This window comes from Scardinius erythrophthalmus (assembly GCF_964197995.2).
Source record: "Scardinius erythrophthalmus genome assembly, chromosome: 15".
Lineage (NCBI taxonomy): Eukaryota > Metazoa > Chordata > Actinopteri > Cypriniformes > Leuciscidae > Scardinius > Scardinius erythrophthalmus.
In genome coordinates this window covers 18,886,653-19,002,443 of record NC_138235.1, presented here as the reverse complement: position 1 = coordinate 19,002,443, position 115,791 = coordinate 18,886,653, and the positions used below count along the sequence as shown (strand labels likewise).

The following is a 115,791-nucleotide window of genomic DNA, read 5'->3' as shown; positions in this document are numbered from 1 at the left end:
TTTTTTTTCAAACATTACAATCGGTTGCAGCATTTTTATATATGTGATTTTATCATGTGGGCTATAGGGTATTATACATGGGGTATATTTTATCATGTAGCCTATACAAAATTTCTATAAATTATTTACATGATTAAAACTTTTTATATTGATATATATATACATACACATTACCAGATATCAACTTGCACCAAACTGCATATTTTTGTTCAATTTGGGCTGAATAAAAATTGTTTGAATGTTTTTCCCCTCCTCGAGTGTGAGCTGACATATCTGAGCCATAACAGTCTGATGTATTAAATGATACTCAAAAAACAACAAAAACATTTTGTGTAAAGGTTCAATAGGATTTTTTCCTGACCATTATGTCAGGTTTTTCCAGGTTAACAACACGATTAAAACAATTTGTCAATAAATGGATGGATTATAATGAGAAATCATTTAGATTACAGCTATTCACTTTCACACAGGCAGCAGAAATCTTGATGTTTGTCACCAAGAGACACTCTCGAGGTCTTTTCTCTGACAGACTGAAGATACTGTATGAGGATAAATATACACAGTCTCTCTGTTGCGGTCCTGCAGAGGCTGGTTTTAGAACAGACAGATGCACATTTCCTGGCTGACAGCAGCACACATAGAAAGCCCTTATAAGGTAAACCTCCTTTACTGTCTGTACTGAAGGATGTGATGTCGAAATCGGTTTTCCAGAAGTCTAAGAATTTCATTCAAGCATTACTTATTTATAATTACTGAATGGCACCATTTTTGAATCAGTTAAAAATTGTAATTCATATCCTTAAAGACATTAACAGGGTTTATAACTAGAATGACGTACAAATCTGTCTTAAAATTTAACTTTCTGAACAGTTGGTTACAGAAACAGCTGACAACTTCTGAAACATTTTATGAGTTATAGCAACATTTTATTTACAATACAAATGCACAGGTAAAAGAACATCAGATGGTAGAAAGAATTTACAGTCGCTTCAAACAGGCCAACGCATCCTGTGCAAGACTCACAAGATAATCTATAGTGTATCACAGCCACACATACGTATAAAACACCAAGCACAACAGTGAACTACAGCAAAAGTAAGACCAGTATATCTGCATGAATGCTTATGAAGAGATCTGAACAAACACAATTTTTTGACAATTGCAGTCAGATCGCTGTAGATTACGAGATATAAAAAAAAAAGTTAATTTTTAATTTGGGGGTGGATCATAATCACCAAACTTGGTCTGTACATCAATCGAAACACAAAATAAATAAATAAATACATTAAAATCAATAAGAAAGTAAAACGTGCGCGCAATGCACTGTACGACAGTTATCGCAGCAGCTGGATTTAGTTCACCTTAAAATGTGCATTCAGTGTTCGGAAAATGTAAAGTAAAAAAAAGCTAATTAATGTTAGTCATGATCTGATCGACAAAACAAATCAAGCGTTGAGAGTGAGACACCAGTTGGGAAATTAATTCGTAACAAAAGCAATAAAAATAAGCTGAAAATTATGGAAGCTCATTTTCAACAAGGTCATTGCGACTTTTTATCTCGTAATTAATTTTTTTTTTTCTCTCAGAATTGTAATATAAATTGCAATTGGAGTTATAAAGCCAGAATTGTGAGATATAAATTTGAAATTGCAAGAAAAAAAAAATCTGAATTGCAAGTTTATATCACAAATTCTAACATTATATCCGATTGCGAGTTTATATGTCTCAATTTTGACTTTTTTCTCAGAATTGCGACTATTTCACAGAACTGCGAGTTTATATCTCACAACTGCGAATCTATTTCTCAGGATTGCACCTTTATTTCTCACAATTCTGACTTTATATCTTGAAATTGTACGTTTTATCACAGTTCCGGCTTTTTTTTTTCTCAAAGTTTTAGATAAACTCCCAACTGCAAATTATAAAGTCAGAATTGTGGGATATTGAGTCGCAATTCTGAGAAATAAAGTCCCAATTAGGCCTACCTTTTTTAATTTTTAAACCATGACAGAAACAAGCTTCCATAAAATAGTTGTTCAAAAGTTTGAAAGGATGGTCATAATTGCACAAAAAAAAGCATAAATTAAATACTTCTGTAGTAACTATCTCGGCCAAGTGTGCAGGGATGTACCGCAGCGCAGATATACACATTTTGGACAGGCACGCCATTTTTTTTTTTACTGAAAGCCAACCTAAAACATCGAAAAGCACACATCAACACTGAAGAAACAAACCTTAATGACTATGAACAAATGTACAACTGAGCACTGTGAACGTTACATGAAACCTCTTTACCTAAATCAAGAGTGTTAATCGGGTTAACCTTCCATTTACACAAACGTAATCGACAATAAAATGCACACGCGACATGCATGTGCCAACCTAAAATCTCTGAATTCACGTGAGTATCCATGCATGTTAATGTATATAATACTGTAGGAAAACATCTCAAATGGCCCTGTTAGGGTGAGGTCCCTTAAACCAGTGTTTTTCATAAAAAAATAAAAATAATTCGGAACAAATAAAAGGTCTATGGGAGTAAAAAAAAAATTTATTTAGTTGTCCTTAGAAGCCATGCTTCGTTTTTTTTTTTCCTTTTGAGCTCTTATTAAGACACATTAAGCACATCACACCAAATGCACGAGTTAGCAGTTTCTCAAGAACTCGCCAAACAGTAAGTCGGTCTACGTAAGACTTCTTCTTTTTTAAATACAGGCAAGGCGGCGCTGAAAACAGTAGTTTCACAGGCACTGGAGCATGTTGGCGAGTGACGGCTGCGCGGATGAAACAAAGACTCAGACCAGTAACAGTGAACGTGTGTAACTCTCGAGGAGAGATTCACGCCTCTGAATCTGGGAATGCTGTCTTTAATCATGACGATCCATCTCAAATATCCTCTGTTCTCCTTAGTGCTCTGGAGTCTTCAGGAAGTAAGAGTTCATGCCTTTTGGCAAGGTCTCTGGTCTCTCTCTGTCATTGGCTTTGTCTCTTTTACAGTCTTTTCAAGTGTCTGTCCGAGGTTACAGGTCAAAGGTCAGTGACTTTATTCTCCACAGCTGCAGCGATCTGTTGGAGTCTGTATCCCAGCTGCATCTTTTGAGCTGTGGAGTCCTCCTCTAAAGCTGTGATGATCTGAAGAGACAAAAAGATTATTTTAGACATGAAGAGGATGGGCTATCTTTTTATTTCCTGACGTCTGAATCATTACGCTAGCTCTAAGTTGGCTGTGTAGTTTCAGACAATGTATAAAAAAAAGAGTAATATTGTTTTCCCACCAACGTCCATTTCTAATGTTAATTAAGCATAATGTTGAGATCCTTTCATAAGGATCTGCAGAGCGGTGGGTGCGACACTGATTTCAGTTTAATAATCAAACATTTTCAATCATACACAAAACTTAATGCAAAATTGTTTTTATATAAAATAAAATGTGTATATATCCAATTCTCACTATTAACTAGTGACTAATAAAGCACATATTAATGCCTTATTCTGCATGACCAAATTCTACTTCCCTTAATCCTACCCAATACCTAAACTTAACAACTACCTTACTAACTATTAATAAGCAGTAATTACGAGTTTATTAAGGGAAAAGTCATTGTTAATAGTTTGTTAGTGAGAATTGGGTCTAAAGTGCGACTATATATATATATATATATATATATATATATATATATATATATATATATATATATATATATATATATATATATAGTATGTATATGTATAGTATGTATATGTGTGTGTGTGTGTGTGTGTGTGTGTGTGTGTGTGTATATATATATATATATTTTTTTATACCATGGTCTGGGTGAATACTCGATTCTGATTGGCTGCAGGGTTGTCCATTAAAAAGTGATAGAGGACACCTAGTAAAGGAGTTCTGGTGAAACTGACTGTTTACCGTTCGAAATGAATAAATAAATGCGCTGGCTACATCAGCTGTGAGTAACCATAGCAACAGGCAGTCAAGGTATCTATACGGACTATAAATCGAGCGGACTATAAATATCTCCGGTTGCTAAATAAACCGTCAGGCGTAACCAGGGAAACCAAGTTATTGTTTGTAAAAACTTTAGATTTCGATTGTAAAACTAATTAAAATATAAACTAATGTTTTAAAAATGTGTTATTTGGCAAGTGACCATGGTATAAGCGGGTTAATGCCCTTCGAGGTGTCCATTGTCAGGTATTAATGGACTCCGCTGCGCATCGGACGGTTCACGCCTCGCCGTCGTCCATTAATACCTGACAATGGACACCTCGTCGGGCATTAACCCTTACATATATATATATATATATATATATATATATAGTAAGATAGATAGATAGAGTGTGTGAGAGAGAGAGAGAGAGAGAGAGAGAGAGAGAGAGAGAGAGAGAGAGAGAGAGAGAGAGAGAGAGAGAGAGAGAGAGAGAGAGAGAGAGAGAGAGAGAGAGAGAGAGGAATAGACAAAGTCTCACCTGATCATAGTATTTGTTGATATACTTGTACAATTCATGCAATGCCACTAGATGATTGACTTCATTAGAGTAGTTCTGCAAGGGAAGCATAGCAGATGATCATCGATTAGTCCTGTCAAGATTTTACATTTTAAATGTATTCTTTTCTATGTTTATCAAATTTCGTTTGAACGTTGCATTCAAGCAGATATCAATACACTAGTCAAAATAGTGTTTTTTTTTTTAGAATTCAAAAATGGCAGAAAATGTTTACACAGAAATAAAATCGGAGTGCCTGACTTAAGGATTCATACGTAAACTTATTTGTAGCTTTTTTACATTTTCAACATTGTTTAGTGTCCATTGTAGTCCTGAGTTTTCTTCCATGAACGTACACGTCACAGTAATCCGCATTTAAATAATTCCCACCCAAGGCATACGCAAAATAAACAGGGCGAGGCCTGGATGCCTTAAGTTAGTAGTGCGGTGAAACTCGCTGTTATGGTAAGGGGCATGACATTTTCTAAACACGCTTGAAGCGGTTAACCAATCACAACACACTGATCCAGCCGACCAATCAGAGCACATTGTGCTTTGCAACTTCATAGAGACAGGAACTAAACAGAGCGTTACTGACAGACTGGGAAGAGAGGTGCTGCAACATGTCAAATCTTTTTTGACCATTCAAGCATTAAAACCTATTCTAGTAGAGCCCAAAAACATAATAGATCCCCTTTAAAACATTCCCAGCTTTACAGAGGATCACAACACTCACAAAAGGCAAATATGGTAACCCGAGAATCACAGCGGAGGAAAAAATCCCTTAAAACTTACCCTAGAGAGTTCAGCAAGAGAAGAGTTCATCTCCTGATCACTGACAGGGATGGTCTGTCTTATATCTGAATAATATCTAATGAAACACAATCATCAAAGTAGTGTAAGTACATTTATGCAAAATAATGTCATTATACATGAATTAAGCATTAAATTGCATCAAAATCACCTCTCCACCATTTGTTTGTATCGTGGGATGTCTCGAGCGTACAGGAGCTTGTTGATTGGGGAATCCTGTATGTACAAGACATAAAACCAAACTCATTAGAAGCTGGTCTTTCTATCTGGCGTCGTCTTCCCACAATCCATCTTGTCCAGCTTCATTCACACTTACCCTGCCCAGTTTGTGATCGGCAATAGTGCAGGAGTCCATGAAGGTCTGAGCGATGACTGAAAGCACTGCGTCTACATTGTCAGAGGCCTGAACATCGAAGATGAACTGAGGGTTCTTCAGGATATTGATCCAGAATCTTAGCGGCAAGCTACAGAAAGCCAAAATACAAGATGTGACCAAATTACACATAATTCTTTGCTCATCCTAAAAAAAGATTATTTTTTTTACCAACCTGTTTGTTTTCCATATGTGGATTGTCTCTGGGTCTGTAATGTTGTGCTGTGTGGCCTGGTCATCCAAAAGATCGAAGAAATATTTCACGGCCATGGGGACCGGCCGACTGGTGCTCAGAATCACAGTGAACAGATCGTCTACGAACTTCTGCAGTGTCCCCTAAAACACACAGTAAGCAGAAGTGATGCAGTGCTCCGTCTGCCCCTATCGCCAGTGGAGTGTGACTGTGTGGCGTGTGTGTGCGGTACCTTCACAGACAGCAGGCGTGTGAGGTAGATCTCTGGGATCGCCTTGGCTCTCTCACGCTCTTTGTCTCTCAGACTGCCCCGTCTGTGCTTGGGTAGCTCCGCCTCTTCGTTCGCCTTCACCAGGTGCCACTGCTTCACTCCTCCTTCGTCTCCATCATCCAACATCGGGGTCTCTGGGAGAGGAAAGAAAGCATGTGAGAACATCTGTAATAGCGCTATGACCAAATGCTTTTCTTAGAATTACTTTGGTTTGGTTTATGTGTTACATTCAGAAAATTTAGAGTAAGATTTTTCAATGTTTTTGAAAAGTCTCTAATGCTCACCAACGCTGCATTTATTTGATCAAAAATAGAGTAGAAACTGTAATATTGTGAAATATTATTACAATTATTTTCTATTTTAATATTTTTTTAATGGAATTATTTCAGCAGCCATTACTTCAGAAATCATTATAATATGCTGATTTGCTGCTCAAGAAACATTTCTTATTATTATCAATGTTGAAAACAGTTGACCTGCTTCATATTTTTGCAGAAACCGTAATCTGCTTTTTTTCAGGATTCTTTGATGAATAGAAAGCTCGAAAGAACAGCATGTTACATTGTGAAATCATAGATGTCTTACTGTTATTTTGGTCAATTTAGCATCCTACAAACATTACTCTTCTTCTCACTGACCCCAAACTTTTTAATAATAACTTTTTCATAAACATTTTTTGTTATACTAGTTGAAAATCTCTTCACATCCTAATATCAATCAATAATTAAAATGGTTTAAATATATATATTTCTTAACATATATCTTCTGTGGAAGTCTCTGGACCAAAAACTTTTCATCCAATCATTGCATTCGGTCCGAATGTAATGATAGGATGTCCTACCTGCCCATCAACATATGTATTTGCATACCTCCGACTCAAGACTCTGTGTGCATGTTCATGTGTTTTGGAGGAGGCGTGGCTTTGGAACGTCTTATCTCATTTTCTTCTTTCAAAGCTCGCTTGTTATTTGCTACCCTTTACGAAACTTGTGGTAAATTGTGTTGTTGTTTCGGAAGTCGTGAAAAAAACTAAACTCCACGTTGTGCTGAAAAACAAGGAAACTCACTCTCCCCTGGTATGTAGTCTTGGCTGTCGTGGTGGATTTGCTTGGATTGTCGTGACACCAGTGTTACTGTGGCACCATCTGGGACCTGCAGAAAACACTTACAAATCAAGGATGGCTCAAAAAAAAAAAAAAATCAGCATGTGAGATACCACTCCACAAATTGAAGTCTTTAGATTGAGGAAGAACTTGAGAGACCTTGTAGTGCTGTAAAGTGTTGAGGCGTTTCCAGGACCCCTGAACCACTGACGTCAAGTCCTGATCTGACAGGATCAGATGACCAGCCGTTCCCGCCCTCCACTCTATAAAACACAGGATTACAGGAGTTTATTAATATTAATATTAAATACATATTCATTATTAAATAAATATTTTAATACAAATTGTTTCATTTAATTGTATTTTTGTAGTAAATTTAAGTATTTTAAGTAATAAATACAGTAATTTCTCTTACCCAGATGCACAGAGTCTGCGGAGGGTCTTTGGGTGTATGACATGCCTTTACAAGTCTGCTCCACAATCTTCTCCTTCACTTGTGTGATGGTGTCACAATCCAGCACTTTGGTGGGGACCGTCTGAGACTCACCAGCACCTCCGTTGGTCACCAGGACATTCAGAGTCTATGGAACAACATGGAAAGATGTTTTACTGCTCATGGAAAAGGATAATCTCTTTTGGGATTCTGTACATCATATGTGAATGTATACCATTGAGAAAAAACATGAATAAAAGTCTAGATAATGCATGACACTTTCATATACAGTTGATTTCTGTCTCAAACTCTGTGTAGAGAGCGTGTGTGTCTCACCAGAGTGCGGTACTCCACGTCTTCCCGCAGCAGTCGGTTGTCGTTGAGTGTGTATTTGGCTTTGCCTGAAACCGCGTCCACTGGGCCTTTATCCACCTGGTGCTTTATGGCTCTGAACAGCATGTAGAACGCCTCACCTGCTGTATCCTGCCATAGGACAAAGAAACATGGATACTTACTAAATGCATCAATACATGGATGTGAAACATGAAATATTCATTTTTAGTTATTTTATCTTGCTTAAAGATGACCTTCTGTTCAAAACTACCTAGTCTGTAACAACAGTTAAAAAAAACATACATTGTTATTCATTTTATTATTATTCAATCCAAGTTACTTTATCTATGCACTAGTTCAATTTGTTAAAGATTTATTTTTGTCATTTTTGCCTTTATTATGACAGGTACAGTAAGCAGACAGGAAGCGAAGTGGGAGACAGAGTGAACCTCGAACTCGGGTCGCCTGAAGTGCACTGTCGCTATATGTCGGCGCACTGCCCACGAGTCCATCCGCACATATTTAATTACAATCATTGGCATGTTTACCTCTATTTTATCTTCTCTCTTCCAGCTTTTTGTATTTCTTTCTTTCTCTTATGAGCCAAACCCAAAGCAAACCAAACATCACTCACCCTGAGGAAGGTGTAAAGGCAAATGGACATCCAGTTTGTCAACAGCTTCTCCACCACAGACTCAGTCCTACAACAGATGAGAGATTTCCACTGAGAATTAAAGGTGCCATAATCATCCATTTAAAAGACCTACATCCTGTTCATGTGATTTAACAAGGATTCTGTGATCACAATGTAGAGTAATAGGGACTCAATGATAATGTCCTCATCACTACTGACCTGCGCAGCATGAGTTTGGGGTTTTTAGTGGTGTACTGCTCCACCAGGTGACTAAGCAGAGTTTTTAGGATGTCTGTGAAATACTCCAGCTTGCCGTGCAGTGCCACCGTGAGGAGGGAGGCCACATACGCCCTGTCCCTCGGAGAGAAGGTTCGCTGGGCTTCCAGAGTGTGAATGAACTGTGGGGAAATGTAATGTGACGTATACGAGATGAGGACACAGCCAACCTTAATGGTCCATATAATCTAGTTGGGTTGTTTGAATAACCCTCTCTCTCACAGGTTTAAGGAAAGCCTACCTTGGTGAGGAACAGTTTGCTGTTGAGCAGGTTAGAGAGCTGAACCAGGCCCTGCTCCACCGTGGCCCGGCGACAGGCGGGTACGTCAAGATCCCGCCTCAGTGGAGAATCCCGGTGACCCGGGAAGAAAATCCTCTCTGAGTATTTACGATAATCCAGGAATGGAATCCCAGAGCCCATGAGATCACTGGACACATCCATCATCTCAGTCATCAGATCTGCACATAACACACACACACACACACACACACACACACACACACACACACACACACACACACACACACACACACACACACACACACAGAGAGGTTATGATTAAAAGGGAGTTCAAGCATGCAGGCAAAGTCTGATGTTTGTGTGGGAGCGTCTAACCTGTGAATTCCTTTTTACAGCGGTCTCGGACACTCGTCTCCAAATTCTCCAGTTGGATCTGGACTTTTTTATAGTCTCTTAGTGCTTGCTTGCTTTTCCTCCTGTTAAACACACACAGACACATATTAAGTACAAACATAAAAAAACACCATACAATAATGCTGGATAACATGATCATCAGAATTTAAACAAAGTTCATGCAGCTAGAACATAATTATATAAAATCTATAATTATATATAAAACCATTAATTCATTATATTCCAATTATATTTATTAATTATATTATATTCTTTATTGTAATGATAGAAATCTAGGTAGGTATTATATATATGTAGGTTTTCATATAATATAATATAATATAATATAATATAATATAATATAATATAATATAATATAATATAATATAATATAATATAATATAATATATTGCTAGCTTTCACTTTTTGATCTCACTGCACAGTAGAGGCCAAAATTGATGTCTTTAATGACCCTAAATAAAACCATCAAAATACGAGGAAAATATTTTATTTTAAAAATGAGGGAAGAACAAAACAATAAACTTGGTTAAGGTATTTATCTGACAAAATATTAATATTATTTTATATTATTATATTATATTATATTATATAAAAAAGGCAAACTACAGCAACAGATTTTTATTCTACTATGCAAAAAAAAAAAAAAAAACATTAATTTTTAATCGGTTCTCTGATTTTTGCATGTGTTCATAATTTATTTGTATGACAGCCAGGTCAAAAATGATGTATGCACAACTTCATTGCATTATCACAAATAAAACAATTGACTCCAAGCACAACAAAATCTTTCAGACATTTATTTACAATTTTTGAACAAAGGGTGAAGATGCCACTTTTCCTAGTCCAGGCATCACGTTTTGGTCACTACTGTATGTCTAACATTAGTAAGTGTTGCATGATACCTGTATATGAGCACGATGACCAGCACAATAAGTGCCACGATGGAAGCTCCCACCCCAACTCCCACCTGGGCCTCTAGAGGGAAGGCAGCGGGGCTCTGAGAATCATACTGCACCCGTCCCAGAGAAAAGTTCAGATTCCCCATCCTCACCTACACAAACACACACAAAAACAGATTCTCATACTGTATCACTGGGGAAAAACCACAAAACCCAAACCGGTTCAGATGTAAGCTGGCGTACGGTGAACTCTGGAAGCGTTTCGGCGGCCTCTCGTTTCTTGGACGCTGCCACCGTCGGCTGCTGTGTCGGGGGCTCACAGTACAGGTGGTTTCTGGTTAAAGTCTTCACAGCACATTCTCCATCACCAATCAGAGCGGCCACCTCCTCCTTAGACATAGCCAGGTCCAGATTATCCCCCTAGAATCCAAATTCAGACATTTGTGGCATTTGTGTGCACTCCATGGGCCATTCAAGTGTGTAAATACCAATAACATTCACACACAGATGAGAAGAGGCTGACCTCCACAGAGATGATGCTGCCGGGTTTGTGGCGGAAGGGTTTGCTGGGGTCGTGTTGATTGAGGGTGTGAAGGACCGGATTCGGCTCATAACTGAAGGGGATGCCGCTGACCGCCTCGAACTCAAAGTGGAGGTTATCCAGGAGGAAACGCACACTGACGGAAGCTTGCAGGGCCTCGGGTCCCACCTCCGGAGTGAGACACAGGATCAGAGTCGAGCTGTTCACTGTGCACCGCTCCTCCACCTGATCAGAACAGGACATGAAGAAACAAGACTGTATTTTAACAACTGACCGGTGAATGCTGGTCGGATTGGTGATAGAAGGCACAAGCGCAGACTCACTTGTGTGAACTCTACCTGTTTGACGACACAGAGGCTATCTTCAGGACAGTTCGGCTCTGGGACGATTCGACGCTCCCTTCTGAGAGGATCCGCACTCCTCCTCCTCTTCCTCTTCTTCTCCAGAGGGGTCAGGGTCACGAGGATACGTGGCTCCTGAACCACGTCCAGATGCTGGCCAGACACTCGAATGATACGGCCCCCGCTTACAAAAACACAGATGATAAATGACTTGGGTATCATGTATGCAGACTAATAATAATAATAATAATAATAATAATAATAGCAACACTTTTTTTTATTTCAAAATCACTGATGGAAAAAAATAACATTCACTTGTTAATTGGTGTGCATGTCTAAAATAACCATAATATCCACCTACAACCTTTCTGTAAATTACAATAGAGGGTTTTTAATATGAGCTTTAAAAAAAAAAAAAACTTTAATTTTGAGAACAGCCCAGTCCATCTGACATTTGACAGATAAATAAATATATGATTACATTACAGCATACATTTACATAAATGACATAAATACTTAATTATAAATAAAGTCTTAATTTCTTATTTAACTTTATAAACATAAAAAATAAAAATCTAAATAAAAAAGCACAAGTATTTTAGAGTAGTAAATATATCACTCTTTAAATGGGAAGCTTTTGAAACGTTTTTATTTAAATCAAATAAAATATGCTCCAGCTCTCATACCGTCTTAAAAATAACATTTATTCGCATTTATGATTCCATGAAGAACCTTTAACATGCATGGAAACTTTTAGTCGCACAAGCGGTTCTTCACAGTGGAAAAGGGGTTCTTTGGAATATTAATATGTCCTTCACACTAAGAAAAACATGGTTCTTTTAAGAACTGTTCACTGAAAAGTTCTTTAAGGAACTAAAAGTAGTTCTATGTCATTGTTGCGAAAACACCCTTCTGGAACCTTTATTTTTAAGAGTGTAGGACAAGCAGATTGGAAAATGGAAAACAATAAAATTGTAAATAAAATCCTTAAAACAAGATATATTTACTTTATTGAATTGTAAAAGACTTGAAAATGTTTTTCTCCATTGGCAAAATAGCATGTTATAGTAAATTTGACTACATTTTCTTTAATTCATTAATGAAAAATAGACAATATATTTTCTCAAAAACGAGTCTAAATAACTTTTGCAAATTTGATTAAAAATGAAAAAATAAATAAAAAAATAATTAAGAAAGTTGTAAAAATATCAAATTCCTTACCTGAGGAAGCTTTTGGAGGGAGCAGCATGGGTCACATTGGGGTCTGGAGTGTAATGATACATCTTTTCCTGTAGATGGCGCTGAGCTCTACCAAACCGCACTTTAACCTCACTCTCTCCGGTTCTGTTACTCCCTCCAGTCACACATTCAACATGTTCGTTGTTGTACTGCTCGGGAGAACTGTTAGGACCACAGACTGTATTAAAACTCTGATCAACCTAATGTATTGTTACCAAGTTTAAACAGGAATAAATCACTCACAAACATATATTTAGGACATAACTCATTGTTTGGGATCTACCACCAGACCACATCAAGTACCATCTTTAACAGACGGATGATTAATTATATAAGACACAATCAGCTGACATGATATCAGTTGTGATGATATCAGATAGAGTGTGTGTGTGTGTGTGTGTGTGTGTGTGTGTGTGTGGTCGAGATGATATCATAATGAGATTTACTGATGACTTCTGTTGGATTGGACTGCTGTAGAGGACGATGCTCTACACAGTCACTTACATGTGACATGGGACTCCACCAATCAGGATGCTGATCTCACTGGCACGGCCAGTCAGAAGGTTCTGTCCCGTGATAGTGAGTGATGTGCCGCCTGACATTGGGCCTTTCAGAGGATACACTCCCAATAACACAGGGTCCTTGAGTTTAGGAGAACAGAACACGCACACGCGTCAGAAAACACTGCCTTATACATGTGGTGCTGTTACAAGGATCTCATCCTATTAAAGCACCTGAATAACACATATAAGACATTTTAAGTAGAGCACAATTCTGGATAAATTGAGAATCACGATAGAGGTTCAGACAAAATGTTAATTTTGCAGCAGTTTCTTAAAAAATAGTCAGTTTTAATTAACGATTCAACAACTTCAAATGTAACTTGTTTCATTACAGGATGAATCAGTGTTTTTGAACAAATCTCTTGAATGAACTATTCAATGACAAATCAATTTTTTAACTGTCTTGTCGCCACCTACTGGTGTAATAATGTAATGATAATTTCAAAAATTGATTTTTTTTTTTAAATGTATTGCTACCATAGACAAAGTTTATATCTTAACTAAATGGCAAAATGTTTTTTTTTCCCCTTGTTTGAAGCGCAAATCTAAATATATTTCCTCCTTTAATTCACCACAGAAAAATAAAATAAGGTTTTAAGGAGGACAAGACAGAAACACAGTCTAAGAAAATCCATTTTTGCAGTGTTTAAAAACAGTCAAATACCTCCCTGCCTTTAATAAACACTGAATGAATTCCTTGCATATCATTCAGTCTTGCTAAACCACTGTTATCCCTTTAGTGGCATGATGGATTAATGGTTACCTGGTAACGGAAGCGCTGGGCAGACTGCCCGATTCCTCCGCCTTTAACCTGCACCGAGACATGCCCGCTCAGTTCCCTTGCGCTCGCTGTGGTCTCACAAACAATGCTAACAGGCACAAAAGAGACCTCCCATTAATCAGTGCAGTGGGTCAATACTCTTCATCACACTGTGGAACTCAATCGCCTGAAGCCATTAATACAATGTCATTAACGAAGGCTAGTAATATACAGCAAGCCCTCACACAAGACCAGAAACACTCAGATCCACTGCTGTTGGATTTACCTGGAGGACACCTCGTATCGGTCCGGGATGACGGTGCAGGGGACGCCTGCTACAGTCACAGACTGCTGGATGTCTTCAGCTCTCTGACCCAGATTAGAGCCAGACACCGTCAACACTGTGCCGCCCTCCACTGGACCAGAAAGAGGCTCAATCTGCCATAAAACACAAATGAGTAATCAATGTAATCAGCACCCCCCTGGTGCCCGTGAGCGGAAAATACGCACTTGCAACTTTGAGCCGGCGGGCCGCCGGCCGCCGCGTCAAGAAGTCTCGCGTGATATCAGGTCTTGCGATGTAAACAATTGCTTTACGGCCAAAAGAAATCTGCTAAAATGCTGTCATTATTGCGCTCCCTCACGCTGTCCGAACCCGAATGAAGAAGACGTTTTAAAGAATGTCCCATCTGCTTTGATGTCGTTGATCTATAGCCTCTGGTGTCTGAGAATCACCAACGAGTTTTTACAACAGTGTTGTCAAATATCTATTCCGAAGCTGTGGGGGGAGCTCTAGAGAGAAACCTGCGAGCAAAAAGCGAGAATACAGCGAAGAAATCCCGAAGCTACTGAGTGCTGCTTTAACTACCATAGTATGATAGCCTGGATGCCAGCCGAACTTAGCCCCGCCCACAAAATTTTTAGGTTGGGAAGTTCAGTCTGGACTTGATCCGTTGAGGAGCTATTATGCCCGAACAAAAATTGTTCGGACCAATCAAATTGTCAGGGCGGGCTTTATACGATGATGGACAGATGAGCAATGTAATCATCCACGTCACCAACGAGCGCTTGGGTTGAATTCGTTTACAATAGAGATGACTGCCGCTGGAGAATTGTTATTTCGCGAGTTCACACTTACAAATAAGTCAGATAGAATAAATGCATATTTGGCTTGCTGTCCGAGGAGAGGGCTCGGGCTCGGTATTCGGCCCGAACCCAAAGTACTCCCCCCCATTCCAGGCTGTGGAAGAACAAGCCGAGAGTGAGTGGAGGGATGCTGAAAACTGTCAAGGAATGTTAGGTGAGTTGACAGAGTGAATAAATATATATGCTTCCTCTCATGCTGATAGTGTAGACCGTAGACGGTAATTGTTTGATGACAAGTTGATTGGATTGATTATTTGAACGTGCTCCTCTCGAACTTTGTTTATAAAACATCATGTGTAGATTCCGCCATCGCGTCTGTTATAGAAGATATCGACAGCGCATTAATTTTAAAAGAGGAACAGAGAACCGCGATCAAGGCATTTGTCGATCGGAAACATGAATGAAAAACATACGTCACTTACTCTGTTGCTCTGATTGGTTGTAGGTCTGTCCAATTGAGTGCAGAGGCATTTTCCTTACTGGTTCGGTTGAAACACGCCCCATAATCAAAGGTCAATGGAGCAGTATCAGACTCACATTCTGACTAGAATCTGAGTATGACGACGTCAGGCTAATAGTATGATGCATCGTTGAAGAAATCAACTAGCTCGTCACGACTGTTTCCCGAAACCGTATTGTCGCAAATTTGTAATTCAACCACGTTGGTTAAGGATGTCACGCAGGTAGTGGAGTAATAATTTATTCTAATGAATCTGTATGAGATCGAATTAATGACAGATTTCTGCTATAAATTACAGGCATTCTACAGGCAAATTACATACATATCTGAGGACTAATTCTCATTTAATTTTTTCCTCTGTTATTTTGCTTTATTTCCAGATTCGTTTAGGGCTATCATAGGGTCATTCTTATGTACTAGACGTAAGAATGACCCTAACCCTACGTACTAGAGCACGTACGCACATGCACACTCTTTAAAACAGTGCTTTAAAACTCTTGAAAAACAAACAACCACAATCACGTTTTCTTCAGTAAGAAGCTTACGTCACTGCACGCAAATGTCATCTAGTTCACCATGTCAGGTGAAATATTTGCTGTGTCTCATTTCGAAGGCTGCATCCTCCTCCAGAGGTCGCATACTTCATAAAGGATGTCTTATTTCATAACAGAAACCATTATTAACTTGACCGTTATTCTTAGTGAAGCATAGCTTCTTGTAATTTCTAAATGACTTTGGAATGTAGTGGTCAATTTACTGAAATGAAGCAGCCTCAATGACGTATGCGGCCTACAAATGCAACCTCATTGTGAACTGATATGCCCTGATTTATAAATCCAGTAGACAAAACAATTATTGTACAAACAGGTCAGCACGGAAAGGCCGGCCCCTCAGGGTGAGAAACAGAACCACATCTACATTTAAAGGACAAGGGTCACTCCTTCAAGGATGATCATGTATATTTCAGATTAAAGATCTTACAATGCCGTTTAGCCTGGCAGTTTTATTTCAATTTCTTAAAGGGACAGTTCATACAAAAATGAAAGAGTTAAAAATCTTTTTTGTATGATATGGAGGGAAAAGAATACAGAATGAGTGTGAGTAAATGGTGACAGACTTTTCATTTTTGGGTGAACTATCACTTTAACTGACTAAGCACACTGTGAAGGGCTCACAGCGAAACCGTCCCTCACCGTGTGTATGTGAGGTGCAGGGCAGGTCTGCTGGACGCGGCCGGTGCAGGAGCTCTTGAAGACGCAGCTGGAGCGAGAGCCCTCGCACCACACGCACCCGTACTCGCGATCGGCCGTGTGACAGCGACTGCAGTCGGAGCGGCCCACGGAGCAGTTATACAGCCGTACTGCAAAGACAAAAACATGTGAAACAACAGCCACGTACACACACTGCAGTTAAATTGGGCTGTCAATTCACCTTTTAGTGCTTTATCCTGTTCTGTACACACACACTTCAGTAATATTACTGCATCCGATTAAGAAATATTACAAAAATGTAATCAAATTAAAAAATCGTCTTTAGTGTATTAAATAAGAACTAGATGAGTACAATTTAAAAACAAAATGTGATGTTTGCTTGACAAAGCCTTTTCTGAAAGTTTAAATAACTTAAAAGCATATTGCTAACATGAATTAGCATGTTTCTAATATGATTTAACACGTTGCTAGCATAATTAACATGTTGCTAGCATGATTTACCACACTGCTAACATGTTTCAACACACTGCTAGCATGTTTTATCATGTTATTAACATGAATTAACAGGTTTCTAGCATGATTTAACACGCTGCTAGCATGATTTTAACATTGATAACTTGAATTAGCACATTGCTAACTTGTTTTAGCATGTTGCTAGCATGATTAGCACATTGCTAGCATGAATTAACACGTTGTCTTAGGATAGTTGTCAAGCTTTGCTAGTGATAGACAGCTTAAATACTCTATACGTCTTATTTTACAAAAGTTATTCAGTCAAGAGCAAAGGTGTTTTGTCAGTCAGCACATAACTCTTTTTAAAATCAAGCACGTCCTGCACTCTATTGTTCTTTTCTCAAAAAAGTGCCAAAATATCTGCTTTATTATACATTATTTATGAACGTCAGACGCAAGTGCTTTTCTTCCGAAGGACATATGCAATTTATGAATAGGAGTACTTTATTTTATTACAATAAGTACATTAATATGTATGATATACCTATTTAATTACATTTAATAAAAATTGATTGTTTTGTTTTTATGCACTGATTTAGAATCATTCACCATCGGCATCGTTGCTGCATCATAAAAACTATTATATTCCACAGCTCTAGCGGATACCAAACACATAATATGTATGGAAGTAAAATAATCTCAAATGTTTTTGAAACAAAAAGCCTGTTGAATTGCACAACTTGAAAAATAATAGGCATTGCATTAACCATGCTTGCATTTTTATGGGCTGAAATTCAACATGGTTGAATATTTAAGCTGTGAATATTTCAATTAAAAACATTTCAAACACATTTTCATTATTAAAAATTCAATAATCCATATTCACCTTTCATATTTCACTTCCAAAATATTCAAACTGTTTAAAAATACAACCTATAATATTCAACAGGCAATTTTCGGTCCATTTTATTTCGCTTCCACAAATTCGCTTCCACAAATTCAGTGGTTCAAATTCGACAGTAAATTCAACGGAACTGCAGGAAAACCAATAGATTATCGAGCAAACTATCCATCTGCTGTTAGTCAACCTCCCCAGCAGGGGGTGCAAAAGCGCGTGTTGTTGACGAAGACCAGCAACAGTTAGAGCAAGCCATTCATTCATTAAACTCATTTAACAGCAATGTAAGTGTATTTGTGATTATTATGACGGCGGTTGTATGTTAAATTCAGTGTCTTCACGGTTACTTTCCCTGTGTAGCCTACAATCATCTTTCTCTACCGTGAACAAGATAATGTTATTCCCCGATGCGGATACGCAGATCCAATGTTACATTTTTGAGGTTGACGTATATTTCTCTTGGTTGTTTAGTTGCCTTAACTTTATATTGTGGCGATGTGCTGCATGCAAGCTATTAGGGTTTCCCTCAAAACGTCAGGATTCCCCTGCTGGACATATAAAACGCTTAACGTAGCTTAATGGACTAATTACAGTGATATAAAAGACCAAACTCGCAGGCAAGCAGATTGACTCAGAATAACGCACAAAGTTTAATGCTGAGCGTTTCCCAGTGATAGACTGGCATAAAGTTGGCTTGACGTTTGACATTCGCACATTTAGGGACCGTCTCTAAAGTGTATACGTCTTTGGTATACACGTTTCAAACTTCAATATCATTTGAATAGAACGACTTACAGTCATAAAACCAACTGTAAAGTGTTCATGTGGTGCCAGCCATAATGCGCACCCTTTGGATTTTTGATATTTATTCAAATAAATTAAAGTTTGCTATTGAAGTTAAAAACGTGTATGCCAATGTTTTATGCAACTTTTGAGACGGTCCCTAATTGTGCGAATGTCCAAATGTCAAGCCAATTTTACATTTATTAGGCTACATTTAGTCATTTATTTAGCAGACGCTTTTATCCAAAGCGATTTACAGTTAAACTAACAATAGGAGGACAACAATATGCAAGTACTATGACTCTTCACAGTTTAAGCTAATGCAACGTACTACTCTCTCTCTCTCTCTCTCTCTCTCTCTCTCTCTCTCCACACACACACACACACCCACACACACACACGTGTGTGTGTGTGTGTGTGTGTGTGTGTGGAGAGAGAGAGAGAGAGAAGAGAAAAGAAAGTGTTAATGATCAAGTGTTGATTTTATGCCAGTATATCACGAAACGCTCTGCATGAAACTTTGCGCGTTACGTTCATATTCTTAGTCCATAGTAGCCTACATCCCCATAAAGGTGCGAGTTTGGTCTTTCATATCACTGTATTAGTCCATAGCGTTTTGCCCCGACAGAAGGGGAATCCTTGAGTGTGAGGTATTGAGGGAAACTGATTATAATCCTGTTCATGTAGATAGAGAAAGCTGATAACATGTAGGCTACAAAATGTAACAATGAAGTTATTGAATGAAAGATAAACACAGCTTTTGTGTCGTTATCATCTTTTCCGCATATACTAATCATTTTCATTTTATGAATGAATGGCTTGCTCTAACAGTTGCTGGTCTTCGTCAACAACACGCGCTTTTGCACCACCTGCTGGTGAGGTTGACTAACAGCAGATGGATAGTATGCTCGATAATCTATTGTTTTTCCTGCAGTTCCGTTGAATTTACTGTCGAATTTGAACCACTGAATTTGTGGAAGCGAATTTGTGGAAGCGAAATAAAATGGACCGAAAATTGCCTGTTGAATATTATAGGTTGTATTTTTAAACAGTTTGAATATTTTGGAAGTGAAATATGAAAGGTGAATATGGATTATGGAATTTTTAATAATGAAAATGTGTTTGAAATGTTTTTAATTGAAATATTCACAGCTTAAATATTCAACCATGTTGAATTTCAGCCCATAAAAATGCAAGCCCTAAAAATACAATGCATTAAAATGCAAGCATGGTTAATGCAATGCCTATTATTTTTCAAGTAGTGCAATTCAACAGGCTTTTTGTTTCAAAAACATTTGAGATTATTTTACTTCCATAAATATGCCAGGACATAGCTATGGTTACTACTAGTTTCGGGAGATAGTCGGGTTCTATACACAGAACAATAATTTAGGGGACTCACTTCTGTATTTAAATGCAGTTGTCACTCCTAAAACGTAACATTGTGTACATGGCCAAACAGAAAACAGCACATTCAAAACAGCTAAGAGCCGGCCTACACAAACAATGGATAACGTACCATGCAGGTCCGCTGGGTAATCCATGTGGAAGGAGTCCCTCCTCCTGACTGAGATCATGCTGCTGTATTCCTCCACGACAGCAGAGTAGGAGTACTTTGAAACCAAGAAACAATCACAATCATTTGAAATACCATAACAAAGCTTTTCACAGGCATGTAACTGTTATTGCTAGCAGTTATTGCTATTGCTACTAGCATTAACACATGGCTAACCTGATCTAACATGTTAGCATGTTTTAACATTTAGCAAGCATGATTAGCATGTTGCTAGTATGTTTTAACATGTTGCTAGTGTGTTTTAACATGTTGCTAGCATGTTTTAACACACTGCTAACATGTTTTACCATGTTGCTAGCATGATTTAGCATATTGATAGCTTGAATTTGCTAGCAGTTATTGATGACCACTTTAAAGTCGCATTTAGGTTGTGCTCCCGGACCTGGTGTAGCTGGCATGTAATGAAGAACTGAGATGGCTGAGTGTCGTCCACTTCCACATAAGCGTCCACCACCACCGACCGGCCCTCAATCACCAACACACACTGGTAATCAAGATCTTTATCCTTTAAAAAACACACAGACAAAATATTTAAATTTCAAATAAATGCTGCTAAGTGAGCATAACCAGACATTATGATCATAGTCAGTCACAGTCTGGCCGTGCTAGACTATCAAGCTCCAACAAGCCTCAAGACGTTGCATCACCTGATAGAGTTGTAAGTTGCGTCCCACCAGAGTGATCTTCCTCGCAACATTGACAGGTAGAAGAGAGCTTCCCTGGATGCTCTCCACACACGGACAGGCGTGAGACCCTCTGCTCATCAGTAAACTCTCTTCATCCTGATCACACACAGATGGACAATACACTTCATTACACACACCACTGCCTTTAAAGTAGCAGACATGGAATACATATTAGCTTCTACTATATTTAGCAAAACAGACTGACAGAACAACAAAAGTGAGTGTGTTAGACACAGACTAGACACAAAACAAAATGGACAAATAAAGACAAATGGGGAACAGCCACCAGACACAAATTAAACGATTAAATAAATGTTCTGGGTTCACTCATTGTTCATTCAAATATTCATTCTTTTTTTGCCATAGGGATTTTTTTTTTTTTTGTTAAAGAATGAAAAGCCATGAACAAACTACCAGGTACAAGGTGAATCGCATTACAAAAATTGATATGACACAAAAAGGTATTGGAAAATTGGGACAAAAGGGTACAAAACAGTGTACTTAAGGTCATTAAATGGGGAAAAGAACTACAATACCATGTAGCTATCTAGCTAACTATGGTTACATTTAAAACCATTGATTTAAATATATTTATAAATAATATTCATACAAATATTTAAGTAGTTTGATAGCATAGGGAAACTTACTAGATAACATAATTTGCAGTGCTTCATGGGATTGGGCTGCCACTAAGGTGTTCTTATGACACAATTTGCTTTGCTTTTGGTTTATTTTATTTTTTTATTTTTATTTTTTACTAGAAATTCAGTCCACTGTTAATTGGATTAAAACTAAGATGAAATAATATGGGCTGATGGCTTTAACAAAAGCATATACCACTGATTAACAACCTTGCAGCTCACAGGTGATCTGTCTTCAAAGGTTTTCATGTTTTCGTTAAAAATAAATTCCCTTATGGAGAAAATTAACACGATTTTTTTACTTCTGGAACCAGACCGTTGCATTCAATAAAATTTTAAAGGATAGTTAATCCAAAAAAAAAAAAAATAATAAAAATAAAATATACACTCTGTCATCAATTACTCGTTTCATTTTCGTTCTGTGTGACTTACTTTCTTCTGTGAAACATAATAAAAAATCTTTTTGTCCATACAATGAAAGTCAATGGGGTCAAAAACAACATGTTTGGACCCCAGTGACTTTCACCGTATGGACAAAAAACACAGAGACATTTCTAAAAATATATTTTTCCATGTTCAACAGAAGAACAAAAGTCAGGTTTGGAATGACATGAGGGTGAATAAATGATCATAAAATTTTCATTTTCTGTGGTGAACTATCCATGTAAACTGTAAGATGGATGAGTCAAAATTATCATCATGAACCCAGAACATCCCTTTAATGTTGAGACATTAAATGCCTTTAATATATAATTATGGTTAAATTAGTAATAGAGCAGAACTGCTTTCATCTATTTAATTATACATCCCATCATTCACGCATATAATTTCCGCTTTAGGAACGTTCAACCTCCAGCCTCTGCAGCGCAACATGCGAGCAGAGTTCCCCCGAGGAACCACACTCACCAGGAGGAAAAGGTCATCCGAGTCTGACTGGTAGTCTGTGTCTGGAGCGAGGGGGAAATCGGATGAATCAGGCCCTGCCTCACCGTCGCCAGAGGGGGCGCTGGCTGACGACACCGGGACGCCCGTGTCTATGAGGGCATCTATATCCATCTCCGCCTGCGAGAGGGTGACCACTTCAGTGGAAGATGAGGGCAGCGCTTCACTCAACGGCCCCATTGTCACCACTTCCCCAGCTCTCAATGCGGGCAGCGTCACTTCAGCGGCCTCTTCACGCGATGAATGTCCCACAAGTTCTTCGTATGATTGCGGGGTCGGTGTCGACAGCAAACCTACCTGGATGCGCTCCTCCACCCAAGAGCCATTTTGTGAGAGGGTCGTTGCCTCTGTGAACGAATCGGTTGACTCTGTAGTGGCGCTGGATAGGCGCATGGAGGACGTTGTGACGTGGTTGGGTGTAGTGGGTGCATCGGTGAGTGGGGTTGTGGTTTCCAGAGGTGTGGTGGGGGCGGCAGTGGGCTCTGGTGTAGTGGGAGGGGTCACTGAAGGGGTGGTCGAGACAATGGCTTCATTTGTAATGGCAACCTCAGTGGTCGAGAGGGTTGTTGTCGTGGGTGTTGAGGTGGTATACGTGTATGCGTCAAAGTCTTTTATTGTTTGAGGAGCAGATGTGGGGAGCATGAACTTTAGACGAACATAGGACAACAGAGAGAATGAGGGGAAAATTAAATAAATGGCAACTGAAATAAACTCAAACAATAAACAATGAACGGAATTAAACTAAATCAAAAATCATAAAACAAACAAGCAAGTGTTACATATAGGAACCACAAAAAGGTTATTCAAAGCAAAAAGGAACTGGAAACACATACAGTGGGGTCCGAAAGTCTGAGACCATATTGAATATAGCCAATTTAAAACGTCAAGTAAATCTAGAAATACGTGTTTGTTTTAACAAAAGAAAATGAATGACAAATTGAATAAGAAATATTTTCCATTATATATATATATATATATATATATATATATATATATATATATACACACACACACACACACACACACACTACAGTTCAAGTTTGGGGACAGTAAGATTTTTTGTAAAAGAAATGGATACTTTTATTCAGCATTAATAGATGCATTAAATTGATCAAAAGTGACTGTAAAGACATTTATAATGTAAAAAAAAAAAAATCTATTTCAAATAAATGCCGTTCTTTTAATCTTTATATTCACCAACTGTTTTCAACCTTGATAATTTTGAATCAAATCATCATATTAGAATGAGTTCTGAAGGTAATGATGCTGGTTAATTTAAACGGTTAATTCAAATAGTCATATTTCACAAGATTACGGTTTTCACTGTATTTGTGATCAAATAAATGCAGCCTTGGTGAGCATAAGAGACTTCTTTAAAAAAATATTGTACCAAACCCAAACCTTTGAATGGTAGTGTAGATATAAATACTTACACATTTGCTAAGAAATTATTTTCAATTAGACCTATGCAAAATATGTACTGTTGGTCTTAGACTTTTGGACTGTACCACAATTGCACACAGCATATCAAACTCACTGATATGACTTCACATACTACCAAAAACTTACATTCTGGTTGTAGATGATCGCACCGCGGTCACACGTGGACCGGTGAGTGCACACATGCTGGTGGATGCACCAGTTACATTTCCAACGGCTGTTCACACAACCACTACACCTAAAAACACAACAAGACAGAAAAGAATGGGCCGAAAGTTAGGAGTGACTGCATTAATTAAACCCATCTACACCCCTCAGAGCATTAAGATGAAGACAGTAAAGCTGCCCTGCATCCAAAATAGCTGAGCTCTAGAATTACACATGACTCCCCTAAACTCATCAAACAACATAGAGCCGAGTTCACAGCGTTCCCACATCGCAAATCAAAACAGCATCAGGGAGAGCCGTCCCATCAGCGGCTGTCTGCAGGGGTGTATGGGTAAGGGAGGATGGTCAGGGCAGAGGATATGGCAGGGCTGTGGAATGGTGGAATGTGGGAAACAGCTGTTAAATCATCAGGGACGTGTTACTGAGGTCCTGAGAGAGAGAGACAGCTGCCCTGCCCCTCTCACGCCTCTGGGACATTCTTCAACACATGACAGTCGCTTACCAATGGATGTTTTAATATTGCTCTGGGCTGATGATGATGATGATGATGATGATGATGGCATGACACTAAATGGTTAAAAACATTCTTACATGTATTTATGCTATGGTACAATTTTGCCCACTAAAGTATAGTAAAAAATATATTTTGTTTTTTTTGTCCCCAATGTTTTTACATACAATTAAAGCCAATGGAATCCAAAAAAACAGTGGACCCCACTATGGCAGTTTGTTTCCACCATGGAATAAAAAAAATTAAAAAGGTAATTGTGACTTTTCATCTCACAATTCTGACTTTATTTCTCAGAATTGAGAGCTATAAAGTCCAAATTGTGAGATATGAAGTCGCAATTATGATTTTTTTTCTCACTATTGCGAGTGTTCATCTTACAATTGAGTGTAACAGTCGGGTTCCGGAAGTAAAAACTCAATTTTCTCCATAGGGATTTTTAACGATAGCTTATAAACCTTTAAAAACAGACCTACTGTGAGCTACAAGGTTGTTAATGGCCGATATTTGCTTCTGTTGAGGCCGTCAGCCCACATTATTTCAACTTATTTTTAAAATAATTGTTGAACAGCGGAATTCGTGATGAAAAACTACATTAGTTATGATGCTGAACAGAAGATTCCACCAATCAGAGAGTCGAAAAAAAGCGAAACAGGCCTACACAGCTCTTTAGCTCTGCCCACTCACATGAAGCACCGCAAATTACATATTCAAGTTGATCTCTCCAAGTTCTCAAAATACTTCAATATTTGTGTGTATATATAGAGCAGTTTCTCAATCATTTTTAATTCCATTATGCTGTTTGCAATGCTTCATGGGATTGTAGTTCTTTCCCTCGCTAAAGACGTTAAGTACACAGTCTTGTACCTTTTTATTTGTGTCAGATTTTCAGATTTCAGAGTTTGTAATGATTCACCTCATAGCTGGTTGTTTTGGTTCATGGCTTATAACGCTTTATCAAAGACTTTTTTTAAATCCCTATGGGAAAAAATATAATGGATTTTTCCACAATTCTGACTTTATAACTTACATTCACAATTATGTTTTTTTATTTATTTTTATTTGGTGCTGGAAACAAGCTTCCATACCCCACTGACTTTCACTGGACAAAAAGTTTGGAATGACATGAGGGTAAGTAAATAATGACAGAATTGTCTTTTTTTTTTGGAGAACTATCTCTTTAAGAATGAAAAAAAAGGACTGTATTTCTGTGATTGCTTTACCTGTGTGGAGTTAAAACACAGAGAGTTGATGTGACTTACGGCATGCTGCCCGAGAGCTGCTGCACCACAGAGCAGTCGTAGAAGGTGAAGTCTGCGCTCGCTACGGTGACAGTCCGGAAGCGCAGGGACAGTGTGACGGACACAGAATCTGTTACAGAGGACAAACATGAGAGAAGTCTAGCTCAAATGGCTAAATGGATATCATGGCACTGGAACTTCATGGCACAAAAACAAGTCAGCATGAAATCAAAATGATCAATTCATAGTTTTTTATGGATATTGCCGAATCTATCAAATTATTTTATATCTGTGCCCATAATTATTTTCTTTTTTAAAGTAAGTAACTCCCTTTCCTCTTGCAGCTCATCTCTTCTCTTCTCTTTTCTGATGACAATTTGTCACTCACATGAGATCCACCAATAACAACAGCCTACATTTTGTTCTTGCTCGAGAAGCCGTTTCACTAATATACGTCATAACGAAAGAAAAGACTATTGCAACTTTTGTTTCATGCTGACTTTAAGTTAGAGACACCATCCACAGCTAATTTCCCATTCACTTAATATCATTAACATTCTAGTGGAATGTTTCCACACACCAACAGAGGAAGTAAGTGAAACCAGAACATGACCAGAATTCGTGATCGTACAGGGATGTACACTACTGTTCAAAAGTTTGGAGTTGGTCAGAATTTTTTTTTAATGTTTTTAAAAGACATCTCTTATGCTCACCAAGTTGCCATTTATTTGACAAATACAGCATAAACAGTAATATTGTGAAATATTATTACAATTTAAAATGACTCTTTTTCTATATTTTAAAATGTAATTTATTCCTGTGATCAAAGCTGAGTTTTCAGCATCATTACTCCAGTCTTCAATGTCACATGATCCTTCAGAATTCATTCTGATATGTTGGTTTGATTGTTTGATTGCTCAAGAAACATTTATTTTTATTATCAATGCTTAAAACACTTGTGCTGCTTAATATTTTTGAGGAAACCATAATAATTTTCCCCAGGATTCTTTGATGAATAGAAAGTTCAAAGAACAGCATTTATTTGAAATAGAAATCTTAACATAACATTATAAATATATTTACTGTCACTTTTCATCAATTTAATGAGTCCTTGCTGAATAAATGTATTCATTTATTTGTAAAAAATCCCCAAACTGTGGTAGGCAAGTCAATCTTGGACTGAAATTATATTTAATATTATATTTAATATTAAATCGATTGGTGCTTGAACGTCAATCACAGAAAAAACAAAGTTTTCCCAACTCATAAAACGGTTCACACATGTAAACCAGTTCCTTAAGGACAGTTTTCATAGGGAATGACTCAAGGAAGCCAAACATCATTTGCATGAGGGTTGTCTTACCCTCTCCCTGTTGTACAGGTGGAAGTCTGTGGGCCTCAGGAGTGGCACAGGTGACCGTGGAGCCCAGGACTGAAGCAGCTGTTTCAGCGTCTTCAAAGAAACACGAGTACATGTCACCCTCTGACAGACTGGGCAAACCCAGGACATCCACAGCGATCTAAAGAAAGAAACATTAGTCATGGTTGTAGTCTCAAAATCATTGCCCAGTAAGACAAAACCATGCATATATATAGCTTTGGGTTTATTATGTCATATACACTATTGTTCAAAGTTTGGGGTCTTTTTGAAAGAAATGAATACTTTTATTCAGCAAGGATGCAATATATTGAAAGTGACAGTAAAGGCATTTATAACGTTTTTTCAAATAAATTTCAAATAAATGTGTATTATTTAATTTTTTTTACTTTCTGTTCATCAAAGAATCCAGAATTTTTTTCTTAATCATGATTTGCACAAAAATATGAAGCAGCTCAACTGTTTTTAACAGTGATAATAATCAGACATGTTTCTTGAGCATCAAATCAGCATATTAGAATGATTTCTGAAGGATCATGTGACATTGAAGACTGAAAATTCAGCTTTGCCATCACAGCAATAGATTACATTTTTAAATATATTAGAAATGAAAACAGTTATTTTAATTTGTAATAAAATATCACAATATTAGTGTTTTTACTGTATTTTTGAATGAAATAAATGCAGCCTTGGTGAGCATAGGACATTTCTTTCAAAACCATGAAAACATAATTGACATTGTAGGATTTCTAATCAGCCAATGGAATTGCTTTAGGACTGAAGGGGGACTGAATTTTGATGGTGAAATTCTCACAACATCATCATTTCTGATTGAATGATTTTATACCATTTTCTGTTCTCCAAGGCTGGCGTTATATTGGCTCAGCGACTCCACTTTCAAGCACTGCTGCTGCTGCCGCTCATCAAAACTCCACAGCCAATGACCTTCAACTGAGCCCAGCCTACAGTCTGAACGCATCCCACACCTGGAGGAGAAAAAAGAAACACGTACGATAACTGACAGATAGAGAGAAATACTCCTAAAATAAACTGAAAAAACTACAAGATGAAACTCACCAGCCGTCAAGAACACACCAACCACAGTAAGGGTCCTTCACTGCCAGACAGGAGGTGCAATCTGTGTGCTTATCACACTCTGCCACTGGCCTCTTCTCCACCTGACCACACGACACAGCAGGACAAATCACTTATTCACACATCACACTGGGATGACCCAGAGTTTTCACTCCAGGCATACGGGTGAGTGAGTGTGCTCATGACCCACGTTAACACATTTTTGGTGATTTATATTGATTTATATTTATATTTATATTGGACACCATTTATGTCTGTCTTAACAAATGAAAAGTATTAAAAAGAGCTTGTGACTGATCCTCATAATTTCATTGGATCGTCAAACTGTCAGTCAAACCTCATAGCTCCGCCCACCTCTATCGCGAATGAAGTGCACACATTTTGGACCGTCTCTGCTTGTTTGCAGCGCAAAGGTAAATAAAGAACTGGTTCTTTGAATAAGTACAGCGTTTTCTTTACTCAAGTAACACTATATATAAAGGCTAATGTTTTATGTATTTGAGGAGGTGTATTTGTCGAGAGTGAATAAAAGTCTAGCATTTGTCGTTGAGTCATAGCCAATACATTGCCTCCCTACACTTTGACTTTTATAACATGAGATTTTGTCCAAATTACAAAAATAAATAAATAAATAAATAAATATTTATTTAAATTAAATATATATATATGCCCACATACTAGCTACAGTAAACTTTACAACCTGTAAGTTGGTCAAAACATAATGCGATGCACATACTGCCTCAGATGCGGCTGTTCTAATGATAGACAATCAAGTATCAAGTATGTCTGACATTTGCTATATGCATGTTATATACCAACTACCGTTCAAAAATCTGAGGTTAGCAAACATTAAAAAAAACTGATCAAAGACATAAATTACATAAAAATTTTGGAACAATTAGGTTTTTTTTTTTAAGACATTTCTTATGCTCACCAAGGCTGCAATTATTTGATAAAAATTTCAGTAAAAACAGTAATATTGTTTGTTTTTACGATAAATTATTATTGGTGTTCCATTATTTATAATGATTCTTATTATTATCAATATTGAAAACAATATTGCTGACTTTTTTTTTATCAGTTTTTTCTGATTAATATTTTTGTGGAAAACGTGATACGTTTATTTCAGGATTCTTTGATGAACAGAATGTTTAAAAGAACAGCATTTATTTGAAATAGAAATATATAAAAATATATATTTTAATATTTAAACATTTTAAATGTCTTCTTTGTCAGCTTTTAAATTACATTAAATTAATTCAAAAAATTACATTTTAAAATATATTCAAATATAAAATAGTTATTTCAAACTGTAATAATATTTCACAGTATTACTGTTTTTATTGTATTTTACAAATCAAATGAATGCAGCCTTGCTGAGCATAAGACTTAAGACCTTGCTGAGACTTAATGCTTAAAAACCTAAATTATTCCAAACTTTTGAGCGGTAGTGTATTTATGGCATGATTTTTTGAACTCACAGAATGGCTGGTCATGATGTAAACGTGTCTATGGGTGGAATCCAGAAGTAAGTCACTGTTGATGGCCAAACCAGGTTGGATGAGAAGGGTGGAGTAATTCTCCGGCTTTCCCGAGTTACCCAGGAACAACTATCATGAGATAAAAAGCACAATGAACAAACCACGAAAAAAAGTGATTTTAAATAAGTAACCTGACAATGGCTCCTAAGAACTTCCTCAAGGTTTAATTGCATATTTAGGCTTATGAAACTACATCAATTGCAACAGGACACCTTAGAGACACGAGTAGAACTGGATGCGGACAGGTCTAACTAAAAGTGCTGAAAGTGTCTGCTGAAAAGATTTAGCGCTATTAAAGGAAAAGGACGTACAAGGATCTGAGCGAGGTGCCTAATGCCTCTTGAATTCTATCACAACTGGGGTCGATTTCAGCAAACCAGATTAGAATAGTGAGAATTCCATCAGAAGAGCAGGTATCCTGCTTAAGAGTCTCAGACACCTTATACCAAGAGCTGCTCACGCACTCCACCCATTCAGGTTTGCGTTTTAACGGGATTAGCATTGACAAACTGTCGGCCACATTCTACTGCAGGAGGAATCATGCATTGCAACATTATTGTATTATGCAAGACTGAATAGTTGTGTGTATGTAAGTGTACGTAGATGAGATATAACTGCATGTGTGTTTGTGTTGGATAAAAGCGTCTGCTAAATGATTAAATGTAAATGTATATATATTAGGGGTGTGACGAGACACTTATCTCACGAGACGAGACACGAGACGAGATTTTTGCACAATATTTTATAGAAATCCTCAATGACAAAATTCATGACAGGAAAATAGTCTGCAGGTGCATTTTGAAATGTTTTAACTAATAATCATGTAATGAATGTCATTTCAGTTCTACTTTACGAATATGAATTATCAAATGCATTGAAAGACAACAATATACAAGCACTGTAAAAGGTTTTGCCACAAACTCAACTGACTGACCACAAATTGAATAAAGAAATAAAAACAGTAAATAAATAAAAAATATAAGTTTTTTCTTAGTCTTATTAAGTGCAAACAATAAGTGCAAGTGCAACCATAATCAAAGTACTGTAGACTCTTTATAATTGTTGTGAAATTGCTGTTTTATTTTGCACCGGCAGTTGTAGGGTAAAGGCGGTGAGTTTGGGAAATGGCCGGTTAGAGAGAAACGAGCGAGTTACGCTGGTGTGTTTGTGTACAGTTGTTTTGCGTTCTGATTAAAAGTTCAGAAACGGAGCCTCCCTTTCTGTCGTTCTTCAGACGTTACAGTACTCTCTCAATATTCAATGTGCAAACTGAGACCAAAACCACAACTACACAGTCCAGAGATAAGGTTTGATTTTGGGAGACAGGCTATTGAATGCAGCATAATTTGTGCATATCAGGGAGCTTGTGTTTTACTTTCACCATTAAATTTGCGATCGCACGTACTCCGTGTACAGGGAGCAGCGGTGCTGAGCGCGCATTCTACAAGATAAGGCATTTATCCGACGTTTAGGCTCTGCTGCGTAACGAATCATCCGCCATCGTCACGCGATCAGTGAACTGTGATTCCTGCTGCACTGTATGTAACTGCAACTCGTGCTGGATGAGCAGACGTTTACAATGGTTTTTAAATAAAAACAGCAAAACGACATGTAATGTGAATGTAGCGTGGCATATTTTATGCTAATTTCACCCTCACGCTCCGTCTTGGCAATATCGCGAGACAGCTTTTCACTCGACGAGAAATCTCACATTTTAGTATCGCGAGATCTCATGGCACGAGATCTCGTCACAAGCCTAATATATATATATATATTGCGCCTATTATGCTATTTTAAACGTTCCTGGTTTTTGTTTTCAATGTCTCCTACTCCTATGTTTACATACATCCAAGGTCAAAAAACACATTATTTTTCTCATAATATACATTGCAGCATCACCTCTTTTCTCACAGTGTCTGAAACGATTCGATAAAGGATTCAGCATCTCTAAACTCGTCCTTTCCAAGAGCTTCCTCTGATTGGTCAGACAGTTCAGTCTGTTGTGATTGGTCTGCTCTGCTCTGATTGGTCAGATGGTCCAGTCTGTTGTGATTGGTCTACTCTGCTCTAATTGTTCAGATGGCCCAGTCTGTTGTGATTGGTCTACTCTGCTCTAATTGTTCAGATGGCCCAGTCTGTTGTGATTGGTCTACTCTTCTCTGATTGGTCAGATGGCCCAGTCTGTTGTGATTGGTCTACTCTGCTCTGATTGGTCAGATGGCCCAGTCTGTTGTGATTGGTCTACTCTGCTCTAATTGTTCAGATGGCCCAGTCTGTTGTGATTGGTCTACTCTTCTCTGATTGGTCAGATGGCCCAGTCTGTTGTGATTGGTCTACTCCGCTCTGATTGGTCAGACGGCCCAGTCGGCCCAGTCTGTTTTGATTGGTCTTCTCTGCACTGATTGGTCAGATGGCCAGTCTGTTGTGATTGGTCTACTGCTTGCAGCGTAGAAATTAAACATCTTCCTCAGCTTCCTCAGCACTTGATACATAGTGATACGAACAGTAACAATGGCGCCAGTTTTACCATATCAATTCCAGTGCGAGTCCTTGCAAAGTGGATTTGCAGCGCTGAAAACAATATCTTCTTGGCATGTCGACAACACAAACCAAACCCTTCCAGGCCTCAGCTACAACTGTGTTTGAGGGTGTTTCAAAATAGACGTCGTTTAAGGACAGCCAATTAAGACCATAGGGCTGGTATTATGCAAATTTGTTACAAACCTACATAAATATGTTACGGAAGTGAGACTGAAATTGCTGACGACTTGTTTCGGTAGTTCAGAATTGATTCCTTCTTTTAAGAGCCAATAATTTTATTTATCATGCACTTTGATCTTTAAAACTTTGCAGACCTTTTACATTCACAAACAGCTTTATTACAAGCTATATGAAAAGCATAATGGGGCACTTTATAAGCCAAACTTTAAAACCTTATGCATACAGTGTTGACGGCTATTCAAAAACGTTGTCGTCTAAATGCGTCACTTGCCTTTCACTGCAAAAATGTCACGCACGCTTGTGAACAATGACATTGACTTGTCAAAATGTGTCAAAATAGCAGAGAACAGTGTTTCACTGTCATAGGGAGGTGTGGGTCATGTAATGTTGTCTAGAATTAACCAAACACTACGGTTTGACCTTTGACCATTGAGGCCTAGACGTAACTTGGTCTGTGTTTAAATTTCAGCTCACGAGCCCTTTGAGTTTACAAGCATTGTCAAAATGAGTCAAAATGATTAGTGGTCTCTGAGTAATCGCAAACCCTGCAAATACACTGTTTTATATAATGTGGTTTGTGGTGAAGGCTGCTGAGCAGTCCGACTGAGAAAACACAAAAAACCTTTAGGTATGCTGTTTCAGCACTATCTTGGCTATGACACATTTGCCCAGAAGGCAAAATATCTTTCCTGTTTAAGCAGACAGATAATATTACCATATTAAGTGGACTAATATTTCCCTAGCGGTTTAAAAGGCATACTATAAATCATAAATATTGTTTTAGAAATGACCAGTTAAAAGAGCTAATTTTCATGTCACATACCTTATGCAAATTGCCCTTGGAGTCACCCAAGAACACAATAGTGTGCCCCTCCTTTACACTAACGGCGACAGCAGTGAGACGGGCGGATGGGCTGTCCCATACGGCTTTGGCTTCAACTGGCTCCCGGCTGGCCATTGGGCTCGGGGTGTGGTCCGAGCCACAGGGATAAGCGTTCAGGGTGTTCTGCAGGACACAATAACAAGTTTTCGTGACTTTGGTTTTGGCAAAACCATTGTGACATAATCCAGTTTCATGTTGTGTAATAATAAACTCTGCAAATCTCAGGGTTTTTTTGTACCATAAGGGTTTAGTTCTCAAGACTATTGCCTCAAGGCTGTCAAATCCTCTTAGTTCAGAAAGCCAGATTAGATGAAGATTATCTTGGTCTCACACTAGGATGGCAAGACTGCTCCTTTCTTTGTGACTAACGCTATCAAATCTGCTCCAGCGGTCTTTGATAAAATCTAGCCTGAATGTCATGCCATGTTCCCTCTTTATTAAAAGTGAACTGTGATTCTGTTTGTGTACCAGACTAAAGAACATATGGGGATCAGGAAAATGTGTTTGAATGTTTGAGGATTTGCAAAAAAGAATCACGTATTTGGGTGGTGGTGTTTGTCTCTGGATCCGTAACATTACACAATGTGTAATGAAACGTGTTATTTTTTCACCCTTATGTTCTAAAAAAAACTATATGACTTTCTTCTGTGCAACATAAAATGTGAGATTTTATAGAATGTCACAGCTGCTCTTTTCCAGTCAATGAAACTGGATGGGGACCAGCGTCTGTCAAGCTCCAGAAACGAACAAAAAAGCACCTTGAAGCATTATGCAATTATAAACGTAGTTTATATAACCTGTGCAAGTCATCTGAAGTCATATGATAGCTTTGTGTTATAAACGGACCAACATTTAAGTCACTATTTTAGAAAAGCAACAAAAAAGTTAGCAGAATAATAAAATATATATAGTGCGGCTTCAAGAATATGGCCAATAAGATCCCATCTATGGTACATTGGTCACTGGTTTATCTAATCTATTGTACCCTAACCCAAACCCATCCTAACCTATGTACATCCTTTTTTTGTCATTTTTGGAGAATGAACGCATCCATCCCTATTCACTTTCATTGTATGAAAGAGAGCAGCATGACCATTCTACTGAGTATGTCCGTTAGTGTTTTACAGAGGAAAGTAAAGGCCCGGGTATACTTAATTTTCCACGTTCCACTCCTGTTGAGTGCGCAAGCCTTTCAAAGTATACTGCTTTGGCTATGAGCACGGAAAGACGTGATCGGCATGTGCACACTATCTAGAGGACTTTCTTTTAAGCCCTCATGTCACTCGCGGACACAAAAATTGGGCTGCATGCGGAGAGTGTGCGACAAAAAGTGTGGAACGCAGACTGCCAAAGTATACTTCGGGCCTAGGTCATACAGGTTTATAACGACATGAGGCTGAATGAATTATTACAGAATTTATATTTTAACAGGCAATTCTCTTCTTTCTAGAAGTCTTCAAGATATCTAACCCTCCTCAGACATGTATTTCTCCTTCCTACCCTCTCTTCTAGCAGACATCATTAGTAGATTAAGCTTGTGGGGTTTATTGATCCGAATAACCCTGTTCAGGAGCGAGCAGGCCGGGTTCTGGATGCTGAATAAGCACATACATGGATGTCATGAAGAGGTTGTTTGCCTGTGAGCCCACATCTTTGAGGTCTTTGATTTGTCTAAAGATCTTGTTAGGACTAATGCTAGGTAGGCCTGTCTTATGCTCATCAAAGAGTAAATCATAATTCACTCAGATCATGGCAGGCAGAATAGTATGAGCTAAAGCAGTTTGCCTGAGAATTAATGAGGAGCAATGCTTCTAAATTAGGATAAATGTTAGTTTGAACACACCGTTAGAGGAAAACGATGCGGCCCAGTTCCCTAGAGATACATTGTGGGCATTCTTTTCCCATTTTTCCCATGCTTTTCAATCAAAGTTAAACTACTATGATGATTATGTGGAAACGGTTGACCTCAAAACCTATTTCTAAGGATAATTTATATGTATAATGTTTCAATGTGAAATGAATCTGTCAAATGTTCCTGTAAAACAAACACCGTAAGACTGTATCAGAATCAAGTGTGATGAAATACATATTTAGCATCAATTACATTTTCTGGCTTCTTCAAGGCTTTTTTAACCCTCTTATTTAAGCCCAGCAGGTCAAGGCCACTTTTAACACTGGGTCATGTAGCATTTGGGGTGCTAACATCATATTGCTAAGCCATAGGTATACAGTGTGAAAAAATGTGGTGTGATATACTAAAACACACTTTTGTGATTATAGCCTACTAAAACACACACTTTTCACACTCTCACCAGTCCATATAGTACATCACCAGAGAGAAGTCTCAAGACATCCAGTTATGACATTGTGATTGAGGTCAAAAAAATGTTTTTTTCTATGAAACAAATGCATGGATAAATCGTTCACAATAAGAAAATAAATAGGGTACATTTTCCTTTTTTACAATAATATTGTGTCATAATTAAACTACAGTTTAAGGGTATACTTGAAACTCTTTACTCACTGTGGGCAGGTTGGCACAGTTGGATTTAACGTCGTACTCAATGTATGCCACCTTATTGCCATTCTGTGTGTAGCACAGGTCTCGTGTAGCATCAATAGCGCGGTCCACTACATCCAGAGAGTACACGCACAATGCCGACTCCTCACTGGGTCCATTAGCGGCACTAACAGCCGTCGAAAAAACTCCCATCAAAACTTGCGAGTCTCTAGATTCCTCACCACCCACCTGAGCCCCCTGGAGTAAACTGTAGTTCCTTCCTGGCGAGCCAGAGTGACACAGTAGCGGTACCTCAACGTAAGAGTAATACGCCTGATCGTCCAGACAGACCCGTGCCACATACGTACGATATTCCCGTGAGGAAGCTTTCAGGTCGCGCCTATAGAATAAAAAGTAGACGTGGTTGCGTCGAGCAAAGGTTGCGACAAAATTGTGATCGTACTCCGAGAGGCGTCCGGCAACGGCGAGCTTGGCAGTTTCCTCGTAGGAAAACACTGGCTCTGCCGAAAGTTGGCGAGTGGAGACCGGCGGGTGACTGCTGGTGTAGCCTCGGCCCACATACAGGACGGGATCCTTGTCTTGCGGTCGCACCACAAGCCCGACCGTTGACACCGTAGGGTCGTTAGCTGCCACATACTGTGTATCAACAGGTCTCTCGGCAGAGAAGAGGACTTGGTTCACATTGGCTAGGCTGCGTTTCTGGCAGGTGCCCTGGTGTACGCTGCCACAGGTGATGAGCTGGAGGGAGTATGGATCCACCAACAGGAGCTTGTTGTGATTGCTAACGAGCCCAGCCTGAGGGCAGTTCTCCAGGGTTACCGGAGGCAGACAGTCCTTGCTGTCTCTCACTGGGCCGGTTCTCTCATCCAGTTCAAGACGGAGCCCATCGAGCCCAGCCAGCTGGAACAGATGGTCCCGAGCCCCCACGTAGACCGTTCCTACGCTGGGGTCAGGGTGCAATGCCAGGTGCTGGAAGACTGTGTTGTTGGAGAAGAAGCGAGGGTAACTGCTGTGGACCCCCAGAACACCCAGGATGAGGGACTGAAGCAGGGTCAAGATGAGGGCCATCCCACACTGCACTGCAAACACACTGATCGCATATGACATGAGTCAGTATTACAGCAGTATTAGCTCACAGCACAGTGCCAAACATAGTACAGTTCATCAAAGGCATGTTAGGGATAACTTTACACTAATTACCAATAATTATCAGGAGTTTTTAAGATTAAGACAAGTTCCAATGGGACTGTCCTTTTGAAATGAATATTAATAGTAAAATTAAAATAAGTAAAAAAGTACTGTGGTGGTACCATGGTACAGTATATACACACATACTTACACACACATACAAACAGTACATACTGTATAGCCTAATTACAATGTCCAATGAGCATGGTATTACCATGTTAAATGTACAAAACCATTACAGTATTTTTGTTTTGTTTTGTGGACATGGTACCATGTCATATTAACCATAGGTTATAGTATTAACTATATAACCAAAGGATTATAGTATTATTGTTTTGTTATGCTTTTTTGGACAAGATCTCATGGTAAAATAACCATGTTCATACACGTTTTAACATGTTTTTGTAAGTGTATAAATAAATAAATAAATAAAAAAGTACCATGTTTTTTTATTTGAATAAACCATGCTACATGTACAACAAAAGGCATTACCGTGATATACGTAAAATCAATCAATCAATCAAAATAAACAAATAAATAAAAAAAACAAGGTATTTCCATGGTATAATACCACCTCAAAAACAATCATACTAGGTAAAATGTGACCCTGGATCACAAAACCAGTCACATGTCGCACGGGTATATTTGTGGCAATAACCAACAATACATTGTACGGGTCAAAATTATCGATTTTTCTTTTATGCCAAAAATCATTAGGATATTAAGTAAAGATCATGTTCCATGAAGATATTTTGTAAATTTCCTACTGTAAATATATAAAACATTTATTTTTGTGAGTGAATGCAGCACTATCATGAACATAAATGAACAACTTTAAAGGAGATTTTCTCAATGTTTTGATTTTTTTGCACCCACAGATTCCAGATTTTGTAATAGTTGTATCTCGGCCAAATATTGTCCTATGCTGACAAACCATACATCAATGGAAAGCGTTCAGATGATGTATAAGTCTCAATTTCAGAAAATTAACCCATAAGACTGGTTTTGTGGTCCAGGGTCACAAATGTGTTTCCTGTTTCTATAAGTGCATACATACATTGTAAAGGTACTCAAAAGAGTATTACAAGCCATATGAACAAAAAAAGTGTAAATGTGTTTACATATATACTATAGAATGATGTGGTCAAACATATCAATGAATTATGATTTATGAAGACAACAATCTTCGGACAAGGCCTGTTAAACAGCCATGTTTAAGTATGATGGGGAAAAAAACAGACATACCATTTGTCAGACATATAATGTTCGGGAGGCTGCTGTCCTCTTGGTTATCCAGTGGCATAGCACATGCCTGTGGAGACAGTCTGTGAGGGTAGAAAAACATGCCGATTAGCTCTTACACAGACCGGCATTGAGCAATCTGAAGAGAGGAGGCTTAATGCCACAGTGGCTCATGGGAGACACAGCTGTTGAGCTGAACAATGCTTCCCTGACAGGAAATTGGATGATATGGGCCCTAAGTCATCACCGAGGCCCTAATGCATTGCGCTGCAGTAGCAGATTGGCAGAGATCTTGTACTCTGAGGACGCAAACTGTCGATGATGTTTTATATGAATCAGATGTGATTAATAAGAGGCCATTATAGGGTAGTAGTCTCAGCTTTCTTGAGGCAATTCAAGCTGACCTAAACAATCAATAAGATAAAAAGTGAAAATGTGATTTGATGACTTGTGTTGTCGTTCAGCATCACCCGATTCACCATTTCCCTAAATGGAGGGAAACCTCTGAACCTTCCATTACCCACATTCACTGATCTTGGTTTAAATGCACAGTAGAGTAGAGTGACACTTACAAAACTGACTGCAGGTCAGTGAATAAGATGATTTTAGGGTCTTAGTATGCATGACATGTAGACATCTTGGCTAGTTAAATATCTATAGTTTGGCTATTTCCTGCTAACAAATTATTAGTGTGATAGATTATTAACCTGGCAATAACTATGCAGAAACTTCGGAGTATACCAACTTTAAAAGTGTATTTTCTCTATTAAAAGACTAAAAGATAAAACGAGGAAAGGGAATCAAAGAATTAAACAATTTTAAAGATTATCGTGGTTTCATTAACGATTCTTTTGAATTTAAGGAAGTATTTGGAAAGCAGAAATGCTTGGATCATTTCAATGATAAATGTAAAACAACAAAGAACAAAACATGAGGTCAAATGAATTATTTTTATAAAATACAACTATCAGAACTCATAATGCATACCATATCTTTAACTACACATTATCATATGAACAACCAGTCAGTAACTACACTAATTTAAAAAAATGAAGTACAATATAAAACAGTAAGAGTTCTTGGCGTTGGGAAAGACTAAATCAAGGACTTGCAGTTTAGGGAATGATTCTGCTCCAACAGATTCATAAAGTTGTGATTCACTAAAAAGTAGCAGCTCATTAGAATCATTTGTTTGGTAAGTCTGATTCCTGAGCAGGTTATTTTTATTGATTGACCTGTGTGTTTCACCACAGTTGTGTGAACACACACACCACACTGTGTGCTTGGTTCTTTTCACCAAGAATCGGCTCATAAGAGACATTAGCTCAATAATCAGACTTCACTGGTTACGCTGTATGTTTTTGATTCACTAAAAATAAGGGCTCAGTAAGAAATGAGTATTCAGCTGGTCATATGACTTCAACATGGCAGCCACCATGAGAGGAGACCACCATCTAGGCTAGTCATCTTATATAAAAGTACATCATTTAATACTCATAATATGTACATTCTAGTGCATAATAGTACATCATTTGTAAAAGTACTGTTTATTTCTTTGTGTAAACCTAAGTACCAAAACAGTCAAACCTACAACCTAACATTTATATAAGTTGGTAACTAACCAATGACAGACTTGTTAGACAAAGCATGCTAAAGCTAACCCAAGTGAGTGCCTCTGCCAAGCCATATAATAAGACATACGTCCAATTAATTCACTGAATTTCACCCTAGTTACAAGAGAATAACTTGACCCCAATATAGTTACTTACTATTAACCAAACAAAACAAATAAAAGTGCCCCAAGCTAACCTATTACCAGGTTTTGGAGGAGTGTTCCAAGAGGTCCTGTTGAGCATTTAGAAACCCCCCTCAACATTAGGTTGTACCCTGAAAAGCAGCACAGACAAAAGGTCTCAAATAGAGCTCAACCTCCACAGTTAGCGAACAGCAAACCGAATAATAGAGGCTCGTTAGGCCGACTGCTTTTAAATCTTCACTAGAATAGACATGCAGGTGGTGTTGATTTAACACCAATGACAGTTAAGGCCGACACAATGCAGAATCTCCTCTTCACAGACCAGTCATAGAAAAAGAGGGGGGAAGGAGGAAGCGAGAGAGAGAGAGAGAGAGAGAGAGAGAGAGAGAGAGAGAGAGAGAGAGAGAGAGAGAGAGAGAGAGAGAGAGAGAGAGAGAGCGAGCAAGGATTCCACACAAGAATGACAAGCACTTCACCCTGTATTAAAGGATAAAACTCTGAGCCGGCCCCTCCGAATCGTCCCTGGGCTGAAGGGAGTGTATTGTTTGGAAGCGTTCCCAGGGGCATAGATAGATGCTGGGACCGGCAGGGCAACGTCAGGCTTGTGAGGCATGCCTCACACAGCAGCACCAAGAGGAGACTGACCCCTCTGTCTCTCTGGGAGGGGTTGGCAGTGACCCCACATTTTTATGGCCCCTAACAGAATGTTACGCTGTCACGCCTCATTGGGCATGACAATGAACATGAAAAGTTGCCACTCTGGATGATTAAGAAAGCTATTTATCCATCTCGTGGGACAATGCGGCCATTCAGCACGTAGAAAGAGGACTGAAACATAATTCACAGCGTATGAGACGTCTTTTCAGATATCAAACCGATGTCGTTAGCCTCTCCGCTAAAGAAGATTTGTCTGTAAAATATGGTCAATGGGTGTTGCGAACAATCCCCGGCTGTATTTCGGATTTTTCCAAGAAGGCGTGAGAATTGAAAGAGAAATGAGGGAGAGTAAGAGGGTGAAACAGTAGCATGCTTATGACAGAGAGTGTGTATTAATAGAGCTCTTGAACATAGAGGGGCATCGCAGCATACCCTGCATTCCAGACACTATTGTTGACCTTTCCATAGTCCTTCTTGCGTAGCTGGACTTTTCACTATCAGCATAATGTCTGTCCAACTTTGCAGTTTATACTAGCCGAGAACTGCCCACCTAGACAGGGAAAGCGCATCTGATCTAAAATGACCAACCATATTGTGTTATTATTTAAGTGGCGTTTAGAAGGCAGCGTGGGAAAAACTTATTCAATTAAGTGCACAGCAGTGTCCATCCATGTTCACAGAGATCATTGCCCCCTAGCAGCGAACCATTAGAATTTCTAAACAATTATGACATAAAGCCTTGTTTACTGAAATCACGTGACACTGGTAGTTTGATATGCACTCCGAATCACTGGTTTGAAACAAATGATTCGCAAAGGTTTCAAAGTTTTACAAAGCATGTTTCGTGTTTGAGCTTACACAAGAACCAATGAGGTTCATTCTCATGTGTTACGCAGCACGTTTGAGCTTCTGCAGGAACCAATGAGGTTCATTCTTGTTACGCAGCACGTTTGAGCTTCAGCAAGAACCAATGAGGTTCATTCTTGTGTTACGCAGCACGTTTGAGCTTCAGCAAGAACCAATGAGGTTCATTCTTGTGTTACGCAGCACGTTTGAGCTTCAGCAAGAACCAATGAGGTTCATTCTTGTGTTACGCAGCACGTTTGAGCTTCTGCAAGAACCAATGAGGTTCATTCTTGTGTTACAAAGCACATTTGAGCTTCCGTTTATGTTCGCTGATCAATGTTTATATGTGAATAAAAGCCTAAATTCAATCTGTTCATCATACAAAGCGATCGAGTCTGAAAAAAGCCTAAATTCAATCTGTTCATCATACAAAGCGATCGAGTCTGAAATTAGGACTAAACTACTCAATTAATATGGATTCGTTTTACAATCTTTTTATGAACTTTTTGAAGCGTCAAAGTGGTAGTTGCGTTTCTGTCAATAGAGGGACAGAAATCTCTCAGATTCCATAAAAAAAATCTTCATGTGAGTTCCGAAGATGAACGAAAGTCTTGCGGGTTTAAAATGAGGGAAAATACTTCACGACAGCCTTAAGGTTCTTTAAGTGGACCTTAAGTTTTTATCTTGCAACCCGTTTCACTAAGGGTACCCTTAACCTTAGAACCTAGGGTTTTCTTAACTTAAGGGCTTTCATGCAACCGGGCCCAGGACTTCCCAGCAGTCTGTCTGCAAAGATCAGCCATAAAAAAAAAATATATTATCCATAGCAGCGTTACACTTAAAGCCGACGTCCCACTTCCTTCCCATGACAGCTGGACCCTCAGCGCTATAAATATCCCCATCCTAAACCACCGATGTCACGGTTACAGATCGGGTGGAGACACAACCAAACTCAAACAGCCAAGTCTTCTGTTTCTCACCAGTCTCACTGTATCTGCCTGTGCCGTCACTGACATGCTGTGGTCTCTCCAAGTCTCTTTCACAAGCTCGCCTGTGCCCACAATTACACTTGGCACAGAAACCAATGCGGGCGCCTTCATTTGTGCCTCAATGTACCAGTGTACTGACAGAAACTCCATGATACCCTACAAATGCCACATCACATCACAGACAGCAACTACAGTATGAGAACAGAACCACATGTGAGATGAATATGAACATACAATTCATATCATGAGTTGTATAGCATGATAAATGTGAAGTATGCTGAATTAGGAGGTGTGACCCAAGTTGTAGAGTGGATTTTTAGAGTATGCACCCATGCATGCCATTTTGGGCTAATATTTCCGACAACCCCATTGTTCAAGATGCAATTTGATTCAGGTTATATAGAGTATTATTCTGGCCTGAGTATGCAAATGGAGACACAAATGCTTAGCCAACACATTGCAAGCGTGTGTGGTACTGTACTAAAGGGGGCGATAGAGTTCAACTGACTGTGTCAAAATAGCTCCCCAAACCAGTGCTATTTTAGTATTATTTATATACTATTATATTATTTAATCGTTTTTTTTTTTATTATTATTATTATATATATATATTTAGTTTCAGTTTTAGTAATTGTGTTATGTGCTTTTGTAATTTTGATATTAATTTTTAAGATTTTTATTTAGATTTAAATTATTTCTATTTCAGTTTTAGAAATATTAATACTTCAACTTTAACTTTTAATTGTTTTTATTTCAGTTCATTTTAACAAAAAATAAGTTTGTGTTTTTCATCTAATACTTACCTTTATTTGAATTAACCCTAGAATGCATAAAGAGGGTCAAATTGTGATTTTTTTTTATATATTTTATTTGACATACCATGAACTCCTCAAAAAAATTGTTTCTGATCCCATCAATGTCTTTTTCATACTTCTTGGTCATAAGATGTGGGGGAAAAAACATTTTTGTATCACTACCCCATTTTCTATGTAATTTATTGTTTTTTTTTTAAATAATATATTATAAAAACATATTGATATGCTTGGAACTCTATGGATTATTCAAAAATATGTTGTGAATCCAGCCATATGACCTGATATATCTGAATTCAGAGTATTCAGTAGGCATAAAGCACCCCGATACTGTAGGTCACATAAAAATGCTAACCTAGTACATCTAGCTTGCGTTTATACTACACGCATGCATATTTATACTATAGTACATACTTTTTAATGGTTGCAAAGTCATTTTTCCATCAAATGAAGTACCTACTTCTAGATTTTGAATGGATTTGTAGAGAAAGGCCACAGGAAAGGACATCTGAAGACCCAAAGGGAAAAGTGCAATCGCTGCCCAAAAGTTATGCACTGAAAGGTACAAAATGTGTGCGTGAAATGTTCTGTCCCTGTCAACAAAGATTATTTTCACATTATCTCTGAGAAATGTGGGGACTACAGCATACTTTAGTTGTTTGTGGATTACTTTGCTGATGCTAGATGTACTTTTTGGAGCTTCAAAAACTATCCAAGGCCATTACAAAGCTGCAAGAGCCAGGATATTTTTTAATATAACTCCGATTGGGTTTGGCTGAAAGAAGAAAGCCTATGGTACGAAGATGTAAAACGGTCCTTCTCAAGTGATCAATAATGCAGAAGCACAACTGCTGATCTGAATCTTGGTTTATGTGGTGAAGTACTGAATGCCGGGCAGCATCACAATAGCAATTGACAGCAGCTGCCAAACAGACCACCAAAAAACAACTGGATGCTGATCAAGAAAGGAAGGAAGCGGAATCAGTGATTGAGAGTGAGGAATAGAGGACATCTGCCAAGATTAATTACTGAAATTATATGTAATCATAATTAAACAGACTGCATTTCAGGATTTGGCAAGACATTACGGACTTGTGGATCAGATGTCAGTCAGAGTTCAAAACTGATAAATCAAATTTAATGAGGCACATGTTAAACATCTCTCTAACACAATGCAAGTCACTTTGTTTGAGGAGCATTTAAAGGCCCCCAGCAGCTTCTTAATATGACTGTGTGTCATGAATTTTTCATGGCTTTTCCCATCATAACGTTTTTCAGAAGGGCGATGTCCGTCCCCCTCTGAGAAGCTAGCCTTTGTCCTGCCTGACTGACCAGAAAACAAATCCCACAGCTTCAGCTGAGCGGTAAAAAACAAAACCGGTATCAAACTGCGAGATGGGGGACGACCCGCACACCTGCGGGTGAGGGTTAACGGCCACTTTTGGAGCCCTATCACATGTTCAGATGAAAAGAGGGTTCACGTGGCCACGTTTATCGGGGGAAGTCCTGAGACGGGCTTGGGGTTTGGGACGTTTTCAATTATTCAACACACTCTCAGCCTTTCTAGTGAACTCCAGATGCTGCTTTGATGAATCGTACAGTGATGGAACAAGGAAAGAGTGTCTGAGTGACCCCCGATGTGACAGGGACTTAATTAGGCGTCTTAGGCTGGTGCCAAGCTGAGGTCAGTGAAGGGTCATGAGAATCAAGTCACCATTTCCTAACATGCCTTCAAGTACATTTGAATATTAAAGTGATTGTTCAAATTGTCAAAATTAATTTGATATGAAAGTATCTTCATGCTCTTTTACAATAGCTTACCATAGCAGCTAATAGCTTTGTATAAAGTAGTGTGTCAAAAGTACCGACTTCTATTCCAAGTCAGTACTGAAATGTAAAAAATGTGACTAAAAATGTGCATTTCCTTCTAGCATTTTGAGTGCGGTTGAACAGATTCTTAAACACCTCTGATTGACCACTGTGTTCATACGTTCAACATATGTCTGTGATTGGCTACAATGATCAACGCTTAAATAGACATCTTCGGCGCTCTTAAGAGCACTTACATGGATAGCCTGCTTTCAAACGCTCCTTTGTGTATCTGGGTAAGCGCTCGGTGAAGAAAACATGTTTTTAAAGCGTTGATCATTGTAGCCAATCAGAGACATATATTTTGAGCACGTGAACACAATGGCCAATCAGAGTTGTTTAAGAACCCGCTTAACATCGCTCAAAATGCTAGAGGGAAATGCTGGTGTCATCACATTTTTACAAATTTCAGAACCGACTTGAAGTTGGTTCTTTTGACAACACTAGTATAAAGAACATACTATAATTATTATGCCATTATGTAATATACTTTTTAATAATAATTCATATTTATTATTAAAAACAATCATTTAATAATGAAAAAAGTAATATTTTAATAATTAATTTAATAATAATTAAATAATATTTAATAATAATTAAATAATATTTAATGTAATTAAATAATATTTTGCGCAATAGTTACATTGTTACTCACTGGTAATCTTAAAAGTAACTACTTGTATAACATTTTCATAATAAATATTTCTGTATATTATGGCAATATGACTAAAATAATATTAAGAACAACAACAACAACAATAATAATAATAATAATAATAATAATAATAATTACTACTACTATTAAACAAAAACATTAAACAAAATAAGAAATAATACTATTGTAATATTTCTAAATAAAATGATCATTATTAAAATGATTATATAAAAGATCATTATAATAAATAAATAAATCATTATAATTATTACACAACTACTCACTAATATCAAAAATATCTATTTGTAAAATAAATAGTTTACTAAATATTTCTTATTAATAGGTTTACTATAGAAATATGACTACAAAGTATTATTATTATTATTATTATTATTAATAATAATACATATTGTTACTAAATTAAATATTAAACAAACTATTGTAATATTTCACTGTAAACAATCACTATAATTATCTACTCACTGATAATCTTACAAAAACAATTTGTATGATAAATATTTTTTATTTTTGTTTGTTATGGCAATGGTGCAGCATTCTTCAAAAAAAAACAAAAAAAACATTTGCTCTAAACTTGAATCTGAAACTAAACATGACTATGCCTTTAAACATTCAGTCTGGTTGCATGTTGACTCCTGTGTCTAGACAAGACAACGCTGCCCACTGTGAGTCAGGGGACGTGTGCTGTGTCAGACAGAGGCAGAGACTGTACACATCAGGCTGCTGGGGGAACTGGGTTTAGCAGCACTCTGATGAAACACTAGCCAATGAAAAAGCCAGCTTATAACATTCACACTGGCCTGAATTATGTCGGCTGGTCATACGAAATCACATTCCTGCTGGACAGCTTCATCAATGGTTTACTGATTATGGCAGCTGAACAGGAGCCAGAGGCCTCCGTATAATATTGGCCATCCATATATAGTTAAGGCCATTAAAATCAACATGGATAAACACTTCATAGGCAACCACTAATCATTGTGAAACCTTTCAGCCTTGTGTTTAACCCACAACCGGTAATGTACAGCATGTAACAACAAAAACAACCACAATAATACTAATAACAATAATAACAACATTTAGAAATGAACCTATTATTTTCCATTCAAAATCTTTTTATGCGTTCATCTGACTGAATTAAATTCCAGTTTATCCAGACAGATATAAAACTAAAGTTTGTCATTTCTGTTTGGGGTGATCATGACTGTTCATTTTTTATATTTTGAAACAATGAAACAAAAATTACCAATACATGTTTTTTGGATATTAATTAATATGTTATTTCGACTTTTCAAAATAAAATAAAATAAAATAAAATAAAATAAAATAAAATAAAATAAAATAAAATAAAATAAAATAAAATAAAATAATTTTAAACGCTAATTCAAATTAAGCATTAAAACATTATAATGTATGGCAAAGGTAATCTATATGTAAATATTCAATATAGCCACATGACAATAAATAAAAAAATCTCTAAAATCACCCTATTGACATTATGCATCCCAATTTATTACATTTCTTTATGAATTATTCCTGGTGTTTCTGAGACCTCAAACAAAAGTATATAAGCCACTGTTTACCCAAAAGTGAACAGAGTAAAAATGACTCTCCCTCAAATCATCTCAAATCTGTATGATTACGTATAATTCTTTAAACATAACTGTAGATTTCGTTCTTCTGTGGAATACTAAAGAAGATATCTTGAAAAATGCCTACAGGTTTGGAACAACACAAGGTTGAGTAAATGTGTAAACAATGCAAACAAGTAAGTAGGGCCTACCATTTTTCATGGAGGATTGAAGCAAGTTATCAAGTTTTTTTGTTTTATAATCAGATCTCACAGGATTCACAAGTCTTCATGAAGTTTCAACATGGTCCCTCAAAATTAAAGTGTATTCTGCTTCCACTAGCGCCCAAAAATAATGATGAACTTTCCAGAAAGCTTCCCCGTCAGCCATTGGCCAGAGAAACAACCGCTACAAACTCGCACCATTGGTTGAGCTAGTGTTACCCGTCGGGATGCTTGAAAAGTCTCAGCATTTGTTTAATGGCTTATAGTCTCTCTGTATTAAATTCAGTGATGGAGTCATTAATCTCTCAGCTGTCGGCTTCATTGTGACATGAGTTCATGTACGGGTGTGTGAGTGTGTGTCTGTGTCCATATGTAATCTGTATGACCATCTCCAAAACCAATTAATCGTGCTGACAAATGGAAAGCATGTTGAATGCGAACCTCTGTTTGCGGCTCAGATATGAAATGCGCTAGTGAACAGAGCAGAGTTAGCATGCTTATTGGTCTGTTTGCACACTAAATGAATATATTACTTCCCACCCACAACTCCAGCACAAAAGCCCCTCTCTCTCGTGCCTCTGAATGGGCCTGAGAAGGCTCTTTGTAGCTTGAGGTTGTCTTGACGACACCCCATGGTCCAGTGATGAGAGGAGTCAACACGGATACATGCTCCGGTCGGGGAGTCCATTAGCTCACATCAAAACAGGGCCCCCAAAACGACCTAATATTATTAGCTAAAGTTTACACCCAACTGAGAATGAATGGCAACTTATATAATTGGCAATGTATAATGGCAACTATATACACACACACACACACACACACACATATACATACATATATATATATATATATATATATATATATATATATATACACATTGAATGCAACTGCTAAGGCTAAAAACTAATGAAGAACATTAATGTTAAAGTCCACATGAAATCAAATTGAAGTGTTATGGCTTTTAGTATGAATATGTTAGCCTTACTGTTATCTATAAGCTATGTGCTCCAAAACATAGATATAAGCATTCAAAAGTTAGTCTCTCACTTCCGCCAATATGAATCATTTGATGACATCTCTACACTTCAGCTTCTCATCAGATATTCTATCCAATCAAATGCCTTCTAGAATCGGAGGCCCCACCCCCTACACTATAAATAGACGTGAGAAGTCACATCAAGGATAGTCACACTGAAAACAGCAAAAGTGAGCATGATTTATACACTGTGGTGGAGATTGCAGGTGATGCCGGCAGTAAAGTCAACAGGCACTGTGAGGAGCTGATGTAATGGATGTTAATTCATTCACAGGTGCCTGAGGCTGCGTTATTTTAAGAGAGGATTGCTGATAACAAGGACTTGTGAAATACACAAGAGTCTTGAACCCCAACTGCGACAGTAATGGAGAACTCAACAGTTTAACTATATGGACACTGTGGGACAAATGTGCAAGCCTAATTTTTCAGCGTTTGGAAATAAGAAATTCTGATTTACGGATTAGCCCCTTTCGCACCGGGTGGTTCTAGAAACACAGTTCTCGGGACTAGCCACCAGAGTGGTTTCCCGCAAAACTAATGTTCCCCTAGGGCCATTCCCCTCGTTGGATTCGCACCGGCAGTAGGAATTCTGAAGTGACGCAAGCCGTGCACGCCATAGCCTGAGCACACAGCACTCCCATTCTTCATCTTATTTCTTTTTTGATCTGTTTAACAGTCCTGTCTAATGCGTTATTAGATAGAACTTTCATACAAAGTAGACAGTATATGAAAAGGTATTAGCGTATTCCGTGTAGTTGATGCCCAATGTTGCTAGCTGAGCAGAAATGCATTCGTTTCTCTTGGTCCCCTCAAAGTTGTATTGGATTTTCTCCTTAGCGTAAAAGGTTGAGAGGTCCATCTATCACTTTTCCCCATGTTTGTAGAGTTAGTTCCTGGAAGTATATAGGCTATAATCTGGGTAGACGGCTTTTGTAAAAAATGACATGTGCCGTGTTTCGCATGGGTTCGGCCAATCAACGCACACTCATGTCACTGGTAGATCCTAATGTGATGGGTTAGACTCTTCTCTTCTCTTCCCCAAAAGGCGTTCCTATAACTAAATTCAGTACCAGTTCCTGCGATTCGAACACGCCAAAAAGCAGGTACTTTCGCCAATAGTTCTCCGGTTCCTCCGGTGCGAAAGCCCCTAATGTGAATTGCCAATAACATATCACAATTTTTCTTTCCACTCTGTGGTGTATTTGGAAAAAGGTTTAAGGTTAAAGGAGTAGTTCACCAATTTATTTATTTTTTATTCTGTTATGATTTACTCTCCCTCATGTCGTACCAAACTTGGCTTACTTTCTTCTGCTGAACACAAAAGAAGGTATTTTGAAAATAAATTCAACTCTTTTTGTCCACATAGTTAAAGTCAATGGGGTTCAATAGGTTTGGAACAACATGAAGGTGAGTCAATGATTTTCATTTTTAGGTGAACTATCTCTTTAAGGTTTAAGTTAAAACATCACTATATAATAAAGACTTAAAAGTTACAATGTGTGGGAAAAAGTGTTTATAACTTAATACAAACAAATAGTGTTTGTAACTAACTTATATTCTTTCAAGTTAGAATACTAAAAATACTTTCCACACCATTAAACAAACTTCCAAAACATACTGTGTAATCAAGCAAATTTTACTACCAAGATTTTATAGACCAAAAATGCAATACACATTCCAGTCCACCACCATAGATCCGGTTGCAATGTCCTTCTTGGTTACAATAGGTCAATGCACAATGGCAAGTTCAATTGCATATAAAAAAAACGACGTACAGTACGCACCAAACATACTATTTTGTTCACATTTAGCTTATGTTTAGATTCTGTTTGATTGGCTTGCTTTGATAACACATTCAAAAGTGGGAATTAAAATTAAAATGGTCACACTTTACAATAAGGTTCCATCTGTTAACATAAGTTAACTTTATCAATTAACATGAAATGACAATGAAAAATGGACTTAACCTCAGTTAAATGTCAATTTCAGCATTTATTAATATATTATTAAAATCAAAAGTTGGATCTGTCAATATTATTTAATAGACCAAATGCATTATCAGTCAACCTTAAACCCACTCCATATTTATTGAGCAGCGTAAAGATCTTTTTGGCTGAATTACAGCAGCAGGTCTGGTGTGACTGCCCTGTTCTCACCAGTGTGGACAATAGTTTCTCACCCATTTGTCCAGTGTGTAGTTTGATCCAGTGCCAGAGAACCCATGCTGAAGTAATCATAAAGAAGCTTCAGTCTTCCATGCAGCTCACCACAACCAGCCTTTGGTTCTAATACCCTTTATCCTATTTTTGCCAATCCAATCTAGCTATACATTTACACCAAACACTGTAACATTAAAAACAGTTTTAGCAATAAAAATCAATACTAACCCCCAAAACAGCCTAGGGGCTGCACCAGCATACATCCTAAATGAATTAAGATCAAATCAACTCAAATTGACTCCAGAGTAACGGCTGGGAAGTCAATTTGAAGTCAGTTGTTAAGCAAGGAGCCAAACAAAACAACCAGACACCGCCGCTCACTGTGAAAATAACAATCTATTTTTTTCCTGATTGATTTTTGAGTGGGCAAAACCTGGGGGAAAATAAGCGTACATTGCCAACACAGGCATGCAGCTGTTATCGCATATGGATCATTTTAAACAAGGGAATTACTGAGAGCTGATGACATATGAATCCCAATCAATACTAGTTATTAGTTCAGATACGACACTTGCGTACTCCGCATGAGTTCATCGCTTTTAATATTAATGAGCGAGTGAGTAGGCGTCGTTGATGAATTACTCTAAATACAGGACGACCGTCGGTCTAGGACAAGGTCAGAGTAGAGGGACGGCGAATTTTGGACCTGCATCACAATCAGCAGAATCTGCGTCAACAAAGAGGTCCACCCACAAATGAGCTTTTCAAGCTTAGGACGGAGGGAGCTTTCATGACCCTCTGTTCCAGTTTTGGAAGGGGGACAGCTTCATTTGAAAGACAATGGACTACCCCCGGACACACACATTGTCCTTGCTGGCAGATTGCAAATGAGAAGATTCTAAGCCATAGCGTTTGGAGTGGGAGGTCTACAGTTGTCAAGCACTTTATAAAATCCCTTCTCTTTGGTTTCATTCACTCACTTGGATGGAAACACACAAATAAGCATGCGCGCAATCCCACGCCACACAATTAGACAATTGCGAGTGATCAATCTCCAGCCCTCTCAGTCATCGCAGACAGGAAATCGTTGCCGATCGATGTTCACTTGCCAAGTTGAAAAGCCCCGGTGTCACAAACCGTGGGCATGAACGAGGGTCGGCAAGAAGATCGACCCCTGTGGGTGGGTGGAGCTCTGCAGGTGGTAGAAAATAAGACATCTGTCTGTTTGTTTCCTCAGTGTGAGGGATGACATGGTGAGAAATGGGCAGAAAGCGAGGATGTGAAGAGGTGACGAGTTCCGCCTGGGCTGAAAAGGAGAGGGAGACTGGAGCTGAGGAACAAGAGGTGGTCTCTGAAAAGCACAGCAGATGCCTCCTCTCTCAGCGAGAGCTCTCCACAGCACTGTCCAGCAGGACGCTCGCATCTGCCCTCAAATCCAGGACAAAGGACACACGTTTGGGCATCTGCATCTGGCTGTCATTCAAGAAAATCGTAAATTTATCAGCCCACGCGCGCTAGTTACCCTTTAACCTCACTCTTAGACCCGTTTCACATCACACAAATGAGCAGAATGAAAGAGGAAGGCAGTGTATCAGCAGCTCTGATTTCTGGGCTACTACATTGAGTATTTCCTTTAATAGCATAGTTGGCCATATGATAATTAGTACATACTTGAACATCATTACATTTATTTTACATCCAAAAGGTAATTACCTCATTCCCCACCATTGACGGAAATTTGAGACATTTGTGAGAAAACGCTTCCCACGCCATTGACGGAAATTTCCGGCTTTCAGTGTTTTCACTGTTATACCGTAGGGGGTGCTGTGACACATGTTCAGCAGGAGCGATGTCATATGTAAGCAGATGCTTATGTAAAATAATGCTATCACCAACATTATAAATCAAAAGTGCCTAATGTTACTGAATGAAATGTCGACCCAGGCCGAGGTATAGGACTGTGCAAGCATTAAGGGTGTTGATGGACTCAATCTACTCTGTCTGTGTTTTGATCATTGTTCTGAATGCGATCTGGATTTAGTCTTTGCCAAAAACATGATTTTCTCAGCTTTTTGCTCAAAATGCTTTTTTATGAAACTTACCCACATTCAAGTGTTTATAAAAAAAATGCATCAAGCTAGAATAAAACTGGGTTTTTGGTTCAAAAGCAGAGGCTCTGTTCTTTTTTATATTTTGAATGTTCAGATATAAAAAATAAAAAAAATAAAAACCTGGGGGCCATGACAATTAAAATGCTTGCAAATTTTTTTTAAACAGCTGGCAGGGAAGGAGTTAATCTACACCGATCATAACTTGCTGATTCACTGAAAGTGTTTTTTGTGTGATTTTCTGCTAGCAATGAGGCACAAGTTTCGACACGTTTGTGTTCGGAACGACTTCAAAGTCTGGTAGTGTGCGATCCACAGTCATTTAAAGTATGATGCCCAGTTTTTCCTCTGTAACCATTTTCAAAGAATAACTGCTCAGATTTTAAAAGTCAGGCAGTGTATTCCAGCCTTTGTCAAAAGAACCCACCATAACAAACGTCTTCATGACATTTAGTGTCTGTTTTATTGTCCGCTAGATGACAAATCAAGATTGCTTTGAAAAGTAATAGCACACCTCCATGGATCTGTTTAAATCTCTAACCCCAAGTATGATCAATAATAGCAATGAAAATAATATCATATGCACATATTCCAAAGTGTTCTCTGCATGGTACCCAATAAACCATTCAGCTCACTCCAAAACAAAAAAAGTTACAAAAGCACCTTTCAAAAGGCACTAATATTTACAATTTCGGTACTAAAATGTACCTCTAAAGGTACTAATATCAGGGTTCCCACTCTTTTCTTGAAATGATTTTCCAGGACTTTTCCAGGACATTTTCAAGACTTTTTCAGCTGCTACAGTGCGAGTCAAGTTATCACAACTAAGGCTGGGCGATATACCGATATTATCATATCGAGATATATTTTGAAACAGATGTGATATTGTACCTATACCGTATCTGTATTAAAGTTGTGCAAAGATTGTTGTCTTTCACAATGCCACCTGCTTTCCTCTACTTGCAATGTCACACTACTAAAACAGAAGTTATTCTCTACTTTAGTTCATACACTGCTATTTTACTTGCTGATATCAGTGCACATTTGCCACATTTGCACATGTCACATGTCCGTAGTTTAGAGGGGCAAGTCCTACCAGCATAGCCTAGAAATCTGGACACAGCCTAGCGGCAGAAAAATGTGTTTTGCAGCCAGGGTAGTCTAGCAACTCTCCATTGACTTTTGAGCTGCAAAAACCTAAATTGGGTCAGGCCAATCACATCGTGTATAGAGTAGGCGGGGCAGGCTTAACATAATGACGACAGAGTTGCGACGGTTCCCTGCCTGCTACTTAAAAAAAACAAAGAATGACGGCTGCTGCTGGAGAACAGCCTTTCGAATCGGCTTTGGTCGCGACTCTGGAGGACTTGGAGTTAAGCTTTTCTTTGAGGAAAGAGCAAAGAACGGCACTTAAGTCATTCTTAAAAAAAGGAAGATGTGTTCGTAGTTTTGCCGGCCAGATATGGCAAAAGTTGAATCTATCGACTAGCTCCGCTGTTGGGAAAACGCTCTGGTTGGTTGGTTGAAGCGCTGTCCTATTGCGTGCAGAGGGAATTTGAAAGACAGCCGTTTATCCCGCCCCTCGGATTGAGCCGTGTCTATGGTGAGTTGCCAGACCTAACATCTTGATGTAGGTCTGGCTTGCCAGGCTACTACCAGCGTACTGAGATGTCAAATTGCGTACTTGCTACGCAAAATGCGTACATATTGGCAGGTTTGTGTCACGTGGGGCGTTGTGCTGGCTACATGCAGAAATGAAAGCAGACAGCTCCAGCCCAATATTACCAGAGCCCGTCTACGGAGAGCCTTGGCACTTCCTATTAGCCCCATTGTATCAATCTTGGTTGCAGTTCCATTAGAATTCCACTGGAGGTGATCGCGGACGAGTGCAGACTGAATGGGAGTCTATTGGGCTAGACCATAGATATCATATAAAGCAGGGGTCGGCAAGTAACTTTGGCCGCGGGCCAATATTTTTTTTAGCCAGTAGATGGCGGGCCAGCTACACAGAGTAGGCCTATGGATACAAATTAAATACTCTTATATAGGCCTATAATTGCGGAATATGATGGGTCCGTCACCGTCCGTGGATCATTCATTCAATCGTTTTTTTTTTTTTTTTTTCAAATTAAAACCAAAAATAAAAAGATGAAAAACGACTTGTTTTTCCATTATTTATTTCCTAAACTGAAATGAAAAAAAAAAAAATAAGGACGGGTTTTCTGATTTTCTGATTGTGCTCAGATCAAAAATAGAAAAAATGAATTACTGGATTAGACAAATTTAAATTTTGATTTTTAAGTTTTAATTTAACACCTTATGCATATATCAAGGAAACCATTTTAAACAGATCAAGTAGGCTACTATTGTGGTAACATATTACAGCCATTTTAATAAAGGTGTGAATAGCAATCATGCCTCATTCCGTACAGTCCGACTTTTGAACTTTATTCCTTTTTTATTATTATTATTTATTCGGGGACACACACATACACACCTAAGGTTTAAGGAGGTCTGCGTGGGACTGTTTTTTTTTCGTCCCGCTCCCACAAGGTTCTATTCAGCAACCGCTTAAAATACACTCGGTGTTCACCCGCTTTATTTCCCGACCTGACGGGTCCACAAAATTTAGATCTCGTTTCCATAATCTCACATTCAAATGTCTCTAATGGAAAGAAGGAGATTGGAGTAGCCTATAATAATTATAAATGCTATACAAAAATTGTGTTCGTGTCAGTATAAATATTAGGCTATTTTAACATTGTACTGTCAGCAGAGAAAAAAAATGTCACAGAAAAAAAATATGAAATATAAATAACATGAATTAAATAGGACAAAGCCTATCACTCAAGTTTCTAAGCAACATAAACGAAAAACATATTGCCCTACTGACGAAATGAAGTAGGCTATTTTCTGTCGAACTATTTCAAACATCCTTGCAAAAAAAAGAATGTTGTTGACTGACAATGGTTTCAGTACCAAACAGCTCCTCAGAGATAGGTGTACAGGCGGTCAGAATTAAGTGCGGATACGCTGTCAAAAGATGTCGGGAGTTGGCTATTGTCAGTCAGACCGCACGCTCCGTCCAAAGTACACCAGAGTTCTGACCGCTACCGTCTTTTGACGCGCGAATGGACACAAAGTGGTCAAGCGTATAACTAGACGCGGCAGGCGCGAATTTGACGCGGTAATCCTGCACCGCATGATTCCCTATGGGCGTTTCACACAGTATGCGGCGGTGAAATCGCCGCGCGACTACGGCTTTTCTCAAGTAGTGGAAGAGTTTTGTACAGCATTTAGGACTGCCAAAATAATCCGGCGGGCCAGAAAATATTGCTGACGGGCCAGTTTTGGCCCGCGGGCCGCCAGTTGCCGTTCCCTGATATAAAGGCTAGATGTCTTAAGGCGGAGTCACTTCCGGTATCACCGGCGGCCATCTTACCACAGGGCTCTGTGAATTAAGGTGAGTGATCAGCACGCACACAAATCCTCTTATCTCGCTGAAATCTTGACGAGACATCTAGCCTTTATATGATATCTATGGGCTAGACGGCTAAATTCGTCTCTTTCACCCGATTGCTGTTGAGAAATCTCAGATTTAATTGTAGGTTTTGCGAGGTCAACATGGGTTATAGGTTGAAAGTTGAATGAACGAGTACTTCTGTCCTTCTGATTTCTTACAGGTTGAGTTGTTGTTGCCCATAACACGCTAGCATTCTGCTTATGAACGCTGATTGGTCAGTGAAGGTCTGATTACGACCAGAGATACCGCTTGATGGCATCGTGGCATCCGAAGCGGGACCAGAAACAAACAAAACAAAAACTCTTCTAGCACGTGTGTTTACCTGTGTCAGCTGTGTTGTCGATGCCTCCAGAGAAAACAAAGCGCAGAGCTGAAAGCACCAGAGTGACTGAAGGATTGCCGTAAAGCAGTATCTCTGGTCGTACGATGTGTATGACGTCATTGACATTTTAAGACTTTTTAAAGCAAATAAGTGACTCTAAAAAATCTAACACCCAGCAATGTGTAATTTCTTTGCATCTCCTTTCGAATACAACATTCAAATTACTAGACAAAAAATTATATCCTGAGAAAAGTGGATTTTGATGGGTATAGCTCCATAGACCTCCATTCATTCTGCACTCGCCTACGAGCTCCCCCGCATGGACAGAGATGTGTTACTGCAGCCAGTCCAGAAACCGGAAGTAACCAGAGAGTGCCAATTGACCTATGGCTAAGCCACGGCCCCGCCACTCACTCGGACAAACAGTCAACATTCGGTAACAGGCGCTATGGCAGTTGTCACAGTAGGACACATTTCACAGGAGGCAATTGATGATTTTTGAAGACAGAAATATTATATATCATCTCGAAGTCACCAGAAGGGCCTTAACTATGCATTGGAGGGTTATATTAATAATTTTATTGTTGAGAAGGTCAATAAGCTTCAGCTCCATACAAAGATGTACAGGTGACAGTGTAAACGTTATAGTTTGGTGCTATTTCGCTTCAAACGCTTGCTTTAAACTCGCGTCTTATTCGCTTTAGACGCGCGAATGGATTCAAAAGGTTCAAGCTTCGAACTAGACGCGATACGCGTGAATTTGACGCTCTATTCACGTTTGGTGTGAACGCAGCAGGGGCGTAGAATTTAGTAGGGACGCTAGGGACGTGTCCCTACCAATATCCAGTGACACTGATATATCCCTAGCAATAGTTTCGATCAAAACTTAAAATATATGTCCCCGTCCCCACCAATTTCAAAATCAAACCTACGCCACTGGAACGCAGCATAATGAACAGGCTGCGATGTCAAGATTGCAATGCTGGAATGCGTGTGTGTGTGTGTCAGAGAGAGAGAGGCGTAGGCGCGATCGAACGTTCATACAGGACATCGTTAAAACTGCAAAGTGTTTAGCCTACTTATATTTGTGTAAAACACAACATTGTGTTAGATACGTGAATGAAGCTAAGTGACATGTAACGTTACAACGCAGCTAGAAGCTAGGCTAAAGTTAGCCTAACGTTACATTAGACATGTTAAAGATAACGTTCAAATACGTTGTTGACTTGCCTTGGAACAGATGTAGACATCCTTGTTTAATTTATCCACGTTTAATTGGTGTTGTGGTCTACCGCATAACTCAATCCAGAGCAGACACTTTTCTCGGTTGAGATGTGGTTTGGGAAAAAATACACACCGTCGCCCAGCCTCTCAGGATACCTAGTTTCGGAGTTGCATGTACCCCATGCACACCGTTTGACCATTTTAAACTTAAAATGACAAGAAAAAACATATAAAAACGAATGAAAACTGACTAACTGCAATGCATTTCAATGGACGTGGAAGCAGAGAATGTCCGAGTGTATTGGGTTAGCTATGCGCACTATGATTGGCTCATCGCGTTTGGGGGCGTGGCTTAGTCATAGGCCAATTCTCTTCCTATTAGACATTCTCTGATATTATTGAAGGCAGCTGAAAACAGACATTCATGCGTAAAATATTTAACCCGTTTGCATTCATCCACAAGGAGGGAAAATTATTTTCCAGGACAACACAAATGTTTCCAGGACATTTTACTTTATTTCCCATTTTCCATGTGTTTTCCAGGACTGGAAAATTGGTCTTTCATTTTCCAGGTTTTCCAGGATGCGTGGGAACCCTGAATATGCACCCTTTAGGGGTAAATAAGGTATAAAGGTGTACCTTTTGAAAGGGTCCCTCCCCTGTGATATCTTTTAAACCTTATTTTCCAGAGAGTGTTTGATAGCATAAGTGGAACTTCTGTGGTATTAGCATCTGATACCATCATTCTACCATGGGATCATCGCCACATTATGGTTTTTCTAAGAAAGAACTATGCAAAGATGGTCAAACCGAAACAAACCACAGCTGATAAAAATAAATTCTGAATGGACACTCACCCAGCCTAATTTGAAAAAGCAACATTGGTGTTTTCATGTGAATTACTAAGAGAGCTTGTGACATGAATAACCAGACAGCAGCATGTGGCTTCCTCAATCTACAGGGAGCAAAGCGGAGCTAGACAGCACACGGCTTCCAGCAACATGGCTAATGGCTTAAGGAACCCTGCCGTTAGCTTAATTGAAGCAATCTTTCCAAAATCAGGGATGGAAAGAGATAGAGCGTGACAGAGGGTGGGAGGACGAGGCTGTAAATCCTCAGCTGGCATGAGTGGCCTCTTGAGATTAGGTGAGAAGAGAAGCAGAGAGGTTTGGAAGGATGAGAAGTGTGCAGAGAAGAGAAGCAGTGGGATTTTCCCCTGTGGTCACTGCAAGTCAGTTAACAGGCCAGACACCTGGGAACCACATAAATGATTAATATGAGCGGAGTCACTCGCAGGACAAGCTCTGCTGGGCCACAGACACAGGGATGCTCTGTTCTCCCCGGAATCAATCGCGAGAGCCCGATCCAGACAGCCTGATAAAGAACGCCATCGCAGTGCAGATTCTCCGCTTATCTATCGGAGCTTTGATTAAGACGGACACTGAATTAACAGACCATTATTCAATGCTCTGCTCCATAAGAAGACTTTCTTGGCATTGACCTTGAACAATGTCTTCTAGCCAAGTGCTTTAAAAAAAATCTGACAATTAACAGTCAACAAGGAAAAATATAACTTGAAAACTTAAAATGAAATGTATAACACAAATATAAAGACCTGAACAGACAGTAGTCTAAACAGCCAACGGTACAATGGAGGGAGAAGTTTAATATTCAGTGCACAGCACCCTGTGAGGTCGGAGACAGAGAACGGACGCTCCCACACTCGCTTCAGCCGCCGGTCATCCCACAATCCCCCTCCTTCCCTCCCATCCCCGACTGAGACCGCAGTGAAAGACAGAGAGGAAGTGGAGTTTTGGATGTGCTCTGCATGGAAACGACCGGATGCCTAAACGAGGGAGGCGGCCTGTCAGGTTTTAATTCCTCACTCCTCCTCAGTCGAACCGACATGAGCCATTTGGTTTAGCCTTTAAGTTGAACGCTCCAAAGAACATTAACCTGAATGACTCTGTTCTGCAAACACAGCACTGCGGGAAAGTAGGCCTACATGTAAGGAGGAAGGAAGGAAGGAAAGAAGAAAGAAAGATCAAACAAAATAGGGAAAGAAAAAGGAAAAAAGGAAAAAAGGAAAGAAAATGATAATGTGAAGAAAGAAAGAAAGAAAGAAAGAAAGAAAGAAAGAAAGAAAGAAAGAAAGAAAGAAAGAAAGAAAGTACAGATAGAAAGAAAGAAAGTACAGATAGAAAGAAAGAAAGTACAGATAGAAAGGAAATAATTTAAGCAAATTAAAATAATGGCCCCAAAAAATTAAAAGTAGGAAATGAGAAAGTGAGAAAGGAAACAAAGGATGAAAGAAAAGGAAAGATTAAAGGAAGGAAGGAAGGAAGGAAGGAAGGAAGGAAGGAAGGAAGGAAGGAAGGAAGGAAGGAAGGAAGGAAGGAAGGAAGGAAGGAAGGAAGGAAGGAAGTGTGATCAAACAAATAAGTAAAAGAAATAAATGAAAAAAAGGAAAAAAAAAAAAGAAATGAATGGAAAGAAAGGAAAGAAGGAAAGGACAAAAAGAGGAAAGGAACAAAAGGATGAAATGAGGAAAGGATAATGGGAGGAAAGAAAGAAACATGGAAAGAAGGAAATACAAATAAAGGAAGGAAGGAAGGAAGGAAGGAAGGAAGGAAGGAAGGAAGGAAGGAAGGAAGGAAGGAAGGAAGGAAGGAAGGAAGGAAGGAAGGAAGGAAGGAAGGGAGAGAGGGAGGGAGAGAGGAGGAAGGAAGGGAGGGAGGGAGGGAGGAAGGAAGGAAGAAAGGAAGGAAGGAAGGAAGGAAGAAGGAGGAAGAGGAAGGAAGGAAGGAAGGAAGGAAGGAAGGGGAGGAGGAAGGAAGGAAGGAAGGAAGGAAGGAAGGGGGAAGGAAGGGGGGAAGGAAGGAAGGAAGGAAGGAGGAAGGAAGGAAGGAAGGAAGGAAGGAAGGAAGGAAGGAAGGAAGGAAGGAAGGAAGGAAGGAAGGAAGGAAGGAAGGAAGGAAGGAAGGAAGGAAGGAAGGAAGGAAGGAAGGAAGGAAGGAATTCTTCAAATTAATTCAGAGTGAACTTGTCATTCATCCACATGCATTTTCACATGTGCTCTTCTGTACCTCTAACATGAGCAGGACAAACATCAGAGTGTGTAACAGTGTAATGTTGTGGTTCCCTTAAATGTACACACGGTGACTCAGTGTAAACAGCTGAGGCTACACAGGCAGTGTGGTGTCTGCTAATGTATGTGTTCAATACTCTCTATGAAGACTACAGCCATACACAAATCACAGGCAAGTTCAAAGTCCAAAAACTCCTTACTAAAACATTTGCCATACAATTGCAAACAACCTTCTACTCTTGATGTCTTTATGGATATATGCCTCTTTTTATGATGCTTCAGTTGCAGATTTCCCTTACATTAAGCCAGTTTCTGAGTCAGAGCTGGTTTAGATTGCAACAGTAACTGTAAAACGAGCATATCATTTTACAGTTTCACGCATTAAGACTCAATTTCGCATGCAGCAAATGGATGCTAATCAAAAGTCTTTCTTCTGAAATACTGCTCATTTCCTCGATGCGAGCCAGATTGCAACTGTTGGCACGTTGAGAAAACACCTCCTTGAATATCCAGCACGTGACGCTGGGGGTAAAAACAAAAGACGGCGCACAGCTGGCAAAACAGTGTAACTGCACCGGGAGCCAAAAGCAACAGCAAAATCAACAACAGCCCAATCTAGTAGCAGACTCCTGCAGAGCAGAGCAAATGGAGGAGATCCATGCTTTAAATGGATTTCAGAGGGGATTTAGCGAAGAACGGCTGCTAATGCTCACAAGAGAATTGCATGAAATATGAATAGTTTTGAATAGGAGTTGTAAGCAGTTAGAAGTAAGTCACATATTTAGTAGTCTTGTTAAGCAAAAGCTTTAATTAAATGGCATACAGTCTGGTCCATATTGCAGCTTATACTGGCCAAGAAATGCCTACTTGGACAACATCTAAAGTGATCAGCCACAGTCTGTTTTGTTTTAATCAGCCATTTAAGGGTGGGTTATCTGAAATTTCTCTGGGATTTTATTATAATAATAGAGTGGCGTGGGAAAAATGTATAAGAAAAATGGTGTAGGTATTAAGCGCAAAATATAGTTCTGTTCTGCTTGTGTATATCTAGCTCACATGTTCCTCTAACCAAACTTCGAATGTGTTAAAAGCTACTAACCCTGCAATGGTTGGAAAATTCAGGGATTATTTCATTTTTAAAAGTGCTCATTATAACAGCTTTTAAACAAAACTTTGTTTACTCTGTTTATTCTAGCAAAGAACCACAAACTTAAATGTAAAAGTGTAAAACAACTAGGCGTTAAACGGATCATAGTTGATCCATGATCCATACGGACCATAAGTAAAACCTACCTGTGCTCATCTAGCTCTGTATGTCCTGTATAACTGTATGTCCCTGGAGAGATAGTTGAACAGTGTGAAGCCTAAGTGCTGCTTTAGCTCTTACAGAAGTACTGTGGTTTTAAGAGAGAATGCTATAAATCCAGCTGACATGTTCGGAAGCATGAAGAGAAAAATGATGAAGTGATGTGGGGATATCAACATATTTCAGCACACCACAGACCTTTGTCAGGAAATAAACTGGGCGACGGCCAATTAAAGAACTTGAGAGGGATGACCTTATAAACTCTATAACACGCCAAAACTTTGAAAGGATAGTTCACCCACAAATAAAAATGTATGATTTTCCGTCTTAAGTGGGGCTCTCTTGGGGACTGGGGGAATGAGGAAGTTTAAAAAAAATGCCGACCAGTCATAATTTATTGATAATCTTTCCTTCTAATGGACAGTTAAAAACTGAATCATTGAGTCAGTGAATAAAACCAGTTTGATTCAATACAGTTTGGTTTGTGAAAGAATCATTTAGACTGAACTCGCGTTTGTTTGAGCTCTCTCTGAGCGTCAAAGGTTTCTATTTACAGTGTGTTTTCACAAGCGTTGAGAACTGTAGCCAATTCCAATCATATCTGTTGAGCGCGTGAACGCAATGGCCTATCAGAGGTGCTAGTCAGTATGTCTTTCAGATTCAGAAACTTCTGAAAAATCACAAGATTTTGTTTTGTTCAACACGAGACGCACGCTTGCGAATCCTTTCGCTGTGACCAACAATTATTCATTGTACAATTAAGACAGCTTTTTTATTATAACAGCCTTAGTGATTTTAAAGGGAGGCTCTTTTCTTTCTTTCTATTTATTACCCGTTCACAAGAATACAAGTTTAGTTTTTCATGCTGCTGAGAACACTGCAGAGTTTGAGGATTGACAACTGTATTTAAATGTGCAATTGAATCGGAAACGGTGATGATTGACAGTGATAACCAATGGACGAGAGAAAACGGGACAATGCTTTTCAAGTACTTAAAGGGATAGTTCACTTTGAAAATAAATTTTGGTATGTTTACCTCAAGGGCATCCAAGATGTAGGTGTCTTTTTTTCCGCAGTAGTTTCAATTTTGATATTTTTAGGTCAAACCGTTCTTGTCTGTCAGTCATTTCATGCAGGTCTACGGTCACTGTCTCAAAGAGCATGCACAAAGTCCAAATTAAAACAATTCCCCATTGTCCAAATTAAACAATTCCCCATCGTAAGTACACATTGATGGCCTAAGACACGAAACGAGCGGTTTGTGTGAGAAAACGAACAGTATTTATATCGTTGTTATCTCTTGAAAACAGCACACGTCCAAGTGATCTGACGGCGCGGACGGGTATAGATATATACATAGATGTCGCCTTGGCTACGGTTTCGTTCCAATGAACTGCAGTAGCCAAGGCGACATCTATGAATATATCTATACCCGCCCGCACTGTCAGATCATTTGGACGTGTGCTGTTTTCAAGAGATAACAACGATATAAATACTGTTCGTTTTCTCACACAAACCGCTCGTTTCGTGTCTTAGGCCATCAATGTGTACTTACGATGGGGAATTGTTTAATTTGGACGATGGGGAATTGTTTTGATTTGGACTCTGTGCTTGTGTTTTGAGACAGTGACCATCGACCTGCATTATATGACTGACAGACAAGAACGGTTTGACCTAAAAATATCAAAATTGAAACTACTGCGGAAACAAAGACACCTACATCTTGGATGCCCTTGAGGTAAGCTAAAACATATCAAAAATTAATTTCAAAGTGAACTATCCCTTTAATATAACTAATTCAATTGCTCTGGTACCGAAATTGGTAGAGTCAGAGAACCATGAAATTTTACTGGTATTGGTACAACCCTATATACAAGTTTGCAATGACACAATAAGTGATTTTTTAGAATTTTACTTATTTGGTGAACTATTCCATTAAGACTAAGAGAAAAGATAAGCCCCACATTTCACCACATGTGGACCCTGATGCTGTAATGACAGCATTCAAGCATGCTGGAAACAGAGCTAAAAATAAATGGATAAGATTCATAGCAGTTTTCCAGCAACCCTCCAGAAGGCCTGTTTGTTCCTTCAGAGCCTCGGTCAGTGTGTAATGTTTAACAAGCTCTGGCTGGGACACTGCGGTCTTTTTCCATCATTGGGTCTCACTACAGTGAAATAAAGAGAGATTTGTGATGTTGGGAGTGAAAGTTTACCTTGGGCTGACGTGAATGGTCCTTCTGAGGAGGTCTAGCTGTTTTGCATGGTGTCAGCGCAGTGGTTCCACCCATCACTAATGCAGTCACAACCGGCTGTACCAGCACCTTAGACAAGCACTTTGCCATTGGCTCACGCACTTAACACAAACATAGGCAATTACGCATGCCTTTAAACAGCGTTTTTGTGCTTGAACACCTGACAGTGAAAAATGCTGTGTATATGCTTCAGTTTATGACATATGGACACAATGAAGTCCATTAAGACTTCCTGTGGCTGTCACTTTATGAAGTATATGTGGAGAATTATGACCTAGTTAGTATTGCTTCAGTGATGCACTAACTAGTGCCTTCATTCTGAATGATAGTTCTATGTCCCAACTGATAGTATGTTGAAAACAGTAAGTCAAAGGTTGTAAGTGTCGCACACAATTCCTGTGGGAATTTCAAACTATGCTTTCGTTTTTATTAGCTAATATCAGCCACAAGCCCACAGGGATAAGGAGTTTGTGACTGTTCCCTTTTGACCTTTTTTGTCAGTGTTTAAAAATAAAGTGTATGCTTAATGAACTTTAATTTAATGAGTTTAGCTCTACGCTAAAGTTTATATGCAAACTTTTTAAACTTCATCAAAAATACAGTAAAAACAGTAATGATGTGAAACAGTATGACAATTTAAAATAACCATTTTCTGTATAATATATTTTAAAATGTAATTTATTCCTGTAATATCAAAACTACAATTTTTAGCATCATTACTCCCTTCTTCAGAGTCACATGATCCTTCAGAAATCATTCTAATATGTTGATTTGATGCTCAAGAAATATTTCTCATTATTATCAATGTCTAAAACTGTTGTGCTGCTTCATGTTTTTGTAACAATGTCTTTACTGATGCTTCCGGTAGTATATAAACAGAAGTACTTCTAAGTATATGTAGCTCACATGTACGAACTAATTAAATAAATATAGCATATCACTGCATTGCAGAAGAAAGAGGTCGTCCAATCATAATGCTACACTCCCTTGGCCATGTAAGCAATATGTAGGTCATGTGTGCACATATTTTAATGTGTGCATTCTTTAAAAAAAATATACTGATATGTCAATGCAAAAAGACATATGGATAGGGAACATGAATATCCTGTGAGGTTGTGCACATGAAGCAAAACAGATGCCAGCGATCATCAAGAATCTGTCTCTGCATGGTTTCAAAGTCTAGCGATGCCATAAGTCTCCGATTAGGTTGACATACTTTTTTAAACATATTATAAGAAAATCAACAAGGAGAAGACAGTTTTACTCAAATTTAACTGTACCATGTAAACAGTGAAGAGATATCCCTGCATGCAACAGTGCTGGCCAAGAAGTGGCTGAAGATAACATGCTCCTCAGTGGTTATAACATGGCTCGCAGCGATTTCCTCTTTACTGACCAAAGCTGGAACAAACAACATCCCGAGTCCTCAGCCAACTTCTCCACTTAATTACAAGGCTCAGCAGTTAGGCCATGAAAATCTCTCTCCCTCCTCTTTTTTCCCCATTCCACCATCTTTATTTTTCCCTCTTCCACCATAACACTAAACTCAGTGAGTGGATCTTTCATAGGAGGGTTCACATCTCATGGTCCACAGAACAAAACTCAGCCAGTAAACACAGTAATTTAAATCCACTCTCCTGGTTCAGTGTAATCATCAGTATTGCTGAGGAGGCCTCAGCTTGGACAACTCCAAATATGTGTAGGAGGAAAACAACAACTCTTTGCATCCACAAAATGACAGGTTACACTTTATTTTAAGGTGACGTAGTTACACTGTACTTACTCAAATAAGTACCAAGTGATATTAATTAACTACATGTACTATAAAGTTACGGTTAGAGTTTAGGGTTAGTTGCTTGCCATGCAAAATTCACTGTTAATAAATAGTAGCCTACATGTAGTAATGTGTAACTAGGTCACCTTAAAGTGCCCCTATTATGCTATTTTAAAGTTTCCTAATGTTGTTTTGGAGTCTCCTGCAACAGGTTTACATGCACCAAAGGTCAAAAAACGGTTTAATTTCCTCATAATATACATTTGCACATCACCACATTTTTCAATGATTCTCAAACGACTCGTCAAATGAATCAATCTCTCTAAATCCCGCCTTTCCGCGAGCTACTCTGCTCTGATTGGCCAGACAGCTCAGTCTGTTGTGATTGGTTTACCGGTGTACAGCGCGCATCAAAAACAAAAACGCCCATTGCCATAACAACGCTGTCCTGAGGCTTCCTACACTGTAAACTAAACACAGTAACGAACAATGACGCCGATTTTACTATATCAATGCGAGCGCGAGTCCTACGATGAAACACTGGAAGAACTAGTTATTCATCCCGAACCTCCATCGCAAGGACGACTCGAGCAGGACTCAGTGTTTCTCAGTGATACACTACTCAGTTTGAGGTACATTATGAGATGTTGCAACTGTAATTCCTCACCATCAGCATTAACAAGTGCATGTCCATCAACAAACTGATTATTTTACTAATTTATTTAGTAAAATATAAAAGTATTTTAGTACTTTTAGTATATATATATAAAGTATTTTAGTAATATATTGCGGTGAACGTGGAAACTGTATCAATAACAGTGCATGTTTGTATACATTAGCCGAGTTCTAGCGTGAATGATCTGATGCAACATAAACGTTGGTAAAACAAATCTTGCTCCATGCTTAATCTTTACTCAAAGTAGCGAGAACGATAGACAATCTTCTGCATTAATAGACACAGTTATAGGTAATAGTGGCCCGCAACTGATTAGCAGAAGTATTTCAGTAAGACAGTGATAACGTGAGTTAGCCAGTTAGCACAGACCTATACGTGCGCAATAAGTGGACAGGCAATATGCTAATGTTTCGTCTTGACGTCACAACGAAACGGCTTATGACTCCTTTTGAAAAACAATTCATTTAATTGACTCAGAGTCGACTCTTACTTTTGAAAGACAATAACTTTATATACGGTGCACTTTCAGATTTAAAATTTTGCAGGATGTTTTCATTCACTTAGAGCTATGTTACACACTACATGAAAGGTAATTTTTAAAAATCCATAATAGGGGCCCTTTAAAAAGTGTTACCAAATGACATTCAGCAAGCCAATATGAAGGGCTCATGCAATTTAATTAACTCTGGTAGTAACACACTGGGTTGATTACTCATTAATAGCTAATGAATTAGCTATTTGTACAATAGGCTTGCTGCGATAGTGTTTCCAGTGTTAAGCCGCAACACCGGTTACATCACTTGTTACATTAAACTTTATGCGCAATTGAAAAAATGTGGAAATGTACACTTTTTTTTGTACAATTTTTTCAACTATATGAAGTATATTTACTTAATTTTAAGGCAAGGGGTTTGTTTACTTACTTTTTTAAGTTAAGTCAACTGATCACTTTTTACAGTGTGTAGACTTTGCAATGACAGCAAGAAACTGGCTTTTGATTTTAGTACATTTCTTTCCTTCACAGCGGTGCGCTTTCGTTCCTCCCTAAAAGCCCAAACTTAACGCTCAAATCAGCGAATGCAGGACGTGCTCGATAATCATTCAAACTTTTTTCATGAATTTGATCATGTTTATCATTATTTAGGCAGTAAAAGTCCCCTAAAAACAAACTTAGTATAACAAGATAAGCTGCGAAGATAAACAACAAGCAGTGTGTACATGGCCTTGCACTACTGTTATGGTTAGTAGGACACGGAACACAGAAGTTGAATTAGATTACAAAATTTTATGAGGTTTATTTAGAAGAGACAATCACCCAACCATTTTCATGAGCAGACATTCTAGAAAATGTGACTGCGACTAAATGAAATGAAAGAGTATATAGCCATGATGACAGACCGCAGAAAATCACTCTAATTCTATCAGCAGAACACTGCTGTCACGATCCCATAATAAAGACACGCAGCAGATTCATGGAGACCAAGGGAAAGGGTTTCAAAACCGCTTTATGTCTCTTGCCCTGAAGGCACAGGCCTGGCATAGGAACGCATCATTTCTTCATTTATGAGTATGTTTAGTTTAATTTCTTATCAGGAAATCCATTAACTTTTTCACACGTCTGTGTGGAATACAACTAATTCTGCAATAAAATAGAAATTGGAACACCCTCAAGACAGGGAACGAATCTTTAGCCAAGGCTGACACAAGCCAACATGATAGTAGCAAGACATTCATTTATCTACATCCTCATTTTATGTTCTTTTATCTTTCTTTTATGAATGTTTGAGGGTCATGAACAAACATGAAACAAATGTTTTGATTTACAAGCAGCCGAATTGTTACTTTGGCTGAGCCTCAGAAGGCAGAATTTAGCCTAAGAATCTTTCAACGACAACAGAATCAAATCAGATATATGCTGTGAGCTTTTTAAAAGTATTTTAGCCCTGATTTGACTTTGAGCACAGCATTAGAGATAAGACAAGCGCTGGAACATCCTCACAGCAAGAATGTCTTTGAACCAACTTCAAATCCAAAGAAAACATTCCCTTCATTCAGCAGTAAATTCAGATGTATGCTAACTAAGTTGTTACATAAACGCAACCCATTGCCATGATCAAGTCCAGTGTGCATTTATTTTTATATGTGATCATTTATATGGTAATATGATTTATATGATGCTAATTTAAAGTTTTTGTAATATGTATATGTAATATTTGATCTTTTATCCATTCAATGTGCAGAGACTCAGAAAAGTGAAAGCGTCATTAACAAATAAAGAGTGTCCATAATAAAGAAAAATCTTGTTTAGCAGAATACATTACTAGTTTAAATTAAGAGTAACAATCTTTGTTTCAATGTAATGATGACTCTAAAAAAGTCAAATGTTACACATTATTTTGAAAAAGGTTCTAAATTTTCTAAATGGAAAACATATTTTTTAACTATCCATTCATAGTAGATATCAGTCTCTGCACATTAAACCTGGATAAAAGCATTTAGACAACGTGAAAAAGTACACACTTAGCTTTTTAATAACTATTCAACTGTGTCCGTCACTATTCTTGAGCTAAAGCAGTCTCCGCATGCCTTTAATACTCTGTACTCAGCTATGTGAAGCACGGCTGAAGTGGTAGTTATAAATTGATCAGTTGATCAAGCAGAATTATTGCCAGAGCCAATGGGATTAAGGGATTATGGAGCAGGCATAACTGGAGAGGAGGGTGTGTTGAGTCAGTCCAGCATCCCACCATCTCTCTCTCTCTCTTCCCCCCACTCTCTTCATTATCCCAATCATTTGAGATTTGGGGAAGGAAGGGGGTGATTCTGCATTGAGAGTTGTAATCCTCCTTTCTCTCTGAGGGTGTGATTGAAGTGAGAGGCAGATGCTTGGGATCGACACTTGAAAGGGGCTTGTTACCCGTGCAATGGTTTGGCCTCATTGATTTTAGCCATGGCATAGATCTTTTACAGCTTCCTGCCAAATAAGGTTAACTCAGCCAGCTTGTATTACTGTACAGCGGTGCCTGCAAGTGGAACTGAGTGCAAACTAACCACATTTAAAGCCATTATACACGTGGAAGACTGTTAAATATTACCACTATTGCCTTATGAGTAATTCACTCATGCATGCAGAATAATGACAATTTGCACTTTTGCATGCATTTCCAGGGCTATGGTTTATGCACGGCAAGATTAAGTGTGCACCATTAGGTTTCCCAAAGCCAGTTGGATGAACAAACAGTGTTTAAGGATCAATTACATAAAAAAGTGTTTAAGGATCAATTACATGAAGCCCTTTTTTTTGGTTTAGGTTTAGGCATGCAAACGGTTCTGTCTTTGGCTGCACAGACGAGCACAGAACACTATCAGGGAACTGTCAACTTGTGTAAAAAAGGTTAAACATGACGGTACATGCAAGACGATGAGATGAATCAATGTAACTCCACAACAACTAAATAAATGTATCCAGTGTCCACTAACCATTCAGAAACGTCCTGGTTCAGGAGTCACAGTCTCTCTGTAAGACTGCTCTCCGCTACTGCTTATATTATTTTGGATGAGTGAGAGATTATTTGCATGTTTTGTTATTGTTATATATAGTATCCAAAGCTCGTTTAAAGGATCGGCCGTCTTCTGAACGGGGGCGGGAGCAGCAGCTCATTTGCATTTAAAGGGACACACACAAAAACTGGACGTTTTTGCTCACACACCCAAATAGATTTATATTACATCTTGTGAAAAGGGGCATAATGTGTCACATTTAAAGCTGATCATTTTTCAAGCAGATGATCCCTTCATCTGAGACACTTCAGATGCGCAATTGCGCATGTTCGCCATGATGGTTTCGAATTGCTTGAAATATGATTGGAATCACTTCGAAAAGGAAAATACAGTAAAGTGCAACATGTGCAGCGCAATTCTGTTTTATAGGTTACATAAAATTATAATAAGAGCATTATTATAATTGTGCACTTGGGACATGGCTTTTAATAGTGAGACTTTTGTTTTTGTAATCAGGCTCACAAAAATTATATAAAAACTTGGATTTAGATTTATCGGCCAATATATCGGTTGTCGGCTTTCAAATATAGGCTAAAGATTTATCGGTTATTGGTATCGGCCAAAATTTTCATATTGGTGCATCCCTACTTTCAACGTTGCTGTATATTTGAGCAGTCTGACATGTCAGCTAATGGCTCAACCAATGGCATATGTTTGGCTGAACAATGACAGAGAAGTAAGGGTTTGGGAAACCCACCGACTTATAAAATATGATAGCTTTCTTATTTTTTCAATGAAGAGGCCTATTTACAAAAAATAATTATATATATTATATATATATATATATATATATATATATGTATATGTGTGTGTGTGTGTGTGTGTGTGTGTGTGTGTGTGTGTGTGTGTGTGTGTGTGTGTGTGTGTGTGTGTGTGTGTGTGTGTGTGTGTGTGTGTGTGTGTGTGTGTGTGTGTGTGTGTGTATGCATTATATTCAACCAAATTTTTGACAGCTGAAAATAAAATAAAGTCATTTGTCTTGCTTTATTCCTGTCACACTTCCACACAACAATTTAGATGCTTTACTTTCAGTAAGACATGCAATTACAATAATGGGGTGAAGCTAGCTGCACAGATGGACTAGCTGTTCCCATCTGCACTGAGGTCTGTGAGCAATTAACTAACTAGCTGAGGTAAACAGATAATGAACTATACCACTGATCCATGACACCCAGTGAAATCTTAGTCATAGGCATTTCTCAAGGCATTTTAACTCACATACACAAATGTATAAACTATACTCTAACAACACATTACATTATATTTCAACAAGAGATGTAGATAAAATGTACAGTACATAATAATAATAATAATAATAATATAATATTCATATATATAAAAAAAAATAATGCAAGTAAGATTATAATGTGACTAAAATCTTTTACGCAATCTCCCCCTTTACGCAGCTGCCCACCAAAAGGTCGCTGGCCAACTCTGGTACAATTGCTTTGCTTCAGTAGTCAAAGTTAATATCCTCTCACCCAAACAAATATGTGAGTCACTGTGCGGATGTCCACAGATAAAGCCAATATATTGTCAAAAGGACCCCAGGTCAAACCCCCTCCAGTGACTTGTAACATTTCAGCTAATGGATTAGGCAAAATGAGAGCAGATGCAGCTGTCATGCCAGGCTGCCTGTCTGTGACACGGACCCGGCTTACTGTACTTACATGGAGCCATATTTCATATGGCTGGCATAGCTCTGCAGGGGACAAAGGCAAGTTGCGTATGTCAAATCACCTCCTTTATAGTTCATCCAAAAATTAGAATTCTGTCATTATTTTGCTTACGCTTATCTTGTTCGAACCTACACAATGTAATTTTTTTTTTCTGTGAAAATCTGCATGCAGCTCTTATCCATTCAATGACAGTTCGGCTCCAAATACGACACCCAAAACTAACATGAAAGTGAGCTGTGAATGAGTCAGTGAGTTAAACCAGAGAACTGAATTGTTCTTTTGATTCTTTGAAAGTTCTTTTTAATGAACAGAATGATCTGGCAATTCATTAATGAATCACTCTGATTTGCTCACATTGTACAAGACATTGCAAAACTCTCCAACTCAAAGGATTCTTCAAAACGTCAAATTATTTTTACAAGAAGAAAAAAAAAAGGGGGGGTTGGAACAGCATGAGGAAGAGCAAATAATGGCTGTTGGATGAACTATTCCTTTACAGTTCAATGTCACAGGAAAATAAATAAATCAAGAAATGAACTGTAGCCAACATTACAGGCGAAGAAACTGGAAAACACAAGAGCGGACACGAGAAAAAGAGTATAAACAAAATTTTAGTTTAGTCTAGTGTCAGATCAGAGAAGACATTTCATATTTTATGAGCTACGTTCTCCAGATTCACCAAAACCTCACGTAAAAACTCCATACATGGCCTCCACAGGAAAACACACTTATGTCACAGCACATATGCAACACTGAATATTTTTAGCTCAACAACTTGCCACACTTGCATAATATATCATGGAGAGGAACCTCAGTGTGTGTGTGTGTGCGGGGGTCAGTGGGGGAGAAACTGACAAGTGTGAGTGGGAGACAGTAAAAGTGTTTTCACACATTCGACACCCACTCAAATAAACTGAGAATAAGCAATCATCCACCCTGAAGAGATCATAGCCACAACTGTCCTCGCCTCTTAGCACAGGCAACACCTCCACATGCTTCCTAATATCTGGCCCTGTAAGGGCCTCTGTCAAACCACAGTCTAGATTAAAAATACAGGAAAAGCTCACTCTGGCAAAGTAAACACTTAAACCGTGTGCTAATGAAAAGGGTTATTTATGGACAGGGCACAGCTAGGATGGATGTTGGCACACTAGCCTAGCATTTGAGGTTTAGTTTCTCAGCAGGGCATTGAGAAAAGAGGTGTATGAAGTCATTTATTCTCAAAGATCATCTCTCTTAAAGAAAGAATTAAAAAGTTACAAGTACAGTAATCTAAAAGTGTGGGATGTAAAGTAGTGGAAATGCTAGAAAGCTGGTGTGTATAAGCTAATCTGAGGGTCGTTTGTGTAAAAGTTTACCCAACAGGAAGAAAGGAGAGGTATGTAAGGCCTTTACACGTGACCAGAACTAATGAGAAGTCCCGGGTGGGCTTTCTTTTAAAACACACACACACACACACACACACACACACACACACACACACACACACACACACACACACACACACACACACACACACACACACACACACACACACACACACACACACACACACACACACACACACACACACACACACACACACACACACACACACACACACACACACACACACTGCTGTCATGGTTTCTAAAGGCAACAACATGATTTTAATATACAATCCTATCGTGGGAAATCTGGGATAGGTAGTGAATTAGCTAATTCTACATTTTCCTATGCAAAACGCTTGGGTATTTTGTTTCGAGTTGCTATGTGATTACTAGCGTGTTTTGAGTGTACTGGGGTGTTCAATATGATGACTTGCACGATTTTCTGTCTCTAATCCTGATCTAACCATAAGTATGAGCAATAGTAATACACAACTTATTAACGTTTATCCCACTTGCATTCATTTCAATAACATGCAAATGGTAGTGAGTTAAAGGGTTCAGGAGGTGCTCCGTCCTGGTATACAGTGGGTCGAACTGACCTGAACTACAACAATCAAAAGAGCAGGCCAATTTCAAATCTCTTTGCAAGCTTTCATCTGTTTGCCAGACTTATTATTAGTGAGCATCTGATCTTCTAACCAATCCTCATGTTACTCGCTGTATGTCTAACAGCTTTGAGAAAACTGACCTCGCCGTGGCAGCACGGCCATAACATTAAAATCCAGAAAGATTTATCATGTTCTTTCATTTTTTTTTTTTTTTACCTCGAGGCTTTTTCCACATTCCCACACATCCTTTGTAAACAAACACTAGTAAATATGATTTTTCTACTTCCCATTTTCCAGTTATGCATAACCTTCTATGTGTGGGCTTGGAAAGCATTACTCGGGTTAAGAAAACAATGACAGAAAAACCAGGGACCAAATTTTTTAAAAATGTAATGAAATAAACAAGAATATTAGAAAATGAGAATGTCTGATCATTTAGGCCTAGGTTTTACACATCAATTACCGATGAATTTCCATAATTTCTATATTTGAGATGAAAAAATATTTACAAAAAGGTCTAATTTGTTCAAATTAGTTGTTCATTGTTAGTTCATGTTAACAACTAATGTTAAAAAAATGAAACCTTATTGTAAAGTGAACATAACTAGTAAAATTCATATTCACTGACTTGTAGATTTCATTAATTTCTATTACTTTTCCTTGCCTGGAAACCACAATTTTAAATTCCCTATGTCAATGTTTTATGATCCCTGTTATTTGTATGGAAACACAAGCTTATGTGTGTAACATCATCTAGTTCAAATAGATTGACTTTCACAAACAAAACTGACCTAACCATTAACATGTACAAACTGAATTAGAATAAAAATGTCTTGTGATGCATTTCAAATTCCATTGTATAATCTAAACTCATTCTAGTTGAAAATATTATATTATCACAACATTGTACAACAAATATGAGGTTGCTTTGTGTTTCTTGGCTGAAGCATGAAACGGTGTCGATGTACCAGAAAATGTCTGGTTCAGTGCCTTATGGTTAAAAGTCATCTGAGCCCTCCTGCCACAACGAAACAGATTCATGAGCTCCTAAAATACATGCTCATTAAAAACTCTTGTACCTCACACCTTCCTCTCTGAGCACCATTTAACCAAGCATTAAAAAAGCTAAAGCAACAGACCAAAAACTAGAATGCAGTGCACTATACGATCTTTCAGTGACACATATAAGTTGATGACACAGTACTGATCGAATCGGCTGACAGAATCAATATCACAGACCACAAGTTTAAATTACGAGACCAGTGTTTTAGGCGAAGCATTTGCACGAGAGGGCCAACCCTTCAGGATCTATGTCTGCTACCACCTGTTAACCCTGGCCAACACCCTCCAGACCAGTGGTTTCACGCTACAACCATCCCGTTCTGCTCCACACCACACTCCCATAGAACATGAGGTGAGGGGTTAATCTGATATTGTGCTGAAGGAAACTACAAAGCAGCGAGCAGATGGCCATCTTTGAACAAGGTTTCTGCTAAATCACGAAAGCCAGAGATGGAAACAGGAGAAGCATTTTTTTTTTACTTAAACTGCAACATTTTTGGCTTGACGTTCACATCTTTGTGCAGATAATGAAGAGATAAAACAGATAAAACAGTGTTCCTCTATGGGTGGGTGTGGAAAAACCAATAAGGGATGGGTCAAATGAATGAGATATTATTGAATAATATGCTAACTTGTATCATTTGGACCTGAAAAAAAAAATTGCACTTAAGTTTTCTTTGTTGGCCAAACACAGATCAAGATTAAGTTTTTACAGAGTAAGAAAAGTGCAATGAACAACCAGCGAAAGTCCATCACATCACAGTCGTTCCCACCACGTATGCCTCTGTGAGATCCGGCAACTGTGGGAGTTTTTGAACTTCCTCATTTTTTCCTAAGAGTGGGTGGTTTGGGGTGGGGGGGTATGGCACCAGCCACACATTAAATATGTACATGGACAGTTGGACTCTTGCTACAGCAGGTTTTTATGAAGTCAAGCTATAGCCTAGATTACAACCAAGCTACAATCACATCTAAACGGTTTTTACAGTAAAATGCTACAGTAAAAACCTGTAAATTGGTTAACTGTAAGTTACCTAACCATATGAAAAACATTTTACTATATGTAATTTTACTGTAAAATACTGTCAAATGCACATTTTTCTATGTAACAGCTTTAAATTACTGTATAATTTACGGTAAAAAAAACAGTAAAAGGATTACACACATATATATATATATATATATATATATATATATATATATATATATATATATATATATATATATATATATATATATATATATATATATATATATATATATATATATAGGCTATGCTATCAATAATAAAATAAAATGTTTTAGTGTTATGTGTTGTCTTTGTGACCCTGAGTGAACGCCGTCTATATATTGGTCATGTTTTATGGACAGACTGCTTTAGATTTTTATTGTACCACTTGTATAATAATGGTGATTATCACTACATTTTAAGTTAAAAAGTAGATTTTGGTAACTCAGTAAATTAACATTCATTAACCTTAAATTAAATTGCATCACTAAATATACAGTTGTAAGTTTGTTGTAAAATATAGAGGCACCAATATGCCATCCCGTAATATCTGAAACACTGTCCGTATTACACAATATTTTTTACTGTGAATTCCTAGTAATTTCAGGTGGTGTTATTTTAAAGTTGATATATACATTTAAATGTAGATCTGTTAGTCTGACTTCACATAACCAGACTTGGGCCAGTTGCTTAGTCACTATGTTAAGACTGTGTCTTAAAAACTAGTTCATCCAACTAGCAGTTAATCAGTCTTACTTTTCCGATTCAAATTAGACCGATTTATCTTTTTATACAACTTACTTAAAAAAAAGTTAGGACCAGTCTTAATGACACATTTTTAAGATTAGTCTAAGCAGTTTATTCAACAGGCCCCAGACTGGTACAATTTCAGTCAGACAAACAGGCCTAAACGTCGTCTAGTTCCAACGGATTTATTGTCGTTATCGAATTGATGCAACCATTAACCTGTACAGAAGGAATTATAATAAATAAGTCTCTTGTGACTTATTTAAAATTCCCCAGTATAATGTAAACTCATTCCAATATGACAATATTCACAACACTTTAAAATAAATATGAGGCTGCTTTGTGTTTCTTGGCTGAAGCATGAATGGTGCAAATGTACCAGATCACTGAAATGTCAAGTTCAGTGCCTTATGGTTAAAAGGCATCTATAGCCCTCCTGCCACAACGAAACACACAGATGAAGAATGCACCACAAGGCAACAGATGCTGGGAGGCAGATTGATGACCTTCTAAAATACATGCTCATTAAAAACTCTTGTACTTCACACCTTCCTACAGCGGGTTTTTGTGTAGTTAAGCATAAACAGTTTCCATCTTTCTGGATATGGATGAATCCCAGCTTGAATCGCATTCACCGACTTCACAAAAACAAGGGCTGCCTTTCCCAAAAGCACTGTGAGTTAAGTTGATCATAGAGACCATTGGTGGCAACGGCTTACAATGCTTTTTTGAAATGCAGCCCAGATCGGTACGATTTCAGTCAGAATAAAGCTTTCACATGATATTTTAAGAAGACTGATCACTGCTTTAGTCTGACTGAAATCGAATTTTGAAAGTGCATGCAAACACATTTTGACAACTAGTCCAGCTGAGCACCGGGATGCAGTGGATCCATTTTCAAATGTGATCTGTTAGTATTAGTGAATAGACTACTTGCACTGAGCTTTGTGACGCACTTCCGTTTTAACTCATTTATTTCCGGACCGGTTATGTAGGCTATATCAGAGAATGTCTAATAAGGCGAGAAGTTTCACTCTCAGTACACTTCCGGCTTCTAAACTTGTTGCAGTTCCACTCTGATTCCATATGAGGGCGCTCACAGGACGAGTGCAGAATGAATGGAGGTCAATGGCTCTATACCCATCAAAATCCACTTTTCTCAGAATATAATTTTCTGTCTAGTAATTTGAATGTTGTATTCGAAAGGAGATGCAAAGAAATTACACATTGCTGGGTGTTAGATTTTTTAGAGTCACTTATTTGCTTTAAAAAGTCTTTTAAAGTGTCAATGACGTCATACACATCGTTCGACCAGAGATACTGTTTTACGGCAATCCTTCAGTCACTTTGGTGCTTTCGCGCTCGGCACTTTCTTTTCACTCGAGGCATCGACCACACAGCTGACACAGGTAAACACACGTGCTAGAAGAGTTTTTGTTTTGTTTGTTTCTGGTCCCGCTTCGGATACCACGATGCCATCAAGCGGTATCTCTGGTCGTAATCAGTCCTTCACTGACCAATCAGCGTTCATTAGCAGAATGCTAGCGTGTTATGGGCAACAACAACTCAACCTGTAATAAATCGAAAGGACATAAGAACTCGTTCATTCAACTTTCGACCTATAACCCATGTTGAACTTGCAAAACCTACAATCAAATCTGAGATTTCTCAACGGCAATCGGGTGAAAGAGACACATTTAGCCGTCTAGCCCCATAGACTCCCATTCATTTTGCACTCATGGCGATCGCCCCCAGTGGAACTCTGGTGGAACTAAAACCAAAATTCGGTACAATAGGACTTAATAGGGAGTGGGCAGGCTCTCCGTAGACGGGCTCTGGCTATATTTTCCAATGTGCTGTAGTCACCTTGTTGACTAAACGCCACCTAAAATGATTGTCCGCAAGAGGATTTAAAAATCTGGACATTTTTAAATTAATTTAAGGCACATTCAATCTATTTTAAAAGACTATAATAAGATCACCCGCACAAACAAGTAATCCTTATTATCAGTCAAATTCATTTAAACTGTAAACTCAACAGGTATGAAATATGATCAGTAAGAGAAAAACACCGTTTATGGAAAGACGTGCGCTGGACTGCTGCAGGTTAGTGGGGAAATATATGAATTTATTATTCAAAATGTACAGAAAGAAAATATATTTATAGGAACATTTCAGCAGATTCAAGATAATTCATGTTATCGCAGAGAACATGATTCATTGTCTTAATAAATTGAAAGCCATAAAACGTAGTAATAATGCGCTTTTACCTCTGGAATCCCCAGAGCAAGTAGAAGTACTAACTGCTTTACATTGAAACTTGTTTGTCTTGTCTTGTTCCCTTCCCTTACAGCTTTGTAAAGTAGGCTACTGGCTGAAAGCTCTGTATAAAGTAAACATATTATTAGAAACAGTAGTAGAAGTACTTGCAATTTAGTCAAATGCATGCTGGTCAGATTAACTCAGACATGGTAGGATGGGATGGCCTTATCCATGTCGAATCTTTATCTAGAAGGCCGATATGTCTAGAATCTTCATATTATGTTAGTTTACATCATTTTAATGATATTTAACATGCGCACCATTCATTACTATTTTTAATTTAGAAAAAAGGAGTGAGTGCACCTTTAAGTGCAGCTGTTCATGACAGCAAGTTCATTGGGATGATGATCTACAGGTTTCACAAAACCTGACCACCTTATCATAAATATACTGTAGGCTAATCTGGTACACACCCGAGTAAACATAAATATTAAAACAACAATTTTGAAACAAAACAACCTCTTTCCAACTGCAACCTCAGACTGAAGGAGCTCCTCCATCTAAATAAAGCAACTACACATCAACATGACAATAGCCTACAGACTTAGAATACTGACAATTCTTGCTAATTCATGTAAAAATGTTCAGTAGGCCTGCATATATATATATATCCTTTTAAGCGCCGTTTTCACTTAAACGCTCATATATTAAGTGTTCTTATATGGCAAAAGACAGACATATTCAGGTGTAAAAGGTGTTGGCAACTTCTGTGCCTCTGATATAATCTGCGTCTAAACATTTCATCAGCAGCAAAACACAGAAGTTAAAGTGCAATAATAACAGATCAAATGTAACACGCAACAACAGAAAGTGTAAAATGCACAGCAGGTTTGAAAACAACAGAGTGTTATTATCTTCTTACCTGCATTTAAAGCGATGAAATCTTCTTTGGAAGAAAAAAACGCGACGCTTCGCCTCCAACAGACTCGCAGTGATTTGAATCCCGATTAATCCGCTCGAGCGAGGAGACTTTCAGTCTATAACTTCACCGGGAGCGCTTGTGCCCGACCCTGTAACGTTACACACACGTGTGTGTGTGTGTGTGTGTGTGTGTGTGTGTGTGTGTGTGTCCCTCGCTGTCTGTCTCCACGCAATGAATGATTTCCTAAAACCTAATGAGTGAAATGAGTCCCAGTGTATTTCAGACGCTCAAACTCCGGGAAGCCCGTCTCTTGTCTATCATTCGCGGCTGTGCTCTGTGTGAATTCGGTGAGGAATAACGGGAGGTGAGCGTCAGTTCACAGTGGAGTTATTGTCCGCTAGTGCGACCCGGCGGCCGCTGATGGAAGAGGGCTGGGCTTCAGACATCGCCTAGTCCAAGTCCATACACGAGAGACACAAAAACAGCCGTGATTATTCATCTAAATGTTCTCTGAGAGTCTACACTTTTAAAAGTGCTGGTTGTTTGTTATGCAATAACGATCAAACAAAGACTTGTGTGTTTATTAATATAGCCTAACATTTAAACAGAAACATGTTTGTTTGTTTGTTTGTTTGTTAATATAACATTCTTAACAAAACATCTTTGTTTGTTTTTTAATATAATATTTAAACAAAAACATATAGGCCTATATTGTTTCTTTGTTAATATAACATTTAAACAAAAACGTGTGTTTGTTTGTTAATATAACATTCAAACAAAACGTGTGTTTGTTTGTTTGTTAATATAACATTTAAACAAAACATGTTTGTTTGTTTATATAACATTTAAACAAAAACATGTAGGCTTATATTTGTTTCTTTGTAAATAACATTTAAACAAAAACATGTTTGTTTGTTTGTTAGTTAATATAACATTTAAACCAAAACGTGTGTTTGTTAATATAACATTTATACAAAATATGTTTGTTTGTTAGTATAACATTTAAACAAAACATGTTTATTTGTTAAGATAACATTTAAACAAAACATGTTTGTTTGTTTGTTAGTATAACATTTAAACAAAACATGTTTGTTTGTTAGTATAACATTTAAACAAAACATGTTTGTTTGTTAGTATAACATTTAAACAAAAGCATGTAGGCCTATATTTGTTTCTTTGTAAATATAACATTTAAACAAAAACATGTTTGTTTGTTAATATAACATTTAAACAAAAACATAGGCCTATATTTTTCTTGGTTAATATATAATTTAAACAGAAACATGTTTGTTTGTTTGTTTTTAATATAACATTTAAACAAAAACATGTAGGCCTATATTTTTTCTTTGTTAAGATAACATTTAAACCAAAACATGTGTTTGTTTGTTAATAAAGCATTTAAACAAAACATGTTTGTTTATTAATATAACTTTTAAACAAAAACATGTAGGCCTATGTTTGTTTCTTTTTTAATATAACATTTAAACAAAAACATGTTTGTTTGTTTGTTAATATCTATCTATCTATCTATCTATCTATCTATCTATCTATCTATCTATCTATCTATCTATCTATCTATCTATCTATCTATCTATCTATCTATCTATCTATCTAACATCTGTCTGTCTACTTGTTTATTTCACATTCACTTATATCAGCTTATATCATTGCCAATTTAGGTCTTCTTAACACTTACAATGTGAAATGGAAACCTCATTCAGCTTTATAGAGGGGCTGACAGGGACAAGGTCATGTTTGGCCTGACTATCAATCCAAACAATGAAACTGAGTGTAAATGCCAAATAAAAAGTGTAGGAAACAAAACTGCTGAATATTTTAAATCAGTTGATTTATTTGGGAAATGTTATAAGTCAACCTCTGATTTAATTATCTATTATTTTAAATATTATACCTTTGCCTGTATTTGTATGTGTGGAACAGCCAGAGAGAAGAAGAGCCATGTTGAGTGTATGGGCTCATGGTCACACAGATGGTGGGTGTGTTGAGTAGGTGTTTGTTTGAGTGGGTGTGTCTGTGCGGTGGGAGTTCACAGTGTGCCAAAGAAAGAACACACAAACACATTCATGAAAACACACCCAATCGTGCCACACCTCTCGCCCAGCATCACAGTCATGCGACCAATCCCTATTCACCTCACAGTGGGCATCACAAAAACACAACCAATCTCTTGTCACCTCTGTGCCTCATGGGCAGTCGTCTCCCCCACACCTTCAAAGTAAACCGACATCAAGGCCTCACTCTTTTCCACAAACACATCATGTTTATTTGACCATATCACACTGGTTTAATTGCTTTGAAAATAACTGTGTAATGGTGTGTGTTTGAATACGTGTGTTGCAGTTATGGACACTTTAAAGCCAAGACTGATTTCTACTTATATATTATATATTTACAATCCTCCCTAAAATGGCATTTACTAAGCGTTGCCTGACTGAGCTGAATTAGAAGGACAAACACTCTGTTCAAACGCCTAAAGATAAAAAAGAAAAGAAAGAAATGAATCTCACCTAAAACTTGTAATGCTGCCTAAAACCAGAAGAGGCCACTGTTGGTCAAATATTCAATTTATTATAGCATAAACCCTAATTAAACACAGCCGACCTTTAGACACTATTCAATTCTTTGTCTAAAAAGACTACCTATATATTGTAGTATCACTATTTACTACATTGAATATTATGATTATGATTTTTTTAAGCCCAAATAAGTTGACATTTCTCAATTTTGCCTCAGAAAATTATGCCTACATTAATGGGGAATGCTGGTTTCACAATGGTTTCCATTTTTGATAACTTGCGACCTATATAAGTTATTATAATGGAATTTGACATTGATATATTGACATTGACTTGAGAAAAAAAAAACACCTGTGTGAAACAAAACAGTTCATGAAGTTCATAACAGGAAAAAAACACAAATATCAAACCATTCTTTTGCAAAATTTTGCTCATTTAAACAATTGTAATTATGTAATTAATATATATATAAAAGTTTTAGATCGGTAAGATTTTTAATGTTTTTAAAAGAAGTATCTTCTGCTCAGCAAGGCTGCATTTATTTGATTAAAAATACAAACAAAAAAGAGTCATATTGTGAAATATTATGACAATTTAAAATGACTGTTTTCTATTTGAATATATTTTAAATTGTAATTTATTCCTGTGATCAAAGCTGAATTTTCAACATCATTACTCCAGTCTTCAGTGTCACATGATCCTTCAGAAATCATTCTAATATGATGATTTGATGCTCAAGAAACATTTATGATTATTATCAATGTTTTTTCATTAGGTTTTTTACATTTTTATTTCATGATGCTATGATGAATAGAAAGTTCAAAAGAACAGCATTTGATTTTCCATCTGAAATGGAAAGCTTTTGTAACATTAAACACTACCGTTCAAAAGTTTGGGGTCAGTAGGAATTTTAATTTTATTTTTGGGGGAAAGAAATAAAATAAATCAATACTTTTATTCATCAAGGATGAGTTAAACTGATCAAAAGTTACAGTAAAGACATTTATAATGTTAGAAAATATTCTATTTTAAATAAATGCTGTTCTTTTGAACTTTCTATTCCTCAAAGAATTTTGGAAAAAAAAAATTACACAACTGTTTTCAACTTTGAAAATAATAATGAATGTTTTTTGAGCATAAAATCAGCATATTAGAATGATTTCTGAAGGATCATGTGACACTGAAGACTGGAGTAATGATGTTGAAAATTCAGCTTTCATCTGAGGAATAAATTACATTTTAAAATATATTAAAATAGAAAACAGTCATTTTAAATTGTCATAATATTTCACAATATTACTGTTTTTTTTTTATTGTTCTTTTATCAAATAAATGCAGCCTTGGTGAGCAGAAGAGACTTCTTTTAAAAACATAAAAAATCGTACCGATCCAAAACTTTTGACCAGTAGTGTGTATATATATATATATATATATATATATATATATATATATATATATATATATATATATATATATATATATATATATATATATTTTTTTTTACAATTTTCTTTAATCTTCTTAAACAACCTGCCCCAAAAACCTTCATTGTCATTGAGGTACTACAAAAATAAGATTTTTTTTTTTAATTCACACAAAAAAAAATGCTTTTATAATTTTACATGAATAAGAGTCCATTTATCCAAAGTCGCTTTGGATAAAAGTGTCTGCTAAATGCATTAAATATGATTTTATATCCATAAACATTCATATTTACATTTACTGCATTTAGCAGACACTTTTATCCAAAGCGACTTTCAAAAGAGCCAACGATATTCATAACATAGAAATGCCAGGTTTTTAGTTAACCAGATAAGGAAGCAAGCTAGAAAAGAGGAGAAATGCAGAAAAGTGAATGAGTGTGCGTATTTGTTTTATATGACATTGATAGTGGTGATATTATGAACATGTTTTTGCGTGTTTGAATGCTTGTGTAAGTTCTCTGCCTTGAAGAACTGACCTTTGACCTTCTGTGAGAGTCTATTTATTCCCCTGAAATCCAGTGTTTTCTTACACACTGAAGCCAGAAGAAGAGGAATCTGCAAACACTACCTCTGTTTGATGTAACACCTGTATGTGGAAAACACATGTAAGCTGAATCACCTCAGAACTGACCCATTGCCAAACCCCGCCTTATACTGTAAATCCTTTCTGACAAACCCTACCTTGGCAAATGCTGTCTGACAACAATGGATCTTGTCAAATGTGTCTTCCTTTGTGTTCTGTTGTGAATGACATGAGCACGAGTAAATGAAACAATTTTCAGTTTTCAAATGACCAATGAGCCAATTTTTGTGCAGCTTGAACTAATGTTTCCCAGAACCTCATGACTCTCTGACAAATAACAATGAGTCATATTATCTGAAGCAATGCCAACGTAGGCCTGTGTGGGACTGATGATGATCATCATGATGATGATGATGATGATGATGATGATACCCTATGCCAGCAGTGAATGTCATCTCTTCATGTCTTGTCCTTTGCTCATTTGCTCTATGGTCATGCTGGATGTCATACATTAGTCTCAGCCTCAAACGTCACACAGTCCGCCCACAGTCTGATCCATATTGCACACAAATCTGGAAAACACTTTTTTGATGTAATAAGTTTCGATCTGATTTCCTTTTTATCACTCTGTCTGGAAACAAAGTTGAGTTACAAAGTCGGAGTAATACAGCAGGTGCTTTTGAAGATGAAATAATTGCTTTTGAAGATTAAAGTTTGCAAGGTTAGTACATCAAATCTCTAAATGATAATCAGCGTTTTATTTGAGACCGCCGCAACATTATTACGTTATAGTTTTTCCCACAGTGCTAAGGAATAAACAGCATGTATGATAGTCTCTTGCTGTCTAAGTGGGAGGTTCTTGACCAGAACTTATAACGTCAGGTCAAAGATCAGGCTACACAAGAGACAATACTGTTGAAAAGTTTGGGGTCCGTAAGATGTTTTTTAAAGAAGTCTCTTATGCTCACCAAGTCGGATCAGGGTCCCCTGGTCTTCAGTGTCACATGATCCTTCAGAAATCATTCTAATATGCTGATTTGGTGTTCAAGAAACATTTCTTATTTTCAATGATGAATACAGTTGTGCTGCTTAATGTTTTTTTAAATTTCAAGAATCTTTAATGAATAGAACATTCAGAAGAACAGCATTTATATGAAACAGAATTTTCAATGTAAACGTCTTTACTGTCACTTTTGTTCAATTTAAAGCACCCTTGATGAATTAAGCATTCATTTCCTTAAAAAGAAATCTTGCAAAAAAATTGAACTGTAGTCTATAGGCTATATAACTATGCATTTTGTTCAGAAGTCTATAACAGATGGTTTAAAATGTTCCATTGTGACAACTTACCCCAAATAGTGTGACAAATATTGCCCTGCTGCACTTTTAACATAAAGCTATACCCAGAGATACACATTAGCCTAAAGTAAAAAGTATGACAACTGAGGGGCCCGATTTCAACTAAAAATGGAAAACTTTTTATGCGTTTTGGCCGTTCATTTACACAACAACTGCGTTTAGGGGACCAAATTTTTGAAAAAGGGTTTCAAAGTTGCAAGTTTTTCTCTTTGTAAACTACAAAAATGCGAATTTGCGCGAAACTGTGTTGTCATGCGCATTCGTATTAGGCTATGTTCACAAAGTGACGTCGCCAACTACTGGCCTGGCATGAGTAATACAATACAGCGGATTTGCAGCTGAGTGAATTTGACATATACACTTCATTGATCATGGGATTGAGAAAGATAAGGCATACTTCATACAATTGTTAATAGTAATGGAAAGTTTTACATTCATAAAATGAAATGGCTCCAAACCTCACTTTTCTGGCTTTAAAAATGATTTCAAGCTTTATTGTTCTGTTTTGTGTATAATTGCACAAGTAAAAAGGCAATCAGAGCTTATAGCATTGTAAGCAGATATATGATGTTGTATGAAGTAGCACCCTTTTTCTGTTGTTTGTTATATATTTTTTTATTGTCCTGGCATTGTTTTATTTATTGTACTTTATTTACTTTGTATTTTATTTTATTTTTTACTTTGAATGAGTATCATTGTATTATTATTATTATAATTATTTTAAAATTACAATAGGCTACAGATTTTTTAGTTGATTTCACGGATGTGTGAACGGGGATCGTCTTGACAACGTCGTGTGTACGTAAAACGTTTCCGTTTTTATCTAGCCTACATCGTTGTCGTGTAAACATAGCCCACCGTATGTTTTTATACGATATTATATGTTTTAAAACCTACATAGTCTTATCAGAAAGTGCAGAAAATATTAGGCCTAGGCTACCACAAATGTTTTAATATTTTCCAGTACAAAAAGCTGTCATAGTTTCTACCAAACACAATAGTTATACAGTTATTATGGCTCTAAATGGAATCTCCCTCAAAGAGCTTTCAAATTCTTCCTGATATTTTGTTCAGTCTATTACATTTACATTTTTATGGTAGCCTAGAGGTCAATAAAACCCTCAACTTCCTGGAAGTTCAACACGTTGTTGTTGAGGAATAAAGACAGACGACAGTCAGGTTTATTCGACGCAAAAGACAAATAACTGTCATAATCATTTTTGTTGTTATTTTGGTTGCTCAAGGACCCTCACCTTCATCACGTGACGGTGAAGGTGCGTGGAGGTGGGCGTGTCCTCGCGACTCTGACTGGCGCTCACCTGGGTCACTGTGATCAATCCGAGTGGTCGAACAGTGCGCTTCGACGGAAGTGGACACGAAGAATAAGGTGCACGTCTCCATGGCTTCACCTCTGAAAGCGGGATTCCACAGCCTGGAGATCCAGAAAACTACATGGGATGTTCCTGACCGATACACCTCACTCAAGCCCGTTGGCTCTGGAGCCTATGGGACTGTATGGTAAGAAAGGGGGCTTATGCTACTGTAGGTCAGATTTATATATGTGAAAAGGGAGCTTAGCTTATATATGCTAAGGGGGGGTTATACTCCACATGATAAGCAGAATTTGTATTATGGTGTTGGGCAAATAAGAGATATTAAAAGATTTATATAGCTATAGCCTATTAAAGTGTTTTATACATAGCCTAGATATAAAGAGAAATTCTGGAACTGATTTGGAATATGAAGCATATGAACAAAGCCCTATTCAGTTTTGACTATTATAATAGGAAACAGTAAATTAACAGCAAAGTAATGTTGTAGATTCTATGTCTTGAGTTTGCATAATGCATCATTGTTTTTACAAACAGTACTGTCGAGCACCACAAACTACTGTTATGTTCATTATGCAGATGTAGAGATTCAGTAATATGATAATATGTCATATTTAGTAATATGTAAAAATGTAATGCATATAGTAATATGCTATGTGCATCTATGACTTGAGAGTGAGCCTTAGGTAAAATAAACAGCTGTGGACTCGCATACCTGAGGGACAGGTTTCATCACGTTTGCTGATAACAGAAATTCCACCGAAATACTGACACTGTCTCGATCAATATAGCTCTCGTCAGTTATGAGCCTGTATACTTTTATTAATTTATAAGGACAATACACATTAATTATGTGCCAGTATTAATCTCCAACTGTCCTTTTGCCAGATGTTAAAACAACCATAAAACATTCAAATTTACAGTAATTTTTTTTTTTGTAAAGAATATGCTTTAAATACTTTGTTTTTAATTTGTTTTGATATTGGAATCAGACCTTGTGATAATATAAAAATGTCCAAACAAATAAAATAAAAGCTATTTAAAAAATATATATAAAACACAATTTTTAAGTCATGGCCTTTAGCTGTATATTTTAACTGTATATTAACTGGATACACAATATAGTATATAGCAACTTTTTTTATAAATTATATAAGATTCAACTCATTTTTTAAAGTCAGTTTCATGTAATTTAAGTTGAAATGACTTAAACATCCAAGTTGACTGTACTTAAAAAATGTAAGGCAGCAACTTTTTATTATTATTATTATTATTATTTAAATATACGCATGAACTAAAAATGTAACAATCAAATGCACATTATCAAACATAAAATTATACATAATTTCTTATAAAATATGTAATAATAACAGGAAAGTGAACAAGGAAAAGCGACATCTTAAGCTCTAAGTTCTATAACATTTATTTATACCGTGATTGAACATAGTGAAAATATATTTGTATTTATTTATTTTTTTTTATTTATTTTTTTTTATTATTATTTTTAGCTGTATGATAAATGTATGATATGATGATTTGTCAAATGAATGTGTGATGTGATGGTTCCTAATGATAACTTCTGTGCAGTTCTGCAGTCGACCAGAAGACAAAGGAAAGGGTCGCCATTAAAAAGCTTTACAGACCATTCCAGTCTCTGACCCATGCTAAACGCGCCTACAGAGAGCTCCGGCTGCTCCGTCACATCCAACACGACAATGTAAGTCTCAAATTCCCAAGAGGAGGACAATAAATCTAGGATAGGATTAAATATTGTATGTTTCTGGACTATTTACATAGTGTGCTTCCTTATGGCAGCCTCATAATTGATTAACTTTCATCCATCATTTAGACCAGAGCTTTAACATTTGTTTTGTATGCATGTAGTTTGTTATAGCTTCATAATCCTTCTGTCAGTTGAAAGAGAATGAAAAGATTTCATGATACTACTGTTGTGAAAGCCCCCCTTTATCTTCTCAAACCAGTTTCTGTGCTTAGTAAACAGTACGCCTGACCTCACACTGATGCAGGTTTCAAGCAAGAGTTTTAAGAATAATTTATGCAATTCCAGTTAAGTCACATAAAAAATATTTAAAGGGCAAAGTTAATGATTTTTTTTTAAGTCCATGTGAACCGGAAGCTGCAAACGACTTTTCTCCAGTGTTGTGACGTATTTCCCAGTGAAAAGGAATATTGAACAGAGGGCAGGGTTTTACTCTAGCGCTCCTCCTCTCCATCTCTCACTCATAGCAGACTAACGGTTTGAGGGGAGTGGTTAAGCGTTTCCCAAACCAAGCCGTCAAACCTACATCATCGGAGAAGGAACGCCATTCCAGACCGGAAGTAACTTTTCAGACTTTGATTAAAGATTACGACGGCAAACAATTTTTTTCTGTGTATTAGCTTGCACGGATGAATTTTTCACCACAAGACTAGTAATATGCGCTAACAAACTAAATAGGGTCAATTTTGATTTCAGTTGGACTTTAAACAACAGTAAATAAACATTTATCTGCAAGCAGCAACTATGGGATCAAGCACAAAAGTACATTCAGGTCTGCATAAATAGTATATAAACAGTAATGTATTTTATACTATGGAAGTCAATGGGGAACAGCAGCTGTTTAGTTACCAACATTCTACTAAATATCTTCCTTTATGTTCGACAGTAGGAAGAATTTGAGAAAGAATTTTTCGGTGAACTATCCCTTTAAATCCAAATCTGTTAGTGAGGCTTGGTCTGAAGATGATCTAAAGATTGGACACACTTTATAGGAGGAGTATAAACAGAACACTAATCTGGTCAAATTGTTGACCTTGAAAAAAGTTTAATCATGGTAATGGGGAAAACTCTATTATTTCAATGATTTTTCATTCCCCTGAGGAATTTTGCATTTGCTTGGAAAAGCAATGATATAATGATATAACACAATGAATATAGTTATTTATCCTACCTCATATCATATTGCACTTTGTTAGCGAATGCAAAACTTTTGCGTTCTCCCACAGAGTTTCTCAAGGGAAGGTAAACGTTTAGCGGGTACAGACAAAACAAAGTTTCTCTAGCGAACACAACATTCCTCGAGGGAACGAAAAGTTGTGCTAGTGAATTCAAAAACATTAAAAAATATAGTTTTTCCTCCCATCTCATATTTAATATGTCCCCTTAAGACATTCACTGGGTGAAGATGTATGATTTGAGCTGATATATTTCAGTACATTTCTGCAATTTGTCGCCTGATCATATTATTCACAACTTTAAAAACTTCTATGGTCTGTCATATACTTCTATTATGCGAGAAGCAAAAAGAAAACTAACAAATACTGTATGTGCCATTCTTCCATTCTTGGGATATATTATATTGTCCTTCGAATCATAATGAATGATGTTTAACAATTCATTAATTGGTAATGCACAGACTATTTCTGAATGTATTTTTCTTCCTGTAGGTTATCTGCCTCCTTAATGTCTTCACCCCTCATTCCTCGCTGGAGAAATTTGATACTTTGTGAGTGTGGGGATGAACAGAATGCATTCCTGTGCAGAAATCTTGCGCTTGTCATGACAGGCTGAGGGATGCAGTGCATGCATGCATATGTGTGGATGTGTTTGTGTGTGAGTGAGAGGATGTGCTCCATACAGAGGTTTTATGGCCATTTAAAGTTGGTTTGTGTGATTTTATTTCAATTTCAATTTCAATTTTTTTTTTAACTCCAGCTTCACTAATTTACAAACTTCAGTGATACTTAAATGCTTACATTTTCTAATGTTTTTTTTTTCCCCAGCTATATGGTGATGCCATTTGTAGCTCAGGATCTTAGCCACATAATGAAGAAGAAACAATTAACCAGCAAAGTCATCATATACCTGTTCTATCAGATACTGCGAGGACTCAAGGTCTTTATTATTTCTATTCACTGAAACTCTTTCATTCTTCTGTATCTCCGTTTTTGATGCCTTCGATAAATGTCATACACTAACTTCCTTGTATACCACTTATTTATGGCATTGAAACAGGAATATTGAATGATATTGCTGCTAATATTATGTTTTTCCTTAGTATATCCATTCTGCTGGGATTATTCATCGGGTATGTACTATGTAGAGTAAATATTGCCTGTTTATTCATAGAGTCATAAATATACACTACCATTCAAAAGTTTGGGGTTGGTAAGATTGTTTTTATGTTTTTGTAAAAAATATATTTTTGCTGTTTTTTGATACAGTAAAAACAGTAATATTGTGAAATATTAATACAAATTAAAATAACTGTTTTCTATTTTAATATATTTTGAAATGTAATTTATTCCTGTGATGTTAAAGCTGAATTTTCAGCATCATTACTCCAGTCTTCAGTGTCACATGATCCTTCAGAAATCATTCTAATATGATAATTGGATGCTCAAGAAACATTTCTGATATTGTATATGTTGAAATCAGTTGTGCTGCCTAATATTTTGGTGTAAACTGTTTGTTTTTTTAAATTACGAGATTATTTGATGAATATAAAGTTCAAAAGAACAACATTTATTTGAAATTGTAATCCTTTTTAACATTATAAATGTCTTTTCTGTCACTTTTGATCAATTTAATGCATCCTTGCTGAATAAAAGTACTAGTTTCTTTTGAAAAATCTTACTTAGCCTAAACTATTTAACTGTAGTGTGTGTGTGTGTGTGTGTGTGTGTGTGTGTGTGTGTGTGTGTGTGTGTGTGTGTGTGTATATATATATATATATATATATATATATATATATATATATATATATATATATATATATAAAAGATGATTAAATGCAAAATGTAGTCATGAGATTATTACAAATGCACTGTAGCTCATTGTTTCTTTTAATGTTTGTAAAATTGTAAATAATATATTAGGTTCATTTATATCCATAACACTTAAATATTCAGAATATGACCAAATTTTGATTAACTTTGGAATATTTTTGTGCAAGTAAATGCAGTCCCTGATAAAACATGATGAAATGACACTAGTATCTTGTTTCAGGATCTTAAGCCTAGTAACCTCGCAGTGGATGAAAACTGTGAATTAAAGGTAAACATAATGATCAGAAAATAAATGATCAGCAAAATAACAGTAAATATATTACAAATAATATTACAAAAATGATCATTTGTTTCACTACTGCTTTTTCCCCCTCATAAAACCTTTCCTCATTCCTTGACCATTTTTTTTATTTATTTAAAGAGGCCATATTATGCCCTTTTTCAAAGTATTGATTTTGTTTTTGTACTCTACTAGAATAGGTTTTCATGCTTGAATGTTTAAAACATTATTTTTCTCATATTTGACATTGTTGCAGCACCTCTCTTCCCAGTCTGTCAGTAACGGCAGAGATGATATTGTTATTGGGAGATACGTGGCTCTACCATTGGAAAAAGCGTAACCGCTAACTTGGATCAGGTGTTTCTTGACAACCAATCACAGTACAGCCCTCATGCCATTGAATTTGGATTCAGAGTTGTGCAACAGTCTATCACTTCAGCAAACATGCTGAAGAGTGGCGGACAAGCTGTCGATTCATTAAATTATAAGCTATTTCCTCACAAAAGTGTTTTTTTTTAGCACCTCTCCTCCATTGACATCCATTCAAAAAACGGCCTCTTGTCTCCTTCTCTGTGTATCCCTTTAAAGGAAAACTCCGACTTTTTGGGACTTTAGCTTATTCACAGTATCCCCCAGAGTTAGATAAGTCCATACATACCTTTTTTATTTCTGTGCGTTCTGTAAGTGTTATTTGACGCACCCACCGCTAGCCTAGCTTAGCACAAAGACTGGATGTAAATGGATAATGGTAGCATACTAATCCCGATAAGTGACAAAATAATGCAAACATTTTCCTATTTACATGTTGTGATCTGTATAGTCACAGCGTGTACAAATAACAAGGCTATATGAGACAGAGACCATTTTTAATCGTATAAATACTGGGAACTATATTCTCACTAGGCGTAGGAGCACAGCTAAATCAATAACAGGGCGTCTGTGTGCTGCGCTAATCACTCCGCCCAAGTAGCCACTCCGCCCAAGTAGCCACTCCGCCCAAGTAGCTGTGCTCCTACGCCTAGTGAGAATATAGTTCCCAGTATTTATATGATTAAAAATGGTCTCTGTCTCATATAGCCTTGTTATTTGTACACGCTGTGACTATACAGATCACAACATGTAAATAGGAAAATGTTTGTATTATTTTGTCACTTATCGGGATTAGTATGCTACCATTATCCATTTACATCCAGTCTTTGTGCTAAGCTAGGCTAGCGGTGGGTGCGTCAAATAACACTTACAGAACGCACAGAAATGAAAAAGGTATGTATGGACTTATCTATCTCTGGGGGATACTGTGAATAAGCTAAAGTTCCAAAAAGTCGGAGTGTTCCTTTAAGCAATAAGAAAGGTTTTGTCCGATGGTGGAAAAGTGGCTTATGTGGCCTGTTTCTTACACTATTTGATAGATTCTGGACTTTGGACTGGCTAGACACGCGGAAAGTGAGATGACGGGCTATGTGGTGACACGCTGGTACAGAGCCCCCGAAGTCATTTTCAACTGGATGCATTATACTCAAACAGGTGACCTTTGACCCTTTAATTATTGACCCGCCCAACACATTGTGTAAAAGGCGATTTAAAGAGTTTTAAGTCACTAGTCTTTTGTCACAATTTTACTGTTCTTTGTTCAGTTGATGTTTGGTCTGCTGGCTGCATCCTGGCCGAGATGATAACGGGAGAGGTGCTTTTCCCAGGCAGTGACAGTATCCTTTCTCTTTCCTCGCTTTTTAAATATGTCTGTCACGCAAAAGAGTGCCTATTCCTTAACGTTATTGTTTAGGTATTGACCAGCTGCAGAAGATCCTCAGCCTGACAGGCACACCAAACTCAACGCTTGTTATGAAAATGCAAAGCAAAGATGTAGGCATATACCGTCAGACATCTGTTATTGTCCATTTTAGGAATATTTTTCGAGTCTGTTTGTCGTTATTGTATTGATGTGTTGACAGGCTCAGTCATATGTCCGCTCTCTTCCAGTCCAAAAGAAAAAGGCTTTCAAAGAGGTCTTTTCTTGTATGGATCCTACTGGTATGTTCACAACTCCCATATTGATTTCACTTTTATAAACATTTTAAACCTAAAAGTAACCTATAGCACCCAGTAATTATTAACTAACAGCTTAATGTGTGTGATATTGCATTGTTTTGAATGGGTAAAAGTCGCCCTCTAGTGGTAGACTACTACATTAGCTACTATATTGCTATGATAGCTGTTATAATTTTGGCTTCGTCCCATCTGTTGCATCTTTAACTGTAATTCAGCTTTGATTTAATGCGTGTTCCATCTACAGCCATCGATCTGTTGGAAGGCATGCTGGTTTTGGACCCGGAGGTCAGACTTACAGCAATAAACGGTCTTTCACATCCATATCTGTCTGAGTTCCACGACCCTGAAAACGAGCCTGTGTCTCCTGCATACGATGATTCTTTTGAGAGTCTGGATCTGGCCGTCAGCGAATGGAAGAGTGAGAGCATATACATACACACACAAAACTCTTGTCTTATTTAACATTTAAAATGTCTTCTGTGCTCTGGCACTCTGTTGAACCTGCTTTAAATATATTTCTAAATTGAGGTAGCCTATATTTATATGCAAAGCTACTCTGCCTTTTTTATGTCTCACAGGTCTTATCCACATGGAGATCATGACATTTGACCCAGACAACCCCAGAGTGACTGCAACATAATACCTCACCTTTACATCACCAGGACAGCACTGTAAAGAATTACAGACACTGATGAACTATTGTTCGCTTCTTTAACAAACACCATTAGATATCTTTAACACCTGTTGTTATCAAGCACAGTTTACTCGATATCTAGATATAAATCCTTTTTTTTATCAAACACTTAACTGGCTATCTTCAAACATAGATACTGACTACATCAAGTGTGTAAACAAACTTTTAAAGAATGTACTCAAGTATTTTTAAATAATGAAATGAGGAAAGATAAAAGTGGAACGAATAAATGATTTTTTTTTTGTGAATGTCTTTGTGCTGTCTTTATATTATATTATATAAAATTATATTGACTTTTAATATTAATATTATATTGAGGTAACACTTTATTTTACAGTGTCAGTTATAGATTTTACATGTAGTAATAACTATAAATTATGCATAATTACATGCAATTAACCCATATCCTGGCCCTATAGTAAGTATGTATTTTTAATTTTTATTACTCAGTACTTATGTATAATTACACTGTAATACTGGCACCTTAAAATAAAGTAGCCTATAAACTATATCAACATTGAATATTAACTGCTTATTCTCATGTGAGGATCATCATCCTAAAATTAAATTTAAAAGGCATTGATCCATAGTTTCTTGTAGCTATTAAGACTCAATTTATAATGTGGTATTAATATTATAAATATATCTAAAATATTATTAGGAAAATATGTAGTTTCTTTTAATTACATTTTTAGCTGTGTTTCCTTTTCTACTCCTTACCTAATTTTAATTTAATTAAATTTTATACTTTCTTTAATATACAATCGTGCGTTAGTTAGACGTAGTAAAATTGACAAATATCCGTTAGGGGACGCTATTAGGTAACTTAGTAAGTAGTAAAGTTTATTTTAAGTTGCAAGTTTCCATTGAACAATTCCGAACTGCTTTGATATTTCCTGCACCGTTAAAGATGTATATTTGATTTTGGATCTGCGGGATGATAGTGTGTCAAGAAGCTGTATCAGGTTTGTTTATATTGGTATTATTTGATTTTGACCTGCTCGCGAGGTCTTCACTCTGATAAACCAATCAACGGCTTTCAACAGAGGGTAGTTATCTCTCAAAGGACAATTTTATCAGGTTTATCCACTTAAACAACAACAGAATTGTCCTTTAAAGGAGTACGAGTAATACTAACTGACCTGCTAGCTAAACCCTCATTGAATGGAAGCTTAGTTTGCCTGTTGTAACCAGATATGTTGGCTCTGCTCGGTCAGGTGTGGTTTTAGGTCCTATGGGAACGTGTTTGGAATTGTGTTTGGGTAGTGTTTATCTGTTTAGCCAACACATGTTTAATGTGTAGTGTACATTTAACGGCGATATTTAACTCCCTGAAGTGTACTTTTGTAACCCGCATGTTATCAGAGTGTATTGCGTCTGTTGCCCTTTCAACTCTTGAGGTGACGACGATCACCACCAGAAGTGTCATTTTCCCCTATTGCACCAGCGTCATGTCCTAACCATAGTCAATATTCAGAACAGTGATGGATCAATATGAGTTTTTACATTTTCTGTTTGAAACCTTTTACATTTGTTCCCCACAGTCTGTAACAGGCCACATTTATGGATCTAGAATAAGAAATGATCTTGTTTGTACATCCCTAAATCCAGAAAAGTTGGGACGTATTGTAAAATGCAAGAAAATCAAGAATCTGTGACATGTTAATTCTCTTTAACATTTATTTAACTGACAAAAGTAGCCTACAAAGAAAAGATTTTCACTGACTAACGTAGAGTATTTCGTGTAGAGTATTTTGATGGTTGCAACACTCTTGAAAAAAAGTTGGGACAGAGGTATGTTTACCAACGTCTCACATCACCTTTCCTTTTAATTAAATGTTTGGGAACTGAGGGTAATAATTGTTGAAGTTTTGCAAATGGATTTTTTGGCCCAATTTCGCCTTATACAAGTCAGCTGCTCAGCAGTCTGTGGTTCTCATTCTCCTTTTCATGATGGGCCATACATTTTCAATAAGAGACAGATCTGGACTGCAGGCAGGCACTCAAGCACATCCCTATGGTGTAGAGTGTCTAGAAACCACTCTATTTTAGCATGTGCAGAATGAGACCTAGCATTGTCTTGGTTCCCAGGAATGATGTCATCTTGATGACATTAAATGTCTCTATAATCCCAATATGTCTCCACATATTGTACCTTCACACATAAGTCACCCATGCCGTTTGCACTGATGCGCCCCCATACTATGACAGATGTTTGGTTTTGCACCTGTCGCTGATGAAAGTCTGGATGGTCCATGTGGACTCATCTGACCGCAGCTCATATTTCCACTGTGTTTTGGATCATCTGAGATGAGCTCGGGCCCAGAGAACTCGCCAGCATTTCTGCATTGAACAGATGTATAGCTTTCTTTGTGTAACAGAGACTCATGTGGCATTTCTGGATTCAGTTAAGCGACAATGGTTTTCCAAAGTACTCCTGAGCCCATGTGGCTGTATTTAACAGAGTAGCATGATGGTTTCTCATGCAGTGCCATCTGAGGGCTCAAAGGTCATGCACATTCAGGTTTCCTGCCTTTCCTTACATGAACTGAGATTTCTCTGGATTGTGGATTCCCTGAATCTTTTCACAAATTTATGTATGGTAGAAGGTGAGAGACCTAAATTCTTTGCAATCTTGCATTTAGAAATGTGATTTTTGAATTGTTTGACAATTCTCTCATGATATTTGGCACAAAGTGATGAGCCATGACCATCTTTGTTTGCAAAGACTGAGATGCATGCTCCTTTTACACTCAATCATAATATTCAATTCACGTTTATTTGTATAGCGCTTTTCACAATGCACATCATTTCAAAGCAGCTTTACAGAGTCCATATTACAATTTAGAGTATTCTGTTATCAGAGGTAACTGTCTAAGTTATGTATTTCAGAAATGTACATACAAATCACAGGTAGCTAAAAATTTATTAATTTAAACAATGTAATAATTTAATGCAGAAACAATGAGCTCATTGAAGTAAAGAATACTTGTTTGTTAACAAGTGATTATGATTATAAATAATACCCTCACCTATTACCAATTCACCTACTTATACTTATTGGACTGTTTCATAAGTGTTTAATTTGGATATTCATATTAAGCTTTTTAAGCTTTTCACAAGATATTAAACTTTTCACTTTTATTTAGCCTCTGTCCCAACTTTTTTGGAGTGTGTTGCAGCCATCAAAAACAAACAAATGTTTTTTTTTTTTTGTTTTTTTTGTCTGATGCTGTTTGTCTATAATCCGAATATTATGTTTGCAAGGATGAATTCTAAATATGGGTCAAAAATTTCAGGGTGATACAACTGTCCTGTTATAATAATGAAGACAAAACAGCTAATTAAAAGGATGACATTTTTGAAGAAAAAATGGTATTAAGTAGAATGTATTTAAATGTTTGTGTTGCAGCTCACCAAAAACTTAAGGACAATTATTAATTAATTTGTAATATTTGAAAAATTAAATATTTTTTTAAAGTAATGATTGATATGTGTACACTCACATGCATTTAATATTTAGGTTAAATCTGTCATCACTTTTTACCTAATATTTTTAGATTTAAACTTTTAGTGAAAATGGTATAAAAGGTGTTTGAAACCATAGACTACTTTGTTTTTTATATTCCTTTTCTTGACTGAGGTCAATACTGTATGTCATTGACTCATATACCTCTATAGGAGTTATGATTAAATGATCAATTTAAGTTGCATTTGTGTTTTCCTATGTTGTGTAAAAGAGAAAGGTCGATGAAATAAAAACTGAAGACAAGTGATTGTATGTAACCCTGATTTATTGATGTTTCCATGTGGTACATGGTTGGATGAATACAACAATTTTGACAGAACAGCTCATCAGCTCATCATCCAAAATCAGGGAAAGAAAAAAGTAAAACTTACTCCTCTCTGTGGGAAGTAAAATCTCAAATGAGTAGCTTTTGTTGCACTATAATGAAGCAGAAGCATTATAAATCCTGGTTGTAGTGACAAGGAATTTTAAGACAGTTGAAAAGCCATTTATTTTATGTGCATTTAATGCTTACATTCTGTGACAGAGCAACAAAAGCTATTCAGCCCGAAAAAATACTTGAGCTCCATTGCTTTGTCTCTCTGATTAGCTCTTTTCCGATTGTGCATCCCCTAAAGGACAATTTGTACTCTGGATGAGGAGTGATGCCAAGAGGAAACAACTAGAATCAAAAACATCACGGTGAATGTGACAAGCCGTTCTGCAGGTACAGTATATAACACTTTGACATTAGAGTCTCTTTGGGTCACTGTGGATTTTGGGGGTTAAACACATAAAAGAATGTATGAACATTGAAATGTGGAGTGAAAAGATATTGTTGCCCAGGTGGTAGATGATTTTAGGGAGGGGGAACTGGGTGGACGAGTTTAGAAGCGGCGCTTCTGGCTGGACTGCACTACAGAGGAGCGGGACATTGAGATTTGACTGCCGCCGCCGCCACCGCCACTCATGCTCATGCTGGAGCCACCACCATATCCAAAGCCGCTGCCGCCGCCGCTGCCACCACCGAAGCCGCTGCCACCACCGAAGCCACTGCCGCCACCGAAGCCGCCGCCGCCACCACCGAAGCTGCTGCCACCACCGAATCCGTAGCCGCCGCCGCCACCGCCACCACCACCTGTAAAACAACAAACAAGACATTAGTTATACCAAACAGCAATGCAATTTATTACTGCAAATTATGTGCTGATAATGTATTTCTATCTAAGGTAAAGATAAAAAATTTAGTAAGCTTACTGCTGGATGACTCCTGAATGTGGATGGTTGCGGAACTGCCACCAGAAGCAATCCTGCCAAAAAGAAAAGAAAAGAAATGTCAATGTCTATATAAAGACGAATTTCAAGAGAGAAAAAAAAACATACTTAAGCTTTCAAATGAGAAAAGTGACTGACCTGGTCTCCTCTCCTTCCAGAAGCTTCCTGTAGGTTGCGATCTCAATGTCCAAGGCCAGTTTGACATTCATGAGCTCCTGGTACTCACGCACCTGGCGTGCCATATCCTGCTTTGCTCTTTGCAGGGCCTCCTCCAGTTCCTTAATGCGGAGCTTGGCATCCTTCACTGCCAGTTCTCCACGTTCCTCAGCTTCAGCGATTTGAGATTCCAGGTTGGCACGCTGATCAATTCAAAGAAGACATTACAACTTTAGTTTTCAGCAGCACTTTTACATTATCCCTGTCCTCTTCTGTAGGAACTCCTTTACATTATTCCCAACATAACATGCATGTTTTGATAAACCTTTATTTGAAAGTACACTTAGTACACACTAAGGATTTGGTTGGCAATCTAATTCAGGCCAAAACCTCATCCAAAGACTAACACTAAAGACTAAAAGACTACTTACTTGTCCCTTGACAGCTTCAATTTCATTCTGAAGTCTGCTGATCATGCGGTTCAGCTCAGCAATTTCAGCCTTGGTGTTGCGAAGGTCATCTCCATATTTGCCGGCAGATGACTGCATCTCCTCGAACTAGAAGGTGAAAATAGAGACATTGTCATTAGGATCTGTCAGTTGGTTGCTTAAAAATAGTGTTTGTTTGATGCTTGAAAGTCTTTTTCTCACCTTCTGTTTGTACCACGACTCGGCCTCAGCGCGGCTGCGGTTGGCAATATCCTCATACTGAGCACGGACCTCGGCAACGATGGAATCCATGTCCAGGTTGCGGCTATTGTCCATTTCCACAATGACTGATGTGTCTTTGATCTGTCCCTGGAGTTCGCGCAGCTCCTAAAATTGCAAGGATAAGGTATAAGGCATTGAGATAAATCTACATTGAAAACTAGCATTGCAGTCATCATATAGTTCCATCAAACGCTCACCTCCTCAAAGATGGCTCTAAGGAAGTTGATTTCATCTTGAAGGGAATCAACCTTGGCCTCAAGCTCAACCTTGTTCATGTAAGCAGCGTCAACATCCTATGAAGAAATGTACAAATCTCAATATAATGGGTGGACTCTACAATCAAAAAATATATATATAACCAGGGGGCCAAGAAAGCAGCCAAAGGTATTACCTTCTTGAGCAGGACAAATTCGTTTTCCACTGCAGCACGCTTGTTGATTTCATCTTCATATCTGCAAATATAAGTTTTCCATTTTAGCAAATTCATTGTGAAATTATACCATTCACACAAAGTGTGGTTCATAGAACCCTGAACATGTTCTTGCACAACTACTGTACTTACTTGTTCTTGAAGTCTTCCACCAAATTCTGCATGTTCTTCATCTCTCCCTCTAGCTTCATCTTCTCATTACCAAGTCCATCAAGCTGTCTGCGCAGGTTGGAGATGTAGGCCTCGAACATGGCGTCGATGTTGGAGCGGGTGGTAGTCTGGTCCTGCAGTAAACTCCATTTTGTCTCAAGCACTTTGTTCTGCTGCTCTAGGAAGCGCACCTGTATTTGAAATAAACCAATAAAGGATTTGAATATATGGCTTTTTTATGAAGAAGGCATCAGGACCTTTTGATATGCCATTACTTATGCCACAGGATGTGTCTTCTATAGTAATTATCAAGCACACCTCTTATTGCATATCTAGACTTGTATTGACACACCTTTGGCAACTTAAAAAAAAAAAAAAAAAAAATAGCATATGTGACATGGCGTGTTAGCCAGCACAACTTCTTGGAGTAACTGTCCTGTTAATATGAACACTCCCCTTTGAGATCATAAATATGACACCACAACATGTTTAGACTCTCTGTGCTATTAAAACAATGTTTCCCTCCTGGCATAAAGGCGAGGCTCCTAGGAGACCTGTGCCAAATGGCAAGCCTTAACAGAGATGATATGGCACGCCTTTGCCCTCAGGTGCTAACTGTACCCACCCTTCTGCATATTCATGGAATATAATTACCAATGTGTACAACATCACAATTATAATTTACAAAATTACAATTACTTTAAACTTGCAGGATTCACATGAAAAGAACAAAGCAGTGATGACATCAGTAGTTATTTGAGCTACATGATTGCTGATCATATCTTGTCAGAATCATACAAATGGGCGTAGTACCTACAGTGGGGGTGAAATTTACACGGTGTGTTTACATAGTGAACTACACAAAGGTCTCAGAGAATCAAAATAGGAAACTAGGTTTGTTTAAGAAAAAACTAAACTGATTATTAAGACCTACATGAAGTTACAGCAATGAGACTTTTAGGACCTTTTTATGCCAGGAATTACTTTGAGTAAGAGTTAAAGATGATACTCGTTTGTCACACACACACAAACATCTGCATTGCTGCCATAAGGGATAGAAGAAAAACTTGATCCATGCCCTTATTTGGATTGGATCAGTCATTGGATCTCATCTGGCTTGGGTTTCCAAACTCACCCTCAAAGAACAAGAACAAGTGTATACAAGGAAAACAACTCAAACCTGTGCTAAGATATAGACTTTGACTGCTTGACTGAAGTTGAGTGATAATGATGCAGAGGTGGCATATGCAATGGCACCCAGTCTCCTACTGTGTGTGCTTACTGTTACACTGAATCTGACACTAGCAGGATTTCTGGGTGCAAGTGACTGGCTGTGAAATATTTAATGAGCAGAACCCAGATCATATGAAGGCCCTTGAAATGTGCGCATGTATACCAAACATTCATTTGAATAGTCAAAATGTCAGATGTGCAAGATCAGATTGTTGTGTTGTGCAGCTGTGTATGTTTGCAAAGAGAAGACTAACCTTGTCAATGAAGGAAGCAAAGCGGTTGTTGAGGTTCTTGATCTGCTCTTTCTCCTGGGTGCGGACAGCTTGGATGTTGGGGTCGATGTCTAGGTTCAATGGAGCTAGGAGGCTCTGGTTGACTGTGACAGCTGTGATGGGTGCCATACCGCCATGACCGAATCCTCCACCAAATCCACCACCACCACCGCCGAATCCTGCACCACCGCCGAATCCTGCACCACCACCGCCGAATCCACCACCGCCGAATCCACCACCGCCGAATCCACCTCCGCCGAATCCAGAACCACCGCCGAATCCAGAACCACCGCCGTAGCCACCTCCTAGACCTCCACCGCCGCCGCCAATGCTGTAGCTGTAGCTTTGTCCAGATCCTCCTCCAAAGCCACCGCCACCACCGCCGGAGCGACGGATTGACACAGAGCTCATCCTGCCGCCCATGGGTGCTGCACTGGCAGACATGCTAGAGAAGCTCTTCCTAACACTTCCACCAAAGCCGCCGCCGCCGCTCATGCTTCCACCACTGGAAGTGTAGGAAGTTTTGATCGAAGTCATGACTGCTGTTGTCTATTAGGGGGTGAGGATCGGACAGAAAAAGAGCAGGAGGAGACAGAGAGATCCAGAGCAGGTGAGCTCACTAAGAGGAAAGTTAAATCCCTCTAAGTGTCTTCTTCAATGAGTGCAGGAGCTTTTATACCTCTTGTGCCACGGGAGGGGCTCATCTGGCCACTCCTCTTTCAGCCTCAGGCTCCTGTCCTTTCGCTCCTCTCCAAGTGATACATACACCCATCTTGCTAGGCTGGTATGGGAGTACTTTCAGCAGAGAGGGCCACACCCTACCTTACATGCACACACACACTCACATAAAGTGAAGAGATTAAGAAGAAACAGGGAGTAGAAAAACAAGCTCAAAACTTCCTGAAATTCTACACATTCTCTTTTTGCATCTACTACAAAACTTTTGTATTTTACTAGTGCTCTGTAATCTAAAACACCATAGTTATTGGCCAGATGGCATTCTATAAATTAACGCATGGCAAACTAAACAACTCCATGCATATTTCATGAATTTGGGAGGGACAGGGCTCTCTGTTTGCTTTAAGCAGCGTGCAGGAGTATGAAATAGGGGAATATTTGATGAAGAGCTTGAATGTTGAAGCTTGGCGCTCGTCCTGAAAGCCATTGTGACCTGCAGGGTCCTCTTTCCAGTGAAACAATCAAGCTACTGTTCTCTCACCTCAATGGCTCTGTCACGAACACTACTTCACCACCTTGTTCTGTGGTTGCCAGAGGGCTGATGCAGTTGCATGCAAAGTAGATTTTTATGTTATCTCGTAATAAAACACATGGCGCAAACTTTAACGGGAATGTATACAGCACTGTTTTCATATTGATAGTTACAAGTAAGTGTCAGAACTCGCATCAGTACATGGTGCCTGCAAGAGCAGTGTGTGGTTATTTTTGTAGCTGTCCTTAGGTGGCATTATTTAGCAACGTGTGCTGCTTTTGTTAGCATGTCAGTATCACCCTTATCATGTTTAAATGGTTTAGAACTGCAGACTTGCTGCTGAAGTGCACAGGTCTGAGAGATTAGCATAGAAACCATGTAAATATTTATCAGACAAAGTAGAGCAGGAAGAGAGAATGTCATGACATGAGAGTGCTAATACATTAGCAGGGGCCTCTATAAGCATAGCCACTTGTTGTTACCGAGGGGAAAAACAGGTATATTTCTTTGTAAAAATTCAGGAGGAGTCACTCTAATAAACATTTTTTTACATGGCATTTTGGCCCCCAGTGCATTTTTTAAATGGCACAGCCCATAGTTAATCCATTGATCTGAACAGTGATACTGTCAAGTCTTTGTCAGATGTTGAGTTAGTTTTAGTGGAGTTTCACCCCAGATTCTTCTTTGAATGTATACAATGCAATCTATCAGGTGATACAAGCACAAACTAAAGTGTTTGCAGATATTAAGTAGACAGTCTACTAATCTCTAATAAGAGTTAGTTGACATGTAGTTGCAAAGTTAATTAAAGTCAGTAGAATGTCTAAAATGGACCATCTAAATAAAGTGTTACCTTCCCTTTAAAAAAAAAGATCAGAATTAATATATGAAGAGTTCCATCTGAACTCAAGTGCCATCATTTTTTATCAAGCTTGTATAGTTCAGTAATTTCACTTAAAAAATATAATATATCAGATATGTATAATATTAAATATCATATATCAGATATTTAATTGTGAATGCTCATTTCCTCTATTTTCGGAAATACAGTTAATATTTCAAAAATGCTACAAATAAAAAAAACACTGTTAAGTAGTAAATATCAGAATAAATATCCATTTTTCATACTGAACATTGAAATTTGATGATGCCTAAATTCACTTGATAGAATTGGAAATTATTCGTTTTAGTTTTTACTGTTTTATTTGTTATTTATTTAGACAAAATAGAATATCAGTCACAAGAGGATTAAAAAAAGGCCAAAAAATGTAAATGGTGCAGCAACAACGTCTCAGGCAGGACATTGTGTAAAAGGACAAGTAATATTATAAAACTGACTCTAAATTATGATTGCAGGAGGCACATTTGAAGAACATTTCAGTCTGTATTTTTTACAGAATAAAAAAAACACTCTATAGACTTCCATTTACACTTCTAATCAGATTTCAATCAGATATACACAAAAATTGGATTTGGACTGATAGTGTGAACATAGCCTTAATAAGACCTTAATAAAATCAGACCAGTCCAATTCCTTGTCTTCTGTCTTCCTTCCTCTGATGTCTGTGGATACCTTTCCTTCAACAGACATTGTTTTATGCACATATTTATCTCAAGACATTTCTCTAAAGAGCATTCTCTAAAAAACTCAATGCTTTGCCTTCACTAAAACGTTTTTGTGTTAAAGCCACAAATTCATGTGCCTTTGGTTTTACCTAAGATCTCACTTGAATAAGGTTTGTGTGGCATCACCAGACAGAGCAACAAAGAAAAGTGAATCGTTGATCGGTTAGTCATACCGAGTGTGTTTTGCATTGTCTGGACATGAAAGCTGTAATTTTTTTTGTACACATTAGGTGGGGCCCAAAAGTGCCAATAACGCAATGCTTGGAATTTGTCCAGATATTCACAAATTATTCACTGTCTTGTACAGTGGCTTGTAACTTTCACTGTTGAACTTGATAACTTCATACTTTTACATGATAATTTATTACATAGCTTCCATGACTGTAGCAAATTTATCTGTTTGCAATGATAAAAAGATCAAGTTATGGCAACAAACTTTGGTAAAATCTTAAAAAGGATTACAGCAAAAGACTCTTGTTTTCTTTAGATTCAGTTTTATTGAGAAATTTCAGAAAGGTGTACAGTGATGTCTTGATATTGAAGAGCATTTGCACTTGATCTTTTCGTGATCAGATAGCTAGTAAAAAAAGGGTAATTTCCCCCATTTGTAATGTTCAGTTTTATTGTCATTGTGTTTGGTTTTCCTGTTTGCCTGCCCGTCTGTTTTCCTAGTTAGTCTCATTGGTTGTGAAATCTCCTGAGATTTCCTGTCAGTTGGATTTATTGATTAAAGACGGTTTTTGTTGTATTTCCTGAGCTATGTGAACATTGCTGCAACCTGCTTGCTTACACCATTGCTACAGTATACAGTGATATTACTATGTGTGCATCTTACAAAAGAATGAGTGAAATTGGGCTGCCACATTTGCAGGAAACCACATTTTTACCTAGTTTACTATCATTTTCATTGTCTTCTATCATTTATGATGGCATTGAAAGTCAGAGCAGCTCCTAAGTTGAAATCTGAGAGTTGCATGCGTGCTTAGACATATTTGTCATGTTGAAACAAGGGATGGCTTCCTTTTCATGAAAGCCCACCAATCACTAGAGAGTAAGAAGTTCCCACCCCTCCAGACCACGCCCCTTAATCCACACCCTTTTCTTGTCCACACCCAAGCCTTTGAGATTAATTTCCAAATATGGTTACAACCAGTCATAAAATCATGGCCTTATGAGCTCATGGAATAACTGTCTTCATGAAATAAAATAACATTTACTACTAGGTGGAGTCAGATTTGTGTACGTAAAATGATTTCTGCAGACCGAAATCTCCCAGTTTGTATTACATAAAGGGAGTAAATGAAGAGAAGAAAATGGCCTGTGTATACAAAAATAACACCATACACCTTGTGGACTTTGCTAAATAATCACTTTTCTATAGGCGTGCCTTCAATTATTCAGATGCATTTTAAAAGAACTAAGAATGAAAGGAAGAAGAAATTCTTATGCGCTTATTCGAGTTTCATTGCTTTGAGAAGCGTATACATGAATTAGCTGCAAGAACTATTTGTTCTGTCAGAAGGCACCAGAAAACAAAACTTTGTGCAAATCTAAGATAACGTCAGTAAATTATGGAGTGCCACAAGGGTCTGTTTTAGGCCCTCTGCTATTTTCAATATCCTGCCATTTGGTAATATTATTAGAAAACTAGAAATTAGTTTCCACTGTTATGCCGATGATACTCAGTTATATATTTCATCACGACCATGAATTCTTTAAATTATCCAAGTTGACAGACTGTTAAGGATATAAAATATTGGATGACCTATTAAATTCAGATAAGACTGAGGTATTACTTAAAGGTGCTCTAAGCAATGTCACACGTTTTTTAGGCCAAAACAGTTTTTGTCACATATAGCAAACATCTCCTCACCATTCGCTAGCTGCCTGTCCCCTGAACACACTGTAAAATAATGCGGTTTCTATAGACACCACAGGCTCCACAAACAGCAAGAAAAACAAACTGGGCAAACCTGCACCACGAAACATAACAAACTGTTCCAGCCAATAACCGACAAGAAGGATTTGGGTGTGGGGTTTGGGGGGTTAGTGCGCGGATGAGGAGGAGGGAGGGAATACTTTAAACGTCAAAAAGAAGTGTTACTTTATCCTCCACAGTTAAAGACCTGGGTGTTATATTAGACAGCAACTAGTTTTTCGATAATCATATTTCATGTTACAAAAACAGCCTTCTTCCACCTCAGAAGCATTGTTATAGGATACTTCACCGTTTTTTCATATTAAACTATGTTATTCCCTTAACTAAGACGAGTTGATACACCTCTCTCAGTGCGTGCACTCAATCGCTCTGGCGCGCGGCAACACTTTGATAGCACTTAGCTTAGCCCAGTTCATTCATTAGGAACCAAACAGAGATGAAGTCAGAAGCGAACAAACAGTAGTTACACGACCAAGTATGGTGACACAAAATAAAACGTGGCGCTTTTCTAAGCGGGTAAAAAGGATAACTATAATGTATGGCGGAATAGCACTTGGGAGCACTTCGACTCGGCGCAGTAAAAAGTCACTCCTGAAAAACCCTCTCCCCCTCTCCCTTTCACTTCTGTCATTAGAACCAACGTAACTTTTTACTGCGCCGAGTCGAAGTGCTCCCGAGTCCCAAGTGCTATTCCGCCATACATTATAGTAATCCTTTTTATCCACTTAGAAAAGCGCCACGTTTTATTTTGTGTCACCATACTTGGTCGTGTAACTACTCGTGTAACTGCATAGTTTAATATGAAAAAATGGTGAAGTATCCCTTTAAGCTCCGGAACGATCTGTTTCTGATGCAGAAAAATTAGTTCATTAATTCATATCTCTAGATTGGATAACTATAATGCATTACCAGGTGGTTGTCCTGGAATCTCAATAAACAAGCTACAATTAGTCCAAAATGCAGCTGTCAATTACAAATTACACATCAATTACAAAGTATTACTACTGACCTAAGGCCCTAAGTGGTTCAGCTCCTGTATTTAACCAATCTTCTATCACCCTACAATCTATCATGCTCCTCTAATGTCACAAAAGTCTGGACTTTAGGTTGTACCTAAGAAATCCTTGCAAATGGCTCCTAAACTCTGGAACAGCCTTCCTGATAATGTTCGAGGCTCAGACACACTCTCCCAGTTTAAATCTAGATTAAAGGCACGTCATTTCTGCACTAAAATTAAAAAAATAATAATGATTGTAATATGTGCTTTAAATTATGTTCAAATATGGATGCACCATTTAAAAAAGGTGTAGATTAGGGGTGAAAGCATGAACAATTAAAGAACCACTTGACCTGTAACAGATATGCTAAAGATATATTGTGTTACATTGAACAAGTGAAGGCACAAAGGGGTTGAAAATGGTGAAAAAAATACATGACTTTTCTTATTCATTTATTTATGAATCTTGATGTTGAGTTAAAAATCAATATTAATGGTTTATATATATATATATATATATATATATATATATATATATAGTTCTCTCTGCAATTATATACAAGAGTATTTTAATATTGAAAAAATGAAAATGACAGTTAAGCTTAACATTTGAAACATTAATCTTCTCCCTGACTTTTAATTGTTGCTGGCTTTGCCTTCCAGCTTCTCATACAGAAACTTTGCAGAAACATTCTGATGCCTGTCAGCACAGGCTGAGGAATGCTTTAGGTGTCTCCTAAAATCCTTGCAAAGCACATGGTTCATCGTAACACCATTCTTTTACATTTCTGTATAGTGAGAAACATTTTTTATATTTCCCTATGTAAGAAAACCAAACTAAGTGTGCTTTAGCATAAGTTTGCATGTGGTGAAGCATGCGGCTCATCTTTGGAAAGAAAGAGCCCCCAAGTGCAACTCTTTGCAAAGACTTTTCCCATGGGAGTGCCTTTAATTATTCAGATGAAAACTGAAACGTCCTGTTCTGTCTCAGAGTCTCCTGGCTGAGTCAAAGGGCTGGGCCGACAAGCTCTGAGAAAAGGTGTGAGATTGAGGCCCCTTTTCACTCATAAGCCCGACTTAACCTGGACCAGGTGTGGCGATGGGCGTCTACAATAAATGTGATATCACATGGGAATTGGTTTATATGAAGTAAATGATTTGTCAAAGTCTACCGTTGCTTGGGTTTCACTTGACTTTTGTATCGTGTTAAGTGATATCCATAGATTTATCCATTTCAAAAGCCCACAGTTAATAACATGCAGGAAGCGCTAATTCCACTTAAACTCACACTTTCATGTGCCTAGCAATCATTTAGGTTATCTGTATATAAATCGGAATACGATTTACATATACATTCTATACATGTACACCAATATACATTCTGCTTTGAACTTTTAATTTTTTCTTTGAAATAGGCACTGCATTTCTAAACACCAGTTTCAAGATATTGTGAAATACTCTTAATTACTACCTAAAAATTTTGACATATCTTGCTGTTAAAGGAACACGCCGACTTTTTGGGACTTTAGCTTATTCACCGTATCCCCCAGAGTTAGATAAGTCCATACATACCCTTTTCATCTCCGTGCGTGCCGTAACTCTGTCTGACGCACCCACCGCTAGCCTAGCTTAGCACAAAGACTGGAGGTAAATGGCTCCAGCTAGCATACTGCTCCCAATAAGTGACAAAATAACGCCAACATTTTCCTATTTACATGTTCTGATTTGTATAGTCACAGCATTTACAAATAACAAGGTCACATGAGACACAGCCATCTTCAAACCGTATACATACTGGGAACTATATACTCAGAAGGCGAAGCACTGCTACTTGGGCGGAGGGATTTGCTCGCAGCGCCTGAGAAGCCCCGTGGTGAGGAGCAGAGAGTTCGCTCAGAGTTGGAGTAAATCACTCCACAGAAGTCGCAGTGCTTCGCCTTCTGAGAATATAGTTCCCAGTATGTACAGTATACGGTTAGAAGACGGCTGCGTCTCATGTGACCTTGTTATTCGTACACGCTGTGACTATACAAATCACAACATGTAAATAGGAAAATGTTGGCGTTATTTTGTCACTTATTGTGCATGATTGGTTTAGTGTACTGACAGATCTGTCAGTATGATTAGGCCTACCAGTTATCCCTCTCTGTGGTGTCTCTTCAATGACATACTCCACGTCATTCACACATATCTTCTAAACTTCACCTTGGTGCTTCTCTAGACTGAATAGTTGAACAATGTTAAACAATTACTTGTCAAATTTGACCGTATTCACCAATGCAAATGAACGTTAAATGCAAACAATTCACCTTTCTTTCTCTCTCATTAACCACAACTGAGTGCACCTCAGCAAAAATGGCTGCCCACTGACCATCACAACAGACTGGGCCATCTGACCAATCAGAGCCGAGTAGACCAATCACAACAGACTGGGCCGTCTGACCAATCAGAGAAGAGTAGACCAATCACAGCAGACTGGGCCATCTGACCAATCAGAGAAGAGTAGACCAATCACAGCAGACTGGACCATCTGACCAATCAGAGCAGAGCAGACCAATCACAACATACTGACCATCTGACCAATCAGAGCAGAGTAGACCAATCACAACAGACTGTCCATCTGACCAATCAGAGCAGAGTTGGCTTGCGAAAAGGAGGGGTATAGAGAAACTGAATCTTCAAACTGTTTTCAAACTGTTTTTGAGAAATGAGGTGATGTGCAATGTATATTATGGAAAAATAGCCTTCAAAATAGTACAATATGGCATTTAAAAAAAAAAGTAATGGGAAACATGTCAGGAGTCATCTGATGAAGGACACATCTTTCTCTGCCTTCAATTATCTAGACCCCTTCATTGTCTATGGTGTGATATAAACCACCTGTCCATGGTCTTAGGAACAGCAGCTCTGAACACACCAACTGCTGGGACTTGAACCCACAACCTCTGTATACAACAGTCTGTGTTCTTACAGCCTGAGCTAACACATCATATACCCAAACATTGACCCACAGGACTTTAAAGCCATCTTTGCCATTTCCTTGTTTGTTGGAGGCAAAACATGTTGTCTGTCTGTTCTTGAACAAAGTCCTGCATGGGGTTTCTCAATAGATAAAATGGGTGATCTCAAAATTATTTGGCCTACTTAAAAAATGAAAAGACAGTTTAAACCTGAAATAAAGAAAATGTAATTAAGCCTAAACAGTAAAATAAAAAATGATAAAAGCACACCAAAATTACAAAAAAATAAACTGTGAATATAACATTAAAGCTTATTCAAAATATTAATAAAAACTATAATGGTATATAAATAATACTAAAATAACACTTGTAACAAAAGTATTGTTATGAATAGATATGTTTATTATTTATATATTTTTTATTTATACATTTTTCATATTATTTATGTCTTTACGAAGACCCTAAAGGGACATGGTAAAGGAAAAAAAATATGCCTTTAAGAATGCTTTTGCATTCTCTCACAAATGATTTGCATTCCCCAAGAAACTTTGCCTTTGCTTGCAAAGAACACAAAAGTTTTTGCAATGGAATGCAAAGGTTTTGCAAACTAACCTAAAGTTTCTTGGGGGAGAAACTCCCATCTCATTTTTTTTCCACCACCATGTCCCTTTAGGGGCCCCGTAGGTCTTCATTATATTAGACTAATAAAACAAAAGTTTCAAAATGTAGCACTACAACATCGTCCAACATTATAATGAGGCATCAAAGATAACTCATGTTATTTAGAGTTCCTGACACGGATCAAACTTGCCTTTGATAATTGCCATTACCATTTTTTTGAGGGGCAAGGACCCAACAATGCTTTTTTACCTCTTGAGACCAGATCGAACAGGCATGATCCAGCTTGTAGTGAAAAATGCAAAACTGACAATGGGAGGGCTCTTTTCACTTTCCTGAATCACACATTTGGCCAGAGCACCATAAGACTCACAAAGCATCCGCAGAGAGAGAGTGTCTATTAGCTCACAGTTGAGACTTGCCCTCACCGAGTCATAAATGAATTGTTTTTTTTACTATCTATTTTGATTGTAAAACCTGTTGTTGCTTCTAGCTATTGGTGTACCGAGTGCCCCTGATGTCATGACCGAATTCACAAAATGCACGTAGCATTTACATAAAATAATTGTTAAAATTAAACAAATTCTGTTTAGTTTGTTGAATTCACTGTTTAATTGCCTAGTTTATTTATTTACTTAGTAAACTGACAGGTATCATGAACAAACAGAACAATATATTTTTACAACATTTATTAATGTCTATTTATTAACTAATATTTTTTACTTTATTCATCTTGTTAATTGTTGCAATTCAGCATCCCAACAACCTAAGCAGTTTGGAAAATTGATGAATGGAGGGATCTAAAAGGTAAAATGGGGTTCTACTTGAAAATTTCTACTTCGCTATACTTCAGTTTATGAGTGAAACTCGTTACGAAGTAAATCCTACACTTTTAGCATTAACATGTTTTGTTAGTGCATGTGAGCAATTGTGTTATAACTAACGTTGACATTCAACTTTATTATAAAGTACTACCGTTTAATTTAGTTTGAGTTCTTCAGTCACAGTAGCATGTCTTAAAACTGCTGTCTTTTGCACATTTGACTGTGAAACACTTTCTACCCTGCAGTGCTTTAAGCAGAAGGCTCATAGTACTACAATGATTTGATTAGGATGACATGTTGGACACACCTCTACCACTATGGTATTTGCTGTTGGTGCGCTGTGTGAACATGTTGCCTCTTTTACTGTAAGTGTAAGAGAATACTAGAATATTTAATTCACAGAAAGAGTTTTAGTCCATTAGAAATGATGTTTGTGCTAATGCTACAGTAGACCATCTTGTGGATCTTGACAATGTCTCAACAGGCCATTCTTGATCACCCTCTGGTCCAATAGAGTTTCGGGGTTGTTGACTACACGTATCGAGGCATAAGTTTCTAAAACATGTATTGTGTGCAGTAAAGTAGCCTCTTAGATTTAAACAAAAGCAGAGAATGTGTGAATCAATTAGCATAAAGTGGTGTAGATGGGCCTGTTTTAAACCCGGAGGCGTGTTCAGGAGGATCTGTCACATTGTTCTGATTCTTCATTATTATGTCCTCTGGGCTAGGCTGTGAATGGACATCTAAACCCTTGGGTCATATTGACCATGAAGGCGTGGTGGCCCATGTCTGTTTTGTGTTGGTTTCAGGACTCAGAAAGCATTCAAACCTGTAACTCTTGATGGTCTCGACAGGCACATTTTCTACAAAGAGAAAAGAAGGGTAACAGGAAGATATCCAACATACATGTATGAACTCAAAATACCACATACACTGCAGTAATACACCACAAATCTAAAACTAACATCTGGTATATTTGTGTTCTTTGTGCATCTCACATTAGTCATATTTACTCTGTTGAAGACTCGTCAGTCAATATAGTCAAATATTTTTTGAGTTTCATCTTCTGGTTATGAGCTTGGTTTGCATGACTGAGCCTGTGCAGCTGCTGGATCATTACATAAGAGCTACTTTTCCTACATGCTTCTGCGATGCACTGCATCTTTTTAATAACTGCAGTGACAAGAGTGCTGATGCTGAACTAGACTTTTCAGTATATGAGGGTGCAAGTGAGAAAGCAACATGATTTCATTGGTGATTGGAGGCATTTGTACACAAAATGTGGTACACATGCACCTTTTCGTGCTTTTGCATAGATACCGAAATGTACATTATTAACAACAGCATCTAAAACACCGGCATTTGACATATGAACAACTGTGATAGTAAACATCTATGATAGTAAAACGTGCTGTGTTGAAGACTAAGAAGCAGATCATCATAGCAGATATAGACAGGTGGTGCTGGGGAGGAGGAAGGGTATAGACACAGTGTGCAGACTGAGCACTATCTAGTCGGACCGGAAAAAATAAAGGCAAGCGTAGATAGGAAGAAGCGATCTATTGGCTGAAGAACTGGAGAAATGACAGCCAATCAGCAACACTAAAGAGTTTCATGACTGAACTTGGTATAAATGTTTACAGATTCCTTTTTGCTTCACAGAATATTGACTTTATCGGAATATTGACTTCAATAGGCTAATTTTATAGCCTGACGTCGTCATACTCAGATTCTAGTCAGAATATGAGTCTGAAACTGCTCCATCTGGCTGTGATTAAAGGGCGTGTTTCAACCGAACCAGGAAAGAAAATGCCTCTGCACTCAATTGGACAGACCTACAACCAATCAGAGCAACGGAGTAAGTGACGTATGTTCATTAATCTTTTCGATTGACAAATGCCTTGATCGCGGTTCTCTGTTCCTCTTTTAAAATGAATGAGCTGTCGATATCTTCTATAACAATCTACACATCTCAATTCTCCAGCAGTCATCTTTGTTCTAAACGAATTTAACCCAAGCGCTCTTTGGTGACGTGGATAATTACGTTACTGTTGATCATCTGTCCATCATCGTATAAAGCCCGCCCTGACAATTTGATTGGTCCGAACAGCTC

The 115,791-nt window shown here is 37.8% G+C and overlaps 3 protein-coding genes across 3 annotated transcripts; 1 reads left to right on the top strand and 2 right to left on the bottom strand.

The window, feature by feature from the left end:
* Positions 1–890: 890 nt before the first annotated feature.
* Positions 891–81,056, bottom strand: plxnb1a (plexin b1a). Its single transcript, XM_081387273.1, has 38 exons — positions 80,726–81,056; positions 38,638–38,717; positions 36,208–37,294; positions 33,624–33,806; positions 30,020–30,148; positions 28,521–28,621; positions 28,291–28,429; positions 27,429–27,585; positions 26,087–26,195; positions 24,278–24,386; positions 22,673–23,353; positions 21,087–21,221; positions 20,822–20,944; positions 20,383–20,476; positions 16,712–16,878; positions 14,199–14,350; positions 13,916–14,021; positions 13,094–13,230; positions 12,572–12,751; positions 11,333–11,534; positions 10,992–11,234; positions 10,712–10,888; positions 10,472–10,620; positions 9,531–9,631; positions 9,156–9,373; positions 8,858–9,036; positions 8,639–8,705; positions 8,008–8,154; positions 7,654–7,819; positions 7,398–7,501; positions 7,203–7,287; positions 6,097–6,269; positions 5,847–6,007; positions 5,615–5,762; positions 5,450–5,514; positions 5,281–5,356; positions 4,468–4,542; positions 891–3,132 (listed from the first exon to the last, which is right to left on the bottom strand). The coding sequence occupies exons 2-38, from the start codon at positions 38,649–38,651 to the stop codon at positions 3,028–3,030; spliced, it is 6,444 nt and encodes a 2,147-aa protein (XP_081243399.1). The 5' UTR covers positions 38,652–38,717; positions 80,726–81,056; the 3' UTR covers positions 891–3,027.
* On the top strand, positions 64,319–96,022 carry LOC308703620 (mitogen-activated protein kinase 14A). Its single transcript, XM_081387285.1, has 13 exons — positions 64,319–64,538; positions 87,873–88,146; positions 89,547–89,676; positions 91,407–91,465; positions 91,743–91,854; positions 92,018–92,047; positions 92,968–93,015; positions 94,437–94,551; positions 94,662–94,733; positions 94,811–94,890; positions 94,980–95,058; positions 95,321–95,494; positions 95,655–96,022. Exons 2-13 carry the CDS (start codon positions 88,028–88,030, stop codon positions 95,714–95,716), a joined length of 1,080 nt encoding a protein of 359 aa, XP_081243411.1. The 5' UTR covers positions 64,319–64,538; positions 87,873–88,027; the 3' UTR covers positions 95,717–96,022.
* Positions 96,023–99,546: 3,524 nt separating this feature from the next.
* On the bottom strand, positions 99,547–104,154 carry krt5 (keratin 5). Its single transcript, XM_081386950.1, has 9 exons — positions 103,487–104,154; positions 101,982–102,190; positions 101,811–101,871; positions 101,617–101,712; positions 101,360–101,524; positions 101,141–101,266; positions 100,692–100,912; positions 100,536–100,588; positions 99,547–100,416 (listed from the first exon to the last, which is right to left on the bottom strand). The coding sequence occupies exons 1-9, from the start codon at positions 104,039–104,041 to the stop codon at positions 100,166–100,168; spliced, it is 1,737 nt and encodes a 578-aa protein (XP_081243076.1). The 5' UTR covers positions 104,042–104,154; the 3' UTR covers positions 99,547–100,165.
* Positions 104,155–115,791: the final 11,637 nt, after the last annotated feature.

Coding starts and splice junctions, on each gene's coding strand:
- plxnb1a (XM_081387273.1), bottom strand. Junction 9,037..9,155: donor GCAAACTGTTCCTCACCAAG/GTAGGCTTTCCT, acceptor ATTTCCCCACAG/TTCATTCACACTCTGGAAGC. Junction 3,133..4,467: donor TCAACAAATACTATGATCAG/GTGAGACTTTGT, acceptor TTGTCTCTTCAG/ATCATCACAGCTTTAGAGGA.
- krt5 (XM_081386950.1), bottom strand. CDS start 104,041: ATGACTTCGATCAAAACTTCCTACACTTCCAGTGGTGGAAGCATGAGC. Junction 101,267..101,359: donor AGTCGTGGTACAAACAGAAG/GTGAGAAAAAGA, acceptor TTCACCTTCTAG/TTCGAGGAGATGCAGTCATC. Junction 100,417..100,535: donor CATTCAGGAGTCATCCAGCA/GTAAGCTTACTA, acceptor GTTGTTTTACAG/GTGGTGGTGGCGGTGGCGGC.
- LOC308703620 (XM_081387285.1), top strand. CDS start 88,028: ATGGCTTCACCTCTGAAAGCGGGATTCCACAGCCTGGAGATCCAGAAA. Junction 91,466..91,742: donor CTGGAGAAATTTGATACTTT/GTGAGTGTGGGG, acceptor TTTTTTCCCCAG/CTATATGGTGATGCCATTTG. Junction 91,855..92,017: donor AGATACTGCGAGGACTCAAG/GTCTTTATTATT, acceptor GTTTTTCCTTAG/TATATCCATTCTGCTGGGAT.